At 38.5% G+C, this 134,282-nt stretch overlaps 2 protein-coding genes, 3 long non-coding RNA genes and 2 other non-coding genes across 7 annotated transcripts; 4 read left to right on the forward strand and 3 right to left on the reverse strand.

Moving 5' to 3' along the window:
- The first annotated feature begins 41,389 nt into the window (after nucleotides 1-41,389).
- Nucleotides 41,390-45,426, forward strand: LOC125780636 (uncharacterized). Its single transcript, XR_007423888.1, has 3 exons — nucleotides 41,390-41,901; nucleotides 43,623-43,703; nucleotides 44,662-45,426. It is a non-coding gene; the product is annotated as an uncharacterized LOC125780636 (long non-coding RNA).
- On the reverse strand, nucleotides 41,789-41,860 carry trnae-uuc (transfer RNA glutamic acid (anticodon UUC)). The gene has a single exon. It is a non-coding gene; the product is annotated as a tRNA-Glu (tRNA).
- A 159-nt stretch (nucleotides 45,427-45,585) lies between the features above and the next one.
- LOC125780634 (uncharacterized) lies at nucleotides 45,586-47,696 on the forward strand. The gene is made up of 4 exons (XR_007423885.1): nucleotides 45,586-45,917; nucleotides 46,552-46,602; nucleotides 46,790-46,942; nucleotides 47,229-47,696. It is a non-coding gene; the product is annotated as an uncharacterized LOC125780634 (long non-coding RNA).
- A 1,316-nt stretch (nucleotides 47,697-49,012) lies between these two features.
- LOC125780635 (uncharacterized) lies at nucleotides 49,013-54,733 on the reverse strand. The gene is made up of 3 exons (XR_007423887.1): nucleotides 53,872-54,733; nucleotides 52,003-52,083; nucleotides 49,013-51,044 (listed from the first exon to the last, which is right to left on the reverse strand). It is a non-coding gene; the product is annotated as an uncharacterized LOC125780635 (long non-coding RNA).
- trnae-uuc (transfer RNA glutamic acid (anticodon UUC)) lies at nucleotides 53,913-53,984 on the forward strand. Its single transcript has one exon. It is a non-coding gene; the product is annotated as a tRNA-Glu (tRNA).
- Nucleotides 54,734-67,512: 12,779 nt separating the features above from the next.
- LOC111189981 (uncharacterized) lies at nucleotides 67,513-70,487 on the forward strand. The gene is made up of 4 exons (XM_049462946.1): nucleotides 67,513-69,222; nucleotides 69,361-69,444; nucleotides 69,549-69,752; nucleotides 69,882-70,487. Exons 1-4 carry the CDS (start codon nucleotides 67,594-67,596, stop codon nucleotides 70,089-70,091), a joined length of 2,127 nt encoding a protein of 708 aa, XP_049318903.1. The 5' UTR covers nucleotides 67,513-67,593; the 3' UTR covers nucleotides 70,092-70,487.
- A 54,202-nt stretch (nucleotides 70,488-124,689) lies between these two features.
- On the reverse strand, nucleotides 124,690-125,290 carry LOC125780620 (histone H2A). The gene has a single exon (XM_049463078.1). It carries the CDS (start codon nucleotides 125,130-125,132, stop codon nucleotides 124,746-124,748), a length of 387 nt encoding a protein of 128 aa, XP_049319035.1. The 5' UTR covers nucleotides 125,133-125,290; the 3' UTR covers nucleotides 124,690-124,745.
- Between the last annotated feature and the right edge of the window lie 8,992 nt (nucleotides 125,291-134,282).

The following is a 134,282-nucleotide window of genomic DNA, read 5'->3' on the forward strand; positions in this document are numbered from 1 at the left end:
ATACAGTGACTGATATTAAAGATAAATGCCCAGTTAAAAAAAGTCGCATTGGAAGACAAGGAGTAATTTTAAAAGATATTATGTATAATTATAAAATGTTTGATATGTATAGAGTCTTATATCCTCAAGGATGTGAATTTACAAGATTTGATAAAATATATAAATCTAGGACAAATCGTATTTACGTCAAAGCTGGAGAAAAGGGACCTCCGTGCGATCTTCTTGGATCTCGCAAATGCCTTTGGCTCTGTGCCCCATGAACTCCTCTGGACTCTTTAACATCCCGGACACCATCACAACCCTGGTCAAAGCCTACTTTCATGACCTGCAGTTCTGCTTCTCTACGCCTGATTTTACCACCTCATGGCAGCACTTGGAAATAGGCATCATGGCCGGATGTACCGTATCTCCCCTGGCTTTTACCATGGCAATGGAGGTCATCATCCGAGCCTCAAAATGGGTTGTTGGGGGACAAAGACTCTGCTCTTGCCCGCGTCTCCCTCCCCTCAGAGCCTATATGGACGACATCACTACTACCACTTTTCCTTGCACCAGGAGACTACTCAGAAAACTTGAGGAGAACATTAGTTGCGCCCGGATAAAGATTAAGCCATCCAAGTCACGTAGCATCTCAGTGGTGAAGGGAGTGCTTACTAACTTGCAGTTCTTCATTGGAGATGATGCAATTCCCACAGTATCTGAGCAGCCAGTCAAAAGCCTTGGAAGGCGATATGATGCAAGCCTGACAGACAAAGATCAGGTGAAGCAACTGTGCAACGACATCAAGACAGGCCTACTGGCGATTGACCAACTACCAACTATTGAACACCCAACTACCGGGGAAGCTAAAGTCCTGGTGCCTCCAGTTTGGCCTGCTACCCCGAGTGTTGTGGCCCCTGGCAGTCTATGAGGTGCCCATCTCAACAGTAGAGAAGCTGAAGAGAAAAGTCACAGTCCATGTTAAGAAGTGGCTTGGAGTTCCATGTTGCCTTACCACCATAGGCCTCTACGGAGATGGTGTCCTCAAGTTGCCCCTTTCCAGTCTCACAGAGGAGTTCAAGTGTGCCAAAACACGACTGCAAATGACCTTGAGCGAATCTAAAGATCCAGTGGTTAGGGAAAATGCACCAACCTTGGCTACAGGGCGCAAGTGGACACCAGCAACAGCAGCTCTCAGACATGCTGACATTGTGGGGAATGTTCAACAAGGAAGAGGAGGCCTTGGACTAACAAGTAGCCGTCCAGCCTGGAGAAGTGCCGCCCCACCAGCACGGAGGAAGATGGTGGTGGAGGAAGTGTGCCGTCAGGAGGCGGCGGCAAGATGGGCCAAAGCAGTCGCCCTTGGCAAGCAGGGTCAGTGGACACGATGGGAAGGAGTGGAAAGGAGGAAGCTGAGCTGGAGGGATGTTTGGGCCATGAATGCGAAGAGCTTGAGTTTTACCATCAGAGCCACCTATGATGTCCTTCCATCTCCAACTAATCTCCATCAGTGATTTGGTGAAGACCCTACATGCGATCTGTGCGCCAAGCCAGCCTCCCTTCGACACATACTCACAGGGTGCAAAACCAGCCTCACTCAGGGACGGTACACTTGGCGTCACAACCAGGTTTTGAAGAGCCTTGCTTCCACACTGGAGGGAAAACGATCCAGCATCAACTCCCTACCGCTGCCAATATCTAAAACCTCATGGGGAACTGCCTTTGTCCGTGAAGGGACCACAGCTGGCAGGAGTAACTCCATACCATCGGAGAGGAGCCAGCTGAGCCCAGCACGCGACTGGAAGATGCTGGCAGATGTTGGCAAACAGCTTGTTTTCCCCTCAGAGATTGCCACTACCACCTTGAGGCCTGATCTGGTGCTCTGGTCACCCTCCCTAAAGAAGGTATACATGGTCAAGCTCACTGTACCCTGGGAGGACTCCATGGAGGAGACATATAAGCGGAAACACCTGCGGTATTCCGAATTAGCCGCAGAAGCTCGACATCAAGGCTGGAATACTGAAGTCTGCCTAGTAGAGGTTGGGTGCAGAGGCTTTGTGGGAAAATCTACCACAAAACTTCTAAGGGACATGGGACTTAGGGGCCAGAGTCTGCGCACAGCCATCAAAGACGCATCAGAGGCAGCCGAAAGGAGCAGCCAGTGGCTTTGGCTGAAGAGAAACGACCACAGTTGGGCCCCCAAATAGTGAAGCAGGAGGCATGCGGTCAGCCAGCCTAGGCCTGACTCAGGGAACTGGATGCCCCTGCCATGCATAGTCCCCTGAGATGTTGGCCAAAAGTTGACTTTCAGGCTAATTGGCCTCGGGACGCAAGCTTAGGACTGATCACCCTGCAGCTGGCCGCCTATGGCAAGGTGTATAGTGTTAAAGGCCGAAACACCTCATGACCCAGAGGTACACTACTAATGATGCATACCCGCAAATTCCTTTTCTCCTTCAAGCCCACAAACCGCCATTCACCTACTGTCAACTTAGCGCATGTGTTTGCACAAGAAAACTAACACCTCATTCTGTGTATTTTGGAACCCATGTTAATGATGAATTTAATATTAAAGATTCTGATCATCTAATAGTAATAGTAAATATTCCATTTAAAGATGTAGTTAATAAAAGTTATTGGAAATTAAAGACACAAATATTAAAGTATGGTAATATAGATAACGAGGTTAAAGATGAAATAAAAAAAGAATTTGATCTCAAAGAATTCATGAACAACCTTGATTTTTGGGAATTATTTAAAATACGTATTAAAAAAAATCTAAAATATAAAAGTATAGAATGTAATAAATTAAAAAATGAGGAATATAAAGAATGTATTAATAGATATATATCTCAAACAATTAAAAGATATTGATATAATGGAAGTTCTGGAACTTTAAGAAATTAAAAGAAAACTGGATCATTTTAATAATGACACTAATTCACAAAACCAGCTTAGAATAGATTCAGATGTAATTCTGAATCCATCTCACATAGCTGAATTATTCCACCAAAAAAGAAATTCTGGTATAAATGAAATTAAAAATAGTGACAGTGTACTAATCTCTGACTTAGAACAAATAAATAAACACTATTAGAAATCTATGTGAAGAAATGTACTCTGATATTGTACTCTGATATAATGATAAATATTGTGAACTATATGAGTTTTTAGGAAATAATATAATTGGAAGTGAGATAGAAAATGCAATTAAACAACTTAATATAAAGAAATCTCCGGGTAAAGACTGTTTACTGTCTGAATTTTACCAACTTTACAGCAAGGAACTAATAGGAATTTTGACAGGTTTTTAATTAAGGTATTTAGAAGGGTTATATGGGTGACACATTTTATGAAGGGGTTTTATCTTTGCTGTATAAAAAAGGAGATGTTTCTGATATAAATAACTATAGGCATCTCACAATGATGAACCTAGATTATAATTTTTTCCAGAAGTATTAATGCATAGATAAGTGATGTTTTAGATATTATAATAGTGAAAGAACAAACGTGTGCTGTGAAGGGCAGACTTATATGGGACAACCTTTGTTCCTTAAGACATTTACAAAAGTGGACAAAGTTTTTATACAGTTGCTTTTGATCAAAAAAGGCCTTTGATTATGTCTCAAGGTCATACTTATTTCAAGTCCTAATAAACTTAATATGATAAAAGTTTTATATGCTAAATCTAAAATCCAAATTAATGTAAACGGCTCTTTGACAATGTTTTGATATGGCTAGAGCAGGGGTGTCCAAATACATTTCTCCTTTTGGCCACAGTCACGGGCCACAGACTCTGTAATTAAACAAATAATGAAATATACCACTTTAAATAATACATTTTCCTGATTACTTTCATTTACACACCATTTTACTTACTATCTTTATCTTTGACAGTGTTGTGTAAACTAAGATTTTTCAAATTGAAAATCTTGATGTCTCTTAATATAAAACTCCTTAATTACGGCAACTTTTAGACTCTTTGGCCCATTTTTCTGCGCTAGAAATGCGCACCCTCTCCACTTTTAGACTCTTTGGCCGTTTTTTTTTTGCGCTAGAAATTTGCACCCTCTCCGCTTTTAGACTCTTTGCCCCGTTTCTGACACCTAGCGTTCGAACTTTGAATCTCACATTATAAAAACCTGCTTAACAGTGGGCCAACTTTCATTCTATTTCTAAACTCGCTCCAAAAAAAGGAAACGGGCCGCAAATGGCCAGAGGATCGTAGTTTGGACACCCCTGGGCTAGAAGAATAAAACCAGGCTGTCTCTTGAGTGCTGCCCTGTATGTTTTAGCCATCAGTCCTTTAATTTAAAAAATAAGACAAGACACAACAATACAAGGTATTAAAATGAATAATGACACAGTTAAAATAACAGCATATGCGTATGATAACTCTGTTATTGTTAAAACTAAAGAAGATTTTAATATCATCATGAATCATAAAAAAATATATGAAAAAGCATCAGGTGCCAAATTAATATGTCTGAATCAGAGTGTGTGTGGATCGGAGATCATGGGAAGAAGTTTCACATTGACGTTCCAGAAAAAGATCAAATACAAATTTTGGGTATTTATTTTGAAAATGGTGATTGTGTAAATAATAATAATAAAAAAGAGGGAGTCATTACTGAAGAAATTAAAGAAAGTGGACTTACACTAAATTAAGTTACAAAGAAAGGATAAATATAATAAAAACATACATTTTAGCAAAAGTTATGTTTTTATGTTTTTTTATGTGTTTTTCCTCCTACAGACCACTGGGTTAAAATATTTAATAAATGTGTACAATTTTTATGGACTATTAACAGAAAAGTTACAAAACGGGAATTTATTTATAAAAAGAATTAGGTGGTTTAGGAGCTATTGATTTGTCGTTTAAAGATCATAGCAAATGGTATTAATAGACAAGTTAATTGGGTAGGTAACACCACAAATTGGAAACAAAAAATAAAAGGTAAAACAAGAAGTAAAACTCCATATTATAGACTTTTACTTAGTGATTTTATAAACCGTTATGAAATGTGTAATATTGACTGGATAAATGACTCTAATAAAAAGATTTATAATTTACTGTGTGATACAATTCATGGGAATGAAATCAATTTTAAACTTCTTTCCAGTGATGTAAATAAAATCTGCATTAAGAATATTTTAAGTCCTAACCTCTCTGAAAAAATGAGAGATGTTTCTTGGTTGGTTGCAGTCAGACGCAGTGGTGTGCAGTCAGGCCCTTCTAAGCCTTCAGAAAAGGGGTGACAATAAGTGCATGTAAAAATGTACATGCTTTTTAATTAGGAAATATATATTATAGCTATTGTAAGTGTATGGACTTATTTTATAAATTAACTAAAATAAAAAACAGCAACTAATTCAAAGCATTAGTCTGTGTTTTTTAGTTGCTATAGGACTTTTATATGACTGACAGCTGTTCTAACCAATCAAAGCTTTTTAAAATGGCTTCTGCTCATGTGTCTGCGTGCCCCTTCTCCTGATTCTGAGAAGGGTGTAGTAATGAGTCTATTAGCAAAGTCGTAGGACAATCTAACCAATCAGATCGTGGTTTTTCACTACGGGGGCGGGGCCATGACTGTCTAACCTCTTCTGAGCCCTGTGCTGAAGGGGTGTGCGTCAATTCGTCGTAAAACAGCGCGCATTGCTGGATTAGTTCAATAGTTAGATAACGATCATGGAATTATGCTAACTGGCTAACTCTAACTCTAGCTCTCACTCTCAGCACACACACTCACGGGCAGCCTCTCACTGATTCCCAGCTCACACCCCCCACACACTGAGATCTGCACTTTCCTGCTCTGCCCCTCCCCCTGCTCCCCCCAATCACAAGCCAAGCACAAAACAGGACAGTGAATTAACAATAAACAGAACATAATAAGATTCTCTACCTTGCTCCCCCCTTAATAAGCCCCTCGCCCCAGTAAACAAAGTCCCTTTGCTGCTGAACAAGGGGGTGAGTCTGGAGGTGAGTCTGGGGGTGTGACAGACTGTGGGGAGTTGGAAAGGGGAATGGTGGGCGAGTCTGGGGGTGTAGCCCTCCGGCTCCTTGGGAAAGGGGATGAGGGTGCAGGCCGAGGATGGGGGCGTACATCCCCCCTGTATGGGGCCAACCTGTCCCGGTGGAGAGCTACCGTCTACCCCTAGGTTGCAGCTGAACCCTATACACTACCTCCCCTAGTTTCTCTAGCACTTCACACGGCCCCACCCAATGAAAGTCCAGTTTTGGGCACAGGCCCTTCTTTCTTTTTTGGGCTGTACACCCACACCAGGTAGCCGGCCCTAAAGTCTCTTTCTCTGGCCCTGAGATCATAGTTCCTTTTCTGTCTTATGCCCGCTTTCTGCAGCTGGTCATGAGCAAACGCATGGGCTGACTCCATCCGATCCTGAAGCCTCCGTGTATACTCCGGCCCCGGAGGTACAAACACAATTTCTGCTGGTGTCCGGAGCTCTCACCCCAGCATGAGGAGAGCAGGTGTGCATGAGGTGGAATGCTGCACAGCCGATCTGTAAACCAAAAGAACAAGGGGAAGGTGCATGTCCCAGTCAAGCTGGAGGTTCTGCTGTGAGTATGGCGAGCTGTTTTGCAAGTGTCCTGTTAAATCGTTCAACTAGCCAGTCACTCTGTGGATGCAGTGGGTGGTCCTAGTCTTTTGCATACCCAGGCGTTTGCACATAGCAGAGAAAACACTGGACTCAAAGTTTTGTCCCTGGTCGCTGTGGAGGACCTCAGCTGCTCCAAACCTGGAAAACATGCCTTCTACCAGGGCATATGCAACAGTCCCTGCCTCCTGGTCTTGTATAGCATAGGCCTCTGGCCATTTTGTGAAATAGTCCATAGCAATGAGGACATAACGGTTCCCTTTGTCTGAACAGGGAAACGGGCCCATTATGTCTATTGCAACTCCTTCCATCGGGGCCCCAACTGCCAGTTGTTGGAGCTGGGCACGGGACTGGTCTGGGGGGCCTTTGTGAGCAGTACACAGGTCACATCGTCAGCAAAAGTTCTCCACATCCACCACTTTCTCCCCTTCTTGGTCGACTTGGCTCAGCACTGCTCCCTCAGATTGGAGGGAGTTGGCCAGTCCTTCACAACCTGCAATTTTTGCCTCCAAGGTGCTAATGCCCTCCCCTCCAATCCTGTGGCCCAGAAACTCCAGTTCTTTCCGCATAAGACAGCACTTGTCTGGGTGGAGCTTCAGACCTGCTGCTGCTGCTATCTTTTGTAGGGCCCGCCGCAGGGATGCCAAGGCAGCCTTGAAAGAGCACCCGTGCACCAGAATGTCATCCAAGTATACTAGGCACTCCTGCCAGGGTATTCCAGCAAGGACCTTTTCCATCAGCCGTTCAAAAGTGGCTGGGGCTTTTCACAGGCCGAAACAGAGAACACGAAAATGCCACAGCCCTCTGCCAGTGCAGAAAGAAGTCTTTGGTTTAGCGTCAGGGCTCAGGGGAACCTGCCAGTACCTGCTGTGTAGATCCAAAGAGGAGAACCAGGACGAGCCTGACACCAAGTCCAGTGACTCGTCAATGCGGGGCAGCGGGTACGAATCTTTTTTTGTGACACTGTTCAGAGGTCTATAGTCCACACAAAATCTCATTTTTGAGCTCTTTTTCTTGTTGACCATCTCAACCCCCAAGGCCCAGGGGCTGTCGGAGGGCTCACAGCTTCTCTTTTTGTTGGGGTTCTAAGTTATCACAGTTCCGCTGCCATATCTCGCTTACTGCTGCCTGTTTGTCAGCTCCTCCACCCACAGGTTGTTGGTCAAGGGGGGGTGGATGTACACAGGTTGGAGACTGGGGTGTGAGAGGAAGGGGGGTTGTGGAAGGAACGGGGGGTAAGGAAGAGGTTGAGATTTCTGCGGCTCTTGTGGTGGCTGGGTGCAGGCATGGGGTCCGTGTGGGGTGTACCATTTCAACAGTTGGGCCCCCTGGAAAAGTTAGTGTGTTTTTCCCCGGGTCCAAAACACAGCGAGCAGCACGCAGGAAGTCCAGACCTAATATGCATGGGTCTTTGACTGCTGCGACCCAGACCTCAAAGTTCACTGACATGTCCCCCACCCGAATAGTGATCACCCCTCTTCCAAGCATCGGGGCTAGCTCGCCAGTCACTGTTTGAAGTTTCACAACTGTAGATTCCAATCGCATTTCAACTGGAACCAGATCTGGCCGCACTAAAGTAGCAGTGGAGCCTGTGTCGACCAGGGCCACATATGGGGTGACTGCCAGGGTGATGGAGACATGGCAAAAGTTCCCAGCGTGCGTCCAGCCCACGACCCGTGCAGACTCTGTGATGTCATCTGCTTCAGGGGGGAGTGGAGCCCCGCTCCCTCGATCCCTTGGTTGGGCTCCATCCAGCAGGGGCAGGTGGGACACAAGGGCAGGGGTCTGTGTCGTCCCATTTACACAGACCACGCGTTGTTTCCCTGACAACAAACTTGCTTGGGGCACTGCACACTGATGTGACCGGCCTGGCCACACACCCAGCACACTGGAGGGCTCCGATGAGGGCGAGTGCCACTGAGTGGTGACCGCAGCGAAACTGCACGGATCAGTTCAGTTAACTCAGCAGCCCACGCTGGTTTATCTTGGCCGGGGCTCTCTTGTCCAGCGGTTCTTACAGCAGGCCTAGTTCTCTGCAGCTGCTCCCACTGCCTCGCTCTCTAGAGCCAGCTCCAGCGCCTCCTGCAGCATGCGGGAATGTGCCAGCTGGGTCTGTATGCGTAGCTCTCTGGGAGTTATAGCACGGATGAACTGATCTCTGGCTAGCTCACTTTGCACATCAGCAGTCATGTGGCAGTATGCTCTTCTAGTCAGAGTTTCAATGTCATTAGCTAGTGCACGAAGTGGCTCCCGCCTGCTTGCTAGCTCTGAACGCAGAACAACTGGCTGGTTACACTGTCCGAAACGGCGCTCCAGAGCCCCCACTAAAGTCACATAGTCCTCCCTTTCAGCTGGGCTAAGCAGTAGCAAGCATGTTAGCGCTTCATCAGTAAGGCACAGAGCCAGCTGCAGTGCTTTCATGTTTTCTGACCAGCCCACAGCCCGTGTTAACTCTAACGGAGTATTTCGCTGTTTTCACTTGAAGCTGGTAAACATGGTCGCCCTCTTTGTTTACCTTTGTGCATGCGGCGCCTTCCTGCCTTGACAAGCAGAGCCCAGCATCCGCAGCTAACTTCTTGGCTGTCTCTCTCAAGCGAGCAAAGCGCTGCAAAGCACGGTCAGATTTCATCTTCTGCCACGTAGAACCAGCGTACTCATTGTCCACCACCTCCTCTTTAATCCACCGTGTGCTCATCTTGCTGGCTGGTGAGCTAAGCTAGCCTAGTCTGAGCTACACATGGCTAATAGCGGTTAGCGATGGAACTTTGGTTTTTAACTTCTGACACCAGTGTAGCGTCCGGCTGGACGCTGAAAGAAGGACCGAGTAAGCAGTTTAAGTTGCTTTATTGCAAACTTAGGAAACAGGTTGCTGTTGGCCGCAACCATGCTGGAAAATAACAAACAGCTAGTGCTAACTGGCTAACTCTCACTCTCAAATTAACATGGCAGAGCTGAGTAGACCTCGTACAATCTGGAGTAGCAATCACCTATTCCATTTCTGACATTTGACGAACAACAGAGTAAGGACCAGTAAACTTAGCAAGAAATGGTGAACCTGAAATGGGAAGCAAAGCCAAGACCTGATCCCCTGGACTAAACTCCCTTTCTTCAGCTTTACGGTTGTTAGAAATTCGGCCTTCAGGAACCAGGTGTCCGATTCAGGAGTCAGGAGACGGCTTCAGAGTTGACTTGAGTTTATTGACACACACAGAGAGTATGGGTACAGCTCACAGTCGATCAAAACCAATCTAACTAGGGATATTTTGAGGGGGCATTATATACATTGGATCCTGCTTTGAACACTGCAGGGTGGTCACTTTAATGGGGGTCATATAAATGATGAGGGTCCCTGCAGAGGCAAGTGGTCAGTTATCAGTTTGGGTCCCTGCAGAGATGAATGGTCAGAGATAGTGGAGGATTGACACCTCAAGTTTTGTAGCAGACATGATGGAGCCACAATTGGGGGAGTAGGAGAGGGTGAAAGAGTTAAAGTATAATTTGTTATGGGCAGAATTCTATCAATTCCCCCTTTGATTCTCCCAAATGGAGAATCACACAACTACATTATTACTAAAAATTCAAAACATATGTACAATAAAAAGTCGAAAACTAAAGCAAACAATAAAAATGGCTATAACTGTGCAAAGTAGAACCAAGCCTATCTCTACAATGTTATGCCATAAAGGTCCAAGAAGTCCATATAGCCAAGTTTCAGAATTGTTCATTGTGGATACTTGGTCATGTAAATTTCGTAAGTCTGTGATTATGTTTGAGAGGTCTTCCTTAGGATTCATGACATCAGTGCAGCATTCAGGACCTACCACTGAGCAAGTTCCACCATGGCTGGATAGTAGATAGTCCAGAGCAATGCGGTTCTGCAGAATCATCATTCTGTGGGAAGCTAAGGCAAGGCTGATGTTGTTTAAGGCGAAAACAGTGTCATTAATTAATTGATCCATTTGTCTTGAGAGGGTACGGATCTGATCCAGTGATTGCATGACACCATATGATGGAATTAGAGCTCCAAGAGTGCGAGACCACAGAGTCTGTTGACAGGTTAAACCAGGAATGCAGGTATTACTCTGGTCAGTACTGCCAGCTGTGAGTTGTAACTTCTCTTGTTTACTCCTCATGGATGGATACAGGTATGCGAGTGTGCATCTGCCATTAAACCTGGAGGGCAATTCAGACCATGCAGTAGTTCCACAGAGCCAGTATGTACCTACCGGAGCAGGTAGACGACATATCTGAGTCAAAGCGAGTAGATTATGCCAGTGAGCACCTTCTTTTACGCAGTCTTCATCATCAACAGGCCCCTGGAGAGTGATTTGAGAAGGCAGTTTTTGTGATATCCTGGATGAGTGTCTGTAAGCGGTGCCCTCATCATCTAAGGCATAGATTTCAGCACATGCTTGTTTGGGAATTTCACCTAGAGAAGGTGATTCACCTGTACTCTCAATACACCAGGGAAAATGACTGGGTGTGATAAGCTCTGTGACATTGGTTTTCGGAAGTGAGGTGGTGTTGCATGTGTTTTCACCAGGGACACAGCAGCTAGTGACCACTGGAACTGTGACGTTGTGACAGGAGACAATGTTAACTGGATTGCTATTATGTGATTGTAAGACAGAACATGTGTCACATTTGGAGATTGAATGTGCAGTCCATGAGATTCCTCCAGTTACGCTGACAGGTTGGGGAACACACACAGGCTGCTCTCCGAAAAGTTGAGTCCTTGTCAGTGAGAAGAGATGGGAAAAAACATTCTCTTTTGGGTTAATGCTTGGAACATGGTTTCCCCCTTGGTTTATTTTTATGTCAGTATCTACATAAAGCTGATGATACCGAACATGTTCGCCACATTTGCATCTGTACGAGCCTTCATTTTCATACCTTATCTTGTTAAAGAATAAGGTGCCATTCTGGTTTAGAACAAATAGGTTATTTGTTCGTTGGTTCACCAGTACAAAGCCTGCTTTTACCCTAAAGCTCACTATTAGTGAACTTGGTCCTAATGTTTCTGATTCTTCATTGGTACAGAAGTGCCAGAGACATATAGTGTTTTCAGGCAAAGCTTGTTCATGAAGGGTGCAGGTCAGGGAGCTTGGGTGATTTGCTTTTGCATGGTGAAATGTCAAGTATTCAGTAGGCATGCGTGTGCAATCCCATGCATTTACACCATAGATCATTGCTATGATCATGCACATAATTGCATTCATGGTGTTCTGGTAGACTTCGCAGTGTGGGTTGCTTGAAGTTGTCTTCAAGGTCTTGTCTTTGTCTTCAAAAAGCTACACAGATTTTCTTGGATTCCTCAGCTATGCAGATTTTCTTGAAGGTTCTTCAGGCTGTGCAGATCTCTTGAAGATCCTCAGCTGCGCAGATTTTCTTGAAGGTTCTTCAGGCTGTGCAGATCTCTTGAAGATCCTCAGCTGCGCAGACGGTCTTGAAGCTTCTCAGCTGTGCAGACTCTCTTGAAGGTTATCAGTTATGCAGATCTCTTGAAGGTCCTCGGCTTGTGCAGATGTCTTGAAGATCCTCCGCTGTGCAGATTTCCTGAAGATCCTCGGCTGTGCAGATCTCTTGAAGATGAGCTTCCATGAAGATGCATCAAATCATCCAGAAGTCAATGCATTGTCCTAAATGGATGGAAACAAGAAGACATAGGCAGTGAACTGTTCATAATTGTCTACCTTTTGTTATTGTTTTTGTTGTTGTTGTTTTTATCCCTATACAGACAAGGTTATCACCTGCTCTTTACTGTCTGTCCCTCAGAAGAGGCTATTATGGTGATGTACAGTGTTGTAAAATCTTCATCCCAAAGGGTAACCCCCATGAAAATAGAAATCATGGTTCTTCCTCGGGACTCTGTACAATTACCCACCTCTTCTTTTACTGACCCTCAAACTTATTTTTGTGGAGCAGGCACAACCTTACAATGTGAAACATGAATCCATGTTTTCTTTCCTTCACATTTCACTGCTGAATCAGTAATCAAAAGAACCTGATATGGACCATCCCATCTGGGTTCTAGAGATTGTTTATCATGTCTTCTCACCATGACCCATTGACCTGGAATAATTGTATGTCCACCTTCAGATGGTTTGCCCCAAGTGTTACTGACTTGATTCTGAGCTGCCTGTACTGCTTGTGTTAGTGTTTGACAGTAATTGAGGAGTGCATTTGACAATAAATGCACGTCTGCTTTGCGAAGATCGATCAGCCCTGGAACCAGCATCGGCCTACCTGTCACAACCTCATAAGGACTAAGTCCAACAGTTTTGTTGCTAGTTGCCCTAATACTGCAAAGTACAGCAGGCAAGGATGCAGTCCATTTTACTCCCTGATTATGGAGTTTTGTAAGCCGTTCCTTGATGACACGGTTTGCACGCTCTACTTGCCCTGAGGCTTGTGGTCTGTACGGACAGTGAAGCTTCCAGTTCACCTGTAAAAGTTTACAAACTGCTTGTACTACCTGTCCGGTGAAATTAGTACCTTGGTCAGACTCAATTTGTTCAGGAAGTCCCCATCTGGGAATAAAATCTTGCACTAGCATTTTAGCTGTATGCGTGGCAGTACCCTTAGAAGTTGGATAGGCCTCAATCCAACGAGAAAATTTATCAATTACAATTAAAACATCTTGTTTGCCCTCGCATTTAGGCAATGTGATGTAATCTACTTGTAAATGACGAAACGGACCTGGAGGAGCCACTGTTCTATTGGCAGGAGTTCGCAATTGAGGTGCAGCGTTAACTTGATTACATGCAACACAATTCTGAACAACAGTTCTAGCCTGTTCCCTGAATTTAGGATTCCACCAAGAATGTGAGAATTGGTGAACCATTTTTTCCATCCCAATGTGGCCCAAAGAATGTATCTGTGTGGCTAGGTACGGAAGTAGTGATTCTGGTGCTACAATTTTTCCCCCTTTGATCCATACACCTTCTGGATCAACTTTTGCACCTGAATCCAACCATTTCCAGAGTTCCCAACTTGGAGACTCTGACTGTAGCTTTTGAATTGAAGAAATTTTATTAGTATTGCACTCTGTGCTAGTAAGAGATGCAATGCTAGCTGGTGGTAAAAAACTTGCCCTTTTTGCCGCTTCATCTGCAATTCTATTGCCCTGTGCTTCAAAAGAAGTACCACCTGTGTGTGCTTTAACTTTTACAATGGCTAGATCTGTGGGTAACTTGACAGCTTCCAAAAGATTCTGTACCAGATCAGCATTTTTAACTGGAGTGCCAGCAGCTGTGAGGAAACCCCTGTTCCTCCACAAGTGTCCAAAGTCATTTGCCACCCCAAATGCATATCTAGAATCTGTATAAATGGTTGTACTTCTCCCTGATGCAAGTTTGCATGCTTCAGTCAGAGCCACCAACTCAGCCTGCTGGGCTGAGTAGGAGGGAGGAAGACTACCACTGGCCAAAGTTTGAAAACTGTCAGTCACTGCCCATCCAGATCTACGCTGACCATTAGTGTAAGTTAAGGAACCGTCAGTAAAAAGAATCAAATCAGGATTATCTAAAGGAATGTCTTTGAAAACAGGATGAGGACTGGACAATTCAATGCAGTCATGATCATCCCCTTCCTCATAAGCGTCAGTCAATGAAGACATCATAAAGGAGGAGGGGTTGTTCATGGGTGCATTCTGAATCACCACATTAGGAGCTGTCAACACTGCAAGCCAGTTTCCCCACCTGGAGGCTGTCACTGACAATACACGGCCATTGTTGAGTAATGCTGACACAGAATGAGGACATTTGACTGTGACTATTTGTTCTAACGTACGTGGCGCAAATGACAACAGAGCAAGATAAGTAGCCTGTACTGCTCTTAAACATGGACCCATTCCACATGCCACAGCATCTAACTTAGCTGAATGATAAGCTACTGGACGTTGCATACCACCATGCTCCTGAGTTAGACAGGATGTCATAAAACCACAATCTTCATGCACAAAAACAGTAAAAGGTTTGTTTGGATCACAAAGGCCAAGAGCTGGTGCAGATACCAATGCTGATTTGAGTTTAACAAAGGCAGATGTGCTATCATCTGTGTGTACAACAGGGTCATGTTGTCCAGGGTTACCCTTAAGCAGATCGTATAGTGGTTGTGAAATTGCAGCATAAGAATCAATCCAAAGTCTACAGTAATTGCATAGACCTAAGAAAGCTCGCAATTTGTGCACTGTGGTTGGTATTGACATTGCATTAATTGCTGAGCTTCTAGCAGGCAAAATGCCTCTGGAACCCTGAGAAACCCATTGACCCAAATATTGTACACCAGTACAACACAGTTGAGCTTTATCACAACTGGCCTTGTGTCCTTTGCTAGCCAAAAAATCTAGAAGCGCTTTTACATCCCTGTCATGTGTTTCCTCACTTTCACTACTCAACAAAACATCATCAACATACTGAACAATAACAGATGACTGCAAAATATGGTCTGCCTGTGAAAGATGATTTCTGAGTGCTTGATGGTAAATACTGGGACTGTTATGAAACCCCTGTGGCAGGCGTGTCCACTGATACTGCTCATCCCCCACAGTAAACGCAAGCCATGGCTGGCTTTGTGATGCTAATGGAACAGACCAAAAACCATTGGCCATGTCAACAACAGAAAAAACACTGTGTGCTGTGGGAATACCATCAAAAATGGTAGATGGGTCAGCAACTAAGGGAGTTAGTTTGTCTATATGCTGATTGGCTACTCTGTAGTCCACTGTTAACCGCCAAGTTCCATTAGCTTTGCGAACCGGCCATACAGGACTATTGGATACACTTTGTGTTTTGACCAAAATACCTCTTTTCACAAGCTGTTCAATGATGGGCACAATACCCGGCAAAGCTTCTTTGTTGATAGGATACTGTTTAGTACAAGGAGGTTGACTACCTGTGAGTATAACTGGCTCCATATCCAAAAGACCACAATCATCCTTATCATCAGACCAAATAGGGTGATCAGCTAAATCAGATTGTTTCAAAGAGGCAATGTTCCAAACACAAGAATCAGCATTAATAGACAAAGAACAGTTCAGTTTCCTCAGAAAATCCCTCCCAAGAATGTTTTCAACCTTTCCCACCCAAAATTGCCATGAGATTGCTTTAGGTCCTTGATTAACATCTACTGGTGCAGATAGAGATAATGAAATAACAGCATTACCTAGTCCCTCAGCTGTGATGTGTTTGTCTGTTAAAGATAATCCTAAAGATGTGCAAATTGTTTCTGAAAGAGTAGTGACCTGAGCTCCTGTGTCTACAAGAAATGAAAAATCCTGTTCCTTAATTTGAATATCAACAAAAAGACGGTTCTCAAAAACTCTACTGATAGCACACAGGTGGGCAGAAGCGGCTGGGCAAATTAGTTTAAAGAATGGGCAGATGGGACTTTTGACACCTCTGTGCATCCCTGTACGGCCTTGATTATCATAGCCAATTGGTCCTGTGAGATTCCCTGGAACACATTGTTTGATAGTCCTATGGAACTATCCTGTGAAAAGTTCCCTTGGCTATTCTGTGTATTTAACCCCCTTTTGAGATTATCGGCTTGTCTCTTACGGCAGTCCCTTGCAAAATGACCAGGTTTGTGACAGTAATGACACTCATTTTTTTGACTAGTAACCTTAGGATTGTTACTTGAGTTAGAGCCATTGCCTTTTAGGACGTGTATCGATGCTGAGACATGGCCTGGCTCTAAATCAAGGTCCAATCTGTCTAGCTCAATTTTAAGTTCACCCCATTTAACCTTACGCCAGATTGGAATAGCTGTCACTAGGGCCTGTCTAAGTTCTGGTCTTAGTGAATCGACCAGTTTTCCAAAGTGTGGACCGTCAGAGGTGCAATCTATAGTGTCACTTTTGTAGGAATCTATTCCACAATGACGAAGGAAAATCCGTTCAAACCGGTCACAGTATTCAGCAGCTGATTCCCCTTTCTTTTGCTTGCAGTTACTTATCTGCCCCCAATCAGTGGTCTTGCGGCATTTCTGGCTAATCCAGTCTTTGAACACCTCCCACCCCTTGTTAATGTCCTGCCCATTATCACCTAGACTGTCTAACACCTTGTTGGCAAGCTTTCTACTGTCAGTGATATTAAGGACTTGACTTGCTATTGCAACAGCATCATTAGGGTGTAGTGAATAAAGATGTCTCTTTTTTTCAATAAGGTCAATGAAGTCAAGGCCCATTTCTCTTGGGTGTTTAAACTCTTTGGACAGTCTGTCCAAAGTGGATGCATCCAATGGAATGTGGCCAATCTGTACCCTTGTTTCCTTGACTTCACCACCCTTATTAAGAACCTCAGCTGACCTGATTGTGACTGGTCTCATCTGAAAAACCTTGTTGTGTATGGGTTCAGAATCTTCATCAGAGAATGAAGACTCTGATCCATCTGAGTAGAATGTGTTCAAGTCAGGATACAGTCCAGCAAACATTGGAGCTTCATCCTCTGTATAGCATGGCTGACCTGGAGGAGGAGCTACAGGTGGGGGACGACACTGGGGCTTAGGTTTGCAGTTAGCATGTTGCTGTTCAACCTCAGTAAGTGATTGTTGCAGCTTTTTACACGTTTTTTGAGCATTTAGCGAAGCTGTTTTGTGCTTTTTGCATTCCCTTCCGCTTCTTTTAACTTTTCATCCATAGATTTCAATCTGCTTTCCCAGTGTTGCTTAATAACAAAAAGGCATTCTTTAACTGAGTTATGCTTGATGCCTAGACCTAAAGCTGTTTTGCACTCATCAAGAGTCCATTCTGTATCAGCAGGGAAACCTTTGGATGAAAAGTATTGAATTCGCTTTTGTTCATTTGTCTGCTTATTTACTATGTCATTGATTAGTTTTTCAAATTCAGAGTCAGACCACTTAGGCATTTCAGACCCCCCCCCCCCCCCCCGTAACTAAGGTGCTGTTTTTATAGTTAAGAGGTTTCCAGGAATCTTTAGCATTTTTCTGAGTATTTTTGCCTTTAGAGATCATGGTGAGATAACTAGTGACAAACAATCCAATCAAACAAAGCCAAAAACACCTTTAACAGTAATAAAACACCAGGTTTTATCAGTAACAAACGACAATTCAAAACGCTAGGTTTTAACAGTGACACAAACAAACTTCCCTCAAGCAGAAGATTACAGCCACAAACACTAGGTTTTATCAGTAACAAACAAAGACTACAATTCTAACAGTAACAAAACAGTACAATTCCCTCAGAACAGAGGATTACAGCAGTAAGTTTCAACACTAACTAAGTAAAACGTCTCTCTTTGTTAGAGAGGATCCCAGTTACAAATCCTAAGTTTACAGTTGTAACAAAACAAAACGTCTCTCAGTTCAGAGAGGATAACAGTTACTAATTCTGATCTAGCAGTAACAAACAAGCATCTCTCACTTCAGAGAGGATAACAGTTACTAATTCTGATCTAGCAGTAACAAACAAGCATCTCTCACTTCAGAGAGGATAACAGTTACTAATTCTGATCTAGCAGTAACAAACACACATCTCTCAGTTCAGAGAGGATAACAGTTACTAATTCTGATCTAGCAGTAACAAACAAGCATCTCTCACTTCAGAGAGGATAACATTTACTGACATTTTTATCCAGCCAAAATTTCTCTTCAGTTCGAAATGGCGTTTACTCACCAAGTAGGTTTCAGTAGCCATCCGGGTCACGGCACCAAGTTGTTAGAAATTCGGCCTTCAGGAACCAGGTGTCCGATTCAGGAGTCAGGAGACGGCTTCAGAGTTGACTTGAGTTTATTGACACACACAGAGAGTATGGGTACAGCTCACATCTAACTAGGGATATTTTGAGGGGGCATTATATACATTGGATCCTGCTTTGAACACTGCAGGGTGGTCACTTTAATGGGGGTCATATAAATGATGAGGGTCCCTGCAGAGGCAAGTGGTCAGTTATCAGTTTGGGTCCCTGCAGAGATGAATGGTCAGAGATAGTGGAGGATTGACACCTCAAGTTTTGTAGCAGACATGATGGAGCCACAATTGGGGGAGTAGGAGAGGGTGAAAGAGTTAAAGTATAATTTGTTATGGGCAGAATTCTATCACGGTCAAACAAAGATTTCCTCTTCCTCTAAAATTTGGCCAGATTTTTACCAGCTAGCTGACAAGCCAAAAATAACTTGCGTCTAAAGCCATTCACATAATCTAACAAATTTACTGGGATTCAGGATTCTTTAGTCCATCATGCAACACAGCCAAGGGACCCCTGACTTTATGCCCAAACACCAATTCATTCACACTGAACCCCAAACTTTCCTGAGTCACCTCCCTTGCTGCCAACATTAACCATGGTAGGCCTTCCTCACAAATTTTATGCAACTCTGTACAATACGCCCGCAGTAGTGACTTTAAGGTCTGGTTCCAATGCTCCCTGACTTTGGGCATGATAGGAGCTACTCAGCTGGTGCTTTACATGCAGTTGTTTCAACACCTCTGCAAACATGTGTGAAGTAAAGTTTGATCCTCTTTCACTCTGAATAATCTTAGGAATACCAAAGATTGAAATAAACTGAGATAAGGCTTTAACCACTGACTTAGTTGTAATTGTTCGCAACGGATAAGCTGCTGGATATCGAGTGACCTGGCACATTACTGTTAGCAAACAAACAAAACCAGACCTTGATGGTGGCAGTGGGCCAACAGTCATAATCAAATGTTCAAATGGATTGGTCACCGCAGGAATTGGATATAAAGGAGCAAGTTTAATAGTCTGATTTGGTTTACCAGTCAACTGACACGTATGACATGTCTTAACAAAATTAGCAATATCCTTCTTCAGACAAGGCCAATAAAAGTACTGCAAAACTTTGTCATAAGTCTTCCTAACTCCCAAATGACCAGCAAGACCCCCATGTTCTGTCTGCAAAACAAGATCCCTGAATTTAACAGGCATCACAATCTGAAACACAGGATCGCCAATAGCACACTCAGCATGAGGGACCCACTTACGAATCAACGCGCCATCTAACAGAAAATACCCACAAGCAGCACTAACCATCTCCTCCACTGACCCCGCCATTGAAAACAGCTCCTCCAAACCTGCATCCTCCTGCTGTGCTGAAATCAGCTCACTACGAGACAAAAATGGGTCTTAATGGATAAATTTTCAGATTCACTATCTAAATCCAAAGATGCCTTAGCACTCATTGCTCTTGTGACTGCACAAGCTGTGAATACCTCAGGGAAATCCTGAGCACTACCATCGGGTTCCAAAGGGATAGGAGTATCTGTAACAAAAAGAGGGGGCAGAACATCAGGCCACACACGCCCACCTGCCAAGTTATTCCCCAAAATCACTCCTACTCCTTCTACTGGTAAGGTAGGGCGAAAAGCCATTACTACCTCCCCCTGAACAAGATCCGACTGTAATACTATCTTATGTAAGGGAGCACTGAAGGTGTGCAACCTAATACCCCGAATCAACACACTACTTCCAGTGTCAGACTCTGATGAAACGGGCAAAAGGGACTTCAGTATAAAAGACTCCGATGAACCAGTATCACGAAGAATCCTAACTAACTGGCATAGCCAGTGCCACAGATTTAGAAAGACTAGACCTGCCCCCTTGATTCCCCTTGGTTTGTAATAAAGGACACACCCTTTTCCAATGTCCCTTCCCCAAAATGATGTTATGTAATAACAAAAGTTTGGGAGAAGGACCACGCCCGAACTCTACGTTCTAACTCCACCCCGTATCAATCAACCGTACTATAAATACCTCCCCTAACTAACTACCTCTCGTGACGAAAACTTCGGTGACGAAAACTTCGTAACAATCGAATTTGACGCACTCACCTGCCAGCATTTGCTCGCTCCCCATGGATCTCCAACTCACCGCCTCCGATGAAGACCTCTTCCCTCCCAGCCAGCCTGCCTCTGCTCCTGCTCCCTCTCGCCGGGCTCATCGCTTGAGGTCTGTCGTCTCCATTCCGGCTACTCCTGGTTCTACTCCTGGTTCTACCCATTCTTCCTCCCGGGCTGGTCGTCCTCACCAACGCACCCCCGGATCTCAGCGCTCCCGTCGCTCTTCTCCTTCCCCTACTCCTCCTGGTCGGGCTCGCCGCTCTGGGCGCCCGGCTTCCTTAGCCTGCCCCGCACCCTCTTCCCCGGCCGAGCCCCTCTCTTCTGGTAAATCCCAGCCTCCTCGCATGTCCAACTGGACTGTCGTTAAGTTACAGCGGGTTTTGAAGGACCGCGGCGTCCCATTCCCCCGTTCTGCTCCCAAAGCGGAACTTTTTTCGCTCTCTCTCTCCTCGTTGGGTGGAAAACAGCGCGCAGGATCCGCACCGGCGTTGCGGTCCGATGACGTCACCCGCTCAACTCTTCGCCACGGCTCCTCTCGCGCCGCAGGCGCGGCACGCCCTCCACCTGCTTCGGCCTCAGCGCCTCCTCCTCCGGGCCCCGAACTCCTCCCCTTCTCCTCTGCCTCCATATCTCCTTCATTGCCGATCCCGGCTGTTTTCTCTCGTCTCTCTCCTTCCCCCCCGCTTCCTCCATTCGTCCAGCCCCCTCCCTCAATCGTCCAGCCCCCTTCCTCAATCGTCCAACCCCCTCCCTCGATCGTCCAACCCCCCTCCCTCAGCCGTCCAACCCCCTCCCTCAGCCGTCCCACCCCCTCCCTCAGTCGTCCAACCCCTTCCCTCACTCATCCTTCGTCCCTCCCCTTTGCTTCTCTTCTGCCGTTCCCCAACCAGTTTTTTCCAGCCAGCCTTTCTCATTCTCTCACTCTATGCCAGTCCAGCCTCTCCCCTCCTCTTCTATCCCGTCCTCTTCGGGCGCCCGTGACAGCTTCGGCCGCCCTATCGTTTTTCTCGATGGGCAGATGGTTTGCAACAATTTCAACCATTTGGGTTGTTTTGCTTCCTCCTGTCGAAAGCTGCACGTTTGCTCTCGATGCGGTTTGGCGCACGCTCTCTCCTGCTGGCCAACGCGTCCCCCCAAGTTCGGCCGGAGCTGACTGTTACGGTTCCTCTCCACCCCGGTCAACGTACCGGCTCTCGCCGCTGACCTGTCTGCTCACCCTGACACCTCCTTCGTCTGCAGCCTCCTGGACGGCTTTCTATTCGGCTTCTACCCCGGTCTCGTCGCCTCGCCGAGCTCTTCTCTCACCTGTCCTAACCTCCTTTCCGCTCTGGCCGAGCCCCATGTCATGTCTTCTCTTCTGCAACAGGAGCTCTCCAGTGGTTTCATTATCGGTCCTTTCTCAACGCCCCCCTTTTCCGTATTTCGCATCAATCCTTTGGGCATTGCCACACGAAAATACTCTGGCAAAAAGAGGATTATAATTGATCTCTCGGCTCCGCATGGCTCTTTGGACCCGTCCATCAACAGCCTCATCCCTAGTTCTGAATTTTCTCTCCGTTACGCGACCGTGGATTGTGCCATCGAAGCCATCAAGTTGGCCCGCAGAGGTGCCTGGCTGTCGAAGGCAGACATCATCTCAGCTTTTAAAATCCTACCCCTCCATCCTGACTCTTGGCACCTTTTTGGAGTCCGCTGGGACGATCAGTTTTACTTTTCCGTTCGCCTTGCTTTTGGGTGCAAAAGCAGCCCAAAGCTTTTTGATTCCTTCGCTGAGGCGCTGTGCTGGATCTTGCTGAATAAACACAGGCTCCCGTTCGTGCTCCACCTCCCGGATGATTTTCTCGTCGTTGACTCACCTTCCTCGCCCCCCTCGCGGGGCCTCGACGCCGTGACCAGCACTTTCACTCGTCTCGGAGTCCCGATTTCGAAGGAGAAGACCGTGGGTCCCGCCACGTCCCTGGAGTTCCTCGGGATCATTCTCGACTCCGCTTCCTTCCAAGGTTCTCTTCCTCAGGAAAAGCTTAATCGCGTCACTTCTTTCATCTCCGACTTTCTCAGTTTTCCCACCCGTACTAAGCAGCAGCTTCTTTCCCTGCTCGGCCACTTTAATTACGCTACCCAAATCATACCTCAGGGTCGTTCTTTCATCTCCCATCTCCTTCGCTTGTCTTCTTCTGTCCGATCCCTCCACCATTTCGTCACGCTCGACGAATACTGCACGGGAACGGGATCTCCTTTTTCTATAACGACGCAGCTTCCAGCCCTTCTGATGTTCAGCTGTTCACTGATGCTGCACCTTCCTCTGGTTTCGGCGGCTATTACGGCGGACGCTGGTTCGCCTCCGCCTGGCCGAAGCAATTCGTCCGCTCCGCTGCGCACCTGCGCGATTCTTCTGCGCTCTGGGAGATTTATCCTATAGTCGTCGCTGCCCTCCTTTGGGGACATGAATGGTCAGGAAAATCAATTTTACTCCATTCAGACAATCTCGCCACGGTCCACATCATCAACAAAAGTCGATCAAAATCGCTGGAAATAATGCCTTTTATCCGTTGCCTCACTTGGCACTCCATTAAGCATCAGTTCATAATTAAAGCTGTCCACATCCCAGGTTTATCCAACTCTATTGCTGACTCTCTTTCTCGCTTTCAATTCCAGAAATTCAGATCCTTGGCTCCGCATGCAGACTGCAACCCAACGCCGGTACCTCCATTTTCACTAACTACACTACACCTAACCCCCGTCTGAACGAACTAATCCTCCAAGCACAACAAACCATCCTTTCAGCCGTTTCCCCACAGACACTCTCTACTTACTGGTCAAGCTGGAAAGCATACAAAATTTCCACTCCACACATAATATATCTTTCCCTTCTCATCATCCATCCATTATAGCAGCTTATATTACTTTCATTCACACTCAACATTCAGCCCGTTCCTCATCACTCAGAGTCCATCTGGCAGCTATCAATTTTTTCACTAAACTAATCACTGGCTTACCACACCCTTCCTCTAATCACCCTCAAATTTCCCTCCTCCTCAAAGGAATCCAAAAATCAGAAACTCCATCCTCACACGAACGAGCTCCCATCTCACCAGAAATCCTCCATTGTTGCATTCAAACCCTCCGATCAGGCTTTTACCCTCCGACAACATCCTCCACGCTCCAATCGCTATTTCTCCTGGCATACTTCGGATTCCTCAGATGCTCAGAATTCACTTCACTTAAAATCTCCCACAACTCCTTTTCAAACCCCTTAATATCAGATCTCAGCATCCTGGACTCGGATACTCTCACCTTTAAAATCAAGCGAAGCAAAACTGACCAACTTGGCAAAACCACGATCCTCCATCTGTTTAAACTTGACTCACCCCTCAGCCCGTACGAACCACTCGTCCACCACCTAAATCTCCGGCTCTCTCAACAAGCATCACCTTCAGATCCTCTGTTCACTACGGAATCTGGTAGTATTATCACAAGGCACTGGTTCCACACACATTTCCGCCGCATCCTTTCAGTCAACGGTTACTCACCAGACCAATTCTCCGCCCACTCATTCCGCATCGGTGCAGCATCCAACGCCTCCAGACAGGGAATCCCCGAGCACGTCATCAAGCTTCTAGGACGGTGGTCTTCTCAGGCGTACCACTTATACATCCGTTCCAAACCAGACGATTTGAGACAGGCTCATCTCAAACTAGCTTCATTATAAGCTCCATATTTTGGGGATATAACTGCACGCTTCTTCAGCACGCAGTTCAGAACTCCAGCCCAAATTTCCCAGAGTTCCCTCCCCTTTTTCTTCCTCCTTTTCTACTTCTATAAGGCGTGGTCCGCACTTAGCAAAATGATGTTATGTAATAACAAAAGTTTGGGAGAAGGACCACGCCCGAACTCTACGTTCTAACTCCACCCCGTATCAATCAACCTTACTATAAATACCTCCCCTAACTAACTACCTCTCGTGACGAAAACTTCGCAACCCACCTCCTCCCCTACAACCCCCTTTTTCTACTCTTCCACTTCTCATTAAATAAAAAAGGGGGGGATATAACTGCACGCTTCTTCAGCACGCAGTTCAGAACTCCAGCCCAAATTTCCCAGAGTTCCCTCCCCTTTTTCTTCCTCCTTTTCTACTTCTATAAGGCGTGGTCCGCACTTAGCAAACAATAGTTACAAGTTGAATCAGAGTCCCTTCCATGTACAGTCTGATCTACCCTAGGAGTAATGCCCTTATTTCCATTACCAAAAGGAGAAAAGAACTCCCTAAAAGCACCTTCTCTCCTATAGGGTTCACCAAAATTTCCCATATGTGACAAAACAAATTCATCAGCCAAAATGGCAGCATCTGATGCAGTTTTAACCTTACTCTCAGTTATACAAACAGAGATTCGATCAGGAACTATATTCTTAAACTGCTCCAACACCTCCAGGTCACACAAGTCCTCAAATGTTTTCGCACCTGCTGACATACACCAACGATTAAAGTGGGTGGTTAACTCCCTTACAACGTCCACATGAGTCTGCCTCTCTGACTTCCTCCAATTTCTGAAACATTGTCTACACGCCTCGGGAACCAACTCATAGGCTTTTAACACAGCCTCCTTTACCCAACTATACACCTTCCTATCTTCTCCTGACAAAGCAATAAAAGCTTCCTGTGCCCTGCCCAAAAACACACTTTGCAAAAGTAAGGTGCGCACAGAATCATCCCAACCTCCATCCTCAGCCCCACCTTTAGACAACAGTTTCCTGTTCCAGCTTCACCTCTTCTACTTCCCTTAAGACCCTCACTCTCTCCAGTTCCAATTTTCCCGTTTCCGAGCTTTAATCTTTTTCAATTCTAGCTTTTTGTCTAGTTCCCGCTCTCTAGACTGCAACTCCAATAACTCTTTCTGTTGCTCAAATGTTAGGCCAGAGTTTGAATTATCTGCCTGAAATGAACTACCACCCCCAGATTGCACAGTGACTGGGTCAGGTTTCTCCAATACACTTAACTGTACCAGCCCATCCCTCACAGATTGTTTCAACTGTTGTTTCTTAACACCCTTCCCAATGGCTAAGTCAATATTGTAATGCTCTACCACCTTCCATAACTGTTCTTTAGTAAAACAATTAAACAACTCACCAGAAGGAGCAGCAACAAAATTCTTCAAAGGCATCCATATCCCCAATATAGGCAAATTATACGAACTTAAACCTCTAAAGCATAATTAATTACAAACACAACTGTAGAAAACTGGTTTACAAAAAGAAACACACTAAGAAATGGACCTTCCCTGCTTCTAAACTAATAAACGTGCCACCTAACTAACGCTCTTCCCTAGTCTTCAGTGCGTCCACATGCAACTCGACTGCAAAACAGTCTCCCCGCGTCCGACACACCAAAAACAACAAACTAAAATAACAAACTAAAATAAAAAAATAACTTCAACCTAACACAGGGTAGATCCAGTAAAAAGTGTTTCTCACCATCTTGTTGGAACCAGCAGGACCCTACTACACCTATGGAGGCTAGATGTAGACCATGTCAACCCACCACCACAGGGAAGAAAACCAAGAGGCCAAATCCCAGCTTCCCTGTTATCTTGCACTCACCAAACAAAAATATATAAATGAATATATATCATGTGGCTCTCCCAAACCAAAATGCCCCTGAGACCAATTGACCAATGCAATCTGGTCACTAGAGTATCAAAAAGAAAAAAAAAAATAAATAAATATATATATATATATATATATATATATATATATATATATATATATATATATATATATATATATATATATTGTGAGCAACCTAGCTAGGAGGACCCAGTTGAAGCAGGAGTCAGAGGCAGGTTCAACAAAAAGCTCCCCGTAGGGCGTTTATTAATAAAAGGAAAAAAAGAAAAACTGAGAAAAGTAAAGTCCCTGGTTCAGATGACCGAGGCTGTAGGAGCCACCAGGCTAGAGGGGCCAATATCCCTTCCCAATCCAGGAGAGGTTAGTCCATCCAATGACTGGAGTTTTAGGACGGGGATCCCATTGTGCAACGGGTCCAGAGTCAGCCTTCTAGGTCGAGGAGAGACAGAAAAAAGTGTTAGTGTGGAGCTGGGGACAAGCCAAACCATACTCAACCCAGCCTCAGTAATACTGAGGCTTTTAAAGGGCAGCTCCACTCTCTGGCAGCGTCCTGATTAGTGGCTGCCAGCCGTGCCTCGTCTGCTCCTCCAGCAAGCAGGTGATCAGTGCGCTGTCCTTGGTGCTGAAGGAGCGGGAGCTTTGTTGATCCTGGCCATGTGCTTCCGGGCGCTGTCCGGTGCTGCAGGAGCTGGAGCTCCGGATCTGTCTCTGGGAGACAGCGAACCTCCTCCTTGCGGGACCTTCACGCCACAATATATATAATAATAATAATAATAATGATAATAATAATAATAATAATAGCCATCATTAATTTTTTATAAAAAAAAAAACAAACAAACAAAAAAAAAGACCAAACGAGGTGCAAAAAGACAGGGGGCCTCAGGACACTGAAGACAGCTTTTATTACCTCCAGGTAACCTCACTCCAAATCAGCCACACCTGGTTCCAGCTCCACCCTACTAAGGAAACAACAAAAACACGAACTGGAATCAGAAACAAAACAAAACATGGACTGGAACCCAGCAGGGCTGTAACAGGGTGGAGATGGAGGATGATTATGAGGTGGAGATGGAGGATGGTGTGGAGTGTTCATGCATTTGCAGTGTTTCCGGCAGCTGATACAGCAGAACATGGCTCCCATCTGATAATGCCAACAGCCTAGAGAACATATTGCAGCCCCTTGCAGGTAGAGGACCACTGATGAATGTCTGGATGTTGAACTTGCGCAGTGTGGTAAAAAGATCATTAAAAGACCCTTTTTAACACCTCAAACTCCTCTTTCCTTATATCATTCTTTCCAACATGACCAATAATCCGTTTCACTGTTCTGTATTCAGCCAGTAGTGTTGGAAGCTTCTCATTCAGATCAGAAACTGTGATGTTTGGCTCACATCGAACGATGAGTTTCTGAATATTGTTCATGCCATGAACAGAGTCATCCCCCAAAACAAGGCTATCTGCTGTGGCCACAGCCTGGAGCCCTGTGGCTCTCCTGGGGTGTTTTGAATGGCTGAATCTTCTGGTTCTTTCTGTATCATACTGGCTGGTATTAGGAAAGTCATTGAGGTCTTGCAGTGGCTCAAATTTGTTTTGCAAACTAAGTGACTGGAACTGATTTCCTCTGGCTCTGTGCTCTGATCTCCGAGCAATAGCTTTAGCATTAGCCAGATGTGCTATGTTAGCAGGAGTGGAGGACACTACAGAGCTGTATGTGGCATGCCGTTTGGGTTTAGCCTCGATGCGAACCCATTTGCTGGTTTTGCCCATATCTTTCAGCTGTACTCACATTAGGGATGTCCACATGATCTGCTGGTCCAGTTCTATTCATCTCCACTGCTCGCTGCTCCGTTAAAATCCCTGCCCGTTATCCGCTGGCAACACTTCCACACTCCCATGGTCCACGAACAGCGCAAAAATGCCAGTCCTTAAACTCTGATAACATGGACCGAAAATGTGTTTCCAAAACAGTCATTCTTTGTAGAAGATTGTAGCAGTTTTGGCAGCACAGGTGCTCTGAACCCACACAAGGAGGCATCTTGTAGATTTCTTCTTTACTACTCTACAGTGACTATGGTTCTACTATAAAATGTCCAAAAAAAACTAGAAAAAAAAATAAACAAAATATGGTAGAGCTAGTGCTAATCTGAATAATGAGCTCAGACCCTGTAGCTCGAAAATGTCTGAAAATAAAGAAAAGTATGAAAGATAGCAGAGCTAATCAGAGAAGCCTCTGAACGGCACAGAAGCAGGAAGTATGAAAAAAATGTACAGAAGAGGGATGATCTTGGTTACCAGGGCCGGAGTGGGCCCCTTTTTCAGCCCGGGAGTTTCATGGCCAAATGCGGCCCAGTTTTTTCATGGAGGAGGAATTTGAATAAATGAAACGGCAGCTAGCTCTTACAATGCCTTATTATTGCATATAAGTTCAAGTATATGTTGCTAAGTTACCAGAACACCCTTCACTTAAACATCCTTCATTCAAATTTAAATAAAATAAAGATTTAAAAGGTAAAAAATATATATTTTTATGAATTATGAAGCATTTACAAAATGATTGAAAACACTTTTGTTGAAGTGTTGAAAACATTTTCAGGGGCTTTTCAGATTTTCTATTTTATTTTTTTTATTTTTTAGGATGAAGTGGTTTTGCAGCTCTATATTTTGCTTTAAAGTGTTTAGAATCACTATGTAAAATCATAAACTGCTCTCTTTAACTGGTTAGATATTATAGAGATTTAAACCTGGAATAGTATTTTTTTTCTCCAAAGGACTGGAAACTTTATGAGAATAGAAACTATTTATTTTATAACTTATTTTGAAGTAAAGAAGGTGTTTTTGTATATTCTATTCCTAAAGAAGAGCAACAAGCCCCCACCTCACCTCTCTGCCTGCAGAACTCGCCACCTGATTGGCCAACAGAGTCGGGCGACACATATTTGATCAGACGAGACTAAGCTTTCAGCCCATATAAATTATATACGGGTAGCTTAAAGGTGCTGTGCGAGACCGTGGTGGCGGCAGGAATCAGGCCTGAGCTTAAAATGGCGTCCAGCTCAGCGTTTAAGTAGAGATTCATGAGATATTGGACTAAACTGAAGTACGTGGGTCCAGATGAACCTCCGGATCGCAACCGTGTTGGAGATATGATCCTGGACTCTCACTGGCTGACACCGCAGGACATTTTCTCTTTTATTGCTCGTCCTAACCGGACTGAATTTGAGATCTGTTTCAACAGTGAACGTGCTCTGCGCACTTTCGTGGATTCTATTCCCTCTAACAACGAGAAGTGGAAGGACTTCAGGTATTTCTCTCCCTTTAACTTTGACATTAAGGATGTTATTGTTAAATTCTGGACTGGCAGAATCAGTGATGAAGACGTGGAACTTTACCTTTCTAGATACTGTGACGTACTAAAGCCTGTATTCAAACCAGTCGATAATCTGGGTATTTGGTACAGTGTGAGAAAGTATAAGGTTAAAATTAAGTCTGATTCACGAGGAAATCCCCTTGTCATTCCAACTGCTGTGACTTTGGGACCATATAATGGTAAAATATCATACCAGGGACAGGTTTCATCATGCTTCATCTGTAAATCCACTGAGCATCAAGCCAAGGAGTGTAACACCGTCAAATGCTGGAAATGTGGACATTTGGGCCACAAGTCTGCTGACTGCTCTAACACTGCTGAATGCAGTCTATGTGGCAGCATTGGCCATAGCTTTTTCAGCTGTCCTCAGTCATATAGCAATAAAGCTAAAGCAGCTGTAAATGAGACAACCTGAACCAGTTAAAGAAAAAGACCAACCCAAAACAAATCAAAAGGTGGAAACGGATGGAGCAAAGGATTCTGTTCTACGCAGCGATGACCAACAAATCAGCTCTCAAAACCAAGCTGATCCTGACCAGAACATCCAGGAGAGCAGAGAGAACATCCATGGGAGCAGAGAGAACATCCAGGAGAGCAGAGAGACGAGTTCACAGGGATCTTCAGAGTCTTCAACTGAAGTGAGTGAATCATCTGTCAGCGGAGAGGAGGAGTCGTATGAGAGCGCGACTGAGGAGGACTTTACAGGAAAGACATCAAAATGAACGAGACTGTGACTTACATCTCAAATGAAACCAAAAGAAAAAGGGACTCCTCGGCAGAGGCGGAGAAGAAGATGGTGCCAGGCAAAGTAAGAAATTTATGGAAGGCGATGGAACATTATGGGTTCCCTAACCAATTCATAGAAATTATACAGATCTTATATAAATCATCCAAAGCTAGAGTTAATATAAATGGAATTTTAACCGACGAGTTTGAAATCCATAGGGGGGTTAAGCAAGGCTGCCCATTAAGCGCCATGCTCTATGTTATTGCAATAAGTCCTCTTTTAAATCGAATTAAGCATGATAAAAAAAAAAAGGCATAAGGGTAAATGAAAGACTGGTTTTAAAACTTACATCATACGCAGACGATGTCACTGTATTTGTGAAGAACCAACATGAACTAAACGTTGTAAATCAACACTTTAAAATGTATGAATTGGTGTCGGGTGCGAGAATTAATCTGGACAAGACCGAGGCAGTGTGGTTAGGGAGGAATGATCCTCCTCCCCTAAACACTTCAATTAAAGAAAAAATAAAAGTGATTGGCTTGTTTATCACAAAAGAGATTTGCCCAGAATATAACTGGAATTTAAAAGAAGCAGAAGTTAAAAATGAACTGGAACAGTGGAACATAAGTAATTTTAAATCAAAGATTGGAGTCATAAATACCTTTGTTCTGTCCAAATTACTGTTTCTCGCAACCATTTTTCCACCCACAGATAAGTGCATCCAGAGGATCAATAAACTGTGTGTGCGTTTTATCTGGGACACCACCCGTGAAGTCACAAAAAGAGAGCTGCTCTTTAAACCCAAGTCTCTGGGGGGTTTAGGCGCTTTGGATGTTGGACTAAAATTAAAGATTACATTTTGCAGGAATATTGCCCAGGCTCTGGATAGGAGAGCGGTGTGGCTCGGAGACGGAAAGCTCTGGAGCAAAAAAAAAAGGTAAGGCAAGAAAATCCTATGATGCATACCAACTTTTATATAGTGATTTTACTACAAAATATGGAAAACTCAACATTGATTGGATAAATTTTAATAGTAAAGACATTTATAAAATTTTAAGTGAATATATTTATGGGGGAATGGTACAACACAAGCGCCTATCCCCCCCAGAGAGTGAGGCTCTAATCCAAAGACTTCACAGTAAAAACATCTCGGAAAACATGCGGGATACAATGTGGTTAATAAGTGTTGGTAGGTTGGCCGTGCGAGCAGTGGTCAGGTGGAGTTGCTACGTCACTACAAAAGAGTGTCCCGTGTCGGACTGCAAGGAGGATGAAACAGTCGAACATTTGCTCCTTGACTGTAAACGAGCAAAAGACACGTGGGCGTTACTCAAGGATTGTGGACTCCAACTGAGCATGGACTATAACACCATCCTATACGGTATGTTCCCCGACTCACTGCAACAAAACATAAAAGAACTTTATTGGCACATAGTATGTATTGTTAACTGCAAACTATGGAAAACGAGATGCAAAATGACTATTAACCAGTCGCAGATACCAGCCAGTATTGTTTTTAAACAGATCAAATGTGAACTTAAAAGACTGAAGACTATAGATCAGAAAACAAATAAAAAATACCCATGGACAATTTTAACTCTTTAAGATGGAAAAGGTAATGTATGTTCTATAAAAATGTATTACATGTAAAAAAAAAAAAAAAAAAAAAAAAAAAAAAAAAAAAAAATTTAATGTTGCTTGTATTTGAATATGTTCTCTGTTGTAAATGAATAATTGTATTGTGTTCTGATTATCAATAAAGTTCCCCTTTTAAAAAGCAAAGTAAGAAAGAAATGATTTTTATTTCCTTATCCATCGCTAGCTATGAAAAAGAGGACGTTTAATCTAATTGTGATATTTAGTTTGTATGTGTAATAATGTGAATCTATTTTTAATTATGGGTTCATCTTCTCTTACGGTGGCTTCTTGCAACCTAAGAGGAATTCAGTCTAGTAAAAATAGGATTTCAAAGCTTAATATATTATTACAACAAAAGCTAGACATTATTTGCCATACAAGCCACCTGCTGAATACTCGGGAAAGCGCGTGGAATCCTCTCTATGATTTCCAAATGATATGAATAATGTAAAGGATTGTTGGACAATAGAAAAAAAGCTTTTTATCAGTAGGTCAGAGCTCTGCTGATGGTATAGGGATTTTTTTCTATACAGATAAGTTCAATATAATTAAATATAGAGAACCTGTTCCAGGTCACATTATGTATATAGATTTCTTTATTTATAATAAAAAAGTGAGATTAATTAATATATATACACACAACAGAATAAGGTTAAAATGTTATTATGTGTTGGTTTTTATACAATTAAATGCAGTGATTTTAATACTGTGACTGATATTAAAGATAAATGCCCAGTTAAAAATGTAGTATTGGAAGACAAGGAGTAATTTTAAAAGATATTATGTATAATTATAAAATGTATGATACGTATAGAGTCTTATATCCCCAGGGTTGCGAATATACAAGATTTGATAAAATATATAAATCTAGAATAGAGCGTATTTATGTTAATGATAAATTCAATATTAAATCATATATAAATAAACTAATATTAGATTCTGATCATCTAATAGTAATAGTAAATATTCATTAAAATATAGATGATAAAAGTTATTGGAAATAAAATACACAAATATTAAAATGTGACAATATAGATAGTGAGGTAAAAGATGAAATTAATAGAATTTTCTCTTTAAAAGAAATTCTCATGAACAATCTTGAATCCTGGGAACTATTTAAAATGCATATTAAAAATCTTCTAAAATATAAAAGTATATAAATTAATGAATTTAAAAAATGAGGATTATAAAGAATGTATTAATAGATATAGATCAATAAAACAATTAAAATATATTGATATAATGGAGGCCCTAGAAATAAAAAGGAAACTTGATCATTTTAATAATGACACTCTATCTAATTTACAAAACCAACTTAGAATTGATTCAGATGTGATTTTAAACCCATCTCACATTGCTAAAATTCTTCACAAAAAAAAGAAATTTGGGTATAAATGAAATAAAAAATAGTGATGTTATTCTAATTTAAAATACTATAAGGAACCTATGTGAAGAAATGTACTCTGATATTAATATTAATGAAAATGACATGCTGGATTTTCTCAATGATAGATACTCTGAGCACTATGATTTTTTTAGGAAATGATATAATCGAAAGTGAGGTAGAAAATGCTATTAAACAACTAAACACAAAGAAATCTCCGGGTAAAGACTGTCTCCAGTCTGAATTTTACCAACTTTACAGCAAGGAATTAATTGGAATTTTGACAGGTTTTTAATGAAGGTATTTAGAAGGGTTATATGGTGGGGTTTTATCTTTGCTGTATAAAAAAGCAGACAATTCTGATATGAATAACTATAGACATCTCACAATGATGAACCTAGATTATAAAATATATGCTAAAGTGTTAATGAATAGACTGAGTGATGTTTTAGATATTATAATAGTGAAAGAACAAACGTGTGCTGTGAAGGGCAGGCTTATATGGGACAACATTTGTTCCCTTAGACAGATCATATACGAAAGAGGACAAAGTTTTTATATTGTGGCTTTTGATCAAAAAAAGGCCTTTGATGTCTCTAGGTCATACTTATTTCAAGTTTTAAAAATGTGCGTATTATGCGTATTATAACTCTGTTATTGTTGAAACTAAAGAAGATTTTAATATTATCATGAATCATTTAAAAAAAATTATAAAAAAGCATCAGGTGCCAAACTTAATATGTCTAAATCAGAGTGTGTGTGGATCGGAGATCATGGAAAGAAGTTTCACATTGACGTTCCAGAAAAAGATCAAATACAAATTTTAGGTGTTTATTTTGAAAACGGTGATTGTGTAAATAATAATAATAATAATAATAATAATAATAATAATAAAAAGAGGGAGTCATTACTGAAGGACTGTGGACTTACACTAAATTAAGTTACAAAGCAAAGACAAATATAATAAAAACATATATTTTAGCAAAAGTTATGTTTTAATCATGTGTTTTTCCTCCTACAGACCACTGGGTTAAAATATTTAATAAATTATGTGTAAAATATTTATGGAATATTAACAGAGAAGTTACAAAACAGGAATTTATTTCTAAAAATAAAAAATAGGTGGTTTAGGAGCTATTGACTGATTGATTTGTCACTAAAAAAACAGAATTGCAGCAATTAAAATTATAGCAAATGGTATTAATAGACAAATAGATTGGGTAGGTAACATCACAAATTGGAAACAAAAAATAAAAGGTAAAGCTAGAAGTAAAATTCCTTATTATAAACTTATGTATAGTGATTTTATAAACCGTTATGAAATGTGTAATATTGACTGGGTAAATGACTAATAAAAAGATTTATAATTTACTGTGTGATAAAATTTATGGGAGCGAAATCAGCTTTAAACTTCTTTCCACTGATGAAAATAAACTCTGTATAAAAAATATTTTAAGTCCTAACCTCTCTGAAAAAATGAGAGATGTTTCTTGGTTGGTTGCAGTCAGACGACTGCCTGTTAGAGCTGTTGTTCATTGGAGTTGTTATGTCAAAACTGTACAGTGTCCAATGCCTAACTGCACACAGGAAGAGACTCTTGATCATTTTTTAATTGAATGCTACCGTTCTAAACAAGTCTGGACAATGCTACAAAACATTGGACTAAATGTTATGTCAATTCTGTTGCCTATGGCATATTTGATGATGGTGTTTCTGATGAGTTTTGTGATTTTTATTGGTTTATTATATGTGTAACCAAACATCAGCTATGGAAAACTAGAACCAGAATGACTATTGACCACTTGTTTGTACCAAATAAAATGTTTTTTTTAAATATTATAAAACTTTAAAACAAACTAAAACCTTAAATTTAATATAAAAATTATTAATATAAAAACACATTATGGGATTCTCCATCTCTTTAACCCTAAAAAAAAATAAAAATAATAATATATATATACAGTTGTGGTCAAAAGTTTACATACACTTGTAAAAAAACATAATGTTATGGCTGTCTTGAGTTTTCAATAAGTTCTACAACTCTTATTTTTCTGTGATAGAGTGATCGGAACACATACATGTTTGTCACAAAAAACAGTCATAAAATTTGGTTCTTTCATAAATTTATTATGGGTCTGCTGAAAATGTCACCAAATCTGCTGGGTCAAAAATATACATACAGCAACAAAATTTGTCAATTTTGGTGATGTAGCGAGTTGTGTCAATCAAATTAGCTTCATGTCATGGCCTCTTCACTTCTTGTAAGTGATTCTGATTGACTACAGCTGTTGACTTCTCATGAGCCCATTTAAATAGGGCTCATTTGACCCAGTGATTAGACTCAGCTACAAAAGCTACAATGGGAAAGTCAAAGGAACTCAGTGTGGATCTGAAAAAGCGAATTATTGACTTGAACAAGTCAGGGAAGTCACTTGGAGCCATTTCAAAGCAGCTACAGGTCCCAAGAGCAACTGTGCAGACAATTATACGCAAGTATAAAGTGCATGGAACAGTTGTGTCACTGCCACGATCAGGAAGAAAACGCAAGCTATCACATGCTGCCGAGAGGAGATTGGTCAGGATGGTCAAGAGTCAACCAAGAATCACCAAGAAGCAGGTCTGCAAGGATTTGGAAGCTGATGGAACACAGGTGTCAGTCTCCACAGTCAAGCGTGTTTTACATCGCCATGGACTGAGAGGCTGCCGTGCAAGAAAGAAGCCCTTGCTCCAGAAAAGGCACCTTAAGACTCGGCTGAAGTTTGCTGCTGATCACATGGACAAAGATAAAACCTTCTGGAGGAAAGTTCTCTGGTCAGACGAAACAAAAATTGAGCTGTTTGGCCACAACACCCAGCAATATGTTTGGAGGAGAAAAGGTGAGGCCTTTAATCCCAGGAACACCATGCCTACTGTCAAGCATGGTGGTGGTAGTATTATGCTCTGGGGATGTTTTGCTGTCAGTGGAACTGGTTCTTTGCAGAAAGTAAATGGGATAATGAAGAAGGAGGATTACCTCCAAATTCTGCAGGAAAACTTAAAACCATCAGCCAAGGTTGGGTCTTGGGCGCAGTTGGGTGTTCCAACAAGACAATGACCCAAAACACACATCAAAAGTGGTAAAGGAATGGCTAAACCAGGCTAGAATTAAGGTTTTAGAATGGCCTTCCCAAAGTCCTGACTTAAACCCCATTGAGAACATGTGGACAGTGCTAAAGAAACGGGTTCATGCAAGAAAACCATCACATTTAGCTGAACTGCACCAATTCTGTCAAGAAGAGTGGTCAAACATTCGACCTGAAGCTTGCCAGGAGCTTGTGGATGGCTACCAAAAGCGCCTAGTTGCCGTGAAAATGGCCAAGGGACATGTAACCAAATACTAATGTTGCTGTATGTATATTTTTGACCCAGCAGATTTGGTGACATTTTCAGCAGACCCATAATAAATTTATGAAAGAACCAAATTTTATGACTGTTTTTTGTGACAAACATGTATGTGTTCCGATCACTCTATCACAGAAAAATAAGAGTTGTAGAACTTATTGAAAACTCAAGACAGCCATAACATTATGTTTTTTTACAAGTGTATGTAAACTTTTGACCACAACTGTATATATATATATATATATATATATATATATATATATATATATATATATATATATATATATATATAATAATAAATAAAAAATTATAAAATAATATAAAAAAGGGGTATATATGATATGTGGTGATGGGTATTTAAGTCTCTATTGTATTTGTGTATCATTTTTGCAGCAATGGAACTTTTTACTTTTTTTCAAAAAAAAAAAGAAAAGGGGAAGATCAGTGATGAGTGAGAATAAATTAAATGATTAATTTAGAGTTTTGTATCCTAATAAAATTGACTATACTAGGTTTGATACTTCAGAAAAGTCACTGTGTTGTCATTTATAACTAAACTTTTAATAGAATCAGATCATTTAACAATAATAGCTCATATAAAGGTTAATGAAGGTGAACAGTGTAATAGTTTCTGAAAAATGAATACTAAAATATTAAATATTGATCAAAGTATATATTATATAGAACAAATTAATAGAATTAAGTCTGTCTGTTGTATAGTAAGATGCATATAACATTGTTTTAAACACTTTTTAACGCACGTTTTCAGGTATTATTGTCGGAAAGTCTTCGTATTCACTACTCGATGTTGACAACACGGGTGCAGACATTCTGGATGGTCTAGCGGGAAACACGTGACGATTAGTCCGCAAATCCGTATCACTCATTAAGAAAAGACGACGAGAGAAAGAAACTATACCCAATCACAAAACCTGACAATTTAAAGGAAGTAATTAAAAGTTTGTGTAAAGAAACGTATACTAAAAAGTATACTAAATTGGATATTGATCCTATAATAATAAATAATTTCTTAGATATTCAATTTCCAAATATTGAAAACTGTGATTCCTTGGGAGATCAAATTTCACAAACAGAAGTTTCTTCCAATTAAACAATTAAATAAATAAAAAAAAACACGTATGAACAGTTTTTGGGCGAATTTCAGCACGTTTTCAATCATCCTCATCAAGGACAGTCTCAGGGGGAGTTATTGGTCCGTTTACACCAGGGGAATCGCTCTGTAGCGGATTACGTGCTGGATTTCCGTACGTTAGCAGCGTGTAGCGGATGGAATGAGCCAGCTTTCAATTAAAACGGAATTCGTTTGTGGGTCGAAGAAATACTGTAACAGCTACACACCTGGTTAACCCTCGCGCTTCTGGATTTACTCCCCGCGCTTCTGGACTTACCCCCCGCTTCTCCACCTCTCCTCGTCCAGCAACCACTTCTCCTGTTTTCGAAAAACCCATGCAAATCGACGCTACCCGGCTATCGAGAGAAGAGCGGCAACGACGCATACAGGCTGGTCTGTGTTTATATTGCGGTGGAAATGTCAGATTCGACCTCCCCGAGTACTGAATAAAAACAATAACACTCCTGGCTTGTCCTACGGTGGGTTCTCCCATGGTTTCCATGGCATACGGTCCATACGAGCCACCTGCTGAATACTCGGGAAAGCGTGTGGAATCCTCTCCATGATTTCCAAATCTATTTTCATATCTATTGTTCTGCTCTGCCAGTCTGCTTCTCCTTTTGTGTTTCCAGCGCTAATTGACTCCGTTGCCGAGGGTAACTTCATAAACCACCAGCTGGCCAGACAACTCCAGATCCCAATAGAACCCCTAGATAACCCTGTCAAACTGTCTGCTGTGGATGGGAAACCAATTGGACAGGGAACCATTTCCCACACCACCGTTCCTGTCAAAAGCGAGATGCTTTTGCTACCCTTAAGGGAAAGTTCACTTCTGCCCCTCTGTTAAAACACCCTGGTCCTGAAGAACCATTCATTGTAGAGGTTGACTCCTCCAGTGTGGGAGTGGGGGCTGCACTCTCTCAAAGATTAGGCTCACCCAGTAAAACGCATCCGGTGGCCTATTTTTCTCATAAACTTTCTCCAGCTGAACAGAATTATGGTATCGGAGACCGCAAACTCTTAGCCATTAAATTAGCCTTAGAGGAATGGGGGCATTGGTTGGAGGGTGCTTTGCACCCCTTTGTAGTCATCACTGATCACAAAAATTTTGAATTTTTGAAATCCATGAAATGCATGAACTCACGTCAGGCTCGATGGTCCTTGATTTTTTAATTTTACTGTTACTTACCGACCAGGGTTCCGTAACACTAAAGCAGATGCACTCTCGCGTATCTTCGAGGAAAATAGTTCAGTTATCTCAGAACCCACCACTATTCTAAAACCAGAGGTCATTTTGACTCCAAGATTTCGGAAGAGATTAATCAAGCTAATCAAACTACACCTCCTAGGGTGACCATATTTTCATGTGTGTAAACCAGGACACATGGGAACAGGGAGGGGTGGGGGTGGGGGGGGTGGGTTTGGGGGTGCAAGGGGTGCTGGAGATGGATTATGGAAAGAGGTGTGTGTGCTCTAAAAGTGATACTGTACTAAGATTGTTGACAGGGGGGGGATTTGTTGGCGATGTATAGTGGAGCGAGGTGTTTGCGCTCTAACAGTTATTCTGAACTTTGATTGTTGACGGGGGGGGGGATGGGGGGGTTGCGGTGCGTTCTCACTGCTCAGGGATTATGTCACACGCTGCGCCGTGCGCAGAGCCCTAGTGCACATGTAATGGTCCAATGAAGGTAATTTAAAAACCAGGACATTTCATCACTTTTTTTTAAAAAACCCGGGACGCCTGGGACAGGACGTGAAATACGGACATGTCCGGGCAAATACAGACGTTGGGTCACCCTTACACCTCCTCCCGCACAATGCCCACCTGACAAAACTTATGTACCAAATCAGTGTAGGGATAAATTAATCACATGGGCTCACACTTCCCCATCTTCTGGACATCCGGGTGAGACTCACACCTATCAATTATTGGAGGGTCGTTTTTGGTGGGAAACCATGCGTTCAGACATCCATGAGTTTGTATCATCTAGGACCATTTGTGCTCAATGTAAAATTCCACGTACTCTACCTGCCGGTAAATTAATACCGTTACCAGTTCCAGCTCGACCTTGGTCCTGTTTGGCAGTAGACTTTGTATTAGCCATGGAATCAGGAAGATCTGTAACAGTCATTATGACGGTCGTTGATAGTTTCTCACGTGGTGTTAGATTCATTCCCTTCGCTAAATTACCCACTTCATTTGAATCTGCTGAGAGCCTGTTTAATCATGTATTTCGTATTTTTGGTATCCCTGACGATATAGTGTCTGACTGCAGTCCTCAATTCAAATCTCAGGTCTGGTGAGCGTTTATGAGTAGGTTGGGTATCTATGTCAGCTTGTCTAGCTGTTATCATCCTCAAAGTAATGGTCAGTGTTAAAGAATGAACCAGGAACTAGGGAATTCTTACGTATATATTGTTCTAGCAATTTTCATAATTGCATGTTCATAATTTCATAATATAAATTTGAATTGGCTCAAAACTCTCTGATTAGCTCTTCCACTAAGTTAACACCCTTTCAGTGTGTCCTAGGTTATCAACCTCCGCTCATGCCATGGTCAGCTGAACCTTCTGATGTCCCTGCTGTAGATTAGTGGATGCGCCGTAGCGAGGAAGTGTGGGAGGAGACTCACAGACGTATAAAAGCTGTGTTAGAACACAAACAGCAGGCTGATCGCCATCGTCGTGAGGCTCCACTCTACTCCCCAGGGGATCGCGTTTGGCTATCTACCAGGGATTTCCGGCTCCCTGAAAGCAACAAAAATCGGTCTCTCAGCTCCGGCCGTGGCTCCAGGAGGGGTCGTCCCAGGACCAGGGTTCGTCCCAGGACTAGGGCTCCTGTCCAGGCTATCCCCGCTTCAGGTCCTCGCTTCCGTCGGGCCTTCGTGGATCTTGGACTGTTTCCTATACTACGATTCCTGCTTCCAGTGTGAGTGTTGTTCAACCTGTTCTCTGGCTGTGTTATTCTGTTTACTACTCTGTAAATAAACCAGTCTTGACCTTTTACTCGGCGAGCGTCAATCCTATCTGTCTGGCATTACAGGATAACTTAAATACTCTAAGAGAAATAATATATAATAAAGATTTTTTTTTTATATAGTAGGCCTTGACCAAAAAAAAAAAGCTTTCGATGCGATCTCTAGAGATTATATTTTTGCAGTTTTAATGAAATATGGTTTTCCTGATACTTTTATGTCTATGATAAAATGTCTGTATAAATTGTCAAAAATCCATGTCAATGTAAACGGTTCACTTACTGATGCATTTCAGATCCTGTGAGGTGTCGTACAGGGTTGTCCTCTTAGTGCAGCACTATACGTGCTTGCCATAAGTCCGCTAATTCAAAAAATAAAAAAATGACAAATCTAAATGTTAATAGAGAGATAATAAGAGGCACAATCCATCAAACTTTTTGACAGGTGACCTTTGACCTTTGCTAGGTGCCTTTTTTGACCCCTCCCCCACACCACGTGCCTTTTATTTCTGGAATGTGACCTTTGACCCCTCAGATCACCCTATGATGACATCTGTTAGTAATTATGTTTTCATTCATCTGTAATTACCTTTGACCTTTGCCATGTGCCCTTTGACCCCTCCCACACCCCGTGCCTCCTTTTCTGGAATGTGACATTTGACCCCTCAGATCACCCTATGATGCTGTCAGTTAGTAATTATGTTTTCAATCATCTGTAATTACCATTGACCCCTCAGATCTCCTGACCCTTGAACTCTCTTAATTATTTTTCTGATATCAATGACCACGAGTCTCCGGTAATTATTAACTGGTGGCGTGTAATTACCCCTGCCATTCGTCATTCATGTTTTGGATATGAGGTAATTTAAACCATGGTGACACACCGCCCCGCCCATCCCTCCGCCCTTCCTGCCCCATCCCCACCTCTTCCCGTCCCGCCCAGCCCCGCCCCCATCATTATTCAGATTGTCCTGATTGGTCAAACAAAAATTCCCGCCAAAAGTATTGACCAATAAGGTTGTTATTCCTATGGAGCAATCACAGCAAGCCTGCGAGTGAAATGTGTATTTAAGAGTTAGCGAGATGTGTGAAGGACCGAGAGAACGGAGCAATGGCTTGTGTTTCTGAGGTTGCTGAAAACCAAAGCTTCCCATACCGGGATTCGAACCCGGACCGTCTGGATGAAAGCCAGAAATCCTACGCGTTAGACCATATGGGAGGATCTGTAGAAGAAGAGCACGATGACGAGAATCTAAAAAGGTACCGAACAATGGAGAGCATTCCTGAACCAATCGCTCAAGGAGCGCTCAAGGATCAAGTCTGGCGTTTGTCAGATGGAACTTACTTCGGATATGTTTTTCTTAAGGATATATATAGCGTTGCTATGTACGTCGGAAAAACGGATAGATACGATGATGCCTCAGCTCGTTTTACTTTGAACCATATAGAATGGTTTAGCTTCAGAAGACACTGCTCTGTTTTTAATGCCTACGTCAATTACAGAAATACAGAATGCAGCCCATTTTTTCAGGAGAACATGAATTTAATTTGGAAACCTCTGAATACAGGAAAGTCTAGGCGTTTTAATCTCGCGCCGGTTATGACAAGCCTCGGATGTAATGTAAGCCTCAGTGTCATTCAAGATTTAAAATGCTATGCAATTGAAAATGACCTGCACTCGCGCGATTTCCAGGTTGTTTTTAATTCAGAAGACTTCAAAAGAATGAATCGTGTCTACTTTGCAATAATTGACAGTTTGTTCTATATGAACAAATAGATTTTCTGATTATTGTCAAACATACAAAACCAACATTATTTATATTCTTAAACATTAAACTTTTAGGTACCACTTTATAATAAGACTACCTTTATAAAGGGTTTATAAATGGTTTACAATTAGTTTATTAATGGTTACTAATTAGGTTGTAAATGCCTTAAAAACCATTAATAATCAGTTATAACACATACGTAGAAAGGGCAACAATGACCTGTTGTTTGCCAAATAGTGAACCCACAGCCATCTATATTGTTAAATTTCAGATCTTTTCAGATACTCACTTACTTTGTCTTCTCCATCTAACTCAACTTGCTTCTCCATCTCCATATCCTCCATCAGTCAACATCAGTTTAACCATTTAACTCCCAAGTTTAATCATTCCACCACTAACTCTTTTAGTCATTTATAATAATGTGGTGTATATTATCATATGAAATAATACAATTGACATCTAAGGGCTAAGCAATAATTACCCCTTACCTTGACATTTTCAGCATACTATCTGAAATCATCCTTGGGGTTGTCACAGATATTGATATAATGTTGCCAGGCGCTAATGTTCAAAGAACATGAAAGTGCTGTTCCTTAAGGTTGAGTGGCATCTTCTTTAGGACAGCATTCCAGATGTAACCTTCCTTTACTGGTTTGCTGCAGGCAATTTCACTGCAAGTAATTACTGCAGCTCCCAGCATGTAGTTTTCCATTTTGCTTTTGCCGATCAAGATTTTCAAATTGTAGATGAGTATTTGTTAATGAGTTACAAACACATATAACCACTAAAAGGGAGCCTTATTGTAAAGTGTAAAACACGTCACTATTTATTATTGAGTTACAAACACTTATAACCAGTAAACAGGAGCCTTATTGTAAAGTGTAAAACACGTCACTATTTATTATTGAGTTACAAACACTTATAACCAGTAAACAGGAGCCTTATTGTAAAGTGTAAAACACGTCACTATTTATTAATGAGTTACAAACACTTATAACCAGTAAACAGGAGCCTTATTGTAAAGTGTAAAACACGTCACTATTTATTAATGAGTTACAAACACTTATAACCAGTAAACAGGAGCCTTATTGTAAAGTGTAAAACACGTCACTATTTATTAATGAGTTACAAATGTAAGTGATATTTAAGACTACTTTTCTACGTAATATATGAAATATGTAGTATATACATTCATCTTTTATTTTATTTTAGGATCAGAATGTTTCATTGTTGAAACTGTGACAGACTGTGATGCTGTGACAGACGAAAGTGTGCTATATCATACATTTCAAAGTAAGTTTTTATTAATTTTTGATTAAAAATAATTATTTAATTTCAAACGTGATGATTTGATTCCTTCAATATGAAACTCAAATTTTATATATTTATATTTACTGATGTAGTAATTTAATTTACTTTCTAAAAAGTTACATGATACATTTAAGTAAACTACCGTAACAGTTGTTTTTAACAAACTTTGCTAAAAATGTACAAAAGTATATTTGGAAATAAGTATTTTAGAAGTATACTGAATTACATTAAACTGAAAGTCTATTTAAAATACACTATATTGTACTTTTTAAAAAGTATGATCGAATTTCACTTTCAAACATTTGATGAAAGCATAATATTAATGTACTTTTAATATATTTTAAGTAATTGCATAAATCTATTAGCATATTTACAGCATACTTAGAAACTTCTCAATATGTTTTAAGTATAGTATATATTTTATATATTAAGTAAGTATATATTTTTTTTCACCAGGGTTAGTAGCCTCATTTCATGACATTTCATGTGGTTCATTCACACCTTGACTATTTTTGTCAAAAAATATTAGAAAATATATTTTTTTGATTTATCATTTCTCAGTTTTTTTTTGTTACGACACATAGAATGTACAGTATACAGGTGTAAAATGTTTCATTTTGTTTCTTTTTTTGCTGATGCTTATGCTTTCTTGCTCTTTTTCTCTATGTGTGTGTATAAGTGTGAGTGAACACTCACTAAAAGATGTGTGCACATTATTGCTGCAAGATTGTTAAGCATCCAGCTCTGCAGATGTAAAGAAAAGCATGAACATAACCAGTTAACAAAGATATGGAGCAACAAATACACCAGAGTATGTTAAAGACGCTCTCTAGAATAGCACTGTAAATAAACCCTGCTACAAGTACAGGACAGTATTGAATAACAGTGGTCACTGTGATTATCAGAATTATGCTAACTGCTTTTCTCTTTGCCTGATTAGCCTCGTCTCTCTCCTTCCCTTTCTGACCTGGACCTGGATGCTTCAGTGCCCTGACTACAGATAAACAGCAGAATAGTTTAATAATGAGGAAAACTGACCAAAGTGGCAGGACAGTACAAATAAAGATGTTATTGACATTTAAGGGAATGAACATACAGATTATACAATAGCCAAGAACTCCCATCCATGCAGCAGCAGAACATGCCAGCCTGTATCTCAGGGGCTTGTACTTCAGGAAAGTGACAGGATGGACCACCGCCATGTAACGCTCCACACAGATCAAACAGAGAAACAGAGGATGGGCGCAGATAAATACTCCCCCATAAAAACTACTAATGGTGTAAATTCTAAACAGACAAAACTAAGAACGTAGAATAAACAGCGTATGCAGATGAACATCTCGTTAACAGTCAGATTGAGGCCGAAAAACTCAGACACAACCGCACTTCCTTTTCTCATCAAAATAAGCCATAAGACGTAGGAATTGATAGGTAAACCCACAATGAAATTGATTGCATAACCTGGAATGTACATAGGGTCTGTATATCCTGCCCAAGGATTCCTGCTTGTAGCATTTCTAAACAGGTTTGAGATGGGTGTGCTGGAAAGCCCATCAGAGACGTTCATCTTCAGAGTGCACACCCCTTCTCACAATAAAATATGAAATCTGAAATAAATTACACAAAGAAAATTATATAAGGGCCAAATATAATGAAACAAACAGCCTGTTTTCTTTATCAGAACAAATTCATTGTATAGTGTTTTTTTGTGCATAGATCTAGATCAACATAGATCTAAAGTGTTCAGTTGATATAGTCATGATAAATTTCATAACTACCATAGTAAACCATAGTAATGATAGTACAGTTAAAAAGTGATCTCAACTTTCAGTCATAAACAGAATGCAGGATACCCAGGCCCGTCGCGATGGGGCAGGCAAACCAGGCAATTGCTTGGGGCCCCAAGCTGGCCTGGGGCCCCCAGACAACAACAGGTTAAGAATTAAATGCAGCGACAAACTGTGTGAGCCCCCTTTACATTCTCAAAGTCAATGAGCAATGACACTGTTCTTAGAATCCCCCTCAAGGGGGCCCCTCCCACCAGCTGCTGAAGGCAGGCAGACACTGTCCTGGCAGACAGCCAAGCTTTAGACGCCGGCAAATATGAAACTTAACCATGAAGCGAATTTATCCATCAGGAAGCCAAAAGAGAAAACAAAAGAAGGAAGAGGAACACAAAAAAAACACAAGACAGTGGTAAGTGATGATTTGCACCGGATAAATTAGGCCTACCTGTACAAATGGTGTAATTTAGCAGCAGGTAGGCTAAAAACAATATATACGTCCCGGGTAATGTTTATGTTAGCTAGCTAGCTACGTGCCTGGCAGTCAAAGCTAGGAATAAGTTAGCTAACCAATTAGGTTAGAGGTTAGTGCAGTATACAGGCTCGAACAGGCTGATAATATAGCTCCATAATGTAATATATTATATTAACAGGAAAACACGGGTCTGTTCCAGATTCACTGCTTATTGTATTTCAGCCTACCGTTCTTATCTTCAGTTGAGATTAAGGTGGCGTAGCTTCTCTGAGGTGCTAGCTAGCTATTCTAATCTATGTACCAAATGGTGAGTACTGTCTAGTAGTAACCATGCATGCACTATGCCAGCTGTTCACTGTCTTTAAAGCATCAGTTGCATCTGTCTAATTCTCAGACAACAGCATACTTAAATCTGCTATGTTCAGCTACAAGTATTAAATTTGTAAAGTAGTTAGTTTGAGGTGTTTAGCATTGATAGCTATATCAATGCAGCTGGGATCCATCTAAATATCAAAATCAGAAAAAATATTGTAATGCTATCTCTAACCATATCTTTTCTTTCTACCTCAAGGTGTTTTGCTTAAATTTCTAAGCCCTCTTCCTAAAGATGCCTCTGATGAAGGTAGAGTGAATTTCTCTCACTAAGCTGTTATTACTGACCTCTTACAATTTGTTAATATTGTTATAAAATGGTCATGCATATTTTTGCTGGACATTTCAGATTTTTAAATACGGCCCCTTCTTATGTCTATGTGATGCACGCTGTACCTGAAAAGTGTGTTATATTAATAAAAACGTTCTTTTCCCAGCTGTACCATCAACAGCATCTCTCATTGATGAGAAAGACAATGAGGAAGAAGAAGACATGGAAGAAACTACATCCACTGGTGCCATGGCCTCAACATCAACATACATTGAGTCTGCACTACATCTCAGCACTGGTGTTACCTCAACAGCACAAGGTACCACAAGCACTGTCAATTATAGCTGATATCCTGCACAGTTTCCCATAGTCTTAACTCATAGTGTGCACTATAACATTGTTAGAAAAGGACCAGTGCAAATCACAGATATTGAATTCCCCCAACCTGTGAAAATCAGTCAGTCTTGCCCATGGAAATGTCAGATTTCTGAATATGGGGCCTGTACTTTTGTCTAGGCATCAGACACTCAGTGATGCACTCTGTACATGAAAAGTGTGTTATGTCAATAATGTTTTTCTTATTTTCCTGGCTGTATCATCAACAGCAACTCTCATTGATGAGGAAGACAACATGGGAGAAGAAGATGTGGGAGGAACTACATCCAGTGGTACCATGGCCTCAACATCAACACAAATTGCATCTCCACCACATCTCAGCACTGGTGATACCTTTACAGCACAAGGTACCACAAGCACTTTCATTATATATTTTTGAATATGGGAGTGTTTTGTTTCAGCTGTTCAAATTTACCTTGTGTGTATTTATACTTACTATGCAATTTGCACTTTATTTTTTATAATTGTTGTTATGGGATACTATTGCTGTGTTTTTTTTACATAAAGTGTGTTGGACCTAAACTGTGTGTATATGCTGTGGTTCTTGAAGGTGGACCGCGGCCAGATATGTTTTTTTTTTTGGCCGGAGGGGGGTTTGGGCATGAGATTTCTGGTGTGGAGGTTGGGGGGGCCCCGGTTGGTGTCTTTGCTTGGGGCCCCCAAATACCTTGAAACGGCCCTGAGGATACCACAAGAAGAATACATTAGTATATTAATTTAATGGACTGACTAATTATCAATTCACATTAGTTTAAACATTATTAATCATTATGTTGTGTTGGATTATTTTTCATTTTTTAGGTGGCGGGAATGGGCTTTCATAATATTCTATGTGTTACAACAAAAAATCTGAGAAATGTTAAATCAGAAAAAATATTTTCTAATATTTTAAGCAGTTTGAATGTAGCTAGAGATTTGCTGTAGCTCTAGTTTTCGCAATTCTGCTTCAAGTTTGCAGTTCTTAAAAGATTACTATTGTAGTATTTTGTATCCTGCTAATATTCATTTGTAACCATATATTGTACTCAAGCAATTTTTTTCAGTAAAGGTTAATGTTAAATAATAACAATTGTCTTTCTTTCATTTATTTATACATTAACAAAGTTGAATATCTTACTCCCCTAATCTCCTTTACAACATTAATTTAAACTCATGCATTGTCTCTGACAGGTGACCTTTTTCACACATTTGTATTTGGTTTGTAATTTATTTACATGTTTCTTTTGTTTTGCATTTGTACTGAACACAACATAAGATTAAAGATCAGGCTGTTGAACTGGCCTCATTTTAAAATCTTGTACAAATAAAAATCATACTACTTATACTAATAATATTTTATTATTTCTTTATAATATAATATTTATATATTTATACTAATTACTTATTTATACATGTGAAAGTTACTAATATAACTCTACAGATTGAAAACAATATTGATCATTTACTTATTGTTATTGCTAATTATGTACCCACTTAATTGAGGTGAAATATATTTGAGTGTTTTTTCTTATTTTTTCTTATTTTTTTATTTTCTTTATTACTTACATTTACTTAAAGAGTAGACTAATTCTAATACATTGAAGAAACTTATTACACCTTGTTTATGTCATTTCTAAGTGAAACATAAATAATGTGAGAGAGAGTTTAAACATTGGTATTTGTGTAAAAAAAAAGTGATTATGTACTGTTTATGTACAGTTTTACATTTACTGTGTTTAGTAAATGAAAGCATGATTCTGAGCTGTTTCTGAGGTGAACAATAGCAGCGGTCAGACACTGAAATAGCAGTAAAAAGAGAAGCTGTTCATGTGCACTTATTGTGTTCTGTAGTAAAAATTCCATAACAATGCAAAAAATAATCTAATACAATAAAAGTAACCCATCCGCTTATACAGGTGGTTTCTTGTGTAAATAATTAATCAAAATTACTGTCTTTGTCATTCTAGTGTTAAACCAGGGATTAAAATATATCTCTACCATGTTTTACTGCTACCATTAAAATAGTACACGTCATACAGTATATTAATGCTTATAACTGAACTGCCTATAACTGAAAGGACTGTCACATAACCACATAACTCTGGCTGTAGATTTTATTTTTGTTGATGTTGGATGTAGTTTACATCACATGAAAAGTTTTTTTGTTTGAATTTTTTTATTGCATTTAGTCAATATTTATTGAATTTACATTGATGTATGCTACATAAAACTGCTACCCTTCATGTCAAACATTACTGGCATTTACCTTACTGACATTAGCTTAGCATACATTTAAATGCATGAAAAATCACATGTCATAAATTAAATAAAGTCACACACACACACACACACACACACACACACACACACACACACACACACACACACACTCAAACAGATGCCTTTTATGGTAAATTAGCCAGATGTCTGCTTTTCTTGACTACTTATGGAACTAAAGTTTTTTCTGCCTATACAGTACGTATGCATTAAGAAATATATATATTTTTATTATGGAATATCTTCTGACGTTTACTTACTTTAAAGTAAAATATATACATAATGATTTGAAAAAAGGTTATTGTATATTAATGCTGTTGTATTTAAAATGGCATATTTACAGTAGTAGAAAAACTCATAAGAATCAATTTATTTACCATTTATTGTGTAACATTTGAGCTTGGATTTAATTAGATTTTATTTATTTAATATTATAGAGAAACCCTAATAACTATACAAAACCTAGTAGACCACCAAATCCTACCCCATCAAATAAACATCACTTTAAGTTGAAACTGATGACAAAGAAGAGCATCTGTGTATCAGATAAAGATGTTGCTGTTCTCAGAACAATACACTGATCATTTTAAGGGTGCAGTTCTCAACAATGCTGAACTCAGAAACAATTTACAGGAAGGATGCATCACAGTACTTATGACAGTAATGAACATTGTTAAATAATACTAGACATTTTACACAACACTAATTTGTACAATTTTAGGCTTAAGAATGCTGTAAATTATAATGAATTTAGAATTTAATTAAGTTAAAATATAATGATTAATAATGTTTAAACTAATGTGAATTGATAATTAGTCAGTCCATTAAATTAATATACTAATGTATTCTTCTTGTGGTATCCTGCATTCTGTTTATGACTGAAAGGTGAGATCACTTTTTAACTGTACTATCATTACTATGGTTTACTATGGTAGTTATGAAATTTATCATGACTATATCAACTGAACACTTTAGATCTATGTTGATCTAGATCTATGCACAAAAAAACACTATACAATGAATTTGTTCTGATAAAGAAAACAGGCTGTTTGTTTCATTATATTTGGCCCTTATATAATTTTCTTTGTGTAATTTATTTCAGATTTCATATTTTATTGTGAGAAGGGGTGTGCACTCTGAAGATGAACGTCTCTGATGGGCTTTCCAGCACACCCATCTCAAACCTGTTTAGAAATGCTACAAGCAGGAATCCTTGGGCAGGATATACAGACCCTATGTACATTCCAGGTTATGCAATCAATTTCATTGTGGGTTTACCTATCAATTCCTACGTCTTATGGCTTATTTTGATGAGAAAAGGAAGTGCGGTTGTGTCTGAGTTTTTCGGCCTCAATCTGACTGTTAACGAGATGTTCATCTGCATACGCTGTTTATTCTACGTTCTTAGTTTTGTCTGTTTAGAATTTACACCATTAGTAGTTTTTATGGGGGAGTATTTATCTGCGCCCATCCTCTGTTTCTCTGTTTGATCTGTGTGGAGCGTTACATGGCGGTGGTCCATCCTGTCACTTTCCTGAAGTACAAGCCCCTGAGATACAGGCTGGCATGTTCTGCTGCTGCATGGATGGGAGTTCTTGGCTATTGTATAATCTGTATGTTCATTCCCTTAAATGTCAATAACATCTTTATTTGTACTGTCCTGCCACTTTGGTCAGTTTTCCTCATTATTAAACTATTCTGCTGTTTATCTGTAGTCAGGGCACTGAAGCATCCAGGTCCAGGTCAGAAAGGGAAGGAGAGAGACGAGGCTAATCAGGCAAAGAGAAAAGCAGTTAGCATAATTCTGATAATCACAGTGACCACTGTTATTCAATACTGTCCTGTACTTGTAGCAGGGTTTATTTACAGTGCTATTCTAGAGAGCGTCTTTAACATACTCTGGTGTATTTGTTGCTCCATATCTTTGTTAACTGGTTATGTTCATGCTTTTCTTTACATCTGCAGAGCTGGATGCTTAACAATCTTGCAGCAATAATGTGCACACATCTTTTAGTGAGTGTTCACTCACACTTATACACACACATAGAGAAAAAGAGCAAGAAAGCATAAGCATCAGCAAAAAAAGAAACAAAATGAAACATTTTACACCTGTATACTGTACATTCTATGTGTCGTAACAAAAAAAAACTGAGAAATGATAAATCAAAAAAATATATTTTCTAATATTTTTTGACAAAAATAGTCAAGGTGTGAATGAACCACATGAAATGTCATGAAATGAGGCTACTAACCCTGGTGAAAAAAAATATATACTTACTTAATATATAAAATATATACTATACTTAAAACATATTGAGAAGTTTCTAAGTATGCTGTAAATATGCTAATAGATTTATGCAATTACTTAAAATATATTAAAAGTACATTAATATTATGCTTTCATCAAATGTTTGAAAGTGAAATTCGATCATACTTTTTAAAAAGTACAATATAGTGTATTTTAAATAGACTTTCAGTTTAATGTAATTCAGTATACTTCTAAAATACTTATTTCCAAATATACTTTTGTACATTTTTAGCAAAGTTTGTTAAAAACAACTGTTACGGTAGTTTACTTAAATGTATCATGTAACTTTTTAGAAAGTAAATTAAATTACTACATCAGTAAATATAAATATATAAAATTTGAGTTTCATATTGAAGGAATCAAATCATCACGTTTGAAATTAAATAATTATTTTTAATCAAAAATTAATAAAAACTTACTTTGAAATGTATGATATAGCACACTTTCGTCTGTCACAGCATCACAGTCTGTCACAGTTTCAACAATGAAACATTCTGATCCTAAAATAAAATAAAAGATGAATGTATATACTACATATTTCATATATTACGTAGAAAAGTAGTCTTAAATATCACTTACATTTGTAACTCATTAATAAATAGTGACGTGTTTTACACTTTACAATAAGGCTCCTGTTTACTGGTTATAAGTGTTTGTAACTCATTAATAAATAGTGACGTGTTTTACACTTTACAATAAGGCTCCTGTTTACTGGTTATAAGTGTTTGTAACTCAATAATAAATAGTGACGTGTTTTACACTTTACAATAAGGCTCCTGTTTACTGGTTATAAGTGTTTGTAACTCATTAATAAATAGTGACGTGTTTTACACTTTACAATAAGGCTCCTGTTTACTGGTTATAAGTGTTTGTAACTCAATAATAAATAGTGACGTGTTTTACACTTTACAATAAGGCTCCTGTTTACTGGTTATAAGTGTTTGTAACTCAATAATAAATAGTGACGTGTTTTACACTTTACAATAAGGCTCCCTTTTAGTGGTTATATGTGTTTGTAACTCATTAACAAATACTCATCTACAATTTGAAAATCTTGATCGGCAAAAGCAAAATGGAAAACTACATGCTGGGAGCTGCAGTAATTACTTGCAGTGAAATTGCCTGCAGCAAACCAGTAAAGGAAGGTTACATCTGGAATGCTGTCCTAAAGAAGATGCCACTCAACCTTAAGGATCACAACAGCACTTTCATGTTCTTTGAACATTAGCGCCTGGCAACATTATATCAATATCTGTGACAACCCCAAGGATGATTTCAGATAGTATGCTGAAAATGTCAAGGTAAGGGGTAATTATTGCTTAGCCCTTAGATGTCAATTGTATTATTTCATATGATAATATACACCACATTATTATAAATGACTAAAAGAGTTAGTGGTGGAATGATTAAACTTGGGAGTTAAATGGTTAAACTGATGTTGACTGATGGAGGATATGGAGATGGAGAAGCAAGTTGAGTTAGATGGAGAAGACAAAGTAAGTGAGTATCTGAAAAGATCTGAAATTTAACAATATAGATGGCTGTGGGTTCACTATTTGGCAAACAACAGGTCATTGTTGCCCTTTCTACGTATGTGTTATAACTGATTATTAATGGTTTTTAAGGCATTTACAACCTAATTAGTAACCATTAATAAACTAATTGTAAACCATTTATAAACCCTTTATAAAGGTAGTCTTATTATAAAGTGGTACCTAAAAGTTTAATGTTTAAGAATATAAATAATGTTGGTTTTGTATGTTTGACAATAATCAGAAAATCTATTTGTTCATATAGAACAAACTGTCAATTATTGCAAAGTAGACACGATTCATTCTTTTGAAGTCTTCTGAATTAAAAAACAACCTGGAAATTGCGCGAGTGCAGGTCATTTTCAATTGCATAGCATTTTAAATCTTGAATGACACTGAGGCTTACATTACATCCGAGGCTTGTCATAACCGGCGCGAGATTAAAACGCCTAGACTTTCCTGTATTCAGAGGTTTCCAAATTAAATTCATGTTCTCCTGAAAAAATGGGCTGCATTCTGTATTTCTGTAATTGACGTAGGCATTAAAAACAGAGCAGTGTCTTCTGAAGCTAAACCATTCTATATGGTTCAAAGTAAAACGAGCTGAGGCATCATCGTATCTAACCGTTTTTCCGACGTACATAGCAACACTATATATATCCTTAAGAAAAACATATCCGAAGTAAGTTCCATCTGACAAACGCCAGACTTGATCCTTGAGCGACTGGTTCAGGAATGCTCTCCATTGTTCGGTACCTTTTTAGATTCTCGTCATCGTGCTCTTCTTCTACAGATCCTCCCATATGGTCTAACGCGTAGGATTTCTGGCTTTCATCCAGACGGTCCGGGTTCGAATCCCGGTATGGGAAGCTTTGGTTTTCAGCAACCTCAGAAACACAAGCCATTGCTCCGTTCTCTCGGTCCTTCACACATCTCGCTAACCCCTATCTCTTAAATACACATTTCACTCGTAGGCTTGCTGTGATTGCTCCATAGGAATAACAACCTTATTGGTCAATACTTTTGGCGGGAATATTTTTTTTGACCAATCAGGACAATCTGAATAATGATGGGGGCGGGGCTGGGCGGGACGGGAAGAGGTGGGGATGGGGCAGGAAGGGCGGAGGGATGGGCGGGGCGGTGTGTCACCATGGTTTAAATTACCTCATATCCAAAACATGAATGACGAATGGCAGGGGTAATTACACACCACCAGTTAATAATTACCGGAGACTCGTGGTCATTGATATCAGAAAAATAATTAAGAGAGTTCAAGGGTCAGGGGATCTGAGGGGTCAATGGTAATTACAGATGATTGAAAACATAATTACTAACTGACAGCATCATAGGGTGATCTGAGGGGTCAAATGTCACATTCCAGAAAAGGAGGCACGGGGTGTGGGAGGGGTCAAAGGGCACATGGCAAAGGTCAAAGGTAATTACAGATGAATGAAAACATAATTACTAACAGATGTCATCATAGGGTGATCTGAGGGGTCAAAGGTCACATTCCAGAAATTAGAGGCACGTGGTGTGGGGGAGGGGTCAAAAAAGGCACCTAGCAAAGGTCAAAGGTCACCTGTCAAAAAGTTTGATGGATTGTGCCTCTTATTATCTCTCTGTTAATTTTAATAAGAAAAAATGTATTATTTCTGCTTATGCAGACGACAACACAGTGATCGTTAAATCCAAAAAAGAACTAGAAATCATTCAAAATCACTTTAAAGAATATGAACGAGCTTCAGGCTCAAAATTAAATATGTTTTAATATGTTATTAAAACATACATTCTCTGTAAAATTCTTTTTTTATCTTGCATTTTCCCCCTACTGAATCATGGTCTAAAAAACTTAACCTTTGTTTTAATTTTTTTATAAGGGTACAACTTGTGAAATTGCTAAAAGAGAATTAGCTTTTTAAAAGTAAAGATATAGGTGGTTTAGGTGCAGTAGATATAGGTCTTAAATGTAAAATAGCATTCTCTAAAATAACAGCAAGCGGTCTATATAGACAAGCTGAATGGATAGGCAACGTAACTAACTGGAAACAGAAAAAAAAGATGTAAAACTAGATGTAATTATCCCTATTATCTAATTATATATACAGACTTTATAAATAAATATTATTCTTTAAATATAGATTGGGTTTTCGATACAAATAAAAAATATATAATAAAATTATAATATAGAGATATTTTGTATGGTGGTATTATTAATTATAAAACATATACAAATAAATGAATATCAACTAATAGTTAATAATATAAATTCTAAATTACTCTCTGAAAAGTTGCGTGACACATCTTGGCTGATCTCGATCAGACGACTCCCAGTTAGAGCGTTAGTAAAACGGAGTTGCTTTGTTAAAACTTCCAAAAATGCCAAATTGCGACAATGATGAATAAATTAAAAACTATTAATTTTACATGCCCAATAAATCAAAAAACAATTATATATGTTATTTTTAATGACAAACTCTCAGTAACAGAAAAAGAAATAATTTGGTTGGTTATATGCATTACAAAATATAAACTGTGGATTTCTAGATGTCGTATGACAATAGACCAGGGGTGTCCAAACTACGACCCGCGGGCCATTTGCGGCCCGTTTCCTTTTTTGGAGCGGCCCGCGAGGTATTTTAGAAATAGAATGAAAGTTGGCCCGCTGTTAAGCAGGTTTTTATAATGTGAGATTCAAAGTTTGAACGCTAGGTGTCAGAAACGGGCCAAAGAGTCGGATGCGCAGGGTGCGCATTTCTAGCGCAGAAAAACGGGGCAAAGAGTCTAAAAGTTTCCGTAATTAAGGAGTTTTATATTAACATCATGAAATTAAACATCAATTTGAAAAATCTTAGTTTACACAACACGTCAAAGATGTCAAAGATAAAGATAGTTAGTCAAGTAAAATGGTGTGTAAATTAAATATTCAGAAAAATGTATTATTTAAAGTGGTATATTTCATTATTTGTTTTATTACAGAGTCTGTGGCCCGTGACTTCAAATATATTTCTCCTTCTGACCCCCAACAAAAAAAGTTTGGACACCCCTGCAATAGACCATGTTTATGTGTCAAGTGATACTGGCTACGTTTACATGCAGCCTAATAATCCGTTAATAATCAGACTAGTAGCTCAATCAGAATAGAGCACATCCATGTATGTCACCTTAATCGGAATAGAGTAGTCTGATTGAAGCCATTCCAAATACAATTTCTATCCGATAGAACGAGGTGGATAATCCTTTAAATAATCCGTTAAATAGAAGAATAATAGCCTTGTAAACACCTGTATCTGATTAGATCCCTAATCGGAATGTATAAGTACGTATCGCGCATGTGCGTGTGCAGCACGGCGGAAGTTTACAACGCTGAACATGGCGGGAGCAAAAAACTGGTTTACAGAAGAGACCAAATTTATGTTGGAAACATTAAAAGAACTGAAGATTGTTAGCAGGATGGACGGTCGTAAATCACACAATACTGAGTTATTTAGACAGGTATTTGAGCAAATGAAGGACAGTGGATTCACACGAACTGTAGAGCAAATTAAAAACCGATGGAAGTTCCTAAAATCTGCGTATTACAAAGCTAAGAGCCAGAATGCTAGAAGCGGCTCTTTTCCATTTTATGAAATTATGGACGAATTCATGGGGGACCGACCTCTTGCTAACACGGATGAAAACGGCGTGGAAGCTGACGACTTGCCAACCGAGGAGGTTATAGTGGAAAACGTTATCGGGGGTAAGTGCATTTTTAGGTCACTTTAGTTTACTGATTAACTGCCAACGACGAAGCGTGTTTTCCTTGTCTACTTAGATTTAAACCTTTTTTACTGTTTAGCTAGCTAAGACTTATGAATTTTCTTTAATTATGTTTTTCAAAGATTCCAGCTCTGATGACCATTCAGACGAGAACACCTCTGATATTGCTGTCCCTGAATTTACTGGATCCAGCTCCAGCTTCCAGTCTGACGAAAGCAATGGGCAATCATTTTTAGGTCAACAAAAAAGTACAGCAACCCTTTTCAAATATTTAGATATATTGTTTGACATGTAATGTTTATTTATATATCGTTATGTTCCATTATCGTTAAGTTACCCTTAAAGCTAAATTGTTATTGTTCATTTCTTTTTTCTTTGTTATTTCTTTGTTTGGATTAGTCGCCAAGAAGCCGTTTATTTATTATTCGTTAGTTTAGTTATGTCTGTTGGTTATGTCAGTTTAGTTACTATTTATTATTCGTTAGATTAAAGATCTGGTACTATTTTGGGATTGATTTAGTAGGTTATTTTCCAATTTTATATATATTTTTTTCCTTCTGTTATATTGTTTATTTACTTCGGGATATATATACATTTTTGCTAATATTATTTTATTGTTTTTTTACTGCTGTGTTGATTATTTCGTTTAAATTTCTTGGAATGCGTTAGACTATATTTCTTTCAGAATTTTGAGATAGTTTAGTTCGAGCTGTTATTATTAAATTTTGTTATTAGCTTATTAGCGTCTAGCTGGTTGCTAGCTTATTTGTCATTTAGCACACAGAACTTTACTGATATTTAATGAATGTCGATTTATTAATTCAATAGCCATACCTAAGTATTTTAAGCCAGACAGACTGTGTGATTTTTTTTATGAGGTGCAGAGAGCAAGTAGGCGGTAAAGCTTATCTGTACAAAAAATCCAGCCAGACCCGAGCTGAGCCCGCACGTTCGGCTCGACCCGACCCATGAGACGGAGCCCGATTTAAATTTTAACTACAATTCTGAGATGTACATGCTGTACTTCATAATTTCTTCCACCAAAACTGTCCATTATCTGCATCTCCGCGAGGTGCGCAGCGCACCGATTAACTCACGTGTGGAGATTTAAATGCGTGGATGAGCTGTAACTTGTGGAACATCAAAGTTCACGGTGTGATTTGTTAGACCATTTTCTTAAGCCGAACCGACAGAGCGCAAGGGAAGCGGTGGGAATTTTCAACAAGCCCGGGTAGGGGGGGGGGGGGGGGGGGGGGTCTTCTGAAAGAGCTCAGAGTGACAAAGAACACGGGCATCATGTGCACTTCCTGGCATCTTGCAGCTAATGTTCCAGAAACTTAAGATAAAAAATAATAAACTACTTGATACCTGTTTTATGTTGATGTACTTGTGTGAGTCTAGTAATATTTATTATCATCAGTAAATCAGGGGAGTTGCTGATGTACTAAAATGTTTGCACAGTTCTGAAAAAAAAAATGCAAATTTGGAATGTGAAAAAATATGCCCTGAAACTCACTCACCAGCCTTGGTCATCAACAACTCCCTGCAGCACATAGGAGGGCCAACCTTTTCTGTTCACAAAATCTTTGTAGCCATCTGAGGGGGGCAGAACAGGAATGTGTGCTCCATTGATCAGTCCAATAATCAGAGGTATATGGGAAGTTGCCTCAAATCTGCTTGCTGGCTCCAGGGTTTCTTGTTCATTTGGGACTTTTATTAAATTTTTTGATTGGCGACTGTACCATACCTTTGCAAAAAAGATATACAAATTTCTTAACTGTGCTTTTATGGATGCCAAACTGGCTGGCGATAACGCGGTACTCGGCGCACGACCCTAGCTTGTACATCGCAACAGCAACGTGCATAATGGTTAGAACAGGTGCTCTTACGGTATGTTTTGCAGGGGCGAGATAACTTTTCATTAGGTCGCATAAAGTCATGAAACACCGCCGTATCATGCGAAAGTTTTGCTTCCATTAGGTGTCAGAGAATTTGTGTAGTGCGACTCTCTCCCACCAGTCTTTACTCCTGACTTTCATCCACTGGTTCCTAGTCATGGGTGTTGGGACTGGCATCCAGCTCACTTGCCTCGGAATGTTCGAAGACATGGAGGACATAAGGTCTTCGTCTCGCCCCTTCTTTAACAGGAAAATGTGAATTAAGTTGTCCTGAGTCTGCCATAATTTTAACGCGGTTAAAGAAATAAACGTACTAACGGCAAACTCTGGAAACATAGCTAGTGAGCAAGTTGCTGTTGCCCCTCTGCGCTGGCTCGCATCAACTGATGCTCGTTGTCATGGTTACGTGCACACTAAGCAATACTACACCTGCGCTTCATGTTTGATCGGATAACTTGTAGCATGCATATAAACGGAGAGTTTACTCAGACTATTAGGGAAAGTGTACATATAAACCCCTCAGTCAGACTCTAGAATCGGAATGAATTCATTCGGATTGGAAGAAAGCTTTGCATGTAAACATAACCACTGAGACCCGCACTTTCCTGCTCTGCCCCTCCCCCTGCTCCCCCAATCACAGTGAATTAACAATAAACCGAACATAAATGCAGATTCACTACATTGGTCCCCCCTTAACAAGTCCCTCGCCCCAAAGGATCAGTAAACAAAGTCCCTGAGATGACCTGGGGCCCTCCTCTGTCTCTGGGGCCTACTGGGGCTGCCCCTAAGGGACTGTACTTGCTGCTGAACAGGGGGAGAGTCTGGGGGTGTGACAGACTGTGGGGAGTTGGAAAGGGGAACGGTGAGTGAGTCTGGGGGTGTAGCCCTCTGGCTTCTTTGGGAAGGGGATGAGGGTGCAGGCCGAGGATGGGGGCGTACATCCCCCCTGTATGGGGCCAACCTGTCCCGGTGGATGAGGTGGAATGCTGCACAGCCGATCTGTAGGCCAAAAGAACAAGGAGAAGGTGCATGTCCCAGTCATGCTGGTGTTCTGCTGTGAGTATGGCGAGCTGTTTTGCAAGTGTCCTGTTAAAGCGTTCAACTAGCCAGTCACTCTGTGGATGCAGTGGGGTGGTCCTAGTCTTTTGCATACCCAGGCGTTCGCACATAGCAGAGAAAACACTTGACTCAAAGTTTCGTCCCTGGTCGCTGTGGAGGACCTCAGCTGCTCCAAACCTGGAAAACATGCTTCCTACCAGCGCATGTGCAACAGTCCCTGCCTCCTGGTCTGGTATAGCATAATGCCTCTGGCCATTTTGTGAAATAGTCCATAGCAATGAGGACATAACGGTTCCCTTTGTCTGAACGGAGAAAAGGGCCCATTATGTCTATTGCAACTCTTTTCATTGGGGCCCCAACTGCCGGCTGTTGGAGCTGGGCACGGGACTGGTCTGGGGGGCCTTTGTGAGCAGTACACAGGTCACATCGGCGGCAAAAGTCCTCCACATTCACCACTTTCTCCCCTTCTTGATCGACTTGGCTCAGCACTGCTCCCATCCCCACGTCGCTTGCATCCGTGTCCAGCACAAATGGCAAATTGGGGTCTGGGGGGGTGAGGATGGGTGAGCCGGTCAATGCCTCCTTTAAGCAGCTGAAGGCCTGCTCGCTATCCGGTGTCCAGACAAAATCACTGCCCTTACGTTGCAGCTGGAACAGGGGCGCAGCTATGCAAGAGAAGCCATGCATAAAGCGCCTGTAGTCGGATGCCAGCCCAATAAAGCTCTTTAGCTCCCTCAGATTGGAGGGAGATGGCCAGTCCTTCATAACCTGCACTTTTTCCTCCAAGGTGTTAATGCCCTCCCCTCCAATCCTGTGGCCTAGAAACTCTAGTTCTCTCCACATAAGACAGCACTTGTCTGGGTGGAGCTTCAGACCTGCTGCTGCCATCTTTTGTAGGGCCTGCTGCAGGGATGCGAAGGCGGCCTTGAAGGAGCTCCCGTGCACCAGAATGAAACAGAGAACACGAAAATGCCACAGCCCTCTCCCAGTGCAGAAAGCAGTCTTTGGTTTAGCATCAGGGCTCAGGAGAACCTGCCAGTACCCGCTGTGTAGATCCAAAGAGGAGAACCAGGACGAGCCTGACACCAAGTCTAGTGACTCATCAATGCGGGGCAGCGGGTACTATTTTTTTTTTGTGACACTGTTCAGAGGTCTATAGTCCACACAAAATCTCATTTTTGAGCTCTTTTTCTTGTTGACCATCTCAACCCCCGAGGCCCAGGGGCTGTCGGAGGGCTCACAGCTCCTCTTTTTGTTGGGGTTCTAAGTTATCACAGTTCTGCTGCCATATCTCCCTTACTGCTGCCTGTCTGTCAGCTCCTCCACCCACAGGTTGTTGGTCAAGGGGGGGTGGATGTACACAGGTCGGGGACTGGGGTGTGAGAGGAAGGGGGTTGTGGAAAAAAACAGGGGGTAAGGAGGGGGTTGAGATTTCTGCGGCTCTTGTGGTGGCTGGGAGCGGGCATGGGTCTTGGACTGCTGCGACCCAGACCTCAAAGTTCACTGACATGTCCCCAACCCGAATAGTGATCACCACTCTTCCAAGCATCCGGGCTAGCTCGCCAGTCACTGTTCAAAGTTTCACAACTGTAGATTCCAATCGCGTTTCAACTGGAACCAGATCTGGCCGCTCTAAAGTAGCAGTGGAGCTTGTGTCGACCAAGGCCACACATGGGGTGCCTGCCAGGGCGATGGAGACATGGCAAATGTTCCCAGCGTGCGTCCAGCCCTTGACCCGTGCAGACTCTGTGATGTCATCTGCTTCAGGGGGGAGTGGAGCCCTGCTCCCTTGGTTGGGCACCATCCTGCAGGGGCAGGTGGGACCCAAGGGCAGGGGTCTGTGTTGTCCCATTTACACAGACCCCGCATCGTTTCCCTGACGACTAACTTGCTTGGGGCACTGCAAGCTGATGTGACCGGCCTGGCCACACACCCAGCACACTGGAGGGCTCTGACGAAGAGGAGTGCCACTGCGTGGTGACTGCAGCGACATTGCACGGATCAGTTCAGTTATGTGATAAGTTCTCTGCAGCTGCTCCCACTGCCTCTCTCTCTAGAGCCAGCTCCAGTGCCTCCTGCAGCGTGCGAGGATGTGCCAGCTGGGTCTGTATGCATGTGTCTGTATACTACAGATAGCACGGATGAACTGATCTCTGGCTAGCTCACTTTGCACATCAGCGGCCATGTAGGAGTATGCTCTTCTAGTCAGGGTTTCAATGTCATTAGCTAGTGCACAAAGTGGCTCCCCACTCAGTCTGTGCTTGCTGGCTAGCTCTGAACGCAGAACACCTGGCTGGTTACACTGTCCGGAACGGCGCTCCAGAGCCCCCACTAAAGCCACATAGTCATCCCTTTCAGCTGAGCTAAACAGTAGCAAGCATGTTAGAGCTTCATCAGTAAGGCACAGAGCCAGCTGCAGTGCTTTCATGTTCTCTGACCAGCCCACGCTAACAGTTCAAATTGGGCGTGAAAAGCCTCCCAGTCCACTCTACCGGAGTATTTCTGTGTTTTCACTTGGAGCTGGTTAACATGGTTGCCCCATTTGTTTACCTTTGGCCACACGGCACTGTGAGTATATGATAGTACTGTTTTTATAAAATCAAATACAGAATTGGATATTATATATGATCACTTTTTAAACTACTATAAGCTCGTTTCTGGTGGAGTTCTTTCTCTTCTCGTCAACAGGGAGCAAGAGCAGCTACAATTTCCGGCCGCTTTTAGCTTCTGAGTGCGAGGAGAGAGAGCGCAAGTTTAGACCGCGGCCCCCGTCGCTCCTTTGTCCCTTTTTTTTCTTTTCTCTGGATTGTGCTGGAGTGTGCTGAGTGATCCGCTGCTGAGAACCACGCCGCCGGGGTGATGCCGGAGCGTCCTCTGTATATATGTTTTTTTTATGATAACGGTGATATTATATCAGAACCTAAAAAGTGTAAGAGAGACAATTTGCTCCTTATGTAAAGATATGTATAAAGAAATTATAATTGATAAAAGTATGATTGTAAAGTTTTTAAGTGAAAAATGCAACAATAATTTAGATCATGAAAATAACAGAAAAAGAAGTTGTTGAAGCTATCAAACCGCTAAATAGCAAGAAATGTCCTGGGAAAGATGGCCTCCCTGCTGAATTTTATCATGAAAGTGCACTCTTATTAACACAGGTGTACAATGAAGGTATTGAACGGGGTTTTATGTATAGTAGTTTTTTATGATTGGATACTTTCACTTTTATATAAGAAAGATGATAAGAGACATTAACAACTGGAAGCTCTTAACTTTAATAAACTTGAACTATAAAATTCTTGCTAAAATCATCATGAACAAGCTGTATGGTGTTATGGACGATGTCATCACACATGAACAGACTTGCTCTATAAAAGGCAGAAAAATGTGGGACAATCTATGTATTTTAAGATAACTTGTGTATGAAAATGGTAAACAATCTTTTTATGTTGTTGCATTAGACCAGAAGAAAGCATTTGATTATGTTTCAAGGGAATATTTGTGGGAAGTTTTAAAAATGTACAATTTTCCTCTAGATTTTATTGAAATGATTAAGTGTCTGTTTGCAGAAAAGAATGTACAAATTAATGTTGAAGAGTAACTGTTTATTTTACTTTGAGTGAATTGACAAATATCTTTCAATTATGATCACTTACCTTAGTATCTATAATTACATAATCATTGTGTGAAACCTTGTATTTTATATGCATTAACCAATACTCACCTTACATTTGATCATTTTTACTCAGTGTATTTTACACGCATTTATATAGAAGATTAACCAATAATCACAATATATCCTTTACATATATAGTAAAACATTGTTTGATCAGGCATGTGACTAACACAGACTTTATTATGACAAATTAACCCACACGATACATAAGGCGTTTACTAACACATAGGGTATATTGTATGACGGTCTAACCACGCGCCACTAACACATTAACATATAACATATGAGATCTATTGTGAGACTTGTGTAGCTCATGCTTGAAGCATTTCGTTTACTGCATGTCTTTGACTAACGGCCATCAATCATCAGCTAGTGCACTCTGTACGAACTAAATTGATACAAAGGAGGCTTCAGGACGAACAGTGTGGCCTTTCTCTCTGTGCGTGCAAAGTCCTTCACCTACCAAAGCGGGAGGACGCGCGCACATAGGGAGGGCGGCACTGTCTAATTACTGAAACAATATCACACTGTCTGACTGGACCCAGTCAATTCTTGAAACAATACCACACTGTCCGGCTGGATACAGTCAAGGCCAAACACTAGTGGTCCGGTCAGACCTGTGAAACTTGAGTATTAACACGTGAAATTACGCATGCTAACATGAGATGATTTTAGCAACGCCTCATCAGCAGGTTTCACGTCATTTGGGGTATAAACATGGAGTCAGATCAGAGGGGGGTCAGAACTTCTACTGGGACGGCTGTTAACTGTCTTGTATGTATTGGTTCTCCTGAATTCAGTAATAAATACTTGGTTTGCTTTCAACTTCACTCCACCTGTCTACGACTCTCTATCAAACGAACACGTAGGGGAGTTGTACCCCGGACGAGAGGTGGGGGTTAACCCACCTTTCATTTTCTTTTCTACAACAATTTGGTGACCCCGACGAGTCTGGCAGAGGACAGCATCCGGCACTGATCCACTCACGGCCGAACTTAACAAAACAGGTAAGCAGAGCCGGTTTAATCAAATTCTGCATATTGGCCATTTCAAATTTGAGTGGAGCGGCGCTCGGGCTGCAGTCCGGAGGGAGCAGTAAGCATACCAATGTATTTTACTCGTCATTTGTATATATGTGAGTAGAGACAAGGGTCTCCTCTGGTTTTATATATATGTGAGTAGAGACAAGGGTCTCCTCTGGTTTTATATATATGTGAGTAGAGACAAAGGTCTCCTCTGGTTTTATATATATGTGAGTAGAGACAAGGGTCTCCTCTGGTTTTAAGGATTGGAAGCTGGTGTGTCCCCCCAGCTTCTGACGAGATGTTCGGATAACGGCTAGGTGTAAGCCCACCTCGAGATTGATCCGCTCGTGAACAGGTTCGGAAAATAACAAAACCAAATAAAAAACAAATACAAATAAAAAATAAATATATATATATATATATATATATATATATATATATATATATATATATATATATATATATATATATATATATATATATATATATATATATAAATAATAATAAACATAAAAAGAATAGAAACAGACGCTGTTCCTGCTCTAGACATTTGGTAAAATTAGTAGGCGCTGTACCTACTATGTAGTACTAAGACAGAGTGCGTGAAACAGAAGTGTGTGCGTATGTGTTGGAGTGTGTGTGAAACTGTGTGAGAACGGGGCTCCTGTGAGCGGTGTGATTGGTTGAGTGTACGAAGTCGTGAGTGACAACAAAATAGGAATGGATGAGTCCCACTGCAGGGGAGGAGTCCAAGGTGAAGTAGGTGGAGTTGGTCCAGCCTATTGGTTTTAGACTGAGAGGTTGGTTTTATTTGTGAATTAACGCTTGTGGGACATCATAGAAAATAGAACATCAGTTCAGTAGGGAAATAGAGTAATACACAGTGAAAATGGGGGACAGAGGTGAACAGGGGGAAAAGGCTTTTGTATGGAGATTATATATATATATATATATATATATATATATATATATATATATATATATATATATATATATATATATATGGGTGATTCTCACGAAATCAGACTAATGAGGTGGCATTAAGGAGTGTGATGAACAGGTAAATGCTATCAATTTGGGAAACACTGGTTTATAAACATCTCATCATAGGCTATATTGGAAGTGATTAAAAGAAGACATTGTGATATTTTAAATTATGTATTTTTTATAATTTAGTGTGAAATTCTCAGTACCGCAACGCGTCCATTGCTGAATTTCGGCTCTTCAATTACACAATTTTTATATTTAAAATAAATAAATAATAAAAAACTTAAATGTATCTCATAAAGTAAATTGTTACAGTCAATAAAAATGTATTACTTGGAATTCATTGGTAAAAGAAAAGAAAATATTTAGAAAAATAACTTTGGTCAGAACCAATGTTCTCAGCCTCCGCAACAATTTTCAAGCACCATTTAAGCCCACAAGGAACAGAAAAAAAACAGCCATTTTGAGAGGGGGGACACCTTTTACTACGACACCCAAGATGGCTACCAGGTAAGCACCTAATTTTATACCTCTCCAGATAAATGTTAAAAACTTGGTTGTCAGCGAGCATACACAACTTTTTGTTTCTCATTACCGAAACAGCTAGTTTTTAATGTTTAAAAAAATAAAAATTTTATTGTGTTTTGGGAATTTTTAAGGTTTTTAAAGTCTAAATACAAAAAGCTAGCAAAAGTTTAGCCAGGCATCATGGTGGCCCCACAGAGATCAAAGAAGGTTAAGGTCCCTCATACTCCGCAACAGCCTTCTCATACACCGCAACAATTTAAGGCCTGTTGCGGTAGAGAGATTCACTGTTGCGGTAAAGAGAAATTAATGTTTTAAGTGACATGAACTTTTATATATATATATATTGTTTCATAAAAAAGCCTTTATTTACTTATAATAAACAATATATAAAACAATACATGATGCAATTTCAGATACTAAACAGATTTATGTAGCAGGGCAGTGACACCCATATAACTTCCGAATAAGATATAAAAAAAATAATAATAATATATATATATATATATATATATATATATATATATATATATATATAAATATAAATTTCATGAAACAACCTTTATTAACAGTTTATAACAAAAGTTTTCATGAAATTTATATATTATTTATATATATATATATATATATATATATATATATAATATATATATATATATTTTTTATATCTTATTCGGAAGTTATATATAAAAGTTGTTTCATGAAAAAAAATATATATATAATAAAAGATGTTTCATGAAATGTATATATTATATATATATACACACACACACATATATATATATATATATATATAAATATATATATATATATATATACACACATTTCATTAAACAACTTTTATGAACAGTTTGTTTTTATATCTTATTCAGAAGTTGTATGGGTGTCACGGTGGTCTTTTATAATTGAGCACTGCCCTGCTACATAAATCTGTTTAGTATATGAAATTGCATCATGTATTGTTTTATTACTATTTTACAGCTTGTCATTTTGAAATAATATACATGGCATTATAAAATGTGTGGTTCAATGTATGAATGCAATGATATCTCTATCCATATAAGCTCTATTTGTAAATATTAATGTAATATTTCTACCATTTAATTTTTTTTAATCAACTGTAATATGCAATGTTACTTCCTTCCAGACAAGAATCTGTTCTGAAAAAAAAAGCATCCGCAAAGGCTAGGCTGGCTAAGTTCAGAGAGAAAATCTACAGCAATCCTGAGCTACTTGAGGAGTACAGATTGAAAGAGAGAGAGAGGTTCGGTGACAGGGAGATAATAGGGACACACACACACAAACACACACACACAGGTGGAGACAGACTGTGAAAGACAGACAGGCAGAAAAACAGGCGTGTACATGAGGCTGAGGCAGATAATGACACACAATGAACTCCAAAAATAAATAACAATGCTTGTGCACATTACTTTCACTTCAGTGTAATGCCTATGTTCAGTAACACATATATTGGGTTCTTCTTTCAGGTATCAGAAACGTAAGGAGAGTGGTAAAATAAAGACTGTCAAGGATCTTACGAAAAGGCAGCATGATAAAAAAAAAACTACAGTGGAGACAATATTCAGCGAAAAGCTACAAGAACAAAAAACAAACCCAACGTGTTCTCAACCTCACTCCAGATTCTTCAGTGAATGAATTAAGTGATTCTTCAGCAATAGCAAAAGTAAATGTGTCAACACCTGAGGACCACGTGTCAACACAAGAAAATTTGTCAACACCAACACTGCAGTCATCAATCCCAAAGAGAAGCGCAATCAGAAAGAAATCAAACGTTGTCAACAGATTGAGGGCCAAACTAAGACAGGCAGAAGAAAAATGTAAAAAAAACAGAAAAGAACTGCAGAATCTCAACAAGAAATTTAGGAGACTTAAAGCTCAAAGGGTGACTGTGACCAAGCAGATAGCTACAACCTCCAAAAACAAAAAAGTCAGGCAGCAGAAAAGTGGCATTTCACTCAACAGCAAGAGGAGATGCCTGTTGAAGATGGTACATTCTTTCCTTCATCGGGATGATGTATCCAGTGTGGTCAACGGCAAATCTGGGGAGATCCGGCGGAGAGGAGTGGTTCATAGGAAAAGGCACTTGTGTGACACAATGGCTAACCTTCACAAGAGGTTTTGTGGTGAAAACCCGAATCAAAATGTGTCTAAGGCGCATTTCTTCAAGCTTAGACCGTTTTGGATTGTTAGGCCAAAAGTTGCTGACAGGGATACATGTGCATGCAAGCTGCATGAAAATTTCAGTTTCAAAATAAAAAAGTTACATCAGCTTGGAGTGATAGAATCATCTTGCGCAGGTGATGTCATACAGTCAGTTGTGTGCAACACCAACAACATTGACTGTATGTACAATCGTTGTGAGGTATGCAAAGACAGAGTGATTCCAACAGCACTTGATGAGGAAAACAAGGGCATCATCATCACCTGGCAGGAGTGGGTGACCAGGTCGGTCACGGTGGAGAGGACCGGGAAAGCTTCAACCAAGGAGAAAGAAGTAAAGAACACAGCATGTGAAAATCGTAGTACCTCCATTGAGAAGTTAGTAGCTCTTACCATGGAACATCTCCCTAACTTTGCAGTGCATATCTTCAACATCAGGCACCAGTTTTCCGCTCTCAAGACAATGAAGGATAGTATCCATGACGATGATGTGATTGTACATGTCGATTACAGCGAAAATTGGAGCTGCAAGTATGCACGTGAAGTGAAGGATACCCATTTTGGAGGTGGGAACCAGCAGGTGACCCTCCACACTGGTGTGTTGTACAGTAAGGGAATGGTGGAAGCCTTTGCATCAGTGTCTCCTTGCCTCCAACATGATGCAACAGCAACATGGGCCCACCTGGAACCTGTCTTGAGGTACATCCGTCAAAAATACCCCAATGTATGCAACATACATTTCATTTCTGATGGCCCAACATCCCAATACAGAAATAAAACATCGTTCTACTTGGCTTCCACTATACCATTCCTCCATGGATTTACATATGTCACATGGAACTTCACAGAGGCGTCTCATGGCAAAGGAGCTCCAGACGGCGTGGGGGCAGCCTTAAAAAATCTGGCAGACCGAATAGTTGCATATGGCCAAAGCATCCCAGATGCAGATATTCTGTTTCAGCAGCTCACCCTGAACTCCTCTGTGATTCTATTCCAGGTGTGTGTGAGTGTGTGTTTGTGTAACTATGTTTTAGGTTAGATTGTACATTGATGTTTGGTTGAACACAATTTCTATCTTCTGTAAAACGCCTGTGACTTAAAAAACTGATAATGAAGTTCACTATGACTTTGACAGGTGTCGGAGGACAAAATTAAGGAGAGGGGTGAATTGGTTCCTCCACACCTTAAGGCAATCCCAGGGACAATGAAAATCCACCAAGTAGGTCAAAATTAATACATTAATTTGCTCACATAACAAGTCACATTACCCACACATGCTGTAAGTTAGTACATTCAAACTGTTTTTGTTAATCTATGCAACAGCTGATGTCCACCACCCCTGGGGTAGTCCACACGAGGGACGTGTCGTGTTTCTGTGAGAAAAATTGTCAGTGCTTCTATCCATCCCGCCATGCGTTTGCTGAGGAAGAAGAGGGTTTCACAACGCCACCAGAGGCCACCATAGAGGTTGGCCAGTGGGTCCTCGTGGAATATGACAATAATCTGTTCCCCGGTGTAGTTACACAGGTAACATTTATTTCAAGTCACTACTTTCAATGGAAACTACAGTGTCAGGCTTGTATAGACCCAGTTTCAAAAGAGTGCTGGAGAGGCAAGTCGATGGCGCACTCTTAAAATTCTTTTTCTAAAATACAGATTGCAGATGACCAATATGAGGTGGACACCATGAACTGTGCCGGGGAAAACCGCTTCTATGTTCCATCCATAAGGTTTTCTGGGGAAAAGGTCTGGTATTACCGCCAGGACATCAGAGACCAAATTCCTGAGCCTCTGCCGGTCACCTCCTCTGCTAGGCATTTCTGTGTTTTGCCTGATATTTGGGCTAAACACAAACAGCGCACCTGAGGCGTATTGTATTACAAATTGGATGTATATTGAATTGCTTGTTTAATTTTAATTTAGTTGCACATTGATATTTATATCTGTCATGAAATTAATTCTTAATAAAATAGTTGTTTTATGAGATGTTGAATTACTTATTTTGTATTTAAACATTCCATTTCAATTTAGTTATACAGTGATGTTTAACGTTTTAAGGAATTTATGTCTAATGAGGTATGTTGAAATTTGTTTTATTAAAATACACAGTTCAAAATAGGATATTTTCACAGCTTGAGTCTTACTGAGAATAATTTTCAACAGAAAATGCCACATTTTGTTCAATATTACTACTCCATACAAAACTCAAGAAGTACATCATTAGAATTTGTTATTTATTCACAGCATTCACACTCTGTGTTTGTTGTGTAAAGTGTTATTGTTAATTAAGTAGGAATCCTTGTAATGACTCTCTTTACCGAAACATTGACTCTCTTTACCGAAACACCATTCTCTTTACCGCAACACATATTTATTTACTAATTATTTTACTGTTATAAAACAAATTCTAGTTTATAATGGTATTTGGATAAATTGTATTTCTTCATAGGTCATCTGTACTAAATAAGTAATTATACATGTAATTTTTCAGTTAAATATCCTGAAAAGACAGGACATGAATCATGAAATCTGTTGCGGTAATGAGACAAATCATAAAATAAAAAAAAAAGGGAAACTTATAAATATAATATTTTCTGGGTTATATACACATATGAGCCCAACTGTTAATAATATCTATTTAAAAAGTAACAAATGTGTAACTTTTAAACCATATCTGTTCTGTGTTATCATGTTGCGGTACTGAGAATTTGTGTGCTCTGACTGACTAAAATGGTGCAAAATATACAGAAAAAAATTATAAAATTAAAAAAAAAAGTATTTCTAAGAAGTTCAGACCCTAATCTTGCATAACAAAAAGAAATTTTATGTTCAAATGCCTTTTGAAATTTTTCAAGTGTGAACCCTTTTAAATCTGTTTTTCGTGAGAATCACCCATATATATATATATATATATATATATATATATATATATATATATATATATATATATATATATATATATATATATATATATATATATATAAGAAAATACAAGGATATAAAAAACCTAACTATACAAGGTAAGGATCTATCTGTAAACGGAGCAGTGCAGTAGATATTACTAATGGTCATAAATAATTAAATAATTAACAGAGTAAAGTGCGATGACATCTATTACGAAAGTGACTGATGTGACATAGAACTATAATATAATATAATATATGCATACGTTATAAGACAGTTCTAAAATGAAAATATGAAAATGTGAATACCCAATCATGAGTACAGTGTACTTTAATGTAAGCAAGGTTGGGGAAGTGTTAATATTAATAATTAAGTTGTTGAATAATGGTGGGTGACTGGATAGATAATTAGAGAATTTAGAGAATTTAATAAAGGGATTATGGGGTTGGTTAGCAAAACAAATAAAAAAGAAAAAAAGAAAAGGGGGAGTCAGAATTGATGAAAATAATTAGCTTAATTTTGGGCATTGGACTATATCTTGGGGGCCCTAACCTAACAGGGACATATGTCTAACTCTATATTATATAAGCAAATCTAATAATGGACATAATGAAGGTGTGTGGCTGTGTCGGAATCGTTTCCTATTGCAGAAATACTAAGCAGTTTGGATTGGCCATTTTTGCAGTGCTTTGTAAAAACTCAGCAGTACATTTTTCCCTATATAGTTCACTATTAATTAGATTATATTATAATAATATTGTACAGAAAATGTATGCTAGAAATTCCAAAATACACTATGCCATGCTGTGTAAGATGTCCTCAGAGCAGGACAAATAAACATGGTTTGTTGTTTGATTGTTAATAATCAGTTCAATAAATAGAAACATGCTACATAGTGAATAGTGAATGAGTTAATCAGGTGATTTAGTCAATTATCTTACTATTCGTTTCTTATTCAGACTGATCCCAGCTCAGTCTCAGCTGAATGAGATTTATATAAGATAGATGTAATATCTAATTTCTCTATGTTCTCATGTATCTCAGTCTATGCTGACATTTTGATCCTCTTAAGAGGGATAGTTGATTTCAGACACCAATGAGGAAAGACCTTACTGATTTGAAAAGGAAACTCAGTATTGGATGTAATACAAGCTGTAGTGCATTGGGTCTTTCTCATTTTAAATAAGGGGAAATAAAATGTGTTTGAAAATGCAGCTCTCTGTTTTGCTTTACAGTATTGAATTAGACTAGAAAGAGATCTGGAAAACAGCATAAATTTAGTTTTCATGCTTATACAATGCCACCTATAAAACAAATGCATAATTTTCTGACTGTATACAGTAGCATGAACAAAATCAGCTAAGCAATATAAAATTGTTTCATCTGCATAATGGCAAAGTTTGCAATCTGAGAAGCAGAGCAAGCAATATAATTTATGTATATATTAAATAAAACTGGACCAAAACTTAAACTTGTGGTACATCTGTGAGATTCAGATGCCAAATCTGAATAATTATTCATTGACATGCACTCTTTTGGGTCTATTCCAGAGCAGTGGCATCAAAGCAAATAATTTAAGCTAAATTCAGTGGGAGAGAAAAGGTGATACTGATGGTAGTAAAGAAAATATGTATACAATAATAACAAATCATAAACCATGGGTACTTGGTGCCGTGCACAGGCTTTTACGGTCAACATCAGAGTGTGAGTTTATGACAGTATGACATACCTGGGTTGGCGTTCCCTAGCTGTGCCCTGCAGGAACACTACGGCACTGAATGTTGATAAAACAGTGCTGCTACGCTGTGTGTGGTTCAGTGTGATAGGCTGGTTAGCCAAAGACGGGTAAGATCCCAACGTACTACAACGGGACAACCTAAGACAGGCACAGTCTCGATCTGACCACCACATGCATTTTAACAGAAAACGGAGAAAACATCGTGGAAGGGAAATGCAGGAAGCATTCAGTGGGAGGTTTAACAGCAGGTGCGTTTAAAGCAGCAGCTTTGGGCTGTGAAGCAGTAAAATATGGTCTGTACAATGATACTGCAGAGTTGAGGTGTGTTCTTTGGCTTTGGTAGTGTTTGTGAGAGTGGAAGTGTTTGAGTTTGTACGTGTGTGCATGCATGAGAAATAGTGTGTGTCTAGTGGTAAACTGGGTGGTGACCATTGGTTTGTAAAAACTAATTTGGATATAAGAGATTAGCCACGGGGAAGCAGTTACACTAAAAGGGAAAGGGATGTGAACAAAAGTAAGGTAAAAAGCCAGTAATTAATGGTGATGATAATTAATGTTGCAATTTAAAATAGAAAATTACTAAATGTTAGGGATTTAAAGCACTTTTGACAGTAAAAAAATCATGAGTGAATATAACTGAAAATCATTACAACTGAAGAAGGTAAGAAAACAAAAATTGGGCTGAAATCTGTGCACAGACAAAATTTAAATATGAAATAATTAACTTCCAAGGGGAAATTAGAGCTCAAGTTAAGTGTGATAAATGTATTTTAACCATGTATTTTAACTTGCAGGAAGGAGACACGGCGGAAGCATTAAAAGACTTCCAAAATGAATAGAGAACCTTAAACATGATTATAACGAATACAAAAGTCTCGTTTCAGATCTGTTTACACAGGGGGAGAAGGAGAACGTGGTGCAAAGGTGGACCAGTCCGGACACAGAGTGAGGGTTACTCCGCCATTGCGCACGAAAGGGGAACGAGTCTGGCTGGATTGAGCCTTTCCAGGTGACTGAGAGAACAACGTACGCAGATCAACTGAAAGGCGAGGGTTCGACAGCTGTGCAACAACAGAGATCGCTCACAGAGCAGCAGGAGGAGACGAGACAGCAGCAGCTGAAAAGTCTGACCCTGCAGCAGCAGCAGGCCCGCAGCAGGAAGGAGGGGCAGCAGAACCCCCGCAGCACGGGCCTGGCCTGGCCACAGCAGAGAAAGGAGTTTCTTTTCATTCTTTCTCTTCTCGTCTACAGGGAGCAAGAGCAGCTACGATGTCCGGCCGCGGCAAAGGAGGCATTTTTGGCTGCTGGAGCTTCTGAGTGCGGAGGAGAGAGCGAGTTTAGACCGCAGCGCCTCGCGGCGACTGCGGTCCCCTTTTAACAGTCTTTCTCTGGCAATCCGCCACCTGAGGCTTCTGTACTTTTCTGCGAGACCGCAGCGTCTCTTTTGTTTCTCCTGCCGCCGCTGGCGGTGGGAATCAGACCTGATCCCAAAATGGCGTCCAGCTCAACTTTCAAGGAGAGGTTCGTCAGATACTGGACTAAGCTGAAGTATGTAGGTCCAGATGAACCTCCGGATCGCAACCAAGTTGGAGATATGATCCTGGATTCTCACTGGCTGACACCTCAGGACATATTTTCTTTCATTGCTCTTCCAAATCGGACTGAATTTGAAATCTGCTTTAACTGGATTCTTTACCATCTAACAACGACAAGTGGAAGGATTTCCGGTATTTCTCTCCTTTTAGCTTCGATGTAAAGGATGTTATCGTAAAATTCTGGACTGGCAGAATAAATGATGAAGACGTTGAACTGTACTTATCGAGATACTGTGATATTCTTAAACCTGTATTTAAACCAGTTGATAACCTGGGCATTTGGTACGGTGTGAGAAAGTACAAAGTAAAACTCAAGTCTGATTCACGTGGAATTCCCCTCGTGATCCCAACTGCTGTGTCTCTTGGACCCTACAACGGTAAAATATCTTACCAAGGTCAGATTTCCTCATGTTTTATCTGCATGTCCACTGAACATCAAGCAAAGGATTGCAGTACAGTCAAATGCTGGAAATGTGGCCAAGTCTGCTGTTTGTTCCAACACTGCAGAATGCAGTCTTTGCGGCAGCATTGGCCACAGTTTCTTCAGCTGTCCTCAATCATACAGCAACAAGGCTAAAGCAGCAGTATCTAGTCGTCCTGTCAAAGACAAAGAACATCCCAAAACAAGTCAAGTGGTGGAAATAACTGGAGCTGCAGATCCTGTTCCAAGCAGTGATGATCAACAATCCAGCATTCAAAATCAAGCTAAACCTGACCAAAACATCCAGATGTGCAAAGAGACCAGCCAGGAGAGACGAGAGACGATCCAGGTGAGAATGGAGAGTATCCAGATGAGCCAAGATAACATCCAGGAGAGTGTGGATTCTCATTTCTTGAAGAACCATCCATCAAGAGGATACACCACAAGAGCCAAGAGACAAGTTCGCAGGAATCTTCAGAATCATCTACAGAAGTGAGTGAATCATCTGCCAGTGTTGAGGAGGAGTCATATGAAAGCGCAACGGAGGAGGACTTTAGTGCGGATTCACTTTCACCCGTCACAAAGAAAGAAAATGAACTGAAAAAAGCCCTGAGGAAGAAAAAACACAGGAAAGACATCAAAATGGACGTAACTGTGACTGATCTCTCAAATGAAACTAAAAGAAAAAGGGACTCTTCAGCTGAGGTGGAGAAGAAGACAATGCCAGTCAAAGTAAGAAAGAAATGATTTTAATTTATTTTAATCATTTCTTTTGTGAAATAATATAAAGAAAATGTGTCATTTAAAATTACCATCATGTCCGGGTATAACTTATCCATCGCCAGCTGTAATATAAGAGGGATCCAGTCAGCTAATAATAGAAATACAAAGCTTAACATACTAAAAACAGTGAATTTAGACATTTTATGTTTGCAAGAAACTAGACTAACCTCTTATAAAAACATATGCGATGCCCAAACAGTCTGGGGTGAACATCTATCCTTTTTTTCTATTGGGGAAGATAAAGCGGATGGAGTGGCCATTTTATTTTATACTAAAAATGTTTCAGTTCTAAAAATAAGGGAAATTATTCCTGGTAGACTTATGTATGTGGATATTTATTTGATGGGTAAAAAAAATTTGAATTATAAATGTTTATGCTTTTCCTAATTATAATAAAAGAGTTAGTCTCCTTAATAAATTAAAAACAATATTATATGTAGGTTTCCCTAAAATAATTTGTGGTGATTTTAACACCATTACAGACCTTAAGGATAGTAACTCTGATAAATTAAGTAAAATAGGATATGATGGTCGTCTTTTAAAACAAATCATGTGTGAAAATGAGTTAAATGATATTTTTAGAGTGTTGTTTCCTGATAAAAAAGAGTTTTCCAGATTTGATAGTGTTAGAAAGTCCCGTATTGATCGTATTTATGTGTGTAATAATTTTAAAATAATGAATTATAAAACTAAAGTGTTGATTAATTCTGATCATTTAACTATTGTGGGTACAGTTAAATTAGTAGATAAAGAGGAAGGTGAAACATTTTGCAAAATGAATACTACATTTCTAAAATACCCAAATATAATTTTAGACTTAAAAGATGAAATAAATAGAATAAAATCTTTAAAATGTTTTTACCCTAGTGATCAAGAATTGTGGGAAACTATGAAATGTAGAATAAAAGTTTTTTCTAAATTCCAAAGTAAAATGCTTAACAAAGGTCGAAATGAAAGATACTCAATTTTAACTAAAAGATATTTTAATTTAAAAACAAAAACAATAAGAACAGAGTATGAAGAAAATTGTTTATTAAGTATAAAGGAAAAAAAATGATGAAATTAACAAAGAAGACAATAAATGTGTGCAGGTTTTATCAGGTCTTTTTTCTGAGGATCATTTAGATGTTAACAAGGTCACATCCTTATATTCTCAAAAAAAAAAAAACAAAAAAAAATCATAAATTCTATTTGCTCAGGAAATAAAACATATACTAGTTCTGATGAAGTGAGGAAAGTGATTAAAAAACTGTGTGAAGAAATGTATAGAGACATAATTGTAGATGATGCTTTAATTAGACAATTCCTAAATTATAAATATCCACCTTTTAATTTGTAACTTAGAAGATGATATAAATGAAAATGAGGTTCTAACTGTTATTAAACTATTGAATAAGGGTAAATCGCCAGGTTTAGATGGCATACCAGCAGATCTATATCTTTCTTGTGCACAGGATTTATCTCACATTCTTACACGGGTTTTTAATGAAGGGATTAATAAGGGGAAGATGCATGACTCTTTCTATGAGGGTGTTTTGGCACTATTATACAAAAAAGGTGATTAAAAACAATATCAATAATTATAGACACCTTACTCTAATGAACCTTGATTATAAATTTTTTGCTAAGATTATAATGAAAAGAATTGAAACTGTGTTAAATATAATTGTGGAGAAAGAACAGACATGTGCTGTTAAAGGACGTTTCATGTGGGACAATTTTGAACACTCTGAGAGAAATAATTTGTAGTAAAGATGAGAATTTTTATGTTGTAGCTTTTGATCAAAAGAAAGCTTTCGATTATGTCTCTAGGAAGTATATATTTGAAGTTCTACATATGTATGGTTTTCCTGAAGGTTTTATTAATATGATTAAGTGTATGTATTTTGAATCTAATGTAAAGGTAAATGTAAATGGTCGATTGTCTGATGTTTTTAAAGTCCTGCGAGGGGTTAAACAGGGCTGCCCTTTAAGTTCAGCTCTGTACGTCCTAGCTATAAGTCCATTAATTAAAAAAATTAAAGAAGATAGTAGGTTAGGTGGTGTTATGATGAATGGTTCCAAATTAGTTATATCTGCCTTTGCTGATGATCTAACTGTATTTATAAAATCAAATGATGAATTAGATATTATTTATGATCATTTTTTAAATTATAAACTGGTTTCTGGTGCTGAATTAAATTTTGACAAGTCTGAATGTTTATGGGTTGGAGATCTAGATAAAAAAATTTGACATTAATATTACAGAAAAAGTACACATTAAAATCTTAGGAGTATATTTCGATAATATGGGCTGCTTAGAACATAATTGGACTAATAAAATCTTAGAGATAAAAGACGAAATTAGTAAGTATACTAATTTTAATTTATGTTATAAATTTAAAATCCAAATTATTAAAACATTTATCTTATCTAAAATATTGTTTTTGTCTTGTATTTTCCCTCCTAATGAGAGCTGGTGTAAAAAACTTAACAAAATATGTTGTAATGTTATTTGGAATACCACTAGAGAGAAATTCTGTTTAAAAGCTGTGATTTTGGGGGTTTAGGAGCTATAGATTTAGGAGTTAAGACTAAAATATCTGCATGTAAAATAATAGCTAGTGGTATTCATAGACAAGCTGATTGGGTGGGCAACATCACAAATTGGAAAGAAAAAAAGGGGGTACAAAGATCTAAATTTCCATATTTTAAAATATTGTTCTCTGATTTTATACATAAGCACACATCTCTAAACATTGATTGGCTAAATAATGATAGTAAACATATTTATAAATTAATTATTAATTCTATATATAGTAATATGGTCGTGTATAGAGATTTACAACCACACGAGTCTAAAATAGCATGTAAGAACATTAATAATAAAATTCTGTCTGGATATATAAAAGATATAGCATGGTTAATTTCTGTCAGGAGGTTACCGGTAAGAACTGTAGTAAAATGGAGTTGCTATGTTAAAACTGTCAGATGCCCTATGCCGAATTGTATCCACGACGAAACCTTAGAACATTTTTTGTTTGAATGCTATAGATCCAAAGAGCTCTGGTTAAAACTTAAAGAAATTAATTTTAATATACCTATTAATATAAAAACTATTGCATATGGTTTATTTGATAGCTCTCTAACGAAAAAAGAAGATGAAGTTTTGTGGTTAATAATATGTATTGTTAAAAGCCAAATGTGGAAAACAAGAACAAGGATGACAATCGATCATGTTTTTATTTCGAGTGATGTTGTGTATAAACATGTTATAAGAGAATTGAAAAGAAGACGGACTATTGATAAAAAAAACATCAAGGAAAAAAATGGGACTTTCTATCCTTTTAACCTAATTTCTAATTTGTATGAAATGTGACATTGTTTATATGTATGAAATGTGATATTGTGTATTTGTAATTATATTTGTTAATTCTTCAATAAAGCTTTAAAAAAAAAAAAAAAAAAAAAAAAAAGCAAAGGAGGCATCTGAGCGCGAGGAGAGAGAGCGAGGGTTAGACCGCAGCGCCTCGCGGTGTCTGCGGTCCTTTCTTGGCAGCGTTTTTTTTTTCACTGGCGGATTTGGCTCTTGGCAATCTGCCACTTGGGGCTTTTCGTGGACTGTGTGGACTGTGTATTTGCAGCGCTTCGCGTGCTCCGGTGAAACGCGGTGGTCCGCCATTTTGGGAGCAGTATTTACCTCCCGGACTATCATGGCGGCTCACGCTTCTGTTGAGAGGTATGCTCGTTACTGGGCTAAACTTAAATATGTCGGCTCTGGAGATCCGCCCGACAGAAACACTGTTGGAAACATGATCCTTGATTCAGACTGGATTACTGTACAAGATCTCCTATCCTTCATAGCTCTGCCTAACAGGAAGGAATTTGAAGTCTGTTTCAACAACGAGCGTGGATTAAAGATCTTTATGGACTACTTCTCCGGCAACCTGGCGAAATGGAAGAACTTCGAGATGTTTACACCCACCAATCTCGAGGTAAAAAACATCTTTGTTAAACTCTGGACAGGACGTATATGTGACCAAGACGTGGAAACATATCTGAAACGTTTTTGTGACATTTTAAAACCTGTGGTGAAGCCAGTCGATAATCTTGGCATCTGGTATGGTGTTAGAAAATACACTGTAAAGGTGAAGAGAGACAGCAGTGGAAAACTTCTACCTATTCCAAACGCTTTCTCTCTGGGTCCCTTTAACGGGAAAATATTCTACCAAGGCCAAGTACAATCCTGCTTCATCTGCCAGTCACCCAATCATCAAGCCAAAGACTGTTCTACATCTAAATGTTGGCATTGCGGCACCACCGGTTATAAATCAGCAGAGTGCAACAACACCGAAGTCTGCAGCCTGTGTGGTGCCAAGGAACACAATTATTTCCAATGTCCAAGCTCGTATGTAAACAGACTGAAAAAGATGTTCAAACCAACTGCTACTAATGAAAATGCACAGCAATCTGAACAAACCCAACCAACAAACCAAGCGGAAAACAAAGATAAAGATAACGAACAACAAAGAGCGGAGGATACTCATCAGCAGCTTCCCGAGGATGTCCCTCTGCCTGAAAGCTCCAGAGAATCTTCAGGGGACAGCAGCACAGGCTCCGGCTCCAGCAATCAGACCTCAGCAGTGGAGATGGAGGGGAACGAGGAGGAGTCTTACGAGAGTGCTACAGAGGAGGAATTTAGCTCAGACTCCCTCACACCAGACGCAAAGAAAACCATGGACTTCAGTAGATCACAGTCCAGCCGTGATGGAAGAGGGACAAGAGCAGCTCCTGGCAACATCATTGACGGGAAACGGAAGATGGACAGCTCCTCTGGATCCGAAGGTACCAGAACTGTCCTTGCCGCTCCTAAAGCTAGAAAAAAGAAACCATGACCCTTAATCTAATTTGTGCTGCTTAGTTTTTATATGTAATAATGTGAATCTCTATTTTTAATTATGCCAACATCTTCTCTTACGGTAGCTTCTTGCAACCTAAGAGGAATCCAGTCTAGTAAGAATAGGATTCCTAAGATAAATATCTTATTACAGCAAAAACTAGACATTATTTGTGTACAAGAAACAAGATTAAAAACTGTAAATGACATGAAAAATGTAATGGATTGTTGGAAAATAGGAAAAAGTTTTTTTATCTATAGGTCAGAGTTCCGCTGATGGTATAGGTATTTTTTTCTATACTGATAAAATCAGTATTATTAATATAGAGAACCCGTTCCAGGTCGTATTATGTATTTAGATTTCTTCTTTTATAATAAAAAGGTGAGATTAATTAATATATATATACACCACAGGATAGAATAAGTAAAATTAAAATATTTAATAAGATTAAAATATTATTGTGTGTTGGTTTCCACACAATCTTATGTGGTGACTTTAATACCGTTACTGATATTAAAGATAAATACCCAGTAAAAAAAAGTAGTATAGGAAGACAAGGACTTATTTTAAAAGATATCATGTGTAATTATAAAATGTTAGATACATATAGAGCCTTATATCCTCAAGGTTGTGATTATACTAGATTTGATACAATATATAAATCTAGAATAGACCGTATTTATGTTAATGATAAATTTAATATTAAATCATATATAAATAAACTAATGTTAAACTCCGATCATCTAACAGTAATAGTAATATAATACAGGAAATTGACAAATCCTGCACCTAACAGCTGGGGTTATGCATAGGGCTCAGCCAGGATCTACTACTCACTCAACTAACAATAATAGCAAAACCACCACAATCTGATACTGGCTCGACAAGAATCCAGAAGCACAGCCTAACACTATGTTCATGGTCCATTGCCTCAACTGCCAAGTAACAGACCTACCAAAAAATAACCTATGAACACACAGAATCCCTCCTTAATCTAAGCTCACTTCCTTTAACTATGGCAACAACACACTTACCTAAGCACAATCACACACAATAAATCACATTATAAGTTGCGTGAGCAGAACACAGCAACCACTACCATCTGATACTGGCTCGACAAGAATCCAGAAGCATAGCGAACTATGTTCATGGTCCGTGCCTCAACTGCCAAGTACTCAGACGTCTACAAAAACTCATGAGACAAATTATTACAAGAGCAGGACCACACCAATCCCCTTCATCCAAACTCTAACACAAACTTCAGTGCAAGCTCTTCTCAGGGGTCATCAGGCAGGCACCTTCCTTCGTCAGTGTTTCGCTGAATTAGGCCCATATTAGGTTAATATTCAATTTAAAGATGTAATTAATAAAAGCTATTGGAAATTAAATACACAATTATTAAAATATGATTATATAGATAATGAGGTTAAATATGTAATTAAACTAATTTTTACTTTAAAAGATCTTATGAACAACCTTGATTTCTGGGAATTATTTAAAATACGAATTAAAACATTTCTAAAATTTAAAAGTATAGAAATTAATAATTTCATAATTAATAATTAAAAAATGATGAATATAAAGAATGTATTAATAGATATATATCTTTAAAACAATTAAAAGATATAGATATAATTGAGGCTCTAGAACTTAAAGATATTAAAAGAAAACTAGATAATTTTAATAATGACACACTATCTAATCTACAAAACCAGCTTAGATTAGATTCAGATGTAGTTCTGAACCCATCCCACATTGCTGAACTATTTCATAAAAAAAGGAATTCTGGTATAACTGAAATAAAAAATAGTGACAGTATTTTAATCTCTGACTTTGAACAAATTAAAGACACCATTAGAAAACAGTGTGAAGAAATGTACTCTGACATTGATATTAATGAAAACGACATGCTGGGTTTTCTTAATGATAAATACTCTGAACACTATGATTTTTTAGATAATGACATAACTGAAAGTGAGGTAGAAATAGCTATTAAACAACTAAATACAAAGAAATCTCCGGGTAAAGACGGACTCCCGTCTGAATTTTACCAACAGTACAGTAAAGAACTAATAGGAATTCTGACACAAGTTTTCAATGAAGGTATTTCTAGGGGTTTTATGGGTGACACTTTCTATGAAGGGGTTTTATCTTTGCTGTATAAAAAAGGAGACAACTCTGATATAAATAACTATAGGCATCTCACAATGATGAACTTAGACTATAAAATTTATGCTAAAGTGTTAATGAATAGATTGAGTGATGTTTTAGACCTTATTATAATAAAAGAACAAACGTGTGCTGTAAAGCTTCTGCTGGAGCTTGCGGTAGCCGCGGTCCATTCTTTGGCTTTCTGCCATACGGGGCTCTTTTAGTAGCCTGTTTAACGCGCTTTAACAGCGTCCTCCCCTTGTCTAGTTGGCGCGCCGCCATTATAGACACACACGCCTCCTATGGCGTCCCAGCCATTCCTGCGAGACAGATATGCTCGTTTTTGGGCCAAATTAAAATATGTCGGACCTGGAGAACCGCCCGACAGAACTACAGTTGGACACCTTATACTGGATTCTCAATGGATTACAGCACAAGATTTGCTTTCTTTCATTGCACAGACCAATAGGAAAGAATTTGAAGTCTGTTTTCACACTGAACGTGGATTAAAAGTTTTTATGGATTCCTTTACACACAATCTGTCCAAATGGAAGGACTTTGAAATATTTACTCCCAGCCATCTGGAAGTCAAGAACATTTTCGTCAAGTTGTGGACAGGAAGAATCTGTGACGAGGATGTGGAGACTTATTTAAAGAGATACTGTGACATTTTGAAACCCGTAGAAAAGCCAGTCGACAATCTTGGAATTTGGTACGGGGTTAGAAAATACACAGTTAAAATTAAACAAGATACAAATGGACAACTTCTAACCATTCCAAGTTCATTCTCCCTAGGTCCTTATAATGGGAAGATTTCATATCAAGGACAGACCCAAACCTGTTTTATATGTCAATCCTCTAATCACCAAGCTAAAGAATGTAAAACCACAAAATGCTGGAGTTGTGGCACTACAGGCCATAAACCAAATGAGTGCACTAACTCTGAGAAATGTAGCCTGTGTAGCAAGTACAATCACAACTATTTCAGATGCCCTGACTCATATGCAAACAAAATGAAACGATCCAGAGAAACAGTTCATGAAGAGAATGGAAATAATATAGAAAACCAAGAATCAAGACCTGAACAATGCATCGAAAATAATGATCCACCACAAGTAACAGAAACCCCTGAGCAAAACGAAGATGATAAATCTGCACAAGAGGATGAACATAGTGGAAGTGTAAGTGAAGAAGATATGTCACAAGGAAGTAAAACTGCATCCAGTGACCAAGCAACTGAAGGACCTGAAGAGGAATCATATGAAAGTGCAACGGATGAAGAGTTCAGTTCCGATTCTCTTACTCCAGTGACCAAGGAGGCCAAGGAAGTCACCAAGACACTTTTACAGAAAGAAAGAAAAGGAGCTACAGGATCACCTTCAGACATCTACGCAGAAGGAAAACGGAAACTTCATACCTCATCGGAGTCAGAAGGTATGATAACAATCTTACCAACTCAAAAGACTAAAAAAAAAAATGACGATGCTTTGTTTGTTTTGTTTTTTTTTTTTTTCTTCCCCTTGGTCTATTTATTAATGTTTAATGATTGTAGATATATGTGTAATAATTTATATAAACCATAATGTCTTTATCTCAAATTACTATAGCTTCTTGTAATATAAGAGGAATACAATCTGATAAAAATAGATTAAAAAAAATTAATATACTACTACAACAGAACCTAGATATTATTTGTGTTCAAGAAACAAGATTAAAAACAGCAAATGATATTAAGGGAGTTTGTGATCTATGGAAAATAGGTCAATCTTTTTTATCTATTGGTCAAAGTACAGCTGACGGGGTTGGAATCCTTTTCTATTCTAATAAAATAAATATTGTTAAAATAAGAGAACCTTTACCAGGGCGAATTATGTATATAGATTTCTATGTATTAAATAAAAAAGTTAGATTAATTAATATATATGCTCCTCAAGATAGGTCAGGGAAAATTAAACTATTTAATAAAATTAGACCATTATTATGTGTAGGATTCCACATTATTCTTTGTGGAGACTTCAACGCAGTTACAGACATTAAAGACAAAAATCCGATTAAAAAACTTAATATAGGGAGAGAAGGGGAAACTCTGAAAAACATTATGATTAATCATAAAATGACTGACACATATAGACACTTAAATCCATCAGGTAATGATTATACAAGGTATGATAAAATTTTCCAATCAAGAATTGATCGTATTTATGTAAATGATTCTTTTGATATAAAAACATATACGAATAAATTAATTGTTGAATCTGATCACCTCACAGTCATTGTTAAATTGCAATTTAAAGATTTAAATCATAAAGGTTACTGGAAGTTAAATAGTCAAATATTAAAAAATGAAGATGCTGAAAATGAAATTAGATCAGAAATTCAAAGAATTTTAACTATTAAAGATTTCATACAAATTAATGATTTTTGGGAACTTTTTAAAAAGCGTATCAAAATTTACTTAAAATGTAAGAGTAGAGAAATTAACAAAAAAAAAATGAAGAATACAAGCTTAATATGAATAGGTATATTTATTTGAAACAACTATCAAATTTAAAAACAGAAGAAATTTTAGAATTAAAAGAAACAAAAAAGATAATTGATATGGTACATAATGATAATTTAATTAATTTACAAAATCAATTAAGAATTGACACTGATGTAATAATCAATCCAGCTCATTTAATTGAAATGTTTTATAAAAAACGGAAGACTTTTATAGGAAGTATTAAAAATAAAAATGGTATTATAATAAATGAAAATAGTGAATTAGAAAGAACTATTAGATCACTAGCTGAAGAAATGTTTGCGGAGATTAATATTGATAAAAATTGCATGCAAGAATTTTTAAAAGAGAAATATAATGACAATTATGAATTTTTAGGAAATGACATAAGTAAACTTGAAATCGAAAATGCGATTAAACAATTAAATAAAAATAAATCACCAGGCAAAGATGGTCTTCCAACAGAATTCTATCAACTTTATAATGAAGATTTAAGCGATGTTTTATTAGAAGTATTTAAAAGTGGATTATCAAAGGGCTCAATGCATGACAGTTTTTATGATGGAGTTATGTCATTATTGCATAAAAAAGGAGATACTAATGATTTCAACAATTATCGTTATTTAACAATGATGAACATAGACTACAAAATTTTCGCTAAGATTATAATGAATAGATTAAATGACGTTTTAGATCTAATAATAATTAAAGAACAAACTTGCGCTGTAAAAGGAAGGATGATTTGGGACAATTTATGTTCATTAAGAGAAATTATTTATGAAAGTAGAGAAAATTATTATTTAGTAGCTCTTGATCAAAAGAAAGCTTTTGATTTTATTTCCAGAGAATATATCTGGCATTTACTTAATATGTATAACTTTCCTAAGAAATTTATAGATATGATAATGTGTTTATATAATAAGTCTAGTATTCAAATTAATATAAATGGAAATCTAACAGAAGCTTTTAAAATGTCTCGTGGTGTAAAACAAGGATGTCCTTTAAGTGCTGCCTTATATGTCTTAGCGATTAGCCCCCTAATTAAAAAAATACGAAATGACACTAGGATTCCAGGGGTTAAAATGGGAGATAAAACTGTTAAAATTACTGCTTATGCGGATGATATAACAGTCATCATTAAATCAAAAAAAGACTTAGAAATTGTTATGGAACATTTCAATTCTTATGAAAAAGCATCAGGAGCAAAACTTAATATATTGAAATCTGAATGTGTTTGGATTGGGGATGAAAGAAAGAAGTTTGAGATTGATATTCCAGATAAAGGAAAAATAAAAATTTTAGGTATTTATTTTGAAAATGGAAATTGTGTTGATACTAACTGGAAAATGAAAGAAGAAATTATATCCGAGGAAATAAAAAGGTGGACCTACAGTAAATTAAGCTATAAAGCAAGAATAAATATTATCAAAACATATATTTTTGCAAAAATAATGTTTTTATCCTGTATTTTCCCACCCACAGATAAATGGATTAAAAATTTTAATAAACTGTGTATTAAATTCATTTGGAACACAACAAGAGAAGTCACAAAAAGAGAATTTGTGTATAAAAGCAGAGACCTTGGTGGGTTAGGAGCTTTTGACTTCTCTCTAAAAACTAAAATAGCAGCGTGTAAAATAATAGCAAGTGGGATAAACAGACAAGTGGATTGGATAGGGAACATAACGAATTGGAAACAAAAATTTAAAGGTAAAAGCAGAGGCAAGGTCCCATATTATAAATTAATATACAGTGATTTTATTAACCGTTATGAAAATTGTTATATTGATTGGGTAAATACATCTAATAAAGAAATTTATAAAATTATAGGAGAAAAGGTTTATGGAAGTGAAATTAATTTCAAACTTATTTCTAGTGATGAAAATAAAATGGTTATTAAAAATCTTTTAAACAAAAATTTAACTGAAAAAATGAGAGATAATGCATGGTTGATAGCAATGAGAAGGTTACCGGTTAGAGCAGTAGTAAAATGGAGCTGCTATGTCAAAACAGTTAAATGTCCCATGCCAAAATGTGATGAAGATGAGACTCTTGACCATTTTTTATTCAACTGTTATAGATCATGTGAAGTATGGGGTTTGTTGAGAGACACTGGACTAAATATTGATATCACCCCAAGGAATGTTATATATGGACTTTATGATGATACTGTACCTGATTTTCTGCATGAATTTTATTGGTTCATTGTATGTTTGGTTAAACATCAATTATGGAAAACGAGAACAAGGATGACTATAGACCAACTTTTTGTCCCAGGTAAGAATGTTTTTAAAAATATCATTATTTACCTAAAGAAAACTAAGACTATGGACATTATTTTTAGAAATCACAAATTATGGGACTCATTAAATCTTTAAATAATTTAAATAGTATTGTATTATGTAATTTGAGTGTAATGGACATATTTATGTGTATCTTTGAATTAATGATCTGTATTGTGTGAATAATTTTCCAATAAAGTTTTTTTCGCAAAAAAAAAAAAAAAAAAAAAAAAAAAAAAAAAGTAAAGGGCAGACTTATTTGGGACAACCTGTGTTCCCTTAGACAGATCATATACGAAAGTGGACAAAATTTTTATATTGTGGCTTTTGATCAAAAAAAGGCCTTTGATTATATTTCAAGGTCTTATTTGTTTCAAGTTTTAAAAATGTACAACTTCTCTAATAAATTCATTAATATGATAAAAGTATTATATGCAAAATCTAAAATCCAAATTAATGTTAACGGCTCTTTGACCGAGTACTTTGATATGGCTAGAGGAATAAAACAAGGCTGTCCCTTGAGTGCTGCTCTATATGTTTTAGCCATCAGTCCTTTAATTAAAAAAATAAGACAAGACACAACAATACAAGGTATCAAAATGAATGAGGATACAGTCAAAATAACAGCATATGCTGATGATATCTCTGTTATAGTTAAAACTAAAGAAGATTTTAATATTATCATGAATCATTTTAAAAATTATGAAAAAGCATCTGGTGCTAAACTAAATATGTCTAAGTCAGAGTGTGTGTGGATCGGAGATCATGAAAAGAAGTTTCAAATTGATGTCCCAGAAAAAGATCAAATTAAAATTTTAGGTGTTTATTTTGAGAATGGCGACTGTGTCAATACTAATTGGAAAAAAAGGAGGAAATCATTACTGAAGAAATAAAAAAATGGACTTATACTAAATTAAGTTATAAAGCAAGGATAAATATAATTAAAACATACATATTAGCAAAAGTTTTGTTTATATCATGCGTTTTTCCACCTACAGAACACTGGGTTAAAATTTTTAATAAAATATGTGTCAAATTTTTATGGAATACAAACAGAGAAGTAACAAAACGGGTTTTTATTTACAAAAGTAAAGAATTGGGTGGTTTAGGAGCTATTGATCTATCACTTAAAACTAGGATTGCAGCAATAAAGATAATCGCAAATGGATTAAATAGACAAGTTAATTGGATAGGGAACATCACAAATTGGAAACAAAAAATAAAAGGTAAAGCTAGAGGTAAAATTCCTTATTATAAACTTATGTATAGTGATTTTATAAACAGATATGAAATGTGTAATATTGACTGGGTAAATGACTCTAATAAGAAAATTTATAATTTACTGTGTGATAAAATTTATGGGAGTGAAATCAGCTTTAAACTTCTTTCCACTGATGAAAATAAAATTTGTATAAAGAATATTTTAAGTCCTAACCTCTCTGAAAAAATGAGAGATGTTTCTTGGTTAGTTGCAGTCAGAAGACTGCCTGTTAGAGCTGTGGTTCGTTGGAGCTGCTTTGTTAAAACTGTACAGTGTCCAATACCTAAGTGTACACATGAAGAGACTCTTAACCACTTTTTAGTTGAATGCTATTGCTCTAAACAAGTTTGGACAATGTTACAAAATATTGGACTGAAAGTTATTATTAATGTCAGCTCTGTTGCCTATGGCATATTTGATGTTGGCGTATCTGATGATTCTTGTGATTTTTATTGGTTTATTATATGTTTAACTAAACATCAACTATGGAAAACCAGGTCTAGAATGACCATAGACCACTTGTTTGTACCAGCTGAAGTGGTTTTTAAAAATATTATAAAAACTTTAAAACAAACTAGAACCTTAAAATTAATATTTAAAAATCCCCTCTTATGGGATTCTCTATCTCTTTAACCTTTAAAAAAAAAAAAACTGTGGGGATCCAAGGTAATGGTGTTTTTGCATTTTCTTTTTCTTTCATTTTTTATTATTATTATTAATATTATTATTATTTTTTTTTATAAGATGTTAGCTTTGTTTGCGGTCCCTTTGTTCACAGCGGAGGTGCGGTAGCGTGTTTTTACTGCGCATTTTTTTTTTTTTTTCTCCATCTCCATTGTTCTCTGACACTGTAGCGGCAGACGCTGACTTCTTCACCTGCAGCGAGTCAAAATGGCGTCCAACTCTGTCTACAACGACAGGTTTCTCAAGTTCTGGGTCAAAATCAAGTACGTTGGCCCCGACGACCCCCCCGACAGGAATGCGGTGGGGGAAATGATTCTAGACTCTCAGTGGCTGACTATTCAAGACATTTTCTCTTTCATTGGACTACCTAACAGAGTAGAATATGAGATATGTGCTCATGTGCTGAACGTGCTCTGAAGATCTTTCTGGACTCTCTTTCCATCAACCAGGAAAAATTGAAGGATTTTGAATCTTTTTCACCTGTAAACTTTGACATGAAAAATGTTTTTGTGAAGTTTTGGACTGGCCGAATCACAGACTCTGATGTGGAGCTCTACCTGTCCAGGTTTTGTGATATTTTAAAACCAGTCACTAAACCTGTTGACAACCTGGGACTGTGGTATGGAGTGAGGAAATACCAAGTCAAGCTGAAGAAGGATTCTCAAGGCCGTCCACTGTCTATCCCCAACTCTGTCTCTCTGGGCTCTCTGGACAATTATCAAGGTCAGAGCTCTGCTTGTTTCATCTGTCAGTCTACTCAACATCATGCTAAGGATTGTGACACAGTTAAGTCTTCGGACTGCTCAAACACTGCTAACTGCAGGCTCTGTGGAAATACCGGACACAGTTTCTTCAGCTGCCCTCAATCCTACACCAACAAATTAAAATCTGGCAACGCTGCTCAACAACAAAGACCACAAACAAACACTGGAATGGAACAACAAAAGAACACAAGTCAAGGTAAAGAAAGATCATCAGAAGGCAAGCAAGCTCCACCAGCCCCAGCAAGTACCAGCAAAGAAAATGTCCAAGCACAAAGAACTGAAGAACATCTAAATCAAAATCTACCTCCATCAGACGAATCCATGTCAACCGACAGCGGCAGTGAATCAGAAGACTCCGACACCAGCACCAGAAGATCCGACTCACCCCACAGCCCAGAGGAGGACTCCTACGAGAGTGCAACCGAGGAGGACTTCAGCGCAGACTCTCTGTCTCCTGTAACCAAACAGGAGAAAGAACTGAAAAAGGCTCAAAAAAAGAAGACCACCAAAAGAGACATTCCTGCAAATGTGACTGTGAAGCTGCTGTCGAAGGACGCTAAAAGAAAACGAAACCCATCTGAGGACACTGAGGAGTCCGGAAAACTCGACTTGCAGGAGAAAGTAAGAAAAAAATGATTTTAACCTTTCTCTATGCCTTCTCACAACTTAGCAGTTGCTAGTTGTAATGTACGTGGGATTCAGTCAAGTAGAAATAGACTTAAAAAAATGAGTATTTTAATGCAAGAAAATTTAGATATCTTTTGCTTACAAGAAACAAGGTTGTTAAATAATAATGATATATGTGATGTTAAAAAGATATGGGGTAATAGTACTTCCCTGTTTTCTGTGGGTGAAGATAGAGCTGATGGGATTGCTATTTTATTCTATACAAGTGATGTTAAAATGATAAAAGTACGTGAATTAATCCCAGGGAGGTTAATGTATGCTGATATTTTTATGTTTGGAAGTAAAATTAGAATTATAAACCTTTATACAGCTCAAGATAGAACAAAGAAAACTAAACTTTTTAATAAGCTAAAAAACCTGTTATATGTTGGGTACCATATTATTGTGTGTGGTGATTTTAATACAATTACTGATAATATAGATAGTTCCTCAAGTAAACCAAATAAAATTACAAGAGTTGGTCATATCTTAAAAATAATTATGAGTGAGAATAAATTAAATGATTCATTTAGAATTTTGTATCCTAATAAAATTGATTATACTAGGTTTGACACTTCATGTAATTCTCGTTTTGATAGAATATATACCTCTGAGAAAGTCACTGTATTATCATATATAACTAAACTATTAATAGAATCAGATCACTTAACAGTAATAACTCATATTAAAATTAATGAAAGTGAACAATGTAAAAATTTTTGGAAAATGAATACTAAGATATTAAATATTGTAAAGAATAATATATATTATATAGAACAAATTAATAGAATGAAATCCATTCGTTGTATGTTATCCAGTGAAAAGGAGTTTTGGGAGATTTTTAAAGAAAGAATAAGACAGCTCTCCAAATTTCTGAGTAAAATAATGAATAAAGAAATTAATGAAAAATATAGTCTTCTGATTAAGAAATATATCAGCCTAAAATATAAAAAGGACAGATCTGATTATGATAATAAACTCTTATATGATACACAAGAAAAAATAGAATCAATGAATCAAGAAGATTTAAAAACAATTAAAATTTTAGCAGGTTTAAGCCCAATTGAAAATTTTAACGCTGATAAAATAATGTCTGTTTATTCTAAAAAGAAGCAAATGTCGCACATTGTTTCAATTAAATTTGGAAAGGAAATTATCACAAAACCTGACGATTTAAAAGAAGCAATTAAAACTTTATGTAAAAATATGTACACTAAATTAGATATTAATACTATAATTATGAATAAGTTCCTAGATATCCAATTTCTAACTATTAAAAACTGATTTTTTGGGGGATCAAATTTTAGAATCAGAAGTGTCTTTAGCTATAAAACAATTAAATTAAAAAAAAAAATCACCTGGTTTAGATGGTCTACCATCTGAATTTTATTTGAAATTTATAAAAGAAATTTCTCCAATTTTAACACGGGTGTTTAATGAAGGGCTTGTAAAAGGTGGGATGCACGATTCCTTCTATGAAGGCGTATTAACTTTACTGCACAAAAAAGGTGATCGGTCTGATATTGATAATTATAGACACCTAACTTTGATGAATATAGATTATAAAATATTTGCTAAGATTATTATGAATAGATTAAATGAAGTTTTGGATTCTATTGTTATAAAAGAACAAACATGTGCAGTTAAAGATAGGTATATGTGGGATAATTTAAATACTCTAAGAGAAATAATATATAATAAAGAAGAGAATAATTTTTATATAGTAGCCCTCGACCAAAAAAAAGCCTTCGATGCAATCTCTAGAGAATATATTTTTACAGTTTTAATAAAATACGGTTTCCCTGATACTTTTATATCAATGATCAAATGTCTGTATAAAGTCTCTAAAATACATGTCAATGTTAACGGTTCTCTCACTGACGCATTTCTGATCCTGAGAGGTGTCAAGCAGGGTTGTCCTCTTAGTGCAGCACTATATGTGCTTGCCATAAGTCCACTAATTCAAAAGATAAAAAATGACAAAAGCCTAAATGGAATTAATTTTAACGGAAAAAAATGATAATTTCTGCTTATGCAGACGATATTACAGTGATTGTTAAATCTAAAAAAGACTTAGAAATAATCCAAAATCACTTTAAAGAATATGAGAAAGCCTCAGGCGCTAAATTAAATATGTCAAAATCTGAGTGTTTATGGATTGGCGAGACTAAAAAAAAATTCCCGATTAATATTCCAGAGACAGACCAAATAAAAATTTTAGGAATCCTTTTTAGTAATAAAGATAGTGCTGAAACAAATTGGAAACAAAAAGAACAAATAATTAAAGATGAAATAGAGCAATTTAGTAATAAAAATTTAAGTTATAAGGCTAGAATAAATATTATTAAAACATATATCCTATCTAAAATTATTTTTTTATCTTGCATTTTCCCCCCCACAGACTCATGGTCTAAAAAAATTTATAAACTTTGTTTTAATTTTTTATGGGGCACTACTCGTGAAATTGCTAAAAGAGAATTGGCTTATAAAAATAAAGATATAGGAGGTTTAGGAGCAATAGATATTGGTTTAAAATGTAAAATAGCATTCTCTAAAATAACATCAAGTAGTTCATATAGACAGGCTGAATGGATAGGAAACGTAACTAACTGGAAACAGAAAAAAAAGAGGTAAGATTAGATCTAATTATCCTTATTATTTAATTATATATACAGATTTTATAAATAAATATGATTCTTTAAATATAGATTGGGTTTTTGATACAAATAAAAATATATACAATAAAATTAGAGATATTTTGTATGGTGGTATTATTAATTATAGAAATATACAATTAAATGAATATCAATTAATTGTTAATAATTTAAAATCTAAATTACTTTCTGAAAAGTTGCGTGATATATCCATGCTAATCTATATTAGACGACTCCCTGTTAGAGCGGTTGTAAAGAGTTGTTTCGTTAAAACGTCTAAGTGCCCCATGCCAAATTGTAATAATGATGAATCTCTGGAACATTTCTTATTAGAATGTGAACGGTCTACACAGGTTTGGAATCAGTTAAAAAACATAAATTTTACATGTGCAATAAATCAAAGAACAATTATATATGGAATTTTAAATGACGAACTCTCAGTATCAGAAAAAGAAATTATGTGGTTAATCATATGCAGTATGACCATAGACCAAGTATATGTGTCGAGTGATAACGTTTTTAAGCAAATAATCTGTGAACTCAGACGACGAAGGACTTTGGACATAAAAAATCAAAAAGGTCATGTTTGGAACTTTCTATTTTTTTAACTTTTGATATTTTGTGTGTAACAAAAAAAAATAAAAAATTGATGAGCTTTGTGTATTTGTATCTTGTATTTTTGTATTCTTGAAAATTATCAATAAAGTTTCCCTTTAAAAAAAAAAAAAAAGTAAGATATGCGACCGTTATATGGTCCCACGCTTATAGAGTTTGGGATATGCACTGCATTTCCCTCTCTATCTTTCTTGAGTTTGACTTTGTAACGTCTTACACCGTACCAGAGCCCGAACTGGTCTACGAGTTTATGGGCTGGCCGTAGGATCTCGCAGAACCTCTTAAGGTATTGCTCCACGTCTGCATCAACTACACGCCCAGTCCATTTCCACCAGATGCATTAAACACTTGGGAAAAACACTGCATTCCACTCTCTTGATGAAAGATTAATTCAAATTCTTTCTTATTTGGTAAACCAATGAAAGAATAAATGTCCATTGTAGAGATCCAGTTGCTTTGAAGAGGTTGTTCTCCAACTTCAGTACGGTTGGGGGATTCACCACTGCCCACATATTTCAATCTAACCCAGTGCCTCCCCACTGCAGACACAGGTGGGGAGGCACCCCGGGAGGCCATGGTGCACTGGCCTGGGTTTCAGCTTTTTAAGAGAATTTCAGTTTTAAAAACTCACAAAAAGAGAGAAATAAACGTGACAAAATACATCCTGCCCCTCCCCCCTACCTAAAACTATTTACTTGTGGTTGGAGGGTCAGTCAGTTGAGTTGGTGTTAGAGTTGAGCAGGGTGGAGGTGGGGAGCCGGGAGCTGCTGGACAGCCGTAAATTTGGATCATGCTTTGCTCACAGTCTAGCTTTGGCCATGCTATGAATAAAGCTAAAACCTTCCTGCAATAACAATCTCTCAGACTCCTTTCTTCTGCAATCTACATCTACAAGAACTGGTATGTTGTTAAACAGCAGATGTCAAGAAGATCTAATGCTCTCCTCACTGCTTCACTGAGCCATTTAGAGAAATCTAAATGTCTGGTCAGAAGAAAGAAGTAAGCACCAAGAAAAGAATACAACATACCAAATCTTGATTTGATTTACATTTCTCTTCTGTTCATTCACTGCATTTTTGTTAATTTAAGAAAATAAACTATTATATTAACATTTTTTTTTAATAAGTTTACAGCATTTTCACACCTGCCTAACACTTTAGCACAGTACTGTATGTCTTGGCGCTTAGCCCATTAACTGATAAAATTAAAAATGATTCCAGACTAGTCAGAGTTAAACTGGGAAACCAAAATGTGGTTATTTCTGCTTATGCAGATGATATAACTACTAATCAAACCTAAAGCTGAATTAAAAATCACCTTAGAATATTTCAATCACTACGACTGTTACACAAGACCACGGAGTGAGGTTTATTTACAGAGAGCAACACTAGAAAAACAAAGCAGGCAAGGGAGATCCAAAAAAACAGTCCAAGAACGTGAGGGAAAAAGTCAGATTACCAGAGAAGCAAACAAGTAGATAATAGTGCTTCGAATTGCAAGATAAACTAGACAAGACATCGCATAGAAAGTTCAGAGAGGTGTGTATATATACAGATATTGATTACTAACAGGCAACAGGTGAGTAAGGCACTAATACTGAGGTGAGTGCGACCTCATGAGGCGAGGAGGAGCAACACCAGGGTCATAGGTGACAACGAGAAAGTCCTTGGCACGGTTTTAAATACTAAAATCTATATATAAATACTATAAATCAGGGGTGTCAAACTCATTTTGGCCGAGGGCCACATTGGCATATTGGCTGTCCTCCGAGGGCCAGATGTAACCTATAAATGTAATAAAATGTAACCAAATGTAATATATGTAAATGAATGTAATTACTCCTTAATGTTAAATAACTCTCAATATATTATTTATTCAATCAAATATTACAGTTGCATGGAAAAAATGTTTGCGTGTTGCTCTATTAACATAAATCCTTTTAATTTGTCATGTCATGAAATCCAAAAACTCCATCAATCAAGAACCAAACTATTCAAGTGAATAGAAATGACATCAAGTTATATTAACTTTGATATTAATAAATATAAAATCAAAAATTGTGAGCTGTTAAGAACATAGCATTTCCTCAGATTTAGCAGTTCCTCATCCAACCACTAGTGGGAGCTGCAGCAGCAGCAACACAAGTCCGCAGTCTTCACTGAGTCAGAGCTACAGCCCAGCCACGGGCTACAGGGCTCAGCTCAGCCCAGCCAGTCTGGAGCGATTTTAACATTTTAAGTTCTTCTGTGTATGAAATAAAGACTTTTCTAACCGGATAATACAGCTCTCTACAGTTCATCTTTCAGCCCAACCAGCTAACAGCAGCAGTTTAGAGCAGAGTCACGGAGGCACTGCTAGGATTACATTAAAAACAGGTCAGTTATCGCGCTGCTAACCTCAGGATGTTTATAACTACGGAGTTTAGTGGACACACCATGGCTGCAAGGTTAGACTGTTGAAGGCTACTGAAGACTATTAAAGGCTATTGGAGGTTATTGAAAGGGTTATTGGGGCAGAAATCAGTAAAGGCTGGTTAGATAAGTGATTCACGTGCTCCTCCTTTGCTTCGGTGAAACTGTGAATAGCGCTGTCACAGTGATGTTTATTAACGTCATTAAAACAGATTTTGTCAGCTATTGTCGTATAAATATTTACACAGAACTTATATCTCTCCTAAAAAGCGTTTATTTTGGTCAGTAACACTCTTCGTAACACAAAAGGCATACCGGTCTTTCGCCTTGAAGCACAGCCGTCCGTCAGCATCAACTTCTCTTTTTCTGGACATTATGGGATAAACATTTATATGTCTCAATTCCACCCGCGAAGTTACACCTTCCCTCCGGCAGGGTTTCCACATCAATGACTACACTGCCGTGTAGTGGCAGTAAGCCGTAACTTTGCGGGTAATACAATCGACAAGCATTGTGGGAAATGTATTGTTTGGCCAAAGAACGCTTCCTACCTATTTATTATAGACACTAAGATCTTACAAGCTCTCGCGGGCCACATAAAAAGACGTGGCGGGCCACATTTGGCCCGCGGGCCTTGTGTTTGACACATGTGCTATAAATCTATATGCATGTGGATTGGTGACCCAGAGGCCCCCCCCCCCCCCCAAAAAAAAAACAAAACAAAAAAAAAAACAAAACAAAAAAAAACCAAACAGTAGATATTATAGAAACTAAACATTTGAAGGTTTTAGGTATATGTGTAGATAATGATAACTGCATAGATAACTGGCAAAAGAAAGAACATTATTAATGATGAATTGAATAAATGGAAAAAATATAGATTTAACCAAGGCCAATGGATCGGAAACATTAGTAATTGGAGAAAAAAAAAAAAAGGAAGAGCAAGATCTATAGTTCTATACTATGAATTATTATATTGTGACTTTGTAAGTAAATATAAAAATATAGATTGGGCTGATGAATCAAATAAAGATCTATACGATATAATTATAAAAACAATTTACAGGCATTGAGTTGATGTTAACAATTAATAACACACAGAGAGTCAAGAATGTATTCTTGATCTCTTAAAAAAAATATATTAATAATACATTTTCTGGTTAATAGTGATGCACAGACGGCCAGTTAGAGCAGTACTAAAAGTGGAGCAGTTTTGTTAAAATAGAAATTGATTCAAACTGTTTTCTAAGAAATTTTTAAAAAGAAAAAAAACTAAGAAACAAAATGGTAACTTAGATATGGTATAGAACATGGTTGATAAATTAAAAATATGGAAAACAAGAAGTAGAATTACTATTGATCATATTTTTGTTATTGATCATAGAGACTGTAACATATGGACTATATAAAATATATAAATCGATAAATAACCTAGCTATACAACTAGCTAATTATAGCTGGCTAACTTTTAATACTAGGTTAACTAGTTGAGCTAGCAGGCTAGCTAGCTAACTAGGCTAGCTAACACTAACCTAGCCATATAGCTAGGTTTGCTAGCAGGCTACAGTTAAGCTCCAACTCCTGCTCAGAAAAGGTTTCAATTAAATTTAATACAACAAATACAAAATAATACATTTTAAAATGTTTGCTAAAGTATTAACCAGCATATACACATAGTTGACATTGATGTAAGTGTAACGTTATAAATTAACTATAAATAAATTAGCTGTGTTGCGTTTAATGCTGGGTTTAGTTATACTAAAAAAGACTAAAAGTTGACTGAACAATACTTGGTCATGTTAAAGCTTCAGTGACAGTAAATATTTATTGGCTATACAGTTAATTTCAAAAGTAATTCCAATTCCATTTTAACTATGGACGGTGTTTAGCTAGCATTAGCAAGCTAGCTAGCTAACTATTTAGCTAACTGCCTGGAAACAAAGGCAAAGCCAGCAGGTGCAGGTGGTTTAAGACCAGAGCTAAAATGACACAACAAATACAAACATGATCATAAAATTAACCAAACTGGCCCAACTTACCTTATAGTTTAGTGTCACAGGAGTCCAGAGCTGAGCTGAGCTTCTGCAGCCCCTTAAAAATGATCTCAAACACTGGGTGTGTTGCTCCAGAGATCAGAGTGGAGTTTACTGGTTAAAATCAACCCAACAATTTTCCACACAAACTGAATTTCCAAAGGACATACATACATACGCATTATTTATTATTTATTATTATTTACATATGTGAATAAAAATCTAAAATAATTAAGTAATACACATAAAATAATGTACTTAAATATATAAGAAGTAATGAATGATGCTTAAATCATAAATAATATTAATTCTAAATAATCTATATAATATATATTCATAATGATTAACAATACTGGTAGCAACAATGTTGGTATGGGCCATTTCACCAAATGGGTGTCATTTGCTAGATGTAACTCTTCCAAATCTTTTTTTCAACTCTAATAAGATTCTTCAAATCTAACACATTGTTATGTTATGGGTCAAATTGAGCCGTTTTCAAGGCCTTTGAAGATCTAGGAAAAATTGGTAAAACTATGTTTTCAGCATGAAACTTGATCTGCTTGCCTTAATTAGAGTAACAAACATAATATTAAAATGGTTCATCTAAAATTATTATATAATATAATAATAATATGATATAATAATTATATAATAATATAATTATTATATAAATTATATAAAAACTAAAACAATATTGCAATGTTTTGTTTTAACATTTTGTAAAACTATTGTGTTTTATATGTTGTTTTCTAAAGTACTAAAGTCGTCAAACGTCAAAAAAAAAAAAGTTTGAACATGTATTTAATTAAGAAAAATTTGTAAATTATCCTAATTGAAGCATTACGTGTTAAAGAACACACATATTTTGGATAATTAAACATGCACCAGGCTAAATTGACCCAGGAACACCACTGCTGTTCCTCACAAATCAATGTAACAGAAGGGGTTAACTCTTTAAAACATGTACTGGTCAATCTCAGGCAACGTAATTTTTTAAATCTGAAGATGGTTACAAAATGTGAGATTTAAAAAGCATGTTTAAAAGCAAGTGCTCTAATTCCTTTGAATTAGAGGAATTGTTTAATTTAAAGAAAAAAAAAATCCTGTTCCTGGAACTCACTTCTGTTATGGGCACTCATTCTATGTTTTGAGTGACAGGAATAAAAGTAACAGGACTGAGTTTTTAGTGTATAATTAGAAAAACCATGAAAAATAGCTAAATGGCCACTATGACAAGAGCATGAGGCCCCCCCAAAAATATCTAATAATTGGCCAAAAATTAGTATTTTAAAATAAACAAATAAGTTGTAATAATTAATTTAGGTAACAGGACAGAGTGATGAGAATGATCTTATTGTTACGATGACTGAGGAGCTCTAATACACAGAAAAACTAATGAGGGAACTTGATTTTGATCTTCCCATGATCTTTAGAAGAACCTGCTGATGTCACTTCCTGCTGTTAGATGTGACTTGTAGAATGTTCCAGATGATTTAGATGGTCAGGGTAATGTGTTACAGTAACAGGAATAATAAAAAGAACTATTTTAAAGCACAGATGGGATTTGGAGTCACAACAATGCAAAAACAGATACATTTTTAATAATTAAATTTACTGTTAAAGCTATTATTAGTTAGAGAGTGGGTGCATTGTTCTAAGTAGTTTTTATACATGTTTTGAATGACATCTTACTTTTGCAATTTGGTCAATGTACAAGACACCATGCTTAATAATAAAATGCATTTAAAGTTATTGTATGCACATTTATACATGTAACTTCCTGAAAATGGAAATGGCATCAATTTGGTGGAATGGCCCATATATGTTATTAAAATAAAAATAAAAAAATCTGTGGGAAGCCTTGCTAAGCTCTGCAAAGGCAGTGGAAGCTATTGCAAGATAGAGTTTGTGAGAAGATCCAGATGATCTCATCTTCACTGCGAACTGGTGAACAGGATCCAAAATCAATTTTCAATAAGAAGCACCAGGATTCACATATTTTTAATTTATTTTAATTTATGTATTTATTTGTTTCTTAGTTGTATTTGGATGTTATATAATCTTTAGTTGTTATTTTATGACTAAAGTTGAAAGCAAGAATAGAAAAATATAAAATCAGACTAAATAAATTAGAGATAATTCTATCTGCTAAATACTAACAACCAAACAAAACAGTAAATGAAGGTAATTAATACATCTTAAACAATAATGTGATTAAGCAAACATATATTGTAGCATAATAATTACAAATCCCTAATGTTATTTCAAATCAACTAAACAAGTAACATAGAAGTATAACTAAGGTATGTATAAATGAAATCTAAAAAAAAAATAGTTACCTGTATCTCCTGTGTACGCTGTCACACATCTACCACCTTTTCTTTAACCTGGTTATACTCGTGTTTTTATTGAATTAACAGTTTTATAGATTTTAGGTAAAAAGATCCTGCTGATCGTAAAACTGTTGCTGCTCTATTTATTTACCGTATTTAGGTGCTATATGTGTTTCATGTAACGTGTGTTTTAAAGAAACTAGTAGTGAAAACTGTGGCTCATACAAGCAAAATGAATAAAAGCTCCAGAATGCCATGTATTCTTCCAAACTGAACATTTGTCTGTATTTATTATGTGGTATATTAATGTGGTTCTAAACAGAAACAAACAATTAAACTATACTATTAATACAAACACAATATATAATCCTGCATGAAAACAGTGGCCTCTAGCGGCCTAAATCGGTGTTTACAAAAACAACATGGCTACAACACTGGTGTAAAACAACGTGCAAAACTAGCACTTACATTAGTGCAACATGGGAATAAACTAAAATTAATATTAAGTAGGACTGTAAAGCAACTTACATGTAAACATGATGCACAGCAATACCAAACACACCCTGAAAAATATAAACTTTTGACAAAAACTACAAACAAACACACCACTGCTTCAAGACCAGAAGGAGGAGGGTGGGCTTAAGTTACTCAGTCACATGACCAAATCTACCAATCAGATAAATGTCCTTTTTAACATTTGCTAAAAGTTGAGAGAAGGTTTATTTTAAAATCATCAAACTGGCCAGAAACTGCAAATGAAAAATAGAAAATGGTGATAAAGTTGGCTTGGAAAAGCTCATGAACAACATAGAAATCAGTTTATAAACATCTAAAAAACATAAAAAAAAAAGAATAAATAATATAATAAATAAATAAATGGCCAACCTAAATCCGGAGTTATCGTGACTTCACTGTTAGTAATAGAAATTGGTGTATAATACATGACTAAATACATGGCTTTGGAATGTAAATAATTTTGGATAAAAGTGCAACATCCACCAAAAAAGAAAGTGAGTGAAATGAGTGAAAGAGAAATCGAGAGAAATGTTTGTGATCATTAGAGCAAGAGAAAGACAAGTAGAGAGAAAACAAGTCAGAAATAGAAAAATAGTGAAATAAAGAGAAGTAGAAGGACAAGCAGGCAAGTAGAGAGAAAAAATAAAGAGAGACTTAGAGAGAAAAAAGTTAAGTATAGAAATACAAGAGAGAGAGAGTGAGACTTGGAGAAAGAAAAAGAGAGAAACAGAAAAGAGTGAGAGAGATTTAGAGAAGATAAACAAGATAGTAAGAATTGGAAAGAGAAAAAGAGAAACAGAAAAGAGACTGAGAATTAGAGAGAAATAAGAGATGGAAAATGAGAGAAAAATAGAGAAAACTCAAAATAGTAAAATTAGAGAGCGAGAAACAAGAGATTGAGAATTAAAAAGAAAAAGAGAGAAATATGAAAAATAAAGAAACAGATAAGACTACAAATAAAAGAGAGAGAAGAGAGCGATAATTAGAAAAGTACGTAAGAATTTGAGAAAAAGGAGAAGTCAAAGAGAGTGAGAAGTAGAGTAACAATTTGAGAGAGAGAGAGCAGGTAGTGTGAGAATAAGACTGGAAAAGAGAGAATGATTTAGATAAATCTGAGAGTGAGAATTAGAGAGAAATATAGAACAGTGGACAAAAAAGAGGAAAAGGTAGACAAAAAGAGAGAAATGAAATAGAAGAGAGAACCAGAATTATATAACAAACAAAAAAAGAGATACAAGTAGAGAGACAGGAAGAAGTGTGAAGCAGAGAGAACAAGAAAGAAACAGAGTGAGAAGTAGAGGGAGAGGGAGAGTTGGAAAGAGAAATAGATAGTTAAGTTAAAACATAAGTAAAGAGAAAGAAAGAAGGAGAGAGAAAGAAAAGTTGAAAGAAAGAGGTAAAGAGTGTGAGAAGTAGAGAGAAAGAGGGAGAAGTAGAAATCGATGGGGAGTAGAGAGAGAAGTAGAGACAGAATTACGCAGATAAGTTGAGAGAAAAAGAAGGAGAGAGACAGAGAAAGAGAGAGAGAAAGTAAATTGAAAGAAAGTAAAGAGAGAGAGTGAGAGGTAGAATGAAAGTAGAAAGTAGATAGAAATAAATAGAGAGAAAGAGAAGTAGAATTAGAAAGAGTGAGAAATGGAGGTTTAGAGAGAGGGAGAAGTGTAAAAAAACTAGAAAAGAAAATTCAATTCAATTTCAAAGAGCATAAGCTGGTTAGTCTAAAGAAATGCATAAAAGTTTTAGAACAAATTTGTAATGTGAGTTTTAAAGAAATGCAATGAGATGAGATGAGACCACATTGCACCTGAGTTTAAAACATGCTAGTATTATGTAGTTTAATTATGAGGCTGAACTGAAAGGAAATCCAGATGATTGTGAACTTGATGCTGGTGCTTTATTGGTTAACTCACATGCGCTTATAGTCTGCACCCATTCTCACCTAAAGCGTGAGAAAAGAGTGAGTGTAAAGCAATTGAAAAAGCTGAATGCAAACAAAGAATGACAATGTTAGAACAGCACGTTTAGATATCGAGAACTAGCAAGGTTTGAAACGCTTGGGAAAAACCACCCAACGGAAGCTAGGCAAGTTTAAAAAGGGACCCGATATAAGTCGGCCAAACATCCGCAACACCAGAACACGTGTAGCTCAGAGCATTGCAACGTGCTTTAAAATCAGCTTAATTGCATCAGAAACCATATAGTTTTAACTATTGACTAAACTATCATTAATTATACCAACTTTTAACAAGGAACTCAAAGATAGTCAGCGTTGGGCAAATTAACTAATTGTAATTGTAACCGAGCCAACAGCTTTGCACTACTACTGCACACGCTCAGTTTGACTCGAATGTAATCGAACAGGGTCTACTCAGCAATTGTTGGTCACGCTACTTCCATATCGGGTGTCCGCCAATCTCTCCGATCCCTTATCTGAGGGATAATAAGACTGAAATATAAGAGTCGTATAAAATGAGCGAAGACTTAATTTCTTTAGTTGATCCTAAAGAATAGTCAGCGGAACCTACAACACACAAATTGCATATAATGTAGTTGGCACAACATGTGATGGTTTGTTCCCAAACTTTAGTCAAAAGGTTTGAGTTGACCTAAAACCCCAAACTTCTAGAGTAGAACAAACGGAACAAACACTTGAGAGCAGTTGTGCAAACGAATATGAACAGGTGTCTATAAACTAAGACCTTCCTAGAGCATTAGTTACAAAACACTTTTTTTTGTAAGAATGTTTGACTCCAAACTGAGAGGTAACAAAGAAAAGCAAACGCGTAATCAACGATGAAGGTATCAACTAAATAAAGAAACCCAAGTACGTAAGTGTGTTAACCTGTTAACGGGCTACAAATCCATGAGGAAATGTGTCTGAAGGTTTAGGTCAGAAGCGAGAGTCAAGTGAGACAAGACGCGGCTTGCCGTTTAAAGATAAAGTGAAAGCGAAGCAGTGGAACCACACAGAGAAGCTAGAAGCGCTAAGGCTAGCAAACCGGAGAACAACGGACCAAGCACACGGGTCCCGCAAACTGTTCCCAATCGAAAAGCCCTGTCCTAAGATCTGGAAGCGGAAAAGGAAATGGGTGAAGTTATTAAAAGTCAGAAGCAAAGATTGACGAATATATTCTTACCTAGGGAAACTTTGCTTAGGTCATAAAAGTGTCCAAGTAGTGTTAGAGGACAAAGAACACGGCACCCAACAAAGGAAGGGCAAGGCCAAGGTGATATTTGGAGCGTTACCATATCTATAGAGTGGTTGGATATAATAAACGGATTAGAGTAAAGAAAGTTGGTGCATTCACTACACACATTTGCAACTGCAGGTCAGAAGGGACCAAACCAACACGTGGGACTGTAAGAGATAGGTCATGCTAACACATGTGGCAAACAATAGAAGATCAGGTCTACGAGGGAAGCTCTAGAGTTGAGACTTGAACGTTGGAACCTAAACGCTAATGTGAACGTACACTTAGGCCAGAAGGACTTTTTCGCTTGGCTGAGCGTAGGTGTGCGGGCGAGGATGTTGGGGAGGCTCACGGGTGGTTGCTTACCGGTGGTGGGACGGTCGGGTGCACGGCCTAGCGCCGGTGCTCTCCGTACGCACGAGATCGGGGGACCGGGAACGGACGTCGGGTCGGGCAGAGTGCCGTCGCCCCGTCGCCTTCCTCGCCGACTCCCGCAGTCGACTCCCACGCGTCTTCGTCGCCGGCGCCCCGCACTCGGATCGGCGCTCCTCGTGGGGCGCTCGGCTCTTGTGGGGCCCGGGCTCCGGGCGCGGCCCGTTAGGCGCACCTGATTCGAATCGCCGCTCCGTTAACGAGCCCTAAATCCCCCAAACACCGGCCCTCCACCAGCCCTAACCCTAATGTGTTCTAACCCTAAACCCCCTAACCCTAACATATTCTAACCCTAAACCCCCTAACCCTAACTTATTCTAACCCTAAACCCCCTAACCCTAACTTATTCTAACCCTAAGCCCCCTAACCCTAACTTATTCTAACCCTAAACCCCCTAACCCTAACATATTCTAACCCTAAACCCCCTTACCCTAACATATTCTAACCCTAAACCCCCTAACCCTAACATATTCTAACCCTAAACCCCCTTACCCTAACATATTCTAACCCTAAACCCCCTAACCCTAACATATTCTAACCCTAAACCCCCTAACCCTAACGTGTTCTAACTCTAACCCCCTAACCCTAATATATGATAACCCTAATATATGATAACCCTAATCCCCCTAACCCTAATTTATTATAAACCTAATTCATGACAACCCTAAACCCCTATAACCCTAATTCATTATGACCCCAACGTCCCATAACCCTAATACAGAAGAAAAAAAATGAGCACGAGGACACACCTTTATTGTGGTAAAATCTTTACTCAATCCAAACATAGCAGTAGGTAAATGCCTACATGAACATTCCGTCAATCGGAAGGCTGAGGCCTAGCTTCTAAATACACCTGCACACGCTGCAGCAGCACTACATAACTGAGGCCTAACTCATCAATATAACTACAAACACTGCAGGGGCACTACATTACTGAGGCCTAACTTATCAATATACCTAAAAACACTGCAGAAGCACTACATTACTCAGGCCTAACATATTAATAGAGCTGAAAACACTGCAGGAGCACTATATTGGTGAGACATAACTTAGAAATAGACCTGCACACACAGCAGAAGCACTACATTACTCAGGCCTAACTTAGAAATAGACCTGAAAACACTGCAGGAGCACTACATAACTGAGGCCTAACATATTAATAGAGCTGAAAACACTGCAGCGGCACTACATTACTGAGGCCTAACATATTAATAGAGCTGAAAACACTGCAGGAGCACTATATTAGTGAGACATAACTTAGAAATAGACCTGAAAACACTGCAGAAGCACTACATTACTGAGGCCCAAAATATTAATAGAGCTGAAAACACTGCAGGAGCACTATATTAGTGAGACATAACTTAGAAATAGACCCGAAACCACTGCAGCAGCACTACATTACTCAGGCCTAACATATTAATAGAGCTGAAAACACTGCAGGAGCACTATATTGGTGAGACATAACTTAGAAATAGACCTGCACACACTGCAGAAGCACTACATTACTCAGGCCTAACTTAGAAATAGACCTGAAAACACTGCAGCGGCACTACATAACTGAGGCCTAACTTATCAATATACCTAAAAACACTGCAGGAGCACTATATTAGTGAGACATAACTTAGAAATAGACCTGAAAACACTGCAGCAGCACTACATTACTCAGGCCTAACATATTAATAGAGCTGAAAACACTGCAGGAGCACTACATTACTCAGGCCTAACATATTAATAGAGCTGAAAACACTGCAGAGGCACTACATTACTCAGGCCTAACATATAGAGCTGAAAACACTGCAGGAGCACTATATTAGTGAGACATAACTTAGAAATAGACCTGAAAACACTGCAGCAGCGCTACATTACTGAGGCCTAACATATTAATAGAGCTGAAAACACTGCAGGAGCACTATATTGGTGAGACATAACTTAGAAATAGACCTGCACACACTGCAGAAGCACTACATTACTCAGGCCTAACTTAGAAATATACCTAAAAACACTGCAGAAGCACTACATTACTGAGGCCTAACTTATCAATATACCTAAAAACACTGCAGAGGCACTACATTACTCAGGCCTAACATATAAATAGAGCTGAAAACACTGCAGGAGCACTATATTAGTGAGACATAACTTAGAAATAGACCTGAAAACACTGCAGCAGCACTACATTACTCAGGCCTAACATATTAATAGAGCTGAAAACACTGCAGGAGCACTACATTACTCAGGCCTAACATATTAATAGAGCTGAAAACACTGCAGCAGCACTACATTACTGAGGCCTAACATATTAATAGAGCTGAAAACACTGCAGAAGCACTACATTACTGAGGCCTAACATATTAATAGAGCTGAAAACACTGCAGAGGCACTACATTACTCAGGCCTAACATATAGAGCTGAAAACACTGCAGGAGCACTATATTAGTGAGACATAACTTAGAAATAGACCTGAAAACACTGCAGCAGCGCTACATTACTGAGGCCTAACATATTAATAGAGCTGAAAACACTGCAGGAGCACTATATTGGTGAGACATAACTTAGAAATAGACCTGCACACACTGCAGAAGCACTACATTACTCAGGCCTAACTTAGAAATATACCTAAAAACACTGCAGAAGCACTACATTACTCAGGCCTAACATATTAATAGAGCTGAAAACACTGCAGGAGCACTACATTACTCAGGCCTAACTTAGAAATAGACCTGAAAACACTGCAGAAGCACTACATTACTCAGGCCTAGCTTCTAAATACACCTGCACACGCTGCAGCAGCACTACATAACTGAGGCCTAACTCATCAATATAACTACAAACACTGCAGGAGCACTACATTACTCAGGCCTAACATATAAATAGACCTGCAAACACTGCAGAGGCACTACATTACTCAGGCCTAACATATAAATAGAGCTGAAAACACTTCAGGAGCACTATATAACTGAGGCCTAGCTCCTAAATTAACCTGAAAACACTGCAGCAGCACTGTAATACTGAGGCCTAGTGCCTACTTTTACCTGCGTGCACACTCTACATGCTCTAGAACCTTGTTGCCTAGCTATAGGTCTTACACGTACACATTCCACCAGCACCTGTAGAACTCTGAGGCCTAGCTGTGTGCGGCAGCATAACAAGCGAAATTTCTACTCCAAACAGTAAGCGTGTCGCTCGACTACCCTGCTCTGGTTCTACTTTCTGCCTGTTAAGACAAACGTGACGGCAAAATGGTGGCCTCGTTTGCCGACTTGGGAGGGGGCTTATTTATGCCTTTGTTAGACGAAGCACACCTGGCTCTCATCGTTCACACGCGGCTCTCATTTGCAGCATCAGGTGTGGAAGCTCAGAGGTTGGACCTGCAGCCGTGTAGGGTGTGTCTTGTATGTCTCACAGCTGATTTTCAGTTTGTGGATGCAAGAATAAGTTTGTAACATCACTAATAGGTTACACCAGGGGTGTCAAACTCATTTTGGCCGAGGGCCACATTGGCATATTGGCTGTCCTCCGAGGGCCAGATGTAACTTATAAATGTAATAAAATGTAACCAAATGTAATATATGTAAATGAATGTAATTACTCCTTAATGTTAAATAACTCTCAATATATTATTTATTCAATCAAATATTACAGTTGCATGGAAAAAATGTTTGCTTGTTGCTCTATTAACATAAATCCTTTTAATTTGTCATGTCATGAAATCCAAAAACTCCATCAATCAAGAACCAAACTATTCAAGTGAATAGAAATGACATCAAGTTATATTAACTTTGAAATTATTAACTGAAATAAGGCTTAATAAATATAAAATCAAAAATTGTGAGCTGTTAAGAACATAGCATTTCCTCAGATTTAGCAGTTCCTCATCCAACCACTAGTGGGAGCTGCAGCAGCAGCACCACAAGTCCGCAGTCTTTACTGAGTCAGAGCTACAGCCCAGCCACGGGCTACAGGGCTCAGCTCAGCCAGTCTGGAGCGTTTTTACAATTTTGAAGTTCTTCTGTGTATGAAATAAAGATTTTTGTAACCGAATAATACAGCTCTCTACAGTTCATCTTTCAGCCCAATCAGCTAACAGCAGCCGTTTAGAGCAGGAGTCACTGCTGGGATTACATTATAAACAGGTCAGTTATCGCGCTGCTAACCTCAGGATGTTTATAACTACGGAGTTTAGTGGACACACCACGGCTGCAAGGTTAGACTGTTGAAGGCTACTGAAGACTATTAAAGGCTATTGGAGGTTATTGAAAGGGTTATTGAGGGCAGAAATCAGTACAGGCTGGTTAGATAAGTGATTCACGTCCTCGTACTTTGCTGCGGTGAAACTGCGACTAGCGCTGTCACAGTGATGTTTATTAACGTCATTAAAACAGATTTTGTCAGCTATTGTCTTATAAATGTTTACACAGAACTTATATCTCTCCTAAAAAGCGTTTATTTTGGTCAGTAACACTCTTCGTAACACAAAAGGCATACCGGTCTTTCGCCTTGAAGCACAGCCGTCCGTCTGCATCAACTTCTCTTTTTCTGGATATTATGGGATAAACATTTATATGTCTCAATTCCACCCGCGAAGTTACACCTTCCCTCCGGCAGGGTTTCCACATCAATGACTACACTGCCGTGTAGTGGCAGTAAGCCGTAACTTTGCGGGTAATACAATCGACAAGCATTGTGGGAAATGTATTTTTTGGTCAAAGAACGCTTCTGACTTATTTATTATAGACACTAAGATCTTACAAGCTCTCGCGGGCCACATAAAAAGACGTGGCGGGCCACATTTGGCCCGCGGGCCTTGTGTTTGACACATGTGGGTTACACTTAACATGAATCATTTCTAATCATCTGTTTAAATGCAGCGCACGTGGAGCTGGTTTCGGTGTATTTCTAGATTCATTTTATTTATGTTCTTGAAACAAATTACAACAGAGTTTGTCACAGTATGTGTCATAGGGCAGAGCATTTACACACATATCGTTGGGAATTTGTTAGTTATAGGTAAACTTTATCTTAATTATAGCACTTTACACATGGCAAATATGTGTACATTAATATGTGTACTTTTCTCTCCTCTAGGCATAAACTGTGCAGTATCTTACTTCCCCATGCATAGCATAAGCTCTTTAACACTACCGCTGTACTATTTTTGTGATTTCTTGACCACCTATGTACTGGTCACTAGTGTCACTAGTCACATAATGGGAAATCATGCGCCTTCCATTTTCCCCTCTACCAATATGTATGTGTGTGTGTGTGTGTGTGTGTGTGTGTGTGTATATATCTATATCTATATATCTCTATATCTATATCTATATATATCTATCTATATATCTATATATATCTATATCTATATCTATATCTATATATCTATATATATATAGATATATATAGAGATATACACACACACACACACACACACACACTTATGTAAGTTTAAATAATTTTATTTATTGTTTCTACATATAAATCAATTCATTACAACAATTGATATACTTATATACACACACTATATATATATCTATATCTATATATATATATATATCTATATATCTATATATATATATATATATCTATATATCTATATATATATATATATATATATAGATATATACACACAAACACGCACACACACACACACACACACAATTATGTAAGTGTAAATAATTTTATTTATTGCTTCTACATATAAATCAATTCATTACAACAATTGATATACTTATATACACACACACACTATATAGATATGTATATTTATACATATTTTCTTTATCAAAACATTAGAAAAAGGACACGGAACGCTGCTCTTTAGGGGAAAACGTGGGTGGCTCTTAAAAGAGCCGTTGGGTTTGAACAGAGCGGGTTCGCTCTTTACTTGGAGCTGGTGTACTTGGTGACGGCCTTGGTTCCCTCGGAGACGGCGTGCTTGGCCAGCTCGCCGGGCAGAAGCAGGCGCACGGCGGTCTGGATCTCCCTGGAGGTGATGGTGGAACGCTTGTTGTAGTGAGCCAGGCGGGAAGACTCACCGGCGATGCGCTCGAAGATGTCGTTCACGAAGGAGTTCATAATACCCATCGCCTTTGAGGAGATTCCGGTGTCGGGGTGGACCTGCTTCAACACCTTGTAGACGTAGATGGCGTAGCTCTCCTTCCTGGACTTTCTGCGCTTCTTGCCTCCCTTCCCGGCGGTCTTGGTAACGGCCTTCTTGGAGCCCTTCTTCGGGGCGGACTTGGCTGGCTCAGGCATCCTGCTTCTCTTCGAGTTAGACTGAAGAATGAGGGGGAGGCGACTAACCCCCACGTTATTTGCACTCTGCCAGTCTAATTAACATGAGTCACGCCTTTCAAATGCCGTCAAACCACCATTGGACAAACACAACTCGCTCCACTCTAATACCCCTCCTCTCCCTCCCCCCGCTGCTGCAGCCTGCTCTTTGTGTGCCTTCCCGCGCACACAGCGGTGACGCCCTTTGCGAAGAGCGTTTTATACATTAAAAAACCTTAAAAACCTTGAAAAAATTTGACGCTTTCATATGCGTTAGCTCTGAAACGGACAAATAAACACATCCGCGCATTGTGAGCGAACACAAACACGCGGCTGTATGTTTATTCATCAGTTAGCCTTCATGTGAACTAATGTCTGGTTCAGTTGAGTGGACGGGAGATCCTACGGCGTTCCTTTAAAACAACCTAAAACTAAAGAAATATGTGCCTTTAAACTGACGCTTCTTAATCACAGACTCGGATATTTACATCTTCTTAAACTTATGCTTTAAGAACACACGTGCACATATATTTTATATATACACACACAGCTCGTAGGCATATATGTATCAATATTCTCTCTCTCTCTCTCTCTCTATACACACACACAATACTGATATCCTTACATATCTTTCGTAGTGTATTTCCACACTTTATCTTGTAATTCATGGGCAGTGGGATGTTTTATATAGGGAAATTAAGTGTTAGTGAACTACTGTATCTTATTCCAACACGGAAAACTGCTCTTTGGGTGGATTTGTGGGTGGCTCTTAAAAGAGCCGTTGTTGTTAGCGGTGTTCGAGACGAGCGTTTAACCTCCGAATCCGTACAGAGTGCGTCCCTGGCGTTTCAGGGCGTACACCACATCCATAGCGGTGACGGTCTTTCTCTTGGCGTGCTCGGTGTAGGTGACGGCGTCTCTGATCACGTTCTCCAGGAACACTTTCAACACACCGCGGGTCTCCTCGTAGATCAGACCGGAGATACGCTTGACGCCACCACGACGCGCCAGACGGCGGATAGCGGGCTTGGTGATGCCCTGGATGTTATCGCGAAGAACTTTGCGGTGACGCTTGGCGCCTCCTTTCCCGAGCCCCTTGCCTCCTTTGCTTTTTTTTTTTTTTTTTTTTTTTTTTTTTTTTTTCAGGCTATAGGGGCTCTTTATTAAGGAAAAAAGTCAGATATAAGCTCGGAAAGATACATCAGCTAACATCTTATAGAAAATTATACAAATTATTGGAAAACAAACAAACAAAAGATATATATATATAATAATAAAAAATAAAAGAAAAAGAAAATGCAAAAACACCATTACCTTGGATCCCCAGTTTTTTTTTTTTTTTTTTTTTTTTTAAAAGGTTAAAGAGATAGAGAATCCCATAAGAGGGGATTTTTAAATATTAATTTTAAGGTTCTAGTTTGTTTTAAAGTTTTTATAATATTTTTAAAAACCACTTCAGCTGGTACAAACAAGTGGTCTATGGTCATTCTAGACCTGGTTTTCCATAGTTGATGTTTAGTTAAACATATGATAAACCAATAAAAATCACAAAAATCATCAGATACGCCAACATCAAATATGCCATAGGCAACAGAACTGACATTAATAATAACTTTCAGTCCAATATTTTGTAACATTGTCCAAACTTGTTTAGAGCGATAGCATTCAACTAAAAAGTGGTCAAGAGTCTCTTCATGTGTACAATTAGGCATTGGACACTGTACAGTTTTAACAAAGCAGCTCCAACGAACCACAGCTCTAACAGGCAGTCTTCTGACTGCAACTAACCATGAAACATCTCTCATTTTTTCAGAGAGGTTAGGACTTGAAATATTCTTTATACAAATTTTATTTTCATCAGTGGAAAGAAGTTTAAAACTGATTTCACTCCCATAAATTTTATCACACAGTAAATTATAAATTTTCTTATTAGAGTCATTTACCCAGTCAATATTATACATTTCATATCTGTTTATAAAATCACTATACATAAGTTTATAATAAGGAATTTTACCTCTAGCTTTACCTTTTATTTTTTGTTTCCAATTTGTGATGTTCCCTATCCAATTAACTTGTCTATTTAATCCATTTGCGATTATCTTTATTGCTGCAATCCTAGTTTTAAGTGATAAATCAATAGCTCCTAAACCACCCAATTCTTTACTTTTATAAATAAAAACCCGTTTTGTTACTTCTCTGTTTGTATTCCATAAAAATTTTACACATATTTTATTAAAAATTTTAACCCAGTGTTCTGTAGGTGGAAAAACGCATGATATAAACATAACTTTTGCTAATATGTATGTTTTCATTATATTTATCCTTGCTTTATAACTTAATTTAGTGTAAGTCCATTTTTTTATTTCTTCAGTAATGATTCTCTCCTTTTTTTCCCAATTATTATTGACACAGTCGCCATTCTCAAAATAAACACCTAAAATTTTAATTTGGTCTTTTTCTGGGACATCAATTTGAAACTTCTTTTCATGATCTCCGATCCACACACACTCTGACTTAGACATATTTAGTTTAGCACCAGATGCTTTTTCATAATTTTTAAAATGATTCATGATAATATTAAAATCTTCTTTAGTTTTAACTATAACAGAGATATCATCAGCATATGCTGTTATTTTGACTGTATCCTCATTCATTTTGATACCTTGTATTGTTGTGTCTTGTCTTATTTTTTTAATTAGAGGACTGATGGCTAAAACATATAGAGCAGCACTCAAGGGACAGCCTTGTTTTATTCCTCTAGCCATATCAAAGTACTCGGTCAAAGAGCCGTTAACATTAATTTGGATTTTAGATTTTGCATATAATACTTTTATCATATTAATGAATTTATTAGAGAAGTTGTACATTTTTAAAACTTGGAACAAATATGACCTTGAAATATAATCAAAGGCCTTTTTTTGATCAAAAGCCACAATATAAAAATTTTGTCCACTTTCATAAATGATCTGTCTAAGGGAACACAGGTTGTCCCAAATAAGTCTGCCCTTTACAGCACACGTTTGTTCTTTTATTATAATAAGGTCTAAAACATCACTCAATCTATTCATTAACACTTTAGCATAAATTTTATAGTCTAAGTTCATCATTGTGAGGTGCCTATAGTTATTTATATCAGAGTTGTCTCCTTTTTTATACAGTAAAGATAAAACCCCTTCATAGAAAGTGTCACCCATAAAACCCCTAGAAATACCTTCATTAAAAACTTGTGTCAGAATTCCTATTAGTTCTTTACTGTACTGTTGGTAAAATTCAGACGGGAGTCCGTCTTTACCCGGAGATTTCTTTGTATTTAGTTGTTTAATGGCTATTTCTACCTCACTTTCAGTTATGTCATTATCTAAAAAATCGTAGTGTTCAGAGTATTTATCATTAAGAAAACCCAGCATGTCGTTTTCATTAATATCAATGTCAGAGTACATTTCTTCACACTGTTTTCTAATGGTGTCTTTAATTTGTTCAAAGTCAGAGATTAAAATACCGTTACTATTTTTTATTTCAGTTATACCAGAATTCCTTTTTTTATGAAATAGTTCAGCAATGTGGGATGGGTTCAAAATTACATCTGAATCTATTCTAAGCTGGTTTTGTAGATTAGATAGTGTGTCATTATTAAAATTATCTAGTTTTCTTTTAATATCTTTAAGTTCTAGAGCCTCAATTATATCTATATCTTTTAATTGTTTTAAAGATATATATCTATTAATACATTCTTTATATTCATCATTTTTTAATTTATTAATTTCTATACTTTTAAATTTTAGAAATGTTTTAATTCTTATTTTAAATAATTCCCAGAAATCAAGGTTGTTCATAAGATCTTTTAAAGTAAAAATTTGTTTAATTTCATATTTAACCTCATTATCTATATTATCATATTTTAATAATTGTGTATTTAATTTCCAAAAGCTTTTATTAATAACATCTTTAAATTGAATATTAACTATTACTGTTAGATGATCGGAGTTTAACATTAGTTTATTTATATATGATTTAATATTAAATTTATCATTAACATAAATACGGTCTATTCTAGATTTATATATTGTATCAAATCTAGTATAATCACAACCTTGAGGATATAAGGCTCTATATGTATCTAACATTTTATAATTACACATGATATCTTTTAAAATAAGTCCTTGTCTTCCTATACTATTTTTTTTAACTGGGAATTTATCTTTAATATCAGTAACGGTATTAAAGTCACCACATAAGATTGTGTGGAAACCAACACACAATAATATTTTAATCTTATTAAATATTTTAATTTTACTTATTCTATCCTGTGGTGTATATATATTAATTAATCTCACCTTTTTATTATAAAAGAAGAAATCTAAATACATAATACGACCTGGAACGGGTTCTCTATATTTAATAATACTGATTTTATCAGTATAGAAAAAAATACCTATGCCATCAGCAGGACTCTGACCTATAGATAAAAAACTTTTTCCTATTTTCCAACAATCCATTACATTTTTCATGTCATCTACAGTTTTCAATCTTGTTTCTTGTACACAAATAATGTCTAGTTTTTGCTGTAATAAGATATTTATCTTAGGAATCCTATTCTTAACAGACTGGATTCCTCTTAGGTTGCACGAAGCTACCGTAAGAGAAGATGTTGGCATAATTAAAAATAGAGATTCACATTATTACATATAAAAACTAAACAGCACAAATTAGATTAAAAGTCATGGTTTCTTTTTTCTGGCTTTAGGAGCGGCAAGGACAGTTCTGGTACCTTCGGATCCAGAGGAGCTGTCCATCTTCCGTTTCCCGTCAATGATGTTGCCAGGAGCTGCTCTTGTCCCTCTTCCATCACGGCTGGACTGTGGTCTACTGAAGTCCATGGTTTTCTTTGCTTCTGGAGTGAGGGAGTCGGAGCTAAATTCTTCCTCCGTAGCACTCTCGTACGACTCCTCGTCGTTCCCCTCCATCTCTACTGCTGAGGTCTGATTGCTGGAGCCGGAGCCTGTGCTGCTGTCCCCTGAAGATTCTCTGGAGCTTTCAGGCAGAGGGACATCTTCGGGAAGCTGCTTGTGGTTATCCTCCGCTCTTTGTTGTTCGTCGTCTTTATCTTTGTTTTCCGCTTGGTTTGTTGGTTGGGTTTGTTCAGATTGCTGTGCTTTTTCTTTAGCAGCAGTTGGTTTGAACATCTTTTTCAGTCTGTTTACATATGAGCTTGGACATTGGAAATAATTGTGTTCCTTGGCACCACACAGGCTGCAGACTTCGGTGTTGTTGCACTCTGCTGATTTGTGACCGGTGGTGCCGCAATGCCAACATTTAGTTGTAGAACAGTCTTTAGCTTGATGATTGGGTGACTGGCAGATGAAGCAGGATTGTACTTGGCCTTGATAGAATATTTTCCCGTTAAAGGGACCCAGAGAGAAGGAGTTTGGAATAGGTAGAAGTTTTCCACTGCTGTCTCTCTTCACCTTTACAGTGTATTTTCGAACACCGTACCAGATGCCAAGATTATCAACTGGCTTCACCACAGGTTTTAAAACGTCACAAAATCTTTTCAAGTACGTTTCCACGTCTTGGTCACAGATACGTCCAGTCCAGAGTTTGACGAAGATGTTTTTTACCTCAAGGTTGGTGGGTGTAAACATCTCGAAGTCCTTCCATTTTGTTAGGTTGCCAGAGAAAAAATCCATAAAAATCTTTAATCCACGCTCGTTGTTGAAACAGACTTCAAATTCATTCCTGTTGGGCAGAGCTATGAAAGATAGGAGGTCTTGCGCGGTAATCCAGTCTGAGTCAAGAATCATGTTTCCAACAGTGTTTCTGTCGGGCGGATCACCAGAGCCGACATATTTAAGTTTAGCCCAGTAACGAGCATACCTCTCAGCAGAAGCGTGAGCCGCCATGATAGTCCGGGAGGTAATTAACGCTCCCAAAATGGCGGACCACCGCGTTTCACCGGAGCACGGGAAGCGCTGTAAATACACAGTCCACACAGTCCGCGAAAAGCCCCAAGTGGCAGATTTTCGAGGATAAAATCCGCCAATGAAAACGCTGCCAAGAAGGGACCGCAGACACCGCGAGGCGCTGCGGTCTAACACTCGCTCTCTCTCCTCGCGCTCAGATGCCTCCTTTGCCGCGTCCGGACATCGTAGCTGCTCTTGCTCCCAGTAGACGAGAAGAAAGAATGAAGCTACATCGGACAGCCAGCGCATGATATTCTACTCTACCGGACCTAGTTGAGGACAGATAGGCGGAGCCCAGTACAAAGCAGCTGGGTGGCCCCTCACAGTGTGGCCGTCTGCACCGCCCCCATACACTAGAGCGCTACAGAAATACAGATTATATACAATATCTGCTGAAATGAACCTGCTTGAAATTAGTAACTGCAGATATCTTACACCAATGAATGCTGAATATTACATCTTGCCAGACACACTTTATGATGCACTGAACCATGTGGGACACAGTGTCACAGTCAAGCAAGTGTGTTTTATGCAGCATGTTATGGTTTGGTCTCCTGCACATAAAATGTCTAGTTAACATCTGAATAGATTAGCTGACTGTATATGAAGGTACTATTGTGTGAACCTTAAGCTAATTTACAAACATTAACATGAATTAAACATATTAATATGTATTCAAATAGTATCGTACTCACTACATAATCTCTAAATCACAGAGTGTTATCGCTCATGTAGGAGCTCATGTAGTGTGATCGACATGTAGGAGCAGTCCAAAATACTCAATAAAACAAACAAAAAAAGCAAATAAAATAGAATAATAATAATCATCATAATCATAATAATCATAATTATAATAGTAATATGCCTTGAGAAATCCAAAGTGTGGAACACAAAAAGCACGATTACTGTGTATCATGTATGTTTTATCAAATATAAGCGATTTTGGAAAGTGTATTCGTCAAACTAGGTGTATTAATTTTATTTACGAGTTCATTAAACTTCTATGAATGTGTACTTCTAAAGTACTTCCCAACTTGTGCTGGGAGTTTTGTTTATTTTCTATCAATAATTTGGAATATGCCCCAATCCTTTTTTCGCACTCTACACTGGAAATATTTAGATCAGTTAATAAAAACTCTCTTGATCCATGAGAATGAACAGGATTAGACAACCCTCATAATCCAAATTCATGTAAACAAATTAAACATTACAAAACAGGTAAAAAGATTTGTACGCTCACTCACTCATTCATTAATCACTGCAGTGTCTGCGTTAGACCAGGAGATGGCCTCCAAGCTCCACCAAAAACATCTCCCCTAGAACTGTCTCACAAACCACACATAAATAACCAAACAATAAGTTTCAACAGCAGTACATTAAATCTATTTACATGTTACATGGAGATAGCATTAAATAAAAATAAATAAATAAATGTATTATGTTGGAATATATACATGAACATATATATGATTACACACACACATATATATATATATATATATATATATATATATATATATATATATATATATATATATATATATATATGTAGCAGTTGTTTCTTTTTTCTATGTCTTGTTTGAATTAATTTTATTATTTTATGTATATATAATTTATTAAATTTATTTCTGTTAGGTTTTTTTTTTTTTCCTGTTTCATGTTGTCCCTTCAAATTTACAATAAAATAAAATAAAATCCTTCATTACCGTATTTACTGCTTAGTGGATCATCAGTGGCCAATTTGCAAATGGAAGGGGGAAACAAACATCTGGCACTATATGGCACTTTTGGGGCCATGTATGTGGATCGTGTTAACCAACTGAATAAAGATATCTCATTCTATTATCTTTATATGATAATATTTAAAAGATAAATGTCCTAATCAAATTGTGATGAAAAGTACACATTTGTACGCCATGTCTTGAAATAAGCTATGGGTCAGAAACCTCTCACTTCAACAACCACAAATATAGTAATGAGAATAAGAATAAGAATAAGAATATTTATTATTATTTTTATTAGTAGTAGTAGTGAGTAAGTACCTCTAAAGTATTTCAAAAAAAGTGTGCTGGGAATTGTAAATTATTTACTAATCCAATAAAATATTTGTTTATATTTTAATGTCTATCAATAAATCGCTCTATTCCCCGATCCTTTTCACTCACTCTACACATAAAATATTGCAGTTAAAAACTCTCTTGATCCATGTGAACTAACACAATTAGACAACCATCTGTGGCCCTCATAATCCTAAATCATGTAAAAAAATAAAACATTACAAAACAGGTAAAAATATTTGTATGCTCTCTCACTCATTCATAAATCCCTGCAGTGTCTGCGTTCCACCAGAAGATGGCCTCCAAGCTCCACCAAAAAACATCTCCCCTAGAACTGTCTGTCAAAACACACAAAAACAGACAACGAATATCTAGCTATCTTTATATGGTAATATTTAAAAGATAAAAACGTCCTTATCAAGTTGTGATGAAAAGTACACATTTGTACGCAACCTCTTGAAATAAGCTATGGGTCAGAAACCTCTCACTTCTTACATGAGGGTCGTAATATAACGCAATAAGCTCTAAATCACAGATTGTTCTCGCTCAAGAGAGGTGTAGGAACAGTCAAATAAATAAACAAATAAACAACAACAACCATAATAATACTACAAATAATAACAATAACACAAACAACAATAATAATAATAATAATAATAATAATAATAATAATAATAATAATAATAATAATAATAATAATATTAATCATAATATTAACAATATTTATTATTATTATTATTATTATTATTATTAGTAGTAGTAGTAGTAGTAGTAGTAGTAGTAGTAGTAGTAGTAGTAGGAGGAGTCTTCTGACTAAGTATGTTTCTCAGAGACTCTAAGAAGCTCTAAATCACAGAGTGTTGGAACACTCGAATAAATAAATAAATAAATAAATAAATAAATAAAAAACAACAACAACCATACTAATAATAATAATAATAATAATAATAATAATAATAATAATAATAATAATTATTATTATTATTATTATTATTATTATTATTATTATTATTATTATTAGTAGTAGTAGTAGTAGTAGTAGTAGTAGACAGCCTGTGTTCTCATGGATAATAATCAGCTTTTGGAAATCCAAAATGTGGAACACACGAAGCATGAATACTGTGTATCATGTATATTTTATCAAATAGAAACGATTTTTATAGTGTATTCGTCAAACTAAGTGGACTCAATTACAGAGGTTATTAAACTTCTACTAATGTGTACCTCTAAAGTACTTCAAAAATTGAGCTGGGAGTTGAAAATAATTTACAACAAATCAAATATTTGTTATTATTCGATGGTTTGCCCCAAACCTTTTCGCTCACTCTACACATAAAAGATTTGGTTCAGTTAAAAACCCTCCTGATCCATGTGAACTAACACAATTACACCACCATATGTGGCCCTCATATTCCAAATTCACGTAAACAAATAAAACATTACAAAACAGGTAAAAAGATTTGTATTCTCACTCACTCATTCATAAATCTCTGCAGTGTATGCGTTCGACCAGCAGACGGGCTCCAAGCTCCAACCAAAAAACATATCCCCTATAACTGTCTCACAAACCACACAAAAAAAGACAAAACAACAAGTAACAAGATCAGTACATTAAACCTATTTCAATGTTATATAGAGATAGCATTTAATAAATAAACAACTCACACACACATATACACACACACACACACACACACAACACATTTAACATTATCCATGTTAGAATTATTATTACACATATTAACACACATTAAAATACACCGTCAAAATTGGACAGGACGCTAATGACATAATTAGTAAAGAAAAAAAATATTTCTTAAAATACTTGTTTCACTTGTCAGAGAGTAGCGGTTTAAATCTTGCCTTTAACCTTAGCTCCAAAAATTATGTCATTTTTCTATCCAAAATCATTAGACATTAAAAGGGTTAGTGCCTCCTGACTTAGTGTAAGTAATAGTTAGCGAGCAGAATTACACCAAATGACGGCCATTTAAGGAAAACAAAATATCCACAAACGCTAGCTTTTTAGAGAATGGGGGAATGGACATTGCAGTTAAACTTTGCCCTTAAAATGAGAATTTAATGCAATTACATGAATAAACTAAACATCAAATTCACTGTACCTTGTGACCTCTGACCTAGAGAAGGGAATGGCCGCCATTTTGTGAACAGCAAAAACGTAAACAAACCTTCAGGCTAAGCTAAGCTATGCTATGCTAGCGCCTAGTTACCTATTCGGAAGCCATAGCAACCGCTCCTGTAGGAGAGTTTCAACACCACTGTGGCTAAATACACTATTTATACAATATAACATACATACACAGGGGACAGTATGAACACCTACCTGCTAGTTTTGTGCTGTATATTTGGCCAAATTAATGGTACATGCTAATCGCTAATTTAGCTTCACTCACCCAGCTAGCAGGCCAGATAGCCAACAAACTAGCACTCCAGACACTCCACTCGTGGCCGGAGAATAAACATATAATATATCTCTCTATAAGATATATATACTTTATAAGTAGTGCTAATAATAATAATAATAATAATAATAATAATAATAATAATAATAATAATAATAATAATAATAATAATATTCTTATTCTTCTTCTTCTTCTTCTTCTTCTTATTATTATTATTATTATTATTATTATTATTATTATTATTATTATTATTATTATTATTATTATAATTATGAACGCCATAATATCATTACTATTATTAATGTTAATATTGTTATTTTTTACGTTTAATAATTATTTACAAATCTTTATTAATAAATAATGATGAATAAATCATTATTATTTTTAGTAGTAGTATCATTATGATTGTTATTATTATTATTATTATTAGTAGTAGTAGTAGCAGTAGTAGAATTATAAATGTTAATATAAGTAATTTGTATTACTATTATTAATGTTAGTATTACTCATTCTATTCACTATTAATAGTTTTTTATTCATAATTTATTGCTATTAGTGATTGTTATAAATATGTATAATTAATATTTTATAATTAGTCATGTATTAATGAACATTATTATGATCAGATTATCAGATTGAGTCAGACTCAATTTGGTTTTGTACATAGTCTCATACACAGCCACAAGATATGCTCAAACATTGCAAAGACACATTGCCTTAATATGTATGTGTGCGTGTGTTTGCATGAATATCTAATTTTCTTTCCATAAAAAAGAAAAAAAAGTATATATACATATCTGTATTTCATTGCTCAAGAATTATATATATATATATAGAGAGATTTATATATATATAAATCTATTTATATATATATAAATAAAAATATATATATATATATATATGTATGTTCTGTATTGCATTCTTGAGCAATGCAATACAGAACTTTAACCACATGGTGGCATCCTAACTCTTAAAACGTGAAGTAGTCAGCTCAACATTCACTTATATATACAAAGTGAAGCAAGTCTTATGTTACATGTCCATATAAAAAGGTACTAAGCCTCATCAATGCAATGTAATATATATATATATATATATATATATATATATATATATATATATATATATATATTGTTAAACGGCACCAATCGTGAGGTTTACTTGATTTATATATTATGGACGTATCATGAGACTTACAATATATTTATATACTTATGTTTTCATGTTTTAAGAGCTCTCTCTCTCTCTCTCTCTGTATATCATATATATATATATGTAGCTAGGTATATTTTAATATAGAGAGAGAATATGACAATATTACCGAGTATATCAATGTGTGTACATATTAAATTGTACATGTTGTAACACTGATGGATGCCACCGTATAGTGAAACATTGCCATTTTCAGTAATAAGAGTTCAATTTATGTAAACACACACACACTTACAACAGAACTCTTGCAACTTATAACAGTGCATGCAATGGCGCAGTTGAACCGCACGGTGGCATCCAAGCTCCATCAATGTTACATGCAGCACTTCCCTCAATACACACGCACACACACATAATATATATAGATTCATTTCTCTATTATTTCACCAATAATGTGCTCATAATTATTGTGCTTGTGTGTTTATATTTATCCATTGCAGTAAGATATAGTAATTGCTGACTATTAAAAAGGACGCGAAATAGTTCTAAAATATACGTTATGTCAAAATTATTCATAGTTTTGAGTACACAATTAGTACTACTTTTTCATACTGGCATATAAAAAGCATGTAGAAAAACAACTCTTTTGGCACAGACACAGGTAGGTGGCTCTTAAAAGAGCCGTTGGGTATTAAGGGAAAACGTCAAAGCGCTCCGTTTAAGCGCGCTCTCCGCGGATACGGCGGGCCAGCTGGATGTCCTTAGGCATAATGGTGACTCTCTTGGCGTGGATGGCGCACAGGTTAGTGTCTTCAAACAGACCCACCAAGTACGCCTCGCTGGCCTCCTGCAGAGCCATGACGGCGGAGCTCTGGAAGCGCAGATCGGTCTTGAAGTCCTGAGCGATCTCACGCACCAGGCGCTGGAAGGGCAGCTTGCGGATCAGCAGCTCAGTGGATTTCTGGTAGCGGCGGATCTCCCTGAGAGCGACGGTGCCGGGCCTGTAACGGTGAGGTTTCTTCACGCCGCCGGTAGCCGGTGCGCTCTTGCGGGCTGCCTTGGTGGCCAGCTGCTTCCTCGGGGCTTTGCCACCGGTGGACTTGCGGGCGGTCTGCTTCGTTCTTGCCATCGCGCTGAGCTCTGTAAAGAGAATAACGCGCCTCGCCTCCTCACGGCCCTTTTATGCTTTAGAGCCGCTACTCGCTGATTGGGCGTCTTGGATCTGCGCCCTTCCTATTGGCCGTTTCGCACGGAGAGCCCAAACGCAAAATACTGCGTATAGAACAAACTGGCGGCTTCCTGCAGTCCATTCTGGGTTTAATTATAATATATATAATGCAATTTAAGCGCTCCCATTGCTTAATTTAATAATTCTTATTCAATAACCTTGTAATTAATTACAAACAGCCGTGTACAGCTGTATACTCAAAATAATGCCGTGTGTATAGGGATTGTTATGATTTGAAAGTGTACTGGTGTTACCTATTGCTCACAGCTTAGTATAGTGTGTGTGCGCGCGTAAGTTTATATTTATATAAATATATACACTTAAATATATATACTTAAATATATACACACACACACACACATTATATATAATATACATATATATATATATATATATATATATATATATATATATATATATATATATATATATATATATATATATATGTATGTATGTATATATTTTACATACACATATGTATATGTATATTAGCCTTTTCCCTTTGGGAATTACATGTATAATGTGTATTGTTACTGGGGAGGAAACATAGCACTTTTTGAGTAGAGTTGGGTGGCTCTTAAAAGAGCCTTTGGGTATGGACAAAGAAGCGGAAAGCGGAGATTTACTTGGCCTTGACCGCCTTCTCGGTTTTCTTGGGGAGAAGCACAGCCTGAATGTTGGGCAGCACACCACCCTGGGCGATGGTAACTCCTCCGAGCAGTTTGTTCAACTCCTCGTCGTTGCGAACAGCCAACTGCAGATGACGGGGGATGATACGAGTCTTCTTGTTGTCGCGGGCAGCGTTGCCGGCCAACTCGAGAATCTCAGCGGTAAGATACTCCAGGACAGCCGCAAGGTAGACGGGGGCGCCGGCGCCAACACGCTCGGCGTAGTTTCCTTTGCGCAGGAGCCTGTGCACACGGCCCACGGGGAACTGGAGCCCGGCGCGGGAGGAGCGAGTCTTGGCCTTGGCCCTTGCCTTTCCGCCGGTTTTGCCTCTTCCGCTCATGATGCAGCTCAGATGTGTTCGCTGAACAATACTGAAATAAAGCAGCGGGCTCCCGGGCGCTGTTGATAAAGCAAAAGCGCCTACGTTCCTATTGGCTACAAGCTTCGCGCAGCAACAGCCAATGGCGTTGCCGCCGTCGAACTCCAGCGCCCGCTCCCCCCTCCTTCCCCTCCTCTTCGCGCAGCCTCTAGTGTAAACGCTTGGCGGAGCGACAGCCAATGGCGTGTCCGCCGTCAAACGCTAGCGCCCGCCCTCCGCTGCTCGCTTTGGGCCCCCACTCCCCCCTCCTCCTCGTGCTGCCTGCTTTGTGTGTGAGACAGAGACCGAATGGCTGAAGACGGAGACTTTCGCCTTCCCGCTCAAATGAAATCAAAGTTACAATAATAAATAAAACAAACGGATGAAACGAATACCTACAGTGGCTGAGGTCGTGCCTTATTTGTATGTTAAAATGAGAATTGTAATGATAAACAGTGTCATACATCATACGCATTAAACACCGTTATGTGCTTTCGATACATGATATGAAGGAAGCTCTTTGAAATGAAACTGTGGGTGGCTCTTAAAAGAGCCGTTGTTAGAGAGGAACAAAACATGAAGGTAAACGGCACCGTTTACTTCTTCTTGGGGGCAGCCTTCTTCGGCTTCGCCGCCTTGGGCTTGGCCGCTTTGGGCTTGACAGCCTTGGCTTTCTTTGGGCTCTTAGTGGCTTTCTTGGGAGCCGCCGGCTTCTTCGCCTTCTTGGGGCTCTTGGTCGCCTTCTTCGCAGCCGCTGCCGGTTTCTTGGCCTTTTTGGGAGACTTCTTGGCCGCGGCGGGCTTCTTGGCCGCTACCTTCTTGGGTTTCTTCGCGGCAGCCGGTTTCTTGGCGGCGGGCTTCTTGGCTTTAGGAGCAACCTTCTTGGCCGGCTTCTTCTTGGCCTCGGCCTGTTTCTTGTTGAGCTTGAAAGAGCCCGACGCGCCGGTGCCTTTGGTCTGCACCAGAGTGCCCTTGGTGACGAGGCTCTTGACGGCGATCTTAACGCGAGAGTTGTTCTTCTCCACGTCGTAGCCGCCGGCGGCCAGGGCTTTCTTCAGGGCGGCGAGAGACACGCCGCTCCTCTCCTTGGATGCCGAGACGGCCTTGACGATAAGCTCGCCGACGCTGGGGCCGGCCTTCTTGGGGCGGGCGGCGGCCTTCTTCTTGGGGGCCTTGGCGGGCGCCGAGGCGGCTGGGGCGGGAGCGACTTCTGCCATCGTTCTGCTTTGCTGCGTGCGAGAGCGAGCACTGTGTGTCTGCTGCAGTAGCGTTCTGTGGAACCTCCCTCAGCGGCGAGGGGGGCGGCCCTTAAGCGCCGCATGAGAACGTTGTAGACTCAACCCGGCCAGCGCTGCGCAGCCGTGGCGCAGCTGCAGGCTCGCGTTGTGTTTTCTCGCTGCGTTTCTCGCACGAAATCCGCGCGCGTGGCCAACTTGGCGAGCGTTAAAGCGCTCTCCCGCCTGCGAGAGGCCCCCTCGCGTGTCGTGGAGGCGGAAAGGGCGGCGTGCGGACGGCGCGTTTCTCGCGGCGCTCCCCGAAGCGTGCCGAGCCGGCCGCGCTCCGAACGGGCAACGGCGGACTTGGCGTGCTTATCGTGTAATAATGTCGTGAAAGGGGATCGTGAGCGGGGCGAACGGCGTGGGCGTCGGTGGAGGAAAGTGTGGGCGAGAGCGTGTTGGGTGTGTGAGGCGCGTGTGCGTAGTTTAGCTGGTGTTGCGGGGCGCCCTTGTGGAGTGCGTAAAGCACAGTGCGCGCGCGGTGTGTTGCGCGAATGGCCGACTCCCGCAGTCGACTCCCACGCGTCTTTGTCGCCGTCCGGTCTTCGTCGCCGGCGCCCCGCACTCGGATCGGCGCTCCTCGTGGGGCGCTCGGCTCTTGTGGGGCCCGGGCTCCGGGCGCGGCCCGTTAGGCGCACCTGATTCGAATCGCCGCTCCGTTAACGAGCCCTAAATCCCCCAAACACCGGCCCTCCACCAGCCCTAACCCTAATGTGTTCTAACCCTAAACCCCCTAACCCTAACATATTCTAACCCTAAACCCCCTAACCCTAACTTATTCTAACCCTAAACCCCCTAACCCTAACTTATTCTAACCCTAAGCCCCCTAACCCTAACTTATTCTAACCCTAAACCCCCTAACCCTAACATATTCTAACCCTAAACCCCCTTACCCTAACATATTCTAACCCTAAACCCCCTAACCCTAACATATTCTAACCCTAAACCCCCTTACCCTAACATATTCTAACCCTAAACCCCCTAACCCTAACATATTCTAACCCTAAACCCCCTAACCCTAACGTGTTCTAACTCTAACCCCCTAACCCTAATATATGATAACCCTAATATATGATAACCCTAATCCCCCTAACCCTAATTTATTATAAACCTAATTCATGACAACCCTAAACCCCTATAACCCTAATTCATTATGACCCCAACGTCCCATAACCCTAATACAGAAGAAAAAAAATGAGCACGAGGACACACCTTTATTGTGGTAAAATCTTTACTCAATCCAAACATAGCAGTAGGTAAATGCCTACATGAACATTCCGTCAATCGGAAGGCTGAGGCCTAGCTTCTAAATACACCTGCACACGCTGCAGCAGCACTACATAACTGAGGCCTAACTCATCAATATAACTACAAACACTGCAGGGGCACTACATTACTGAGGCCTAACTTATCAATATACCTAAAAACACTGCAGAAGCACTACATTACTCAGGCCTAACATATTAATAGAGCTGAAAACACTGCAGGAGCACTATATTGGTGAGACATAACTTAGAAATAGACCTGCACACACAGCAGAAGCACTACATTACTCAGGCCTAACTTAGAAATAGACCTGAAAACACTGCAGGAGCACTACATAACTGAGGCCTAACATATTAATAGAGCTGAAAACACTGCAGCGGCACTACATTACTGAGGCCTAACATATTAATAGAGCTGAAAACACTGCAGGAGCACTATATTAGTGAGACATAACTTAGAAATAGACCTGAAAACACTGCAGAAGCACTACATTACTGAGGCCCAAAATATTAATAGAGCTGAAAACACTGCAGGAGCACTATATTAGTGAGACATAACTTAGAAATAGACCCGAAACCACTGCAGCAGCACTACATTACTCAGGCCTAACATATTAATAGAGCTGAAAACACTGCAGGAGCACTATATTGGTGAGACATAACTTAGAAATAGACCTGCACACACTGCAGAAGCACTACATTACTCAGGCCTAACTTAGAAATAGACCTGAAAACACTGCAGCGGCACTACATAACTGAGGCCTAACTTATCAATATACCTAAAAACACTGCAGGAGCACTATATTAGTGAGACATAACTTAGAAATAGACCTGAAAACACTGCAGCAGCACTACATTACTCAGGCCTAACATATTAATAGAGCTGAAAACACTGCAGGAGCACTACATTACTCAGGCCTAACATATTAATAGAGCTGAAAACACTGCAGAGGCACTACATTACTCAGGCCTAACATATAGAGCTGAAAACACTGCAGGAGCACTATATTAGTGAGACATAACTTAGAAATAGACCTGAAAACACTGCAGCAGCGCTACATTACTGAGGCCTAACATATTAATAGAGCTGAAAACACTGCAGGAGCACTATATTGGTGAGACATAACTTAGAAATAGACCTGCACACACTGCAGAAGCACTACATTACTCAGGCCTAACTTAGAAATATACCTAAAAACACTGCAGAAGCACTACATTACTGAGGCCTAACTTATCAATATACCTAAAAACACTGCAGAGGCACTACATTACTCAGGCCTAACATATAAATAGAGCTGAAAACACTGCAGGAGCACTATATTAGTGAGACATAACTTAGAAATAGACCTGAAAACACTGCAGCAGCACTACATTACTCAGGCCTAACATATTAATAGAGCTGAAAACACTGCAGGAGCACTACATTACTCAGGCCTAACATATTAATAGAGCTGAAAACACTGCAGCAGCACTACATTACTGAGGCCTAACATATTAATAGAGCTGAAAACACTGCAGAAGCACTACATTACTGAGGCCTAACATATTAATAGAGCTGAAAACACTGCAGAGGCACTACATTACTCAGGCCTAACATATAGAGCTGAAAACACTGCAGGAGCACTATATTAGTGAGACATAACTTAGAAATAGACCTGAAAACACTGCAGCAGCGCTACATTACTGAGGCCTAACATATTAATAGAGCTGAAAACACTGCAGGAGCACTATATTGGTGAGACATAACTTAGAAATAGACCTGCACACACTGCAGAAGCACTACATTACTCAGGCCTAACTTAGAAATATACCTAAAAACACTGCAGAAGCACTACATTACTCAGGCCTAACATATTAATAGAGCTGAAAACACTGCAGGAGCACTACATTACTCAGGCCTAACTTAGAAATAGACCTGAAAACACTGCAGAAGCACTACATTACTCAGGCCTAGCTTCTAAATACACCTGCACACGCTGCAGCAGCACTACATAACTGAGGCCTAACTCATCAATATAACTACAAACACTGCAGGAGCACTACATTACTCAGGCCTAACATATAAATAGACCTGCAAACACTGCAGAGGCACTACATTACTCAGGCCTAACATATAAATAGAGCTGAAAACACTTCAGGAGCACTATATAACTGAGGCCTAGCTCCTAAATTAACCTGAAAACACTGCAGCAGCACTGTAATACTGAGGCCTAGTGCCTACTTTTACCTGCGTGCACACTCTACATGCTCTAGAACCTTGTTGCCTAGCTATAGGTCTTACACGTACACATTCCACCAGCACCTGTAGAACTCTGAGGCCTAGCTGTGTGCGGCAGCATAACAAGCGAAATTTCTACTCCAAACAGTAAGCGTGTCGCTCGACTACCCTGCTCTGGTTCTACTTTCTGCCTGTTAAGACAAACGTGACGGCAAAATGGTGGCCTCGTTTGCCGACTTGGGAGGGGGCTTATTTATGCCTTTGTTAGACGAAGCACACCTGGCTCTCATCGTTCACACGCGGCTCTCATTTGCAGCATCAGGTGTGGAAGCTCAGAGGTTGGACCTGCAGCCGTGTAGGGTGTGTCTTGTATGTCTCACAGCTGATTTTCAGTTTGTGGATGCAAGAATAAGTTTGTAACATCACTAATAGGTTACACCAGGGGTGTCAAACTCATTTTGGCCGAGGGCCACATTGGCATATTGGCTGTCCTCCGAGGGCCAGATGTAACTTATAAATGTAATAAAATGTAACCAAATGTAATATATGTAAATGAATGTAATTACTCCTTAATGTTAAATAACTCTCAATATATTATTTATTCAATCAAATATTACAGTTGCATGGAAAAAATGTTTGCTTGTTGCTCTATTAACATAAATCCTTTTAATTTGTCATGTCATGAAATCCAAAAACTCCATCAATCAAGAACCAAACTATTCAAGTGAATAGAAATGACATCAAGTTATATTAACTTTGAAATTATTAACTGAAATAAGGCTTAATAAATATAAAATCAAAAATTGTGAGCTGTTAAGAACATAGCATTTCCTCAGATTTAGCAGTTCCTCATCCAACCACTAGTGGGAGCTGCAGCAGCAGCACCACAAGTCCGCAGTCTTTACTGAGTCAGAGCTACAGCCCAGCCACGGGCTACAGGGCTCAGCTCAGCCAGTCTGGAGCGTTTTTACAATTTTGAAGTTCTTCTGTGTATGAAATAAAGATTTTTGTAACCGAATAATACAGCTCTCTACAGTTCATCTTTCAGCCCAATCAGCTAACAGCAGCCGTTTAGAGCAGGAGTCACTGCTGGGATTACATTATAAACAGGTCAGTTATCGCGCTGCTAACCTCAGGATGTTTATAACTACGGAGTTTAGTGGACACACCACGGCTGCAAGGTTAGACTGTTGAAGGCTACTGAAGACTATTAAAGGCTATTGGAGGTTATTGAAAGGGTTATTGAGGGCAGAAATCAGTACAGGCTGGTTAGATAAGTGATTCACGTCCTCGTACTTTGCTGCGGTGAAACTGCGACTAGCGCTGTCACAGTGATGTTTATTAACGTCATTAAAACAGATTTTGTCAGCTATTGTCTTATAAATGTTTACACAGAACTTATATCTCTCCTAAAAAGCGTTTATTTTGGTCAGTAACACTCTTCGTAACACAAAAGGCATACCGGTCTTTCGCCTTGAAGCACAGCCGTCCGTCTGCATCAACTTCTCTTTTTCTGGATATTATGGGATAAACATTTATATGTCTCAATTCCACCCGCGAAGTTACACCTTCCCTCCGGCAGGGTTTCCACATCAATGACTACACTGCCGTGTAGTGGCAGTAAGCCGTAACTTTGCGGGTAATACAATCGACAAGCATTGTGGGAAATGTATTTTTTGGTCAAAGAACGCTTCTGACTTATTTATTATAGACACTAAGATCTTACAAGCTCTCGCGGGCCACATAAAAAGACGTGGCGGGCCACATTTGGCCCGCGGGCCTTGTGTTTGACACATGTGGGTTACACTTAACATGAATCATTTCTAATCATCTGTTTAAATGCAGCGCACGTGGAGCTGGTTTCGGTGTATTTCTAGATTCATTTTATTTATGTTCTTGAAACAAATTACAACAGAGTTTGTCACAGTATGTGTCATAGGGCAGAGCATTTACACACATATCGTTGGGAATTTGTTAGTTATAGGTAAACTTTATCTTAATTATAGCACTTTACACATGGCAAATATGTGTACATTAATATGTGTACTTTTCTCTCCTCTAGGCATAAACTGTGCAGTATCTTACTTCCCCATGCATAGCATAAGCTCTTTAACACTACCGCTGTACTATTTTTGTGATTTCTTGACCACCTATGTACTGGTCACTAGTGTCACTAGTCACATAATGGGAAATCATGCGCCTTCCATTTTCCCCTCTACCAATATGTATGTGTGTGTGTGTGTGTGTGTGTGTGTGTGTGTATATATCTATATCTATATATCTCTATATCTATATCTATATATATCTATCTATATATCTATATATATCTATATCTATATCTATATCTATATATCTATATATATATAGATATATATAGAGATATACACACACACACACACACACACACACTTATGTAAGTTTAAATAATTTTATTTATTGTTTCTACATATAAATCAATTCATTACAACAATTGATATACTTATATACACACACTATATATATATCTATATCTATATATATATATATATCTATATATCTATATATATATATATATATCTATATATCTATATATATATATATATATATATATAGATATATACACACAAACACGCACACACACACACACACACACAATTATGTAAGTGTAAATAATTTTATTTATTGCTTCTACATATAAATCAATTCATTACAACAATTGATATACTTATATACACACACACACTATATAGATATGTATATTTATACATATTTTCTTTATCAAAACATTAGAAAAAGGACACGGAACGCTGCTCTTTAGGGGAAAACGTGGGTGGCTCTTAAAAGAGCCGTTGGGTTTGAACAGAGCGGGTTCGCTCTTTACTTGGAGCTGGTGTACTTGGTGACGGCCTTGGTTCCCTCGGAGACGGCGTGCTTGGCCAGCTCGCCGGGCAGAAGCAGGCGCACGGCGGTCTGGATCTCCCTGGAGGTGATGGTGGAACGCTTGTTGTAGTGAGCCAGGCGGGAAGACTCACCGGCGATGCGCTCGAAGATGTCGTTCACGAAGGAGTTCATAATACCCATCGCCTTTGAGGAGATTCCGGTGTCGGGGTGGACCTGCTTCAACACCTTGTAGACGTAGATGGCGTAGCTCTCCTTCCTGGACTTTCTGCGCTTCTTGCCTCCCTTCCCGGCGGTCTTGGTAACGGCCTTCTTGGAGCCCTTCTTCGGGGCGGACTTGGCTGGCTCAGGCATCCTGCTTCTCTTCGAGTTAGACTGAAGAATGAGGGGGAGGCGACTAACCCCCACGTTATTTGCACTCTGCCAGTCTAATTAACATGAGTCACGCCTTTCAAATGCCGTCAAACCACCATTGGACAAACACAACTCGCTCCACTCTAATACCCCTCCTCTCCCTCCCCCCGCTGCTGCAGCCTGCTCTTTGTGTGCCTTCCCGCGCACACAGCGGTGACGCCCTTTGCGAAGAGCGTTTTATACATTAAAAAACCTTAAAAACCTTGAAAAAATTTGACGCTTTCATATGCGTTAGCTCTGAAACGGACAAATAAACACATCCGCGCATTGTGAGCGAACACAAACACGCGGCTGTATGTTTATTCATCAGTTAGCCTTCATGTGAACTAATGTCTGGTTCAGTTGAGTGGACGGGAGATCCTACGGCGTTCCTTTAAAACAACCTAAAACTAAAGAAATATGTGCCTTTAAACTGACGCTTCTTAATCACAGACTCGGATATTTACATCTTCTTAAACTTATGCTTTAAGAACACACGTGCACATATATTTTATATATACACACACAGCTCGTAGGCATATATGTATCAATATTCTCTCTCTCTCTCTCTCTCTATACACACACACAATACTGATATCCTTACATATCTTTCGTAGTGTATTTCCACACTTTATCTTGTAATTCATGGGCAGTGGGATGTTTTATATAGGGAAATTAAGTGTTAGTGAACTACTGTATCTTATTCCAACACGGAAAACTGCTCTTTGGGTGGATTTGTGGGTGGCTCTTAAAAGAGCCGTTGTTGTTAGCGGTGTTCGAGACGAGCGTTTAACCTCCGAATCCGTACAGAGTGCGTCCCTGGCGTTTCAGGGCGTACACCACATCCATAGCGGTGACGGTCTTTCTCTTGGCGTGCTCGGTGTAGGTGACGGCGTCTCTGATCACGTTCTCCTGGAACACTTTCAACACACCGCGGGTCTCCTCGTAGATCAGACCGGAGATACGCTTGACGCCACCACGACGCGCCAGACGGCGGATAGCGGGCTTGGTGATGCCCTGGATGTTATCGCGAAGAACTTTGCGGTGACGCTTGGCGCCTCCTTTCCCGAGCCCCTTGCCTCCTTTGCCGCGTCCGGACATC

This window comes from Astyanax mexicanus, chromosome 13 (genome assembly GCF_023375975.1).
Source record: "Astyanax mexicanus isolate ESR-SI-001 chromosome 13, AstMex3_surface, whole genome shotgun sequence".
Taxonomy (NCBI): domain Eukaryota; kingdom Metazoa; phylum Chordata; class Actinopteri; order Characiformes; family Acestrorhamphidae; genus Astyanax; species Astyanax mexicanus.

What these genes read in the sequence shown, in the direction of transcription:
- LOC111189981 (XM_049462946.1), top strand. Translation starts at nt 67,594, where the DNA reads ATGATAAAAAAAAAACTACAGTGGAGACAATATTCAGCGAAAAGCTAC. An exon ending in CCTCTGTGATTCTATTCCAG is followed by an intron (nt 69,223 to 69,360) that starts GTGTGTGTGAGT and finishes TGACTTTGACAG; the next exon opens with GTGTCGGAGGACAAAATTAA. An exon ending in GGACAATGAAAATCCACCAA is followed by an intron (nt 69,445 to 69,548) that starts GTAGGTCAAAAT and finishes TCTATGCAACAG; the next exon opens with CTGATGTCCACCACCCCTGG.
- LOC125780620 (XM_049463078.1), bottom strand. Translation starts at nt 125,132, where the DNA reads ATGAGCGGAAGAGGCAAAACCGGCGGAAAGGCAAGGGCCAAGGCCAAG.